General features: G+C 43.2%; 5 protein-coding genes across 9 annotated transcripts in view; 3 read left to right on the forward strand and 2 right to left on the reverse strand.

Moving 5' to 3' along the window:
* The first annotated feature begins 2,316 nt into the window (after window positions 1–2,316).
* On the forward strand, window positions 2,317–60,514 carry LOC109893745 (reticulon-1-A-like). Of its 3 annotated transcripts, XM_031828927.1 has the most exons (9): window positions 2,317–2,806; window positions 40,089–40,805; window positions 43,399–44,073; window positions 57,857–58,064; window positions 58,192–58,330; window positions 58,589–58,658; window positions 59,344–59,390; window positions 59,481–59,539; window positions 59,709–60,514. In XM_031828927.1, the coding sequence occupies exons 1-9, from the start codon at window positions 2,584–2,586 to the stop codon at window positions 59,749–59,751; spliced, it is 2,181 nt and encodes a 726-aa protein (XP_031684787.1). In that variant the 5' UTR covers window positions 2,317–2,583; the 3' UTR covers window positions 59,752–60,514. The 3 variants fall into 3 exon arrangements, with proteins under 3 accessions (XP_031684787.1, XP_020342550.2, XP_031684788.1); XM_020486961.2 differs by lacking the exons at window positions 2,317–2,806; window positions 40,089–40,805; window positions 43,399–44,073 and adding an exon at window positions 46,717–47,111; XM_031828928.1 differs by lacking the exons at window positions 2,317–2,806; window positions 40,089–40,805; window positions 43,399–44,073 and adding an exon at window positions 53,615–53,738.
* Window positions 60,193–89,990, reverse strand: LOC109893746 (ATP-dependent RNA helicase TDRD9). The gene is made up of 33 exons (XM_031828926.1): window positions 89,741–89,990; window positions 85,052–85,146; window positions 84,871–84,938; window positions 84,137–84,358; window positions 81,469–81,591; window positions 79,085–79,165; window positions 78,823–78,987; window positions 78,633–78,736; window positions 78,385–78,507; window positions 78,187–78,271; window positions 78,045–78,102; window positions 77,835–77,939; window positions 77,522–77,619; window positions 76,711–76,842; window positions 76,119–76,284; window positions 75,975–76,038; window positions 75,717–75,825; window positions 73,901–73,954; window positions 73,704–73,820; window positions 71,169–71,276; window positions 70,947–71,047; window positions 70,611–70,784; window positions 69,919–70,030; window positions 69,519–69,734; window positions 69,342–69,431; window positions 68,894–69,151; window positions 68,530–68,697; window positions 68,067–68,137; window positions 67,866–67,975; window positions 62,157–62,253; window positions 61,814–61,952; window positions 61,518–61,709; window positions 60,193–61,363 (listed from the first exon to the last, which is right to left on the reverse strand). The coding sequence occupies exons 1-33, from the start codon at window positions 89,863–89,865 to the stop codon at window positions 61,265–61,267; spliced, it is 4,029 nt and encodes a 1,342-aa protein (XP_031684786.1). The 5' UTR covers window positions 89,866–89,990; the 3' UTR covers window positions 60,193–61,264.
* LOC109893926 (retinal degeneration 3 like) lies at window positions 85,656–89,139 on the forward strand. The gene is made up of 3 exons (XM_020487126.2): window positions 85,656–86,193; window positions 86,832–87,160; window positions 88,142–89,139. The coding sequence occupies exons 2-3, from the start codon at window positions 86,853–86,855 to the stop codon at window positions 88,503–88,505; spliced, it is 672 nt and encodes a 223-aa protein (XP_020342715.1). The 5' UTR covers window positions 85,656–86,193; window positions 86,832–86,852; the 3' UTR covers window positions 88,506–89,139.
* A 16,852-nt stretch (window positions 89,991–106,842) lies between the features above and the next one.
* tacc3 (transforming, acidic coiled-coil containing protein 3) lies at window positions 106,843–119,691 on the forward strand. Of its 3 annotated transcripts, none has more exons than XM_020487952.2 (17): window positions 106,843–106,970; window positions 111,727–111,904; window positions 112,221–112,351; window positions 112,467–112,513; window positions 112,613–113,780; window positions 113,928–113,994; window positions 114,109–114,307; window positions 114,399–114,457; window positions 115,827–115,957; window positions 116,192–116,285; window positions 116,376–116,534; window positions 116,608–116,675; window positions 116,771–116,814; window positions 116,903–117,063; window positions 117,695–117,801; window positions 117,913–118,033; window positions 118,161–119,691. In XM_020487952.2, the coding sequence occupies exons 2-17, from the start codon at window positions 111,728–111,730 to the stop codon at window positions 118,224–118,226; spliced, it is 2,799 nt and encodes a 932-aa protein (XP_020343541.1). In that variant the 5' UTR covers window positions 106,843–106,970; window position 111,727; the 3' UTR covers window positions 118,227–119,691. The 3 variants fall into 3 exon arrangements, with proteins under 3 accessions (XP_020343541.1, XP_020343542.1, XP_020343543.1); XM_020487953.2 differs by having other exon boundaries at window positions 113,937–113,994; window positions 118,161–118,456; XM_020487954.2 differs by having other exon boundaries at window positions 112,625–113,780; window positions 118,161–118,446.
* Window positions 118,457–144,179, reverse strand: part of LOC109893748 (fibroblast growth factor receptor-like 1) — a 47,272-nt gene continuing 21,549 nt past the window's right edge. Inside the window, exons 4-7 of the mRNA XM_031828930.1 lie at window positions 126,524–126,610; window positions 126,114–126,398; window positions 121,495–121,848; window positions 118,457–120,872 (exon numbers count right to left, since the gene is read on the reverse strand). Coding sequence (XP_031684790.1) covers window positions 120,451–120,872; window positions 121,495–121,848; window positions 126,114–126,398; window positions 126,524–126,610 — 1,148 coding nt within the window. The 3' untranslated portion in view covers window positions 118,457–120,450. The remainder of the gene's footprint in view (window positions 120,873–121,494; window positions 121,849–126,113; window positions 126,399–126,523; window positions 126,611–144,179) is intronic.

A 144,179-nucleotide genomic window follows, 5' to 3' on the forward strand; every position in this document is an offset into this window, starting at 1 on the left:
AGCTAGATTAGTTTTTTTGCAGACATTTTGGAGTATATTCTGAATCAAGAAATCAAAGATGGACAATATAATTATGTTCTATATAGATACTCTTTAGATTAATCTCTACACACACTTCTCCAAGATGTCATCATGAAGGAATGAAGAGAAACCTGGATGTTATTGTCAGCTGCCATTCCACCAACCAGAGCTCCCTGGATGTGGCTGATATACTGGCCTACCATTGTCAGCTGGCACAGCTGAGCACATAACCTGAGAAGAACATCTCCAGGGATGTGATGCTGTTACCATCCTGGGTTATCTTCTCATAAAATGCCCTGTTTGCAATGAGTTACAAAAAAAGGGTGTCTTCGATAGCCAAACTCTGAAAATTATACACAAGACATTGTGACAAAATTACACTCAACAGTTCTTAGATTTTTTGTTTATTTTTTAACCCCTTTTTTGTGATATCAAAAAATCTAAGAACTGTAATTTTCTCACAATGTCTTGTGTTACAGTCGTATCCCATCGCTGCAACTCCTCTACGGATTCCGGAGAGGCGAAGGTCAAGAGCCAGTTCAAATCCAAAATGCGACCTTGCCAAGCACCAATGTGTCGGAGGAAACACTACACTACACTGGTGACCAAAGTCAACATGCATGTGTCCGGCCCACCACAGGACATCCTGGTCGGCCAAACCCTCCCCTAACCCAGACGACACTGGGCCAATTGTTCACCACCTCATCGTTCTCCCAGTCGCAGCCGGCTGCGTGGGATCGAACCCAGGTCTGTACTGATACCTCTAGCACTGCCTTAGACTGTGGCGCCACTCGGGAGGACCCGGGGTATTGTCTGAGGGTTTCAATTAGGTTAAAGTACAAGCTACACTGACTGTATCAGTAAACAAACATCTGGAAAAAGTAATTACAGGGCTGTTCCATTTGATTTCAATCACTTTTTGACCACACCCCTTTTGATTTGAACTAAAATGCCAATACATATTTGCCCATGGTACAAGTGGTCAGAAAGTGACTTTTTGAACCTGAATGTCAAAACATTCAAGAGATAAAGGTGCCCATAGCTGACACATACCCCACCATACCATGAGACACCCATGTATTCATCATCACTGCAAAATAGTTTGAAGCTATTTGATAATTTTTTAAGGCACAGTGCTGTCAAAAAAGTGAATTTCATGTGTTTTATATATATTTCCACACAGTGAGGTTGAAATAATACTGTGAAAATAATAATAATGCCCTTTTATTAAGAGCTGTTTGAACATTTCTGAGCTGTTTGAAAAGTTTTGGCCTTCCTGGTGACATCACCAGGAGGTAAATTAGTTAATAGACCAATAAGATTTAAAAAGAATAATATTTAACCAGGCAAGTCAGTTAAAAACAAATTATTATTTACAATGACGGTCTACCCCGGCCAAACCCAGATGACGCTGGGCAAATTGTGCACCGCCCTATGGGACTCCCAATCACGGCCGGATGTGATACAGCCTGGATTTGAAAAGTACAGAGATGCAGTGCCTTAGACCGCTTCGCCACTCAGGAGGCAAAGTATAATGAGCAACAATATGTGATTTGTCTGACTCACAAATTAGCTATGTTACTAGCTAGTTATTTTTCTAATTTACTTCACAGATAGAAAAAAAATCATTTGCTTGCTTAGTAAGTTAACGTTAGCTATATGTTAGCTGGCTAACTGTAACATTTAGCTAACGCAAATGTAAGTTACTTACATTGAAGTTGAACAAGAGTTCACTGTCTGCTCAGACAACTAAAGTCATACTTGTTTCAGACATCTGTTATTGCTGCTATTGTATTTATGAAAATAAATTATAATTTGTGTGTTTATATTATGAACAGTATGCACATGTAGCATGCTCAAGCATGGTTTTGTCATCAACCCGTATCCAGGCAAGTGCCTCCCCTTTGCTCAGGAGCCATCTTAACTTTTTCGTTGTACTTTTGATAAACCCCACACGAGGGCGCTACAGTGCTAGTAATTTGAGAACAAACTTGCATGAAGAACAAATTAAATGGTCCCCCTGGGTATTCGCATGAGCGAAATGACTTGCATCCATAGGCTAACTTGTAAGCGTTTAACAAAAATAAAAATACAACAGTGTTGTATGTTCAAAAATGGTACAATTTGCGTTAATTTAGGTCTCTAAGCAAACTTGATAAATATGCTTAAATAAGCTTTCAAGGTCTAAAGTGTATTTTTTGTATGCTGCACTCTTGTAAATATACTGTGTTGACTTCCATGGTATATTCACACACTTTAATAATAGTCACGCTGACTGCCCCAAATAAGTGCCAACCATAAGCTACACCGACATGACGTCAGCATAGAAGCGCTGAACTAAAACAAACCAACCTCACTCACTTGTGCTCTCGGACTGGACCGCGCAGCTATTAGAATTTTACAATATCAATTTAAGCATACATTTGTAAATCCAGTCAGATTTCAAATCATAATTTCCTGTTTATTGCTTAGATCAAACCAATATCCATTGTGTAGCCCGCGTTAAAGCTTGTGCCTCAGTGCCTGTTATCTCTCGCGCAACCTGAACCTCTCCCTAAAAGCATGTCTTCGAAGCCCGGTGACGAACTAGGTTCGGAAGGGAAATGGTTTGGGGACGATTGTGAAAGAAATGGCATATTCGGAAGTACACCACCTCTGTTTGATGAGCTACGTGAAGATTTAAAATCGAAAAGCAGGGAAGAGACGAGCGACCTGAATGAAAAATTCCACAAATTTGAGGACGATGGGGAAAGGCCTCCCGTTGCTATGGAAACTGCATCTACAGGTAAGACGGTTTATCAATAACATTTATCAGTAACAGTCATCTTATCATTCATAGCCTATACTTGCATTTATATAGATATACGTAGTGTGTCATTTGCATTTGGCTGTTTACACATCTCATAGCGGAACATGCTCACCCAGGCAGCCTTTTGGGGTGTAGTATGAGGCAGTCTGAGATGGAACCTTCGTCATCGCAGAGTGTGCCAGGCGTTCTGTACCTTCTCACGAAGTTTAGGAGATCGAGTCATGGGTTTGGCTGGGAAATGTGCTTGAAAGTGCAACTCTGGTAATGGAGTCGACTTCGTATTAGTGGGTACAGAATAGAAGAGATTTGTTTAAAATAAAATTCATAACTGTGTTTATTTTCGACTATGAAATCTAGGTCTACATAAAATTGAAATGAGTCTCTCAGAGAAACAGAACAGACCAAGAAAACAACAGGCACTCCTAGACATAGGCCTATTTATTAGGCTACAAACATTGGCAGGGTACAGTACTTTTAGTTTAAGTTTTACATTCTTAAAGCTTGGAACAACATACTGGGAAAAATAGTTGCATAGCTATATCACAAATGTTAAACTGAAAGTTTCTGAATATTCTAACAGTAATACCTTTTGGGTGTCTCCATAACAGTCTTAACTGAAAATGTTAGCTCCCCTGAAGATAAACGGGTCCTGGTATAGGCCTACATTTCAAAAATAGCCCTAATTGTTTGTTTACAAAGGCAGCCTGGCTGGGATACAATGTGTCACTCACAGCCTAAGCTTATCACTGCCTAAGCTTGTTTAGTTTATTAGGATCCCCCATTAGCTACTACACCTGCAGCAGCTACTCTTCCTGGGGTCCACACATTTATTTTTTATTTTTTTACAAATACAGAACAGTTATAGACAAGAACATAAGATTCAATTTACACTCTATTCATATGAATATTGTTATATACAGTACAGTTACATTAGATGATCTTTAGAAAGAGGAGAGGTGCTGTGATAAAATCTATTTTTAAAATCTATTTTTTAAAGCTAAACTTGCTTTTTGCCAGAGCAACCTCTGGTGACAGAGCATTCCACAATGACATAACTATATACATAACTGAGCAACGTATTACATCTGGTTTTGGTTTGGGTACCGTGAAGATAGCCATAGTGGCGTGTCTGATGGGTTATGTATGCATTTCTGTTTGACGTTTATGCCAATAGATTATCGAGTGGTTAGGCATTTTTAACATACACATTTTCTTAAAAAGACGAGAAGAGAAGTAGTCAATTTCTCCTCAACTCGTAAATAAGTAAATAAATAAGGATTTGTTCTTAACTGACTTGCCTAGTTAAATGTAAAAAATAAGACATACTTTTGGTCATGTAGTGTATGTGGACACCTGCTCATCGAACAGCTCATTCCAGAATCATGGGCATTAATATGGAGTTGGTCCCCCCTTTGCTGCTATAACAGCCTCCACTCTTCTGGGAAGGCTTTCCACTAGATGTTGGAACATTGCTGCTGGGACTTGCTTCCATTTAGCTACAAGAGCATTAGTGAGGACGGACACTGATGTCGGCATTCCAATCCATACCAAAGGTGTTTGATGGGGTTGAGGTCAGGGCTCTGTGCAGGCTAGTCAAGTTCTTCCACACCAATCTCGACAAACCATTTCTTTTTGGACATCGCTTTGTGCACAGGGGCATTGTCATTCTGAAACAGGAAAGGGCCTTCCCCAAACTGTTGCCACAAAGTTGGAAGCACAGAATCATCTAGAATGTCATTGCATGCTGTAGCGTTAAGATTTTCCTTCATTGGAACTAAGGGGCCTGAACCATGAAAAACAGCCCTAGACCATTACTCCTCTGCCAAACTTTACAGTTGGCACTATACATTGGGGCAGGTAGCGTTCTCCTGGCATCCGCCAAACCCAGATTCGTCTGTCAGATGATGAAGCGTGATTCATCACTCCAGAGAACGCATTTCCACTGCTCCAGTCCATTGGGTGCGAGCTTTTTTTTTTTTTTTTTACCTTTATTTAACCAGGTAGGCAAGTTGAGAACAAGTTCTCATTTACAATTGCGACCTGGCCAAGATAAAGCAAAGCAGTTCGACAGATACAACGACAGTGTTACACATGGAGTAAAACAAACATACAGTCAATAATACAGTATAAACAAGTCTATATACAATGTGAGCAAATGAGGTGAGAAGGGAGGTAAAGGCAAAAAAGGCCATGGTGGCAAAGTAAATACAATATAGCAAGTAAAACACTGGAATGGTAGTTTTGCAATGGAAGAATGTGCAAAGTAGAAATACAAATAATGGGGTGCAAAGGAGCAAAATAAATAAATAAATTAAATACAGTTGGGAAAGAGGTAGTTGTTTGGCTAAATTATAGGTGGGCTATGTACAGGTGCAGTAATCTGTGAGCTGCTCTGACAGTTGGTGCTTAAAGCTAGTGAGGGAGATAAGTGTTACCAGTTTCAGAGATTTTTGTAGTTCGTTCCAGTCATTGGCAGCAGAGAAATGGAAGGAGAGGCGGCCAAAGAAAGAATTGGTTTTGGGGGTGACTAGAGAGATATACCTGCTGGAGCGTGTGCTACAGGTGGGAGATGCTATGGTGACCAGCGAGCTGAGATAAGGGGGGATTTTACCTAGCAGGGTCTTGTAGATGACATGGAGCCAGTGGGTTTGGCGACGAGTATGAAGGCGAGGGCCAGCCAACGAGAGCGTACAGGTCGCAATGGTGGGTAGTATATGGGGCTTTGGTGACAAAACGAATTGCACTGTGATAGACTGGATCCAATTTGTTGAGTAGGGTATTGGAGGCTATTTTGTAAATGACATCGCCAAAGTCGAGGATTGGTAGGATGGTCAGTTTTACAAGGGTATGTTTGGCAGCATGAGTGAAGGATGCTTTGTTGCGAAATAGGAAGCCAATTCTAGATTTAACTTTCGATTGGAGATGTTTGATATGGGTCTGGAAGGAGAGTTTACAGTCTAACCAGACACCTAAGTATTTGTAGTTGTCCACGTATTCTAAGTCAGAGCCGTCCAGAGTAGTGATGTTGGACAGGCGGGTAGGTGCAGGTAGCTTTACACCACTCCAGCCAATGCTTGGCATTGCGCATGACGATGTTAGGCTTGTGTGCCTACCCTGGCCAAACCCTAACTCGGGCGACGCTGGGCCAATTGTGCACCGCCCTATGGGACTCTCAATCATGGCCGGTTGTGATACAGCCTGGAATCGAACCAGGGACTGTAGTGACGCCTCTAGCACTGAGATGCAGTGCCTTAGACCATTGTTGCTCCTAGACGTTTCCACTTCACAATAACAAACACGTTTTATAAGGAGGATGGGAGCCACCCAAATCATTTGGGTTCTTGGATCCTTTCACAGCATTTAGTAAACTTTTGGGAAAAAATGTGTGTTTGACCAGATACAATGATATTTTACAGTGAACAGACTTTCAGCACGCTTATAGGAAGGACAAGCACAGCACTTACACAGACTGATTGGCTGAGCGAAATTGATGATAAAAAGATTGTGGGGGCTGTTTTGTTAGACTTCAGTGCAGCTTTTGACATTATCGATTACAGTCTGATGCTGGGAAAACGTATGTGTAATGGCTTTACACATCCTGCTATATTGTAGATAAAAAAGTTACCTGTCTAACAGAACACAGAGGGTGTTCTTTAATGGAAGCCTCTCCAACATAATCCAGGTAGAATCAGGAATTCCCCAGGGAAGCTGTCTATGAGTAAAGCCAGTGTATCTATGTATACGGATGACGCAACACTATACACGTCAGCGACTGAAATGACTGCAATACTCAACAAAGAGCTGCAGTTAGTTTCAGCAAGGAATAAGTTAGTCCTAAATATTTCTAAAACTAAAAGCATTGTATTTGGGACAAATCATTCACTAAATCCTAAACCTCAACTAAATCTTGTAATAAATAATGTGGTAATTCAGCAAGTGGAGGTGACTAAACTGCTTGGAGAAACCCTGGATTGTTAACTGTCATGTTCAAAACATATTGATACAACAGTAGCTAAGATGGGAAGAAGTCTGTCCATAATAAAGCGCTGCTCTACCTTCTTAACAGCACTATCAAAAAGGAAGGTCCTAAGGGCCTCCCAGGTGGCGCAGTGGTCTAAGGCCACTGTGCCACCAGAGACCCTGGGTTCGTGCCCAGGCTCTGTCGCAGCCGGCTGTGACTGGGAGGTCCATGGGGCGATGCACAATTGGCCTAGCGTTGTCTGGGTTAGGGAGGGTGTGGCCGGTAGGGATATCCTTGTTTCATCGCGCACTAGTGACTCCTGTGCTACTAACAATTGGATACCACGAAATTGGGGAGAAAACATTTTTGCAATTGGCTCAGAACAGGGCAGCACGGCTGGCCCTTGGATGTACACAGAGCGCTAACATTAATAATATGCATGTCAATCTCTCTTGGCTCAAAGTGGAGGAGCGATCGACTTCATCACTACTTGTATTAATGAGAGGTATTGACATGTTGAATGCACCGAGCTGTCTGTTTGAACCCCATGCATACCCCACAAGACATGCCACAAGAAGTCTCTTCACAATCCCCAAGTCCAGAACAGATTTTGGAAGGCGCACAGTACAACATAGAGCCATGACTACATGGAACTCTATTCCACATCAAGTAACTAATGCAAGCAGTAAAATTTGATTTACAATACAGGTCCTGCCTTGGCAGCAGCTAATGGGGATCCATAATTAATACAAATGCAAACAGCACATACAATTGACCGGGGCAGCTCAACAGTGCAGAAATTTGACGAAATGACTTGTTGGAAAGGTGGCTGTGACTGTGCCACGTTGAAAGTCGCTGAGATCTTCAGTAAGGTCATTCTCCTACCAGTGTTTGTCTATGGAGATTGCATGCTCAGTTTTATACACCTGTCAGCAACGGGTGTGACTGAAATAGCCGATTCCACTAATTTGAAGGGGTGTTCACATACTTTTGTGTATATACAGTTGAAGTCGGAAGTTTACATACACCTTAGCCAAATACATTTAAACTCAGTTTCACAATTCCTGACATTTAATCCTAGTAAATATTCCCTGTCTTAGGTCAGTTTTCACCACTTTATTTTAAGAATGAGAGAATGATTTATTTCAGCTTTTATTTCTTTCATTACATTCCCTGTGGGTCAGAAGTATACATTCACTCAATTAGTATATGGTAGCATTGCCTTTAAATAGTTTAAGTTGGGTCAAACATTTAGGGTAGCCTTCCACAAGCTTCCTACAATAAGTTGGGTGAATTTTGGCCCATTCCTCCTGACAGAGCTGGTGTAACTGAGTCAGGTTTGTAGGCCTCCTTGCTCACACACGCTTTTTCAGTTCTGCCCACAAATGTTCTATAGGTTTGAGGTCAGGACATTGTGATGGCCACTCCAATACCTTGACTTTGTTGTCCTTAAGCCATTTTGCCACAACTTTGGAAGTATGCTTGGGGTCATTGTCCATTTGGAAGACCCATTTGCGACCAAGCTTTAACTGATGTCTTGAGATGTTGCTTTAATATATCCCCATAATTTTCCTCCCTCATGACGCCATCGCACCAGAGTACGTATGACGGCTGCGTGGTCCCATGGTGTTTATACTTGCATACTATTGTTTGAACAGATGAACGTGGTACCTTCAGGTGTTTGTAAATTTCTCCTGAGGATGAACCAGACTTGTGGAGGTCTACAAATTTTTTTTTAGGTCTTGGCTGATTTCTTTAGATTTCCCATGATGTCAAGCAAAAAGGCACTGAGTTTGAAGGTAGGCTATGAAATACATCCACAGGTACAACTCCAATTGACTCAAATGATGTCAATTAGCCTAACAGAAGCTTCTAAAGCCATGACATAATTTTCTTAGTGTATGTAAACTTCTGACCCACTGGAATTGTGATGCAGTGAATTATAAGTGAAATAATCTGTCTATAAACTATTGTTGGAAAAATGACTTATCATGCACAAAGTTATGTCCTAAATGTCTTGCCAAAACAATTTTTTGTTAACAAGAAATTTGAGGTGTGTTTGAAAAATGGGTTTTCATGACTCCAACCTAAGTGTATGTAAACTAGGGACTTCAACTGTAGTGTACCTCTCCCCATCTTCACAACAACTTGACTATGATAACTGACCATCCAATGTTACTCCTAGGGGTCCAGCTTCTTCAACTTGTTCAATGTTCACACACTTTATGCACAACTCCAGTTGATGTTTAGGTCTAAGATAATGCTTTGTACTAAATGCAATGCTTTTGTTTTTTAGATGTAATTAAGACCAGTTTGTTAATCATCACTTAATGTTTACATATCTGTCATTACTCATCTCATACAGTGGGGCAAAAAAGTATTTAGTCAGCCACCAATTGTGCAAGTTCTCCCACTTAAAAAGATGAGAGGCCTGTAATTTTCATCATAGGTACACTTCAACTATGACAGACAAAATTATATATTTTTTCTCCTGAAAATCACATTGTAGGATTTTTAATGAATTTATTTGCAAATTATGGTGGAAAATAAGTATTTGGTCACCTACAAACAAGCAAGATTTCTGGCTCTCACAGACCTGTAACTTCTTCTTTAAGAGGCTCCTCTGTCCTCCACTCATTACCTGTATTAATGGCACCTGTTTGAACTTATCAGTATAAAAGACACCTGTCCACAACCTCAAACAGTCACACTCCAAACTCCACTATGGCCAAGACCAAAGAGCTGTCAAAGGACACCAGAAACAAAATTGTAGACCTGCACCAGGCTGGGAAGACTGAATTTGCAATAGGTAAGCAGCTTGGTTTGAAGAAATCAACTGTGGGAGCAATTATTAGGAAATGGAAGACATACAAGACCACTGATAATCTCCCTCGATCTGGGGCTCCACGCAAGATCTCACCCAGTGGGGTCAAAATGATCACAAGAACAGTGAGCAAAAATCCCAGAAACACACGGGGGGACCTAGTGAATGACCTGCAGAGAGCTGGGACCAAAGTAACAAAGCCTACCATCAGTAACACACTACGCCGCCAGGGACTCAAATCCTGCAGTGCCAGACGTGTCCCCCTGCTTAAGCCAGTACATGTCCAGGCCCGTCTGAAGTTTGCTAGAGAGCATTTGGATGATCCAGAAGAAGATTGGGAGAATGTCATATGGTCAGATGAAACCAAAATATAACTTTTTGGTAAAAACTCAACTCGTCGTGTTTGGAGGACAAAGGATGCAACTCAGCAACAAAGAACACCATACCTACTGTGAAGCATGGGGGTGGAAACATCATCCACCATAATTTGGAAATAAATTCATTAAAAATCCTACAATGTGATTTTCTGGATTTTTTTTCTCATTTTGTCTGTCATAGTTGAAGTGTACCTATGAGAGAGGCCTGTAATTTTCATCATCTTTTTAAGTGGGAGAACTTGCACAATTGGTGGCTGACTAAAAACTTTTTTGCCCCACTGTATGTATATATTATTTTCTATACTATTCTACGGTATCTCATTCACTTAATAATGTTTACATATCTTGCATTACTCGTCTCATATGTATATACTATATTCTATACCTTAGTCCATTCCGGTCTGACATCGCTCGTCCATATGTATATTGTCTTAATTCATTCATACTTAGATTTGTGTGTATTGGGTATATGTTGTGTAATTTGTTAGATATTACTACACTGTTGGAGCTAGAAGCACATGAATTTTGCTACACACGCAATAACATCTGCTAATCACGTGTATGTGACCAATAAAATTTGTTTTGACTGTAACTCCTGGCTAAGAGTCTCAGTGAGCTCACTGGCTTTAGGTGCTGATGTGTAGAGTGTGCATAGTCATTTTAGCTTATTGTAAGACAAGTGGCAAATCATTTGTAAAAATAGAGAAGAGTAACTGCCCTAGGCAACTGCCCAGAGGGATACCGCACTATACATATCTGTTAGAGAATCTTCCATTGAAGAATACTCTAAATTCTATTGGATAAGTAACTCTCCAACCATGTTATGTTAGATGGTGTAAAGCCATAGCAAGTGAGTTTTTTCAATGACAAATTATGATCAATAACATCAAAGGCTGCACTGAAATCTAACAATACAGCTTCAACTATCATCTTATTATCCATTTATTTTAGTCAATCATCAGTCATCTGAGTCAGTGCAGTACAAGTTGAGTGCCCTTCCCTATACGCATGCTGAACATCAGTTGTGAACTTGTCCTTCGAAAAATAGTATTGTATTTGTTCAACCACAATTTTCTTTGTCATTTTACTAAGAGGGAGCAAACTGATTGGGCAGCTGTTATAGTCAAGCACCCTTTCCTGGCTCTTTGTATGCAGAGGAATTACTTTAGCTTCCTAGCTTCCTTCCATGCCTATCGACACCCATTCCTTTAGGCTTTGATTAAAGACATAGCAAATAGGGGTGGCAATACAGTCTGCTACCTTTCTTAATAGTTTCCCATCTAGGTCACTGGCGTAACGCAGTTTCTCTGGACCCCCGCAAGGTCGGAGTGATACTGGGCATGATAGATTGCCAGAGCTGATTTCTATGAGAAAAGAGATTTCCTCTTTCTCATCTGAGTTGTGGATCAATCTAACATTTGCATAACATAGGCCTAGTCTAGAGGTCTACCGATTAATCGGAATGGCCGATTTAATTAGGGCCGATTTCAAGTTTTCATAACAATTGGAAATCTATATTTTTGGACACCGATTTTGCCAATTTTTTTATTTTATTTTGTACACCTTTAAGAACACCTTCTTATTTACAATGACGGCCTAGGAACGGTGGGTTAACTGCCTCGTTCAGGGGCAGAACGACAGATTTTCACCTTGTCAGCTGTGTGCACTCCACAAGGAGAATGCCTGTTACGCGAATGCAGTAAGCCAGAGTAAATTGCTAGCTAGCATTAAATTTATGTTATAAAAAACTATCAATCAATCATAATCACTAGTTAACTACACATGGTTGATGATATTCCTAGATATTATCTAGCGTGTCATGCGTTGCATATAATCTGACTGAGCATACAAGTATCTAAGTATCTGACTGAGCGGTGGTAGGCAGAAGCAGGCGCATAAACATTCATTCAAAAAGCACTTTCGTGCATTTTGCCAGCAGCTCTTCGTTGTGCTTCAAGCATTGCGCTGTTTATGACTTCAAGCCTATCAACTCCCGAGATGAGGCTGGTGTAACCGAAGTGAAATGGCTGGCTAGTTAGCACGCGCTAATAGCGTTTCAAACGTCACTCTGAGACTTGGAGTGATTGTTTCCCTTGCTCTGCATGGGTAACGCTGCTTCGAGGGTGGCTGTTGTCCTTGTGTTCCTGGTTCGAGCCCAGCGAGGAGAGGGATGGAAGCTATACTGTTACACTGGCAATACTAAAGTGCCTATAAGAACATCCAATAGTCAAAGGTTAATGAAATACAAATGGAGAGAAATAGCCCTATAATTCCTATAATAACTACAACCTAAAACTTCTTACCTGGGAATATTGAAGACTCATGTTAAAAGGAAGCACCAGCTTTCATATGTTCTCATGTTCTGAGCAAGGAACTTAAACGATAGCTTTCTTACATGGCAAATATTGCACTTTTACTTACTTCTCCAACACTTTGTTTTTGCATTATTTAAACCAAATTGAACATGTTTCATTATTTATTTGAGGCTAAATTGATTTTATTGTTGTATTATATTAAGTTAAAATAAGTGTTCATTCAGTATTGTTGTAATTGTCATTATTACAAATCAAATTAATTAATCGGCATCGCCTTTTTTGGCCCTCCAATAATCGGTATCGGCGTTGAAAAATCATAATCGGTCGACCTCTAGCCTAGTCCCTAAACATAAACTTAGTTGTGAGTTTATTTAAAGTTGAGGCTATTTGTAGCCATGGAATCTCACATGTAAGCCAATGAATTTAGTAAGGTTTGCTAGCACTGATTAAGCAGAGTGCTGTAGAACCTCAAAGCAGTGTTTTTGTGGGAGCATCATTCACGCTTCATCTCCAAGTCCGTCACCCTCTTCAGCAGAGCTCAGCTCATACTGCTATTTTTAATCCTGGAAAAACAGGGCTCACCATCCGCTTGTAGAGGAGGGAACTGGAGTCCTGCACTTGCATTTTCATTCACCGTCCCTCTGAAATATTCATAAGATGGTGTTTAAAATCCATGACTAGCTTGCTCTCTTCTTAACCCAGGCCTTTTCTTTAGCTCTTTCAGCCCTGTCAGTCTTTTAAGATGAATGTTTTTTGCTACATTAACAGAGGCATCTAGGCTATTTTAAGCCTGTAATCTGATTTTAATGCAGTCTGTTGGTAAGTGTGGTATTGAATATCAGTGTTTACAAAAACATTGTGGTGTTTTTGTTGTTCAGAAACTGAAGTTGTCTTCTAAACATGGCTACAGTTCAGACAGCCTGCCAGATGATTTTCCCTTACGGCAAGATAAAAGGTGCGTGTTAATAGTTTACTGACTGTGGCTTCACAGCTCGAGACCGAGGATTGACCTGTTCCCAAACACACACACACACACACACACGGACACATGCAAACACACAGCAGCCATTTCAGAAAATCAGCAAAAGGCAAACATAACTGCCTTTTAGCCATGTTTGCTGGGCCCTGTCTACAGTATAGAAGTAATCTGTTGTGACACTTGTGGTCTTGGTGGGCACAATGTGGATCTTTACAGAGCTAGACTGCTTTCAACTAACCAGACACTGACCAGCCAGATCTAGGATAGTTTTTGGAGCAGAAAAGCCCTAGCCGGTTCTGTCCTGTCTAGGACCTTGGGCCTGACCCTCTCCATGCAACAATGTACTCACACAATCTCACTCTCGCCTGTGGATATCATGCTCCAGGAAATTAAACTGCATACTTAATGGACAACATCATTTCCTGTAACTCACAGAACCTCAGAATAAGGCTACATTAGTCCTCTCCCATTCAGGCCATATATAGTGCTGGTCTCAGCTGCACATATTCAATTACAGCAGAAGGACAAGTGGAGAAATATCTTTAGCCATACAGCATGCCTGTTCTTTCTAAGGCTAAGTGATGCCCAATCATCCCCATCCTCCGCACATAAAGATGTTGCACACAACGATGTCTTAGAAAGATGACAAAACAATGTGTTAATGATGAGCAGGACATCCAGAGTTCTGACCAGATCTGACCACGCTGTGAAATGCACATGAGGACATCGCTTCACTTGTTCATTATATTCACAGCAGATGGTGCATCTAATGGGTTCCCCATGCCGAAAGTTAGAGAATTTGGGCATTTCTTCTCTATGTTTTGAAGTCAGTGTTTGATATTCCGAGAGCCAATGGATTTAAGGCAATAGGACTGTTTCACGGTATGCATATTTCACATCAATAGTCCCTGTTGTAGAGCTTCTGTAGTGTTCCCACCTTCCTATGTAATGCTCCTGATTTGTCTGTGAAATACACATTTTACTCTCTGAAGATAAAATATTAGGCTACTAGTACATTCCTTCTATACATCTCCCATCCAGACACCTCAAGTACAACAATCTTTACACACTAGCCTAATTTTGACACAGTGACTAATGGGTTACTTGTGCTTCTTCTGCATCTCAGCATAAAGCATGAGAGAGGGTGTCTACTGTCTGGGACCTTTCCATAACTAGGAGAGAGGAGGCACTTAGGCCAAGGGCTCATAAGGTGACCATATTACCGCCAGTCATGAGTCATGACCTCAGTAAAATTCCATGTGACCACGTGATGACCTCCGGCTATGCTCTCTGGACATGTTTCGGTAGTACCCAATTTACTAAAACCATGGTCCTAATGGCTTGGTACTCAGTGCTCTATTGTCACTCTAACCACACCAAGCACCCCCCCCCCCAAAAAAAAATAAAAACATAATTAAAAGTATGATTGTGCCATTATAAAATACATAGCCTACTGCAGATATTACATATGGTAGAAAAACATAAAACAAAACTGATTTAAGATGGTACATAACTGGTCTATCCTATACTCCAAAATTAAACAAATTCGAGTAATTTCCTTTGAGTGTGGACTGTATTATTATGCATACTGGATACCTTATGGTATGCTCCAAAATGTATATCCACTAGTCTGGGAAATAACATACTGTATAGTAAACTTGCCAGCAGCAAACCACTGCTGGCTTGCTTCAGAAGCTAAGCAGGGTTAGTCCCTGGATGCGAGACCAGATGCTGCTGGAAGTGATGTTGGAGGGCCTCCAGTAGGAGGCACTCTTTTCTCTGGTCTAAAAAATATCCCAGTGCCCCAGGGCAGTGATTGGGGACACTGCCCTGTGTAGGGTGCCGTCTTTCGGATGGGATGTTAAACGGGTGTCCTGACTTTCTGAGGTCATTAAAGATCCAATGGCACTTATCGTAAGAGTAGGGGTGTTAACCCCGGTGTCCTGGCTAAATTTCCAATCTGGCCCTCAAACCATCACGGTCACCTAATAATCCCCAGTTTTCAATTGGCTCATTCATCCCCCTCCTCTCCCCTGTAACTATTCCCCAGGTCGTTGCTGTAAATGAGAACGTGTTCTCAGTCAACTTACCTGGTAAAATAACAGATAGGTTAAAAAATAGCCCTAGCCGATGCAATTGGTTGTGCAGGGCGATTTTGAATAGCCTAGTAATAATTGGGTGACACATTACCTTTAGCTATACAGAATATCTCACCACCATGCATTTCCATCTCCTCACTTTCCTTACTTGAGCGCGCAGAGGGGCTGTCAACAGTTACATTACATATGTTTTGTTGTGAAAACATGTTACAATCGATGTTGGTTTCCCAAATTAAGCACTGGGTAGCTGCAGGAACAAGGTTGGAGAGCCCATGGCATACAAAGTTTGGACAAAGTTTCACCTGTCATGGAGCAAGAGCATGCTCCTCAAACAGTGGTTAAAACCTCTTGAGACTAGGGGGCAGTATTTTGATGTTGGGACGAAAAACGTGCCCAAATGAAACTGCCTATTTCTCAGGCCCAGAAACTAGAATATGCATATAATTGGCAGATTAGGATAGAAAACACCAAAACGGTCAAAATATTGTCTGTGAGTGTTACGCACGCCTCTATGAAGAGGGAACGCAACACCCTGCTACAACTCAACTCTCCGTGAAGTGAAAAAGGTATGGACCGTAGGCGTGAGTAAGGATGACAACAGGCAGAATGTGGTACTGTTTACAAGGACTTTATTCCTTTACACGGTAATATGGGGAAAATTGGCTGGAAGGAACCAAAGCAAAGAAAGTAAATCTCAAAGCCCCCTCTCCTATCTTATCTGTCTAACCAATACTTACCTAATTTAGCACCACCTGGTGCCCTAACCAAAAAACAGGGGGTGGTCCGCCCAGGTCTTACCTATTGTGCCTAGACAATGAATATACTACGGGTATATGTATGCCCGCGGGCCTCTTGCCTAAGCACTCCCTAGGTGCCTTCCCCTTCCCCCCTGAGAACAAATGAAACAGGAGAACAAATCATTTCTCAAACAAACTAAGAATAAAGGACATCAAATAAGCTCTATCTGAGCAACAAACTCACAGAACATACCAACTGCTACCAACAACTAACATAGTAAATTATCCACAGCCATCAGCCTCCTCTCTCAGCAATGACCTCCCTCACATTCAATCTCTCTGCAATGACCTCCCAGCAATGAACCTCTATCACATTCAATCGCTCTGCAATGATCTCCGAGCAATGAACCTCTCTCCTGAACAGAACACTGGCTTTTATATAGCTTCAGAAGGAATGGGTAATCGGAGACAGCTGTGTCTTGACGAGTTGGCGGGGTCAGCCCCCCCCCCCCCCCCCGCAATTAGCCATGGAGTCGACCAATCAGCTGCTTGAGGGGTTTCAGGAAGCCATTTCCTGAAATAAACACATGCAAATACACAAACTACAACACATACACTGGGGAACGTAACAGTGAGTATAACAACTGATATTGCAGGCGAAAACCTGAGGAAAATCCAACCAGGAAGTGCTGTTATTTTGAAACCTCTCTGTTCCTTTGCATGCCTACCCTCCATTTAAAGGGATATCAATCCGATTCCTTTCCCTATGGCTTCCACATGGTGTGAACAGTCTTTATACATAGTTTCAGGCTTTATTCTGAAAAATTAGCGAGAATGATCAAATCGCGTCAGTGGATAGCTGTGTCCCCCCAGAGTTTTGCATGCGCAAGCAGCTTGGACCAGACCTTTTCTCTCTCTCTCTTATTGTTAAAGCTACCGTCCGGTTGAAATATTATCGATTATTTATTGTAAAATCAACCTGAGGATTGATTATAAAAAACGTTTGACATGTTTCTACGAACTTTACGGATACTATTTGGAATTTTCGTCTGCCCGTCATGACCTGCACGAGCCTGTGGATTATTCAACAAAACGCGCCAACCAAATGGAGGTTTTTGGATATAAAAATAATCTTTATCGAACAAAACTAACATTTATTGTGGAACTGGGAGTCTCGTGAGTGCAAACATCCGAAGATCATCGAAGGTAAGCAATTCATTTGATTGATTTTCTGACTTTCATGACCAATCTACTTTGCTGCTAGCTGTTTGTACTGTTTTGTCTGCTGAGAGAGCCGTGCTCACATAAACACTTGGTTTGCTTTCGCTGCTTTCGCTGTTTTTTAAAAAATCTGACACGCAAGCTAAGCTGTGTTTTGGTATATTGCACTTGTGATTTCATGAAAATTAAATATTTTTAGTAATTTAATTTGAATTTGGCGCTCTGCAATTCAGCTGATGTTGACGAAAATGATCCCGCTAAAGGGATCGGTGCGCCAAGAGGTTTTAATGGGTGTAGTGAAACAAGTGTTATATTTATTTCTCAGCTGCTCATGTTACGAGCATGCTCCGATATACAACCGAAGTGGCTTCCCTGTCATCATTGAAAAACTGACCGGCAGGAAATCGTGCGGCCTCCATTTGCTATTCAAGTGTATACAGATTACGTATTTTTTATTACCCTGCCCATTTCATAATGACAATAATAAATTGAGAATTGTCTGAAGGGTGAAAATATGATTACTTGATGAGAGAACAGCTGTGCAGCCTGAGGCAAGGCACAGAGCGCAATCTTTTTTGATACATTGTCAAATCATCAATGGCCTATACTCGTGTCATGCAGCCCGTATATGTTTGGATTTCTAAGACATTCTAAGGGCTGTATCATTAACAACTAACATTGCCAAATTACTCTAAATCTAGCATATAAAACCTGTTTCTAATGATCACTTTTATGCTCAACATAGCCACTTCATATGCACACTCGCTCCGGAATGGGAAAGATATCTTTTATATTTTATTCAGCTAAGTTAAATTATATTCTTCTTACTATAAAATCATATAATATAAAATAATGCCGTTGGACGATAAGCAGATCTTGTCAGCTCAACAAACAAGCCTACAGCCTCTGCCATGAAGCATTGCCAGATAACATACAGACCGGCGGTCTTTTGCAGGACAAAGTTTCATGACCGCCACTGCCTTACTTAGGTCTACAGTTCCAGTACATGTTCATCAACCTGGGAGATCTCTGCTCTGCTGCCCCAGCAGTCCTGGGCTGTTGCTGGGAGGAAGGATGATGAAGATGGAGACTGTGCTGCTAGTGTCTCTGTCTGTGCTACCTCACAGAATTACTTGGGCCCCTCTGCTTGCCTTGTTTCTTGCCAGCCTGCCTTCAAATCTCATTCGTCTTCTTCAACTTCCAGAGCCAATTAGCTAATGCTGTGGGAAGGACACAGATAAAGCAATGAAGGACAGGGTCAGGAAAGCTCCACCCCAGGGGACAACACAGTATGTCAGCTGTCGTGAACTGTGGGCCTAAATAGATTATTCTCCAAATCTTTTTCAATCCCCCGACAGACAACTCTGCACCATCTTTGAATCTAGCCTAAAGCTTCTCCAACCTTCCACCTGTCAGTCTGTTTGAATGGCTTCATAAATAAAAAGCTATGCAGATAGGCTAGAATTTTACTTGCTGAATTGCTAAATAATGCTAGGTAGGCTTCTCTAAAGACTCAACTCTGTCCACATCTCTTGGTAGTTTGATGCAGAGGGCTGTTGGCAGTCAGTTGCCACTGTCCTCAGCATTTGGTCCAAATACTGTAGACAAAAGAAAGGCATTCTATCCTACGTGTCCTTTGTGTGTGTGCTCGTGTGTGTCCTTGAGTGCGTGTGTGTGTCTTGGCTAAAGCTAACAATGGAAGTGAAGTAAGACAACAGAGACAGTTCATTGACAGCTGGGCTCCAAAGCTGACAGCTTGTAGACACTCAGTCTGGATCTTCAGATAATCTATCCTCACCATTCCACTCAGGCAAAGACTTTGCTGGGATCGATAAATGACAGGTGGCAACCAAAGCTTCCACTGACTTCACAACTTCAATGCAATAAGACTGCTTGTCTGTAGGCTGACTGTTTTTATAGCATTTTCTCATCCCAGTTGACAATAACAATGTCCAGCCATCATGGGAGTTTAAGATGATGGTGGATAACAATAGCTCATGAGCAACTGTATCCTCTGACCTCTCAGCTGCCTGCCTATCGACCTCCTTCTGTATTCATATCCCCGTTGTCATTTTTGAGCCACTTATATTTATGTGTTTGTGATAGCCGCTTGCTTACTTCCCTCAATTCAACACCTTTTTGTTTTCTTTCTTCCCCCATCTCATTGTCACCCCTAGTTTGCTGCCTAAAGCCTACCCCCTTCTCTTAAGTTTCAATTTGAAGAGGTAACAACACAGTAGCCTATATGTTTTTTATTTTTTATTTTTTTATTTTACCTTTATTTAACCAGGTAGGCAAGTTGAGAACAAGTTCTCATTTACAATTGCGACCTGGCCAAGATCAAGCAAAGCAGTTCGACACATACAACAACAGAGTTACACATGGAGTAAAACAAACATACAGTCAATAATACAGTATAAACAAGTCTACATACGATGTGAGCAAATGAGGTGATATAAGGGAGGTAAAGGCAAAAAAAGGCCATGGTGGCAAAGTAAATACAATATAGCAAGTAAAACACTGGAATGGTAGATTTGCAGTGGAAGAATGTGTAAAGTAGAAATAAAAATAATGGGGTGCAAAGGAGCAGAATAAATCAAATAAATACAGTAGGGAAAGAGGTAGTTGTTTGGGCTAAATTATAGGTGGGCTATGTACAGGTGCAGTAATCTGTGAGCTGCTCTGACAGTTGGTGCTTAAAGCTAGCGAGGGAGAGATTTTTGTAGTTCGTTCCAGTCATTGGCAGCAGAGAACTGGAAGGAGAGGCGGCCAAAGAAAGAATTGGTTTTGGGAGTGACTAGAGAGATATACCTGCTGGAGCGTGTGCTACAGGTGGGAGATGCTATGGTGACCAGCGAGCTGAGATAAGGGGGGATTTTACCTAGCAGGGTCTTGTAGATGACATGGAGCCAGTGGGTTTGGCGACGAGTATGAAGCGAGGGCCAGCCAACGAGAGCACACACCTGTTGTCCCAGGTCTATGTTCTTGTAAGGGCCCTCTCACACTCTGTTTGGCTGATTTGCTGTAGCATGCAGCAGAAATGGGAGAGGACTCTTGAAAGGAGACATCACACAGGTCGAACATAGATTAACACTATATACACTACAGTGTAGGCAAATCATTCTCACAAAACTGTAAAAAAAAATCTCACGAGTCATTTTTCACACAGTTTCATCTTTAATTCCTCATATTAGGATCTGTACTTATCTATTTCATAATTATTCTTTTTTTTCCTATCAGATATGCATTTGACCAACATTTTCACAATGTTCATTACAGTAATAGTTTTTGAAGTCCAAAAAAGTAATAATCAAATCAATATTTGTAATATTTTATGCATGCTCCCCTAACGAAAAAGCCTGAGTAAAAACATAACACTGAAAATATACAACTGTTATAAAATTAAATCAGACTTTTCCCCAATTTGAGCTCTTTAGCCATTTCGGGAAATGAGATGGCCAAGTGGGGTAAAGGGGGTGTTTGAGAATAAGAACCTCATTCTGAAGGCATATAATGTAATAATATATGCCATTTAGCAGATGCTTTTATCCAAAGCAACTTACGGTCATGTGTGCATAAATTTGCCATACGGATAGTACCGGGAATCGAATCCACTACCTTGGCTCTACCAACCTGAGCTATAAATTAACTTAACTTGTGCCCATCTAAGGACTACTCCTCAAGATCAGTGGTCACCAACCTTATCTGAGTCAAGATCACTTTCGCAGTCAAAAAGCAAGCCGAGATCTACCGCTCATAATTATTTTTTAAATTATTATTATATATTTTTTTACATTAACCTAGTTAAAACGATTCTGTAGGAATGAGGTTTGGGCCATAGGCCTAATAAATTATCATAGCATATTCGCTATATGCCTGACCTGCCAATATTGTTATTCTCAGACCATATTATATTTAAAAACTTGAGTTATGATAACAAAATTAATCAGTTGGTGTAGAACAAATTGAAATAATTAACTTTTTAAAATTTTACTGGACTGATGGTACCTGCATCTGATGGTCATGGTGCTTTCAAGACAACTGGATACTCGGGAGGATAGCTAGGTCAAATCATGACGTCGGGAAGTCGGAGTTCTTGGAATTCCGAGTTGGATGACCGTTCAAAACTATTTTCCCCAGTCGGTCTCTCGGTTTTTTCCCCCAGCGTTCTCAGTTGTCTTGAATGCACTGAAGTCGGAAGTCAGACATTTCCAAGTTCCCAGTTGTTTTGAACACAGAATTAGTCTCAGTGGAGGGAGGGGAAGAGCACCACAGTATCTGCCTTTCACAGTCCCTGCTTTCTCCATCCTTTCCTGGTGAGACTGACCAGAGAAAGGGGACACAGTCTTCTACCTGATGGGGAAGCTGGAGTCACACCCCATCTGCCTCATGCACAAATTCATGTTGTTCCTATAACCAGAGATAGTGAAATATTCCTCGATATTGAAATAGACACCACGAGCTGCTAATAATAATACAAACTCAGGGCTATCGGTACACTTGGCTACTATTTTTTTTACCGTTATTTAACTAGGCAAGTCAGTTAAGAACAAATTCTTATTTACAATGACAGCCTACCCCGGCCAAACCCTAACCCGGCCGACGCTGGGCCAATTGTGCGCCGCCCCCATGGGACTCCCAATCACGGCCAGTTGTGATACAGCCTGGAATCGGACCAGGGTCTGTAGTGATGCCTCTAGCACTGAAATGCAGACCGCTGCACCACTCGGGAGCCCATTGCAGCTGCAGTGCGAGTGGAAGTACTAGGAAGCATATTTTATGTTTTGTAATAGTGTTTAATAAAAACAGTGTTGACAGTGATGAATAAGAACTTAAAAATGAACTCACTCATAAAAACAGCTCTATACTGTGTTCTATGACAGTCTCTCTGTGGTTATGGTTTTAAAAGTTATTAAATCTTACGTAGGCTAGTATCTAACTTTGCTGTGGCTGGGGTTGTGGAATCTCTGTAGGCACGGTGATTTGAGCTATCCGATTAGCGAGCTTAGTAGGTGCACTTGATATAGCCACATCTCTCCAGGTCCACTTTGCTTACCAGGGCTTCTGAATCAAGTGCACCTACCGCCAACAGCGCAACACAAATAAAAAACAAAGGAGCGCAAGCCTTTATTTTTCTACAGAAGTGTTTGGTGATTGACTAGGAATGCCTGGAAGATTGACCAGTCAATCATGATCGACCGGTTGGCGACCAATGCTCTAGACCCCTCAAACTCAACTCTCAAATCAAATCAAATCATCAAATCAAATTTTATTTGTCACATACACATGGTTAGCAGATGTTAATGCGAGTGTAGCGAAATGCTTGTGCTTCTAGTTCCGACAATGCAGTAATAACGAACAAGTAATCTAACTAACAATTCCAAAAAACTACTGTCTTATACACAGTGTAAGGGCATAAAGAATATGTACATAAGGATATATGAATGAGTGATGGTACAGAGGAGCATAGGCAAGATACAGTAGATGGTATCGAGTACAGTATATACATATGAGATGAGTATGTAAACAAAGTGGCATAGTTAAAGTGGCTAGTGATACATGTATTACATAAGGATGCAGTCGATGATATAGAGTACAGTATCTACGTATGCATATGAGATGAATAATGTAGGGTAAGTAACATTATATAAGGTAGCATTGTTTAAAGTGGCTAGTGATATATTTACATCATTTCCCATCAATTCCGATTATTAAAGTGGCTGGAGTAGAGTCAGTGTCGTTGACAGTGTGTTGGCAGTAGCCACTCAATGTTAGTGGTGGCTGTTTAACAGTCTGATGGCCTTGAGATAGAAGCTGTTTTTCAGTCTCTCGGTCCCAGCTTTGATGCACCTGTACTGACCTCGCCTTCTGGATGACAGCGGGGTGAACAGGCAGTGGCTCGGGTGGTTGATGTCCTTGATGATCTTTATGGCCTTCCTGTAGCATCGGGTGGTGTAGGTGTCCTGGAGGGCAGGTAGTTTGCCCCCGGTGATGCGTTGTGCAGAACTCACTACCCTCTGGAGAGCCTTACGGTTGAGGGCGGTGCAGTTGCCATACCAGGCGGTGATACAGCCCGCCAGGATGCTCTCGATCTGAAGAAGTTTGTGAGTGCTTTTGGTGACAAGCCGAATTTCTTCAGCCTCCTGAGGTTGAAGAGGCGCTGCTGCGCCTTCCTCACGATGCTGTCTGTGTGAGTGGACCAATTCAGTTTGTCTGTGATGTGTATGCCGAGGAACTTAAAACTTGCTACCCTCTCCACTACTGTTCCATCGATGTGGATGGGGGGGTGTTCCCTCTGCTGTTTCCTGAAGTCCACAATCATCTCCTTAGTTTTGTTGACGTTGAGTGCGAGGTTATTTTCCTGACACCACACTCCGAGGGCCCTCACCTCCTCCCTGTAGGCCGTCTCGTCGTTGTTGGTAATCAAGCCTACCACTGTTGTGTCGTCCGCAAACTCTGAACCTTGAGGCGAGTTCCACTGCATTTTTTCATACTCGGGGACTGATTTAGACCTGGGACAACAGGTGTGTGCAATTAATTATCAGGTAGAACAGAAAACCAGCAGGCTCTGGACCTCATAGGGTAAGCGTTGAGTACCCTTGCTCGAGATGATGCATCAAGGGTGAATAAAACATTTATTTTTAAAACTGCTTGGATTTTTTTACAGAAACTTGAAAAAGTGTTTCAGACAATGTTTGTAATAAATATTATAGTTTAAAGTAAACTTCAACTAGTATATCATTTTAATTATTTGTGGACAAACTACAGCAACAGATTTTGTTTTATACAAATAAGTTTTAGGTTTTTCTAAAGAAAAAAATTGTATAAAATGACTCCCGAGTGGCGCAGTGGTCTAAGGCACTGCATCCCTGGGTTCGAGCCCAGGCTCTGTCGCTGGGGAAATGCACAATTTGCCTAGCGTCGTCCGGGTTAGGGAGGGTTTGGCTGGGAAGGAATATCCTTTTCTCATCGCGCACTAGCGACTCCTGTGGTGGGCCGGTCGCAGTGCACGCTGACCAGGTCGCCAGGTGCACGGTGTTTCCTCTGACACATTGGTGCGGCTGGCTTCCAGCTTGGATGCGCTGTGTTAAGAAGCATTGCGGCTTGGTTGGGTTGTGTTTCGGAGGACGCATGGCTCTCGACCATCGTCTCTCTCGAGCCCGTACGGGAGTTGTAGCGACGAGACAAGATAGTATCTACTAACAATTGGATACCACGAAAAAGGGGGTAAAATATATTTTTATACAATTTTTTAAAGACACTTTCCCAAAAACTGGACATCTTAGTCCTCAGAATGATTGTTGATTTTTGCAGATGCATCACTACAGACATTTTAAAACTGGTTTCATTAGAATCACCCAGGCATACATTCACTTTTCAGTTGCTTTTATTCATAGAGACATGTCAATCTAGTAATTATAGCATTGTACAGTTGTTTTGAACGTCAATACAATAAAATGTATTTGTCAGGTCCTTCGTAAACAACAGGTGTAGACGAACAGTGAAATGCCTGTCACGTTCTGACCTTAGTTCTTTTGTTATGTCTTTGTTTTAGTATGGTCAGGGCGTGAGTTGGGTGGGTTGTCTATGTTAGTTTTTCTATGATTTGCTATTTCTATGTTTGGCCTGGTATGGTTCTCAATCAGAGGCAGCTGTCTATCGTTGTCCCTGATTGAGAACCATATTTAGGTAGCCGGTTTCTATTGTGTTTCTTAGGTGATTGTTTTCTGTTGTGTGTCACCAGCCAGAACTGTTTTCGGTTGTTTCTCTGTTATTTTTGTTATTTCCGTGTTAATTGTAATAAATATGGACACATACCACGCTGCACCTTGGTCCTCCTCTTCTCCTTCATATGACGACCGTTACAGAATCACCCACCACCAAAGGACCAAGCAGCGTGGTAACGGGCAGCGGACGAAAGCGCAAGGAGGAGGCAGCACGGCAGCGCGGCTGGAGGCCCGAGAGGCAGCCCCAATATTTTATTGGGGGGGGCACATGGGGAGTGTGGCGAAGTCAGGTAGGAGACCTATACCAACTCCCCGTGCTTACCGTGGAGAGAGAAGGACCGGGCAGGCACCGTGTTATGCCATGAGGTCCCTGGTGCGCAGGCATAGCCCCGGTGTGATACATAGCAGCGCCTCGTATCGGCCAGGCTAGAGTGGGCATCGAGCCAGGTGCAATGAAGCCGTCTCAGCGCATCTGGTCTCCAGTGAGTCTCCTCAGGCCGGGGTACATGGCACCAGCCTTACGCATGGTGTCCCCGATTCGCCAGCACAGCCCAGTGCGGGCTATTCCACCTTGCCGCACTGGCCTGGCTACGGGGAGCATTCAACCAGGTAACGTTGGGCAGGCTCGGTGCTCGAGAGCTCCAGTGCGTCTTCACGGTCCGGTCTATCCAGTGCCACCTCCACGCACCAGCCCTCCGGTGGCAGCCCCCCGCAGCAGGCTGTCTCTCCGTCTTCTTCTTACAGGTGCTCCCGCCTGCTCAGCGCTGTCAGAGTCTTCCTCCTGCCCAGCGCTGTCAGAGTCTCCCGTCTGTCCGGAGCTTCCGGAGTCTCCCGTCTGTCTGGAGCTTCCGGAGTCTCCCGTCTGTCCGGAGCTTCTGGAGTCTCCCGTCTGTCCGGAGCTGCCGGAGTCTCCCGTCTGTCTGGAGCTGCCGGAGCCTCCCGTCTGTCTGGAGCTGCCGGAGCCTCCCGTCTGTCCGGAGCTGCCGGAGCCTCCCGTCTGTCCGGAGCTGCCGGAGCCTCCCGTCTGTCCGGAGCTGCCGGAGCCTCCCGTCTGTCCGGAGCTGCCGGAGCCTCCCGTCTGTCCGGAGCTGCCGGAGCCTCCCGTCTGTCCGGAGCTGCCGGAGCCTCCCGTCTGTCCGGACCTGCCGGAGTCTTCCGCCAGTCAGCCAGGGGCTGCCGGAGCCGCCAGTCAGCCAGGAGCTGCCGGAGTCTCCCGTCCAGTCGGGACCCGTGGCTTGGGTCCCCAGTCCAAGGTCGGCGGGGAGGGTCGCCTCTCTTAAGAGGCCACGGAGGCGAGTAAAGAGGCGGAGAAAGACTATGGTGGAGTGGGGTCCACGTCCCGTGCCAGAGGACTGGAGGACTGTGGACTGACACCTAACCAGACCCTCCCATATAGGTTCAGGTTTTGTGGCCGGAGTCTGCACCTTTGGGGGGGGGGATACTGTCATGTTCTGACCTTAGTTCTTTTGTTATGTCTTTGTTTTAGTATGGTCAGGGTGTGAGTTGGGTGGGTTGTCTATGTTAGTTTTTCTATGATTTGCTATTTCTATGTTTGGCCTGGTATGGTTCTCAATCAGAGGCAGCTGTCTATCGTTGTCCCTGATTGAGAACCATATTTAGGTTGCCGGTTTTCTATTGTGTTTTGTGGGTGATTGTTTTCTGTTGTCTGTCTGCACCAGCCAGAACTGTTTTCGGTTGTTTCTCTTTGTTATTTTTGTTATTTCCGTGTTCATTTGAATAAATATGGACACATACCACGCTGCACCTTGGTCCTCCTCTTCTCCTTCATGCGACGACCGTTACACCGCCCTTCAACAATGCAGGGAGCATTTTTTTATTATAACGAGGAATAAATACACAATGAGTAAAGATTACTTGGCTATATACAGTGGTAAGAAAAAGGATGTGAAATACCTCAACCAACCAAATACCTCAACCAAGAGCACCCCCTCCCAGCTGCCCACTGCACTGAGGCTAGGTAACACGGTCACCACTGATAAACCCATGATAATCGATAACTTCAACAAGCATTTCTCAACGGCTGGTCATGCCTTTCTCCTGGCTACTCCTACCTCGGCCAACAGCTCCGCCCCCCCCCCGCAGCTACTCGCCCAAGCCTCCCCAGCTTCTCCTTTACCCAAATCCAGATAGCAGATGTTCTGAAAGAGCTGCAAAACCTGGACCCGTACAAATCAGCCCTCTATTTCTGAAACTATCCGCCGCCATTGTCGCAACCCCTATTACCAGCCTGTTCAACCTCTCTTTCATATCGTCTGAGATCCCCAAGGATTGGAAAGCTGCCGCAGTCAACCCCCTCTTCAAAGGGGGAGACACCCTGGACCCAAACTGCTACAGACCTATATCCATCCTGCCCTGCCTATCTAAGGTCTTCGAAAGCCTAGTCAACAAACAGATCACTGACCATCTCGAATCCAACCGTACCTTCTCCGCTGTGCAATCTGGTTTCCGAGCCGGTCACGGGTGCACCTCAGCCACGCTCAAGGTACTAAACGATAAACCTCCAAATGATCTTCAATGCCATACAACACTCCTTCCGTGGCCTCCAACTGCTCTTAAACGCTAGTAAAACCAAATGCATGCTTTTCAACCGTTCGCTGCCTGCACCCGCACGCCCGACTAGCATCACCACCCTGGATGGTTCCGACCTAAAAATAAGTGGACATCTATAAGTACCTAGGTGTCTGGCTAGACTGTAAACTCTCCTTCCAGACTCATATCAAACATCTCCAATCTAAAATCAAATCTAGAGTCTGCTTTCTATTCCGCAACAAAGCCTCCTTCACTCACGCCGCCAAACTTACCCTAGTAAAACGGACTATCCTACCGATCCTCGACTTCGGCGATGTCATCTACAAAATAGCTTCCAATACTCTACTCAGCAAACTGGATGCAGTTTATCACAGTGCCATCCGTTTTGTTACTAAAGCACCTTATATCACCCACCACTGCGACCTGTATGCTCTAGTCGGCTGGTCCTCGCTACATATTCGTCGCCAGACCCACTGGCTCCAGGTCATCTACAAGTCCATGCTAGGTAAACCTCTGCCTTATCTCAGTTCACTGGTCACGATGGCAACACCCACCCGTAGCACGCGCTCCAACAGGTGTATCTCCCTGACCATCCCTAAAGCCAACACCTCATTTGGCCGCCTTTCCTTCCAGTTCTCTGCTGCCTGTGACTGGAACGAATTGCAAAAAATCGCTTAAGTTGGAGACTTTTATCTCCCTCACCAACTTTAAACATCTGCTATCTGAGCAGCTAACCGATCGCTGCTGCTGTACATAGTCCATCGGTAAATAGCCCACCCAATTTACCTACCTCATCCCCATACTGTTTTTATTTATTTACTTTTCTGCTCTTTTGCACACCAGTATCTCTACCTGCACATGACCATTTGATCATGTATCACTCCAGTGTTAATCTGCTAAATTGTAATTATTCTCCTACCTCCTCATGCCTTTTGCACACAATGTATATTGTGTGCAAAAGGTCGCAATTGTAAATGAGAACTTGTTCTCAACTTGCCTACCTGGTTAAATAAAGGTAAAATAAATAAAAAAATATACACTCTTTTTCTTTTTTCTACTGTGTTATTGAGTTTTTTATTGTTTACTCCATGTGTAACTTTGTGTTGTTGTCTGTTCACACTGCTATGCTTTATCTTGGCCAGGTCGCAGTTGTAAATGAGAACATGTTCTCAACTAGCCTACCTGGTTAAATAAAGGTGAAATAAATAAAATAAATGTAAAAAAAATTTTTCTGTAGTTGCGGATCATACCTGCACAACGGTCAGGAGGAATTTTGGACCATTCCTCTTCACAAAACTGCCTCAGTTCAGGAATATTCTTGGGATGTCTGGTGTGAACTGCTCTCTTGAGGTCATGCCACAGCATCTCAATTGGGTTGTGGTCAGGACTGGGCCACTCCTGAAGGCGTATTGTCTGCTGTTGAAGCCATTCGGTTGTTGATTTACTTCTGTGTTTTGGGTCGTTGTCCTGTTGCATCACCCAACTTCTGTTGAGCTTCAATTGGCGGACAGATAGCCTAACATTCTCCTGCAAAATGTCTTGATAAACTTGGGAATTCATTTTTCCGTCGATGATAGCAAGCTGTCCAGGCCCTGAGGCAGCAATGCAGCCCCAAACCATGAGGCTATGATGTTGGTGTGCTGTGCCTTTTTTTCTACACACAAAGTGTGTGTTTCTTCCAAACAACTCAACTGTAGTTTCATCGGTCCACAGAATATTTTGTCAGTAGCGCTGTGGAACATCCAGGTGCACTTTTGCAAACTTCAGACGTGCAGCAATGTTTTTTTTGACAGCAGTGGCTTCTGTGGTGTCCTCCCATGAACACCATTCTTGTTTTACGTATCGTGGACTAGTCAACAGAGATGTTGGCATGTTCCAGAGATTTCTGTCTCTTTAGCTGACACTCTAGGATTCTTCTTAACCTCATTGAGCATTTTGCGCTGTGCTCTTGCAGTCATCTTTGCAAGACGGCCACTCCTATGGAGAGAAGCAACAGTGCTGTACTTTCCCCATTTATAGACAATTTGTCTTACTCTGGACTGATGAGCTTCAAGGCTTTCAGAGATACTTTTGTAACCCTTACCAGCGTTATGCAAGTCAACACATTCTTAATCTTAGGTCTTCTGAGATCTCTTTTGTTCGAGGCATGGTTCACATCAGGCAATTCTTCTTGTGAATAGAAAACTCACATTTTGTGAGTGTTTTTTTATAGGGTAAAGCAGCTCTAACCAACATCTCCAATCTCGTCTCATTGATTGGACTCCAGGTTAGCTGACTCCTGACTCCAATTAGCTTTTGGAGAAGTCATTAGCCTAGGGGTTCGCATACTTTTTCCAACCGACACTGTGAATGTTTATATTATCTATTCAATATAGACAAGAACAATACAATAATTTGTGTGTTATTATTTTAAGTGTGTCTATTGTTGTGACTTAGATGAAGATCAGATCAAATTTGATGACCAATTTATGCAGAAATCCAGGTAATTCCAAAGGGTTTTAATACTTTTTCTTGCCACTGTACACAGGGTACCAGTACTGAGTCGATGTGCAGAGGTACGAGGTAATGGAGGTAGATGCATTATGTACATATAGGTAGGGATAAAGTGACTAGGCAACAGGATAGATAATCAACAGTAGCAGCAGTGTATATGATGAGTTAAAAGAGTTAGTGCAAAAAGGGTCAATGCAGATTAGGGCTGACCCCAATTAGTCAATTGTTTGGTTGTTAGGCTGTTGGTCGACCAAGACTGTTTTAGTCGAGCTGTAACAAATATCTCTGTACCGCATCGTCAGGCGTCTCCCAAATTTTGTAACAATGCGGAAGGCTATGTTTAGCTCCGAATTGACATGATTAGTTGACAGTAGGTGGGGTGGTACATCCTGTATAAACACAAACTCACTTCCTTGACAACAGTGCTGCACTGCTCCATAAAGCGCAAGAAGTATGAATGCCCTGACTTCTGCTGAGGCCATATCACCATAAATGCTGCATGGCCAATGCAGACATCGGATTGACCATGCGCCCAGATGCACAATGCACTTCTTTCTCGCTCTTTCCCGACAATTAGTGCATATTCATTGTTTCATAACTTCATTGTGTGAATTGTTTACATTTGATTGTTAGTGTATATCAATTCCCCATTACATATATCACCAGTAGTATATTTAAAGTTAATTCCTATAATTTCTAATCTACAATGTTTGTTACTTTGGTTACGGTTATTTATTTTAATGCATTCAATATTATTATTCCAGTCTTCCTGTTATCCTTGTCTGAGTGGACACATTGTTTGCAGAGTGCACAACCTATGCTACACTTGTGAGAAACATGTTTTGGTTTCTTTAATTCCATTTATGAGTTCTGTCAATTTAGTCATTGTTTTTTGTTTGGAGCGCTCCTGTCAATGTTGAGTAAGGATGTGCACACATAGAAGTAGGACTATAGGCTACCTGGCCTGCGAGCAAATGTAGGCATATAAATGTCCCCATTTTGGGATCTGATAGTATTTCTGATTGGCTTAACACACAACCTGTGGAGCTTGTCAAAGTGATGTTTTCTTCACCTCAAACAGAAAGCAAACGGAAGTCTGTATTTACATCCATTGAGAATTACAATAGTTTCTCAATGTATTTGAAAAATATTTTCCAGCTCTCTTCCTTTCGATAACCACTCAGCGTGAAAGGGAAAAATGTCTTGCTCTGATCCAGTGAAATGTCATAAAGGCTTCTTGTCAGTGCTTGACTTGGACTGAAATAGGTTCCGGTGTTGTGCCGAAAATCTCCCCCCCTGCCAGAATTCTCCCCCCTTCTAATTTCCTTAATTTTGTGGCTAGAGTCAAATTCTTTATGTGGCATACATCAGAGGCAAATACTTTCTATAGATCAAAATTAATGTCAGGATAGTCAACGGAAATGAATGTATGTGTGTTAAATTAAACATAGAGGAGGGAGTCAAATGTTGGAAATAAACATTACAGAACAACTATGGCTGAATGATTATCCTTATACTTTACAAAATACTAGTTGAATAAGACATAGGAGAGATGACGAATTTTGGAAAAGAGATTTATTTATAGACTAATACAAATCAGTAGCGGATTTAGGTACGGGTAACATGGGCAGCCTATTTCCATATTTTCTACCTGCAGGTTGCAATGTTTTCATTTGTTGGCTTTATGTAGGCTATTTTTACATAGTTGGCAATAGAAGTTACTTTTTAGGTTTGTGTCATTTTTCATTTAGATTTGGATAGAATGTTGATTAACCACATGACAATGATTTTGAAATATGAAGACTAAAATGAATAAATAAATAAATAAAATGAAACTGTTTCACGAAAATGTGCATATGAAAACCATAACAGGCACGCAGATCGATAGAAAAGGTAAGATAATTTGGCATTCCACATGAGAAAGTTTGCTGGCTCCTCGTGTAGTTATTACTGGCAACTTCAGGAGAGGGATGTTAGAATCTGCAAAAGCCAGCAGGAGCGGGAGGAGAATAGTTGGGTCAGGTTACATTTATTTTTCTCCTTCTGGTTATCTAAATCTCTGGCCCATCTTCATGCATCAAACCGTAAGCTTAAAGCATCAGACAAGCTCAATGGATATAGTTGATTTTATTAAAACATATGGCATCGCACATGGTTTATGAACTGGAACAAAAAACAACACTTGATTTAGCGCTTCGAGTTTTTCAATTCAATTTAATTTATTATATAAAGTTCTTGCCACCAACAAAATGCTATATATATGGGGAATACAATCTCAGCAGCGAAGAGACAGAATCACTAGGTCCCTTATTCTGGTAGCTTGTTTCTGGTCACAGGTACAGGAATGTATAAAAATCACAACATTCACTTAAAGTTAAATAAACAAATAGCAGTGTTGGGCGATTTGGAAAACCATAGTCAGTCAATAAATAATATAATAATACCTAGGAAAGGTTTTCAACTTTAGCTCACATAGTATACGATGAGAAAGGTTCAACATTTATGTAAAACATCACAGCGCAATTAAATTATATGGCACATGGAAACCAAACAAGGGTGGTATATGGTGATTTTATCCATTATTTTACCAGGTAAGTTGACTGAGAACACATTCTCATTTGCAGCAACAACCTGGGGAATAGTTACAGGATGAATGAGCCAATCGTAAACTGGCGATTATTAGGTGACCGTGATGGTTTGAGGGCCAGATTGGGAATTTAGCCAGGACACCAGGGTTAACACCCCTACTCTTACAATAAGTGCCATGGGATCTTTAATGACCTCAGTGAGTCAGGACACACGTTTTAACATCCCATCCAAAAGACAGCACCCTACACAGGTCAGTGTCCCCAATCACTGCCCTGGGGCATTGGGATATATTTTAGACCAGAGGAAAGAGTGCCTCCTACTGGCCCTCCAACCCCACTTCCAGCAGCATCTGGTCTCCCATCCAGGAACTGACCAGGACCAACCCTGCTTAGCTTCAGAAGCAGGCCAGCAGTGGTATGCAGGGTGGTATGCTGCTGATAGTTGTGATTGGCTGAGGGGTTGGATTAAAGAGCTTATGTTTGGTAATGTATTATTGTTATGTCATTGCTTTATATAAAAGTATGTGTTAAATAAGAAATAAAAACCATGTCTATATATGGAAGAAAACACGTTTAACATTTTCTAACAATCAATTGGTCGGAAGAACAGACGACTTTTGGTCAACCAAGATTTTTTTGTTGTTTTTGTCTGGGACAGCCCTAATGCAGATAGTCCAGGCAGCTATTTTATGAACTATTTAGCAGTCTTATGGCTTATGGCAGTCTTATGGCTTATGGCAGTCTTATAGCTGTTCAGGGCCCTGTTGATTCCCAACTTGGTGCATCGGTAGTGCTTGCTGTGCGGTAGCAGAGAGAACAGTCCATGAGTTGGGTGGCTGGACTCTCTGACAATCTTTAGGGCCTTCCCCTGACACCGCCAGGTATAGAGGTCCTGGATGGCAGGGAGCTTGGCCCCAGTGCTGTACTGGGCCGTACGCACTACCCTCTGTAGCACCTTGCGGTCTGATGCCAAGCGGTCTGATACCAAGCGGTGATGCAGCCAGTCAGGATGCTCTCAGTTGTGCAGCTGTAGAACTTTTTGAGAATCTAAGGGCCCATTCTGAATCTTTTCAGTCTCCTGAGGGAGAATAATTGTTATCGTGGTGTGGTGGTGTGTGTGTGGACCATGTTCATTTCTTAGTGATGTGGACACAGAGAAACTTGATTCTCTCAACCCGCTCCACTACAGCCCCATCGATGACGGTGTGCTCGGCCCTCAGCTTCCTGTAGTCCACGATCAGCTCCTTTGTCTTGCTGACGTTGAGGGAGAGGTTGTTGTCCTGGTAACACACTGCCAGGTCACAGACCTCCCTATAGGCTGTCTCTCTTCTCATCGGAAGAGGCTAGATGGAAGTAGTGGAGGTTTATTAAAGGCCTTCGTGCTCCAGAGCTCTGCTGATACAGCACGGCATCTCCTATGTCCCCCTCGGGGCCAGAAGGCTGCATGGAGGTGGGAGTGTAGAGGTTTAGGGAGTGTAGAGGTTTAGGGAGTGGAGAGGTTGAGGGAGTGGAGAGGTTGAGGGAGTGGAGAGGTTGAGGGAGTGGAGAGGTTGAAGGAGTGGAGAGGTTGAGAGAGTGGGTCTCTCGAAAGCTAGAGGAGTACTGACAGTTTTGTATGCATCTGCAAGGCATTAGGAAAACAAACCAAGACTACATGACCCTCTTGGATTTAAAATCAACTTGATTGTTGTTCAGGTTTGCCTTTAATTTGATATAAATATCAAATTAGGGAGCAGCCAAACACAATAGAGAAAAAGATTGTTGACATTCAAGATTACTGTCATTATCATGAATTCAATGGCATAGTCTTGTGGAGTGAATGCATCAGGCCACAGCCGCCTACATGCAGTTCATTGAACCTCTGCTTCCAGGCCTATACATAACAGCCAATACTTTTGATGTCATCTGTTTTCACGTTTTTGTCTCCAGCCATATATTTAGAGATGCCTGGGCTTAGCGTAGCAACAATTGTCAGGGTGCATTAGGTTAATGGCTGTGTTGCTTGTGTGTAGGATTAACAATGTGACTGCCCCTTCACAACACATCCACCAGAAATGATTTATTTAACTGTGTTATCCACTCAGAAGCATGATTATGTTGTGGCAAATTCTGAAACAGTAGTTTCTGTGCTGTCACGTCTGATCCAGTCTGAATGAGCTGAAGCGCTTGCTTGGCCTTGTGGTTTTTTTTCCAGTGTCTGACTGTCTAGGTACAGCTGCTGCGCCACAATGGCCGCTGCTGTATGTTGATGTGGATCAGTAGACAGCTCTCCTGTCTGTCTGAGCAGCCCCTTACAGCCGCTGCTGCCCTGATGTCTGTCTGCTGAACACTTATCCTGTCTATTCCCATCATTCTGCTGCTTCGATGCCTCCAGGAGTAGTTAGCAAGCAACCGCTCAGCGCTACGTCACTGTCATTCTCTAAAGCAGCCAGCGGTGTGGAGAGAGAATATGGGGGGTGCGTGTGACCCACTGCCAGGAATCAACTGCAACCAGCTCCAGAGGTCACCTCTCTTCACAGTATGTTGTATTTATGAGTCCAGAGTCCTGCCCTCTTCTGTGTAGTTAATGTGACTCAGTCAATGGTAGATTATGCTTCTGGTATTGTCAGGGGGATGGCAGAATGGGGAGAAAGGAGAGCCATAAGAGGATTATACAGTAGTAGGCTGGCTGTCAGTAGATCTATGGCTTCATGAACCCCACTGAACTCCAGACACCACAGCCACAGCTGTTCCCATCTGCTTTAGGAACAGCCTGATAATGCTCAGACATTTCATATGCTGCCCTGACTACATTCTACCTAACAGAGAATAGCCTGCTGCCATGTTGCTCTGCTTAGGATCTCACCATGTTATCGTGGGTGTAGCCTAGTGTTTAGGACATTGTGTTTTGTATGATTTATTGACAGGGACATTGTAGACGTTGTACAATACCATGAGGAAAGGGAGCAGGACCTGCAGGGAGAACAGAACGGGGGGGGGGGGGGGGGGGGGGATGGGAAGGGACGTTCTGAACGGTAGGGTACTCAGTCTACATTCTCTGTGAGAGCCTGAAAGTTCCTATTTAAATCCCTTATCCTTATCCCACCCCCTCATCCTCACCCACCCCAGCAGCTGGACTCTGCCTATTTATAGAGGCACAGCTGCCCAGTGAGAGTTGAAGACTGTAGAGCAGCTCTGGGGAGAGAGGGGAGGCGCTACCAGCACAGTTAGTGGGGGAGTAAACTACACTTTGCTAGCCATGGGCCTCACTGTCTGTGCAACTTGTGTCCAATCACTTTGCAGAAAAATGTTGGCTTGCTGCACTGTAAGTCTGATCTATCAAGTTCGCGGAAACCAAATATTTATTTTCAAGTTAAGCTTAGTATTTTTGGCAGTAGACGACACATGGATGTTAACAAAAGATTACAGTAATTTCCATCGAAAAAGACCCATGAGCACCAACATATGAAGTCATAGGAGCATATCTAATTGGGTGTCAAATGAAATCTGAAATTAAGGTATAGATAAAACATTTCTGATTTCTTGATAAACAGATAGAAAAGTGGTCTTAGAAAACATCTACCAGAAAGTTTTAAAAGGTATCAGAAATACATTTAAACCCCTACCAACTAATATCAACACGTATATTTAGTTTTGGAGAAATTGTTTACCTTCTGTAAGTTTAGGAAATATTGCCTTGTGCTTTGTAATTCCATTACCAAAAACCCAGATATCTTTAAGATATTTTCTCATTTCTCTCCCTCATGAGGAGGGAGAATACTGAAAGTTCACAGATGTATAAAGTAATGGTAAATCTACCAATTTAGTTATAGTGATTTAACTCATATTAATGTTGTTTATCAATTATGAAGTGATTGGTAACGGAATTACCCAAAAATCAGTAACGTTATTACTGCAAATGAATTGGCTATAATGGGAAATCATAATAGTACCAAACTAGTTGGGCCACCTGCTACTGTCCTCCCTTCCGCCTGCTACTGTCCTCCCTTCCACCTGCTACTGTCCTCCCTTCCACCTGCATACTGTTATGTTCTGCTCATAACTGTTTTCTTTGTCTTTCTGTTGTCTAGGGGTCAAACCAAGAGTGTTAAAATAGTCTGTCTGGACAAACTCACTCACTCACCAGTTAATGTCACCTCTCCCAGTTCTTACTGACACCTCTCCCATGAGCCCCCTGTCTTTCCATTTACTGTATCCAGCATCCTCGCCCACTGAGAATGGCGGATGTCCATGGACGTTGAAAAGTTTACATTTGGTCAGTCCACCCATGCCTGTTAACATCCACAGATTGACCAGACTGGACCAAATCTGAACCTATCATATACAGTGCATTCAGAATAAAAAATTAATTAATGTTTGCAAATTTAACACAGAAATACCTTATTTACATAAGTATTCAGCCCCTTTGCTGTGACTCGAAATTGAGATGATTCAGATGCATCCTGTTCAGATGCATTCAAATGCGTTCAAATTCAGATGCATCCTGTTTCCATTGATCAGCCTTGAGATGTTTCTACAACTTGATTGGAGTCCACCTGTGGTAAATTCAATTGGTTGGACATGATTTGAAAAGGCACACACCTGTCTGGTCCCACAGTTGACAGTGCATGTCAGAGGAAAAACTTAGCCATAAGGGTGAAGGAATTCTCAGAGACAGGATTGTGTTGAGGCACAAATCTGGGGAAGGGTACCAAAAAATGCCTGCAGCATTGAAGGTCCCCAAGAACACAGTGGCCTCCATCATTCTTAAATGGAAGAAGTTTGGAACCACCAAAACTCTTCCTAGAGCTGGCCGCCCGGCCAAACAGCAATCAGGGGAGAAGGGCCCTTGGTCAGGGAGGTGACCAAGAACCCAATGGTCACTCTGACAAAGCTCCAGAGTTCCTCTGTGGAGATGGGAGAACCTTCCAGAAGGACAACCATCTCTGTAGCACTCCACCAATCAGGTACAAAAGTATCTATATCTACAGTACAGTAAAACGAGTCCTATGTCAACGTAACCTGAAAGGTCGCTCAGCAAGAAAGAAGCCACTGCTCCAAAACCGCCATAAAAAAGCCAGACTACGGTTTGCAACTGCACATGGAGACAAACATCGTACTTTTTTGAGAAATGTCCTCTGGTCTGATGAAACAAAAATAGAACTGTTTGGCCATATTTGGGCGGCAGGTAGCCTAGTGGTTAGAGCGTTGGACTAGTAACCGAAAGGTTGCAAGTTTGAATCCCCGAGCTGACAAGGTTCAAATCTGTCGTTCTGCCCCTGAACAAGGCAGTTAACCCACTGTTCCTAGGCCGTCATTGAAAATAAGAATTTGTTCTTAACTGACTTGCCTAGTTAAATAAAGATAAAATAAAAAATTACCATCGTTATGTTTGGACGAAAAAGGGGGAGGCTTGCAAGCCAAAGAACACCATACCAACTGTGAAGCACGGGGGTGGCAGCATCATGTTGTGGTGGGTGCTTTACTGCAGGAGGGACTGGTGCACTTCACAAAATAGATGGCATCATGAGGAGGAAAATTATGTGAATATATTGAAGTAACATCTCAAGACATCAGTCAGGAAGTTAAAGCTTGGTCACAAATGGGTCTTCCAAATGGACAATAACCCCAAGCATATTTCCAAAGTTGTTGCAAAATGGCTTAAGGACAGCAAAGTCAAGGTATTGGAGTGGCCATCATGAAGACCTGACCTCAACCCCATAGAACATTTGTGAGCAGAACTGAAAAAGCGTGTGCGAGCAAGGAGGCCTACAAACCTGACTCAGTTACACCAGCTCTGTCAGGAGGAATGGGCCAAAATTCACCCAACTTATTGTGGGAAGCTTGTGGAAGGCTACCCTAAACGTTTGACCCAAGTTACTCAATTTAAAGCCAATGCTGCCAAATACTAATTGAGTGTATGTAAACTTCTGACCCACTGGGAATGTGATGAAAGAAATACAATCTGAAATAAATCGTTCTACTATTATTCTGACATTTCACATTCTTAAAATAAAGGGGTGATCCTAACTCTGACCTAAGACAGGGAACTTTTACTTTAACTTTTTACTTTTACTTTACATTTTCAGGAATTGTGAAATGTATTTGGCTACGGTGTATGTAAACGTCTGACTTCAACTGTATATTGTACTGTTCTGAACTCTACTCTGCTCAGCTGTGCTGCGCTGTAGTGTATTGCACTGCACTGTGCTCTGCTACACTGTGATGTCCAAACTTGTGAAACATGATGAGAATGACATTCATATCCATAATTATTCATTTCTGTGTAGTTCAGATCAGGGACCCATGATGTAATTCCGTTACCATAATTCCGTTACCAGGTGTAAATCCACTTCACTTACTGTAGTTCAATAACCAATATATTTTTTTTACAAACTCAAGGTGCCATGTCATAGCTTACACCCCAGTCTTTCTGCGCACATCTTTGAATCTTAAAACGGAGCAGATATTTAAGAGTTTTTGGGAAACGTGGTTGCATAAAAACCTGAGGGAGATTTTACCGTAATTCCGTTACCAAAATTTGCATCTGTACAGTTCTTCCACTAAATTAGTTTTTGTACATTTTTCTGTGGAAATTGTTAAGTCATCATTGTGCATAATTGTATGGTTTGTTAAACTTGAAATCAATGTTTTTTGTTTGGCATACATTTTAAAGTGAAAAAACTGAGTCAAAGTGTAAATTCAATTAATGTGAAATTGCACCGTATTGTTGGGATACCTTTGCAATGCTCTCATGCTGTGGTAGCCTACATTACATGCCGTACTGGACATGCTTTACTCTAGGTGGCAAGTCACACAGAAAAGGACAGGGTACAGTAGTGTGTGTGTGTGCCTCAGTGACACAATCGGCCATCTTGTCAGAGGAGATTTACGAATACAAACGAGAGATGTGAATGAATACATAGCCCTTCCCCCGCACCTCACTGTCTGAGGATTAAGAGCTGGCAGGATGAGTTTTGGGGTTTGAACAATCCGCCTTTGTCCCGCTCAGGGCACAAGTGCCCTCTGTTAGTGCTGCATCACTGATCTGCACCGCCGTCTCCCAACTGATTCCCATACTCTCCCCACAATCCCACACGTCTCCACTATCAGGCCTGGCGTACACAAATGTAACAATCTTGTTATTGCCAATTTAACAGTTTATTGGAACTGTTCAACAGTTGATTGTAGAACTAGTTTTTAATAATTTCACCTCTGACGCAGCAGTTTCATATTTGCACCAGTTCACTGTTGACAGAATTATCAATGACATGTTATGTTGCCTGTGACGCTATCTTCTGCCTATTTCATCTATCCACTTTTCTATACTTTTAAGTTTGCCTAATCCAATTGTCTCTAAGGTCTGTGATTTAAATCCAATGTCCATCTTCTCTTTTTCTACTTCTAGGTGATGCCATGTCTGACCTTTTCAGGAATCCCATGAGTGATGATGGTGAACTGTACACCTCACTCCTGTCCAATCAGAGCTACCCCTCAGGCCAGGATGCCTCTTACCTGTCTGATGACCTGAAGCGTTCCTCTGACCACTCCTCCCAGGACACCTTCGACTCCTACGGTATCTTTGATTCCCCCCACACCAAGATGACCACTGACCTGGTTGATGTGATGCCCAAGTCCCTGCTGGGTAGCTCTGAGTTGAAGACGGAGGCCTACAACTACATGGATATCAGCCATGGTGATGACGTCCACAACCTGAGCTGTCCACAACCAGCACCCCTGCATAGTCTGGTGGACACCGGGCTGTCTGGCCTGGACTCCCTGGGAGACTACATGGATAAGAGCCCTGCAGGACACGAGGAGGAAGAGGAGGAGAACCTGGGACCAGCGCTGGACTCCCACTCCTTCCCTTACGTTGAGGAGCCTTCTGAGGATGAGGAGCTGTCTGACTACCGCTCCTACCGCAACCTGGGCACCCCTCAGACCGCTAGCCCTGTGAAGATCATCCTGACCGAGTCCCACCCACCTGCTGCCCCCAAACCCATCCTCCCACAGGCAAACGTGTCTGACAACATCCTCAGCCTGGGCTTGCAGGGCGTCCCCACGGTTACGCTCTCTGAGCCAGAGGACGACAGCCCTGACTCATCCCCCAATGCATCCCCAACAGGTACCTATCGCCCACGCACTCCCACTGTGTCCTTGTAAGTAAGAGTTCACCATAACCATGGTCTGTGGTCTTGGACTATGGTTTAATGACAATTTATGTACAGTATTTCAAGTTGGTAAAAAAAACAAATTTAGATGTGAGTATTTTTGTATCTTTTTGTATCTTATTCAGATCCCCATTAGCTCTTTCTGAAGCAGCAGCTACTCTTCCTGGTGTCCACATAAAACATGACATAATACAGAACATCAATAGACAAGAACAGCTTAAGGACTGAACTACATACGTTTAAAATAAGAACCCAAAAAAGTTAGATTGACAGCTGCACACATTGCTGACAGCTACCAACACATCAGTACATATACCAAACATGCTGACAACACCGTTTGCGTTGCATAGTAAATGTATACGTACAGTGCCTTGCGAAAGTATTCGGCCCCCTTGAACTTTGCGACCTTTTGCCACATTTCAGGCTTCAAACATAAAGATATAAAACTGTATTTTTTGGTGAAGAATCAACAACAAGTGGGACACAATCATGAAGTGGAACGACATTTATTGGATATTTCAAACTTTTTTAACAAATCAAAAACTGAAAAATTGGGCGTGTAAAATTATTCGGCCCCTTTACTTTCAGTGCAGTAAACTCTCTCCAGAAGTTCAGTGAGGATCTCTGAATGATCAAAAATAAACAAAAATAGAAATGTTTGGCCATAATGACTATAAAAAATTACCATCGTTATGTTTGAAGGAAAAGGGGGAGGCTTGTATGCCGAAAAACACCATCCCAACCGTGAAGCACAGGGGTGGCAGCATCATGTTGTGGGGGTGCTTTGCTGCAGGAGGGACTGGTGCACTTCACAAAATAGATGGCGTCATGAGGGAGGAAAATGGACAATGACCCCAAGCATACTTCCAAAGTTGTGGCAAAATGGCTTAAGGACAAGAAAGTCAAGGTATTGGAGTGGCCATCACAAAACCCTGACCCCAATCCTATAGAAAATTTGTGGGTAGAACTGAAAAAGTGTGTGCGAGCAAGGAGGCCTACAAACCTGACTCAGTTACACCAGCTCTGTCAGGAGGAATGGGCCAAAATTCATCCAACTTATTGTGGGAGGCTTGTGGAAGGCTACCCTAAACGTTTGACCCAAGTTAAACAATTTAAAGGCAATGCTTCCAAATACTAATTGAGTGTATGTACATTTCTGACCCACTGGGAATGTGATGAAAGAAATACAAGCGGAAATAAATCATTCCCTCTACTATTATTCTGACATTTCACATTCTTAAAATAAAGTGGTGATCCTATCTGACCTAAGACAGGGAATATTTACTAGGAGAAAATGTCAGGAATTGTGAAAAACTGAGTTTAAATGTATTTGGCTAAGGTGTATGTAAACTTCTGACTTCAACTGTACCCATGTGTGTTACGAACCAATGTTTATTTTCTTGGACAAATTAGCTAGCAACAGTAAGCTAGCTAAATGTCCATGAATGTTTCATGTGTGTTTCGACCTGTCCACAAATTAATATAGTTGGTTCACAGTTGGTTTTGATATTTTAACCTGCGCATCATGAGTGTGTCTGGTGGGGACAGACAAAAGCATCACTTAGACGATGGCACACGGAGACGCACAGTCAGTATCTCCTCTACTTTGAGCCAAGACTCTTGAGATTAAACCTCTGTGTATATTGAAGGGAAAAATGTGCTACTGTGTTCTGGGCCAGTTGCAGCTTTTCTAGGTCCTTCTTTGCAGCCCTTGACCATATCACCTTGCAATAGTCAAGATTAGATCAAACTAAAGCCTGCAGGACTTGTTTGGTCAACGGTGGTGTTAAAAATGCTGAGAATCTCTTTATCACAGACAGCCCTCTCATCTTTACAACAATTTAATCAATATGCCTTGACAATTTACAGTCTAAGGTGACACCAAGAAGTTTAGTCTCCTCAACTTGCTCAAGAGCCACATCATTCATTACCAGATTCAGCTGAGGTCTTGAATTTAGGGAATGGTTTGTACCAAATACAATGCTTTTAGTTTTTGACTATCCACACATTCCAAAACGGAATGCAAGCTTTGTTTAGGGTTGCAGGGATTTCACTAGCTGTGGTTTCTAACATGTATAAGGTTGAATCATCAGCGTACATAAACACACAGGCTTTGTTTAGGGTTGCAGGGATTTCACTAGCTGTGGTTTCTAACATGTATAAGGTTGAATCATCAGCGTACATAAACACACAGGCTTTGTTTAGGGTTGCAGGGATTTCACTAGCTGTGGTTTCTAACATGTATAAGGTTGAATCATCAGCGTACATAAACACACAGGCTTTGTTTAGGGTTGCAGGGATTTCACTAGCTGTGGTTTCTAACATGTATAAGGTTGAATCATCAGCGTACATAAACACACAGGCTTTGTTTAGGGTTGCAGGGATTTCACTAGCTGTGGTTTCCAACATGTATAAGGTTGAATCATCAGCGTACATAAACACACAGGCTTTGTTTCATCATAAAAGGACATAAAAACATGTTAATGATGCATTCAATGTCTCATATTAGTACTATAATTCGGCTCTCTTTCGTTTTTATCTCTGCAGAAAAAGAATCCCCTTCCCAAGACCTGTTCACGTCTGTCCCCAGCAGCAAGCCGACCCCGGGATCCACCAAGGCCAGTGAGCAGGACGTCAGCAGTGCAGAGTCTGGGGACTCTGAGATAGAGCTGGTCTCTGAGGAACCCCCCCTGCGGAGCCCCCCCAGCACCAAGTCCAGTAACAACCCTTTTGAGCAGTCTCCCAGCAGCAAGGGAGGTTTCAGCCAGGCTGGCAACACCTTCGACAACCCCCCCAGTGCCAAGGGACCCACATCCTACAGCATCCTGAGGGAGGAGAGGGAGGCTGAGCTGGACAGTGAGCTCTTCATTGAGTCTGCCAATGAGGAGAGCCCCAAGAGAGAGGGGTCCGGCCCCAAACAGGGGGTCAACACCCCTTCACCACTGATCCTCACCGCCTCGTCCCCCGCCCGCTCTGCCCCAGAACTGGTCCCAGCAGAGCCTGTGACGAGCTCCACCATTAAATCATCCAATGAAAAGAGCAAGAGCCCCATGAAGATGGAGGAGGATCGCCCAACTAAGCCCAAGCCCCCCATGGCCACCGTGCCCCCGGAGGTGAGGTCCGAAAAGCCCCTCCTGGACGACAAGCACGTCACTGAGGGGAAAGGAGACCTGGCTACACCTGCTGCGCCTGTCTTTATGGAGGGCTTTGACAAACAGAAAAGTAAGCCCTGTAATTCATTAACTCGTCTGTTGATTCATAATTTGTATGTTATTTCTGGAATCGTGCTGCCCATGATGAACCCTGCATTTCAACATACAATCTGTAGTGATAAACCTACCTACTGTAGTCACACTATTATCCCTCCTTGAAGCCATGTTGTCTTCATAACTTATCTTTCCTTGTTGCAGTTGTGTTGCATCTGCATTATATCATCACAACACTACAGAAATTGCTCAAGCAGCTTATGGAACAGGTAGTATGGTATCTGTTGGTGCATTTGTTTGTCAGTGGAGGATCCAGTGGCTGTTCGGTTGCCGTGTTTTAACACTACTAACTGCACGTTTTTTAACCAGGCTGTTGGTATGACTATGGAATCCCTCTCATACAGCAAGCAGGTTGTTCACGTAATGTTTTTACTGCCCTGAGTGTGTGACGCACCAGAAGAGATAACATGGAGGGTCATGGTGTGTTGTTATGGTGCCTTTGTTGACAAGGTCAGGAAATGAAAGTGTTGCTGTGAGACGGCTGATTCCGTGGTGGGTGTGAGCATCGTGGAGTATGAGCTGCTGCATGATTTCAAGATCTGCTTCCCTCTGGTGGTTGGCTGCAGTTACAAAACATGTCTGAGAACAGCATTTTTACGATGATAATCAACAAAGGATGAGCCTCTCTCTATTCTACGTCATTGAAGGTATCATAACTAATCCCTCACTCTCATATAGGATTTTTAGACACAGCCTTGACTCTCTCTTCCAAATCCCGAACAGGCCATCTGTCTCCTAACACCCAGTACCATCATCATGTCAGGAAGCAACTCAGACAGACATCACAGATCACGCCAGAGATCACGCCAGACAATTTGCACCACATCGAGCCAGAGTCCTTTGTGTGTGTTAAGCCGGACATTTTGTGTTGGCACTTATTATTTGTCTTTCTTCTGTTTGCTTCTTTTTCATCCTTCTTGTAAACGGTGGGTTTATGTAACCCTGTGGTGTCAAATCTGGAACACGAGCATCGACTTAAGCTTAGGAGGATTCACTTCATGTATGGCTAGATGCAGTGATAGGAATATCACATTTCAGTTATTCTATGGTTCTTTAGCTGTCACGGCACAACATCCACCTGTGGTATGTAACTGCCGCTCTTTTCTTCCGTTGGGGATAGTAAAGAGGAGTGGAAACATTAAGGATGTGCTTGAGTAAAAGCCCGAAGCTCCCCTCCTCTCCTGGTGTTTACAAACAGACACACACAGAAGGTTCTCGAATTCCTAAAAGCAGGTCAACCCATTTGATGCAGTTTATATTCCTCCACCACTAGGTGGTGCAGGGCACCATAGACTATAACAGAGGTCCGTATGTATGCTGGAGAGAAGACAAGCAGAGCAGACATCATGTACCACAGCCTGTGCAGCTCCACAGCAGTTGCCATGGCAACACCTTCCTAAGGGGGAGCACACAGCACAGGCTCATATATTTTTTAAGGTTGCAGTGAGCAGAAGGTGTAACAGGGATGTCAACAGGGCTGTCTGGACACAGACTGACTGTACCAATGTCACTGAAATAGAGGGGGTCAATGTTTATAACATTATAAATCATGAGGATATGTTTATTCTCTATCCTACTACCATACCCCGTTCAAAGGCACTTAAATATTTTGTCTTGCCTATTCACCCTCTGAATTGCACACATACACAATCCATGTTTCAAGGCTTAAAAATCCTTCTCTAGCCCACAGACACTGTTTAGACATGATACTGTCCGTTGCACACAGCTCGTTACATGCCTCCATGCATCACTGTGAGTCCATAGCTGTTTGTCAGGCCATTTGCCCTGATAATGCATCCTGGTGGAAAAACCTAAAGCACAAGCTGAACCACAGCCTGAATGCAGTAAACCTAAAAGAACATTGAGGGCTGTACTGTAGGCTACAGTGTGATGGTTATGAATTATTGAAAATACCAGCACTTAGGCTGTTCAATATTTAGTGAGACGTATTGAAAATAACTCCAGTATTTGCGTGATATTGACTGCAAACGTAAACATTCTTTGTACCAATCATACAAAGGGCAGAGGAGTTGATTATTTGCCAGATTATTCATTGGCAACGCTAGGTCCATACCTCAGCAGTAGCCTATAGAATCCTCAGTTCCTAACACGAAACTCTGTTTATAATGATGAATGTACATACATGCTGTGAGCCGTCTGTTGTGAGTCTGGGTTCTGTGTGTGATTCATAGGTGTGTTACATGTGGAACGGTAGGTTGACCAGGGTGTGTCATTGTTATCACTCTCCCAGTCTGTGGGCTCTGTGGGAGAGCTGTTTTCATGGCGGAGAGTCTTTAGTCTCAATGCTGTAAAAGATGACGTCAGATGTTTTTACATTGTAATTTCAACCTGGCACTTTATCTGTAAATGATCTTATATACAATATGGATCATGATAAAACTAGCCTGGGGGTGGGATAGGATATATGCCTATTTCCGACTGAGCTTCATCAAAGGGCATGTTGGTTAACTCTTTCACTGCCAATTCCCCATGCCCAACGCCCTAGTCTGCTTTGAGAATCAGGATCAGCACGGGAACTTTTATTGTGAAATAGTGCTTGCCTCCCCTTTCAAGAAAAAGACTACCCCCCCCCCCCCCCTCCCCTCCCCAGGCACTAAATCATTGCATGGATGATTTGCTGCAGTAGCAACTGTGGTGTTGTATTTACAATTCGATCACTCCCTCTCCTCCTTCTGTTCTCGCCAACACTGCTCCACAGCATCAGTCTGTGTGCTCTGCGAGCCAACCAGTACCTTGAAAACCTTGCCTCCCTCCCTCTCGTCTCCGCATCTCTCCCTCATCTCATCTCATCCTTCCAACCATTCATGCCATTGTGGGATGACTGAGTGAGTCAGTGGCACAAGAAGAGGAAGAGCTAGAAGAAAACAGAGAACTGAAAGAAAGGGAAATCAGGGAGATAACTGATCATCAGCATGCAGTCCACTGCAGACGGTACCAAGAAGGAGTGCTCCTGGAGCAGCTGGAAAGGCCAGGGTACTGATGCGTTTGCTGTGTTTATTGTGTGTATCTTTGTCTGTGTGTTAGGAGTGTGTATCTAGGCTGTGAGTGGTGAAATGATGTATGTATGAGGAGCATGTGTATTTATGCTTCTAGTGCAGCTGTAGTTTGTGTGTGTGTATGAAAGGGGGATGTTGCATGTATGGTTGTGGGGGGTATCCATGGTGTGTGTTAGTCGAGGCCTGGGTGACCAGGCTGAGCTGTTTACCTTCACCAGGGGGGTGACAGCAGACACGCCCTGATCACCCTCTCTCTCTCTGCCGTGTGAGACAAAGGGCAAAGGTAGGTGTGAGACGTAATGATGAATGTACACACACATGCTGTGAGCCATCTGTGTTGTGTGTCTCTGTTCTGTGTGTGTTTTTATATGTGTGTTAATGTGAAGGGTGTGTCATTATTATCACTCTCCCGGTCTGAGGGCTCTGCTGGGAAGCTGTTTTCAGTATTCTTTGAGTATTTTGTGTGCGAGGCTGTCGGAGCATCCGGACAGCACTGACAGACTGTCTCCATGGCAACCAAGGCGCACCCATCCTGATTACATCAGTCTCATCCATCGGCTGCCAGGGCACTTTGCAGCTACTGGGAGAGAAAGGCACAGCCTCCGTCTGTCTCTTTCTCCATCATGGTTTGCATTAGTCTCACCTCTGGGTTAGGAAGAGAGATGGGAGGAGAGAATGGTTTCCCTTCCTCCTCCCTGCCTTTCCAACTGGCTGTAATTTTCTATGGCAGCCATGTTTATTATACTGTATTGTGTGTAAGATGGAGATGGAGTTGGTTGGTCTGCCTTTTCCTTACCTGACAGTGGGTGATTTTAAGCGTGTATTTAGAATGGAAAATAGAATAGAATCTACCAAATGAAAATGTAAGACTATAGCCTACATTATCTTCAATAAAATACACAGAAGGAGCCACACATAGACCTGGGGATACAATAAGTAGGTATTTTTATTCCATTACTGAGAGTTGTGAGCAGAATAGCTTGTGTTCACTGAGCTTTCACTATGGCCTGAAATCAGTTTTTAGGCTGTGTTTATGAACAGGCCTATGTCATCATCTGTCTGACTGGGTTTGTGTAAAACATTCACTTTCTTTCCCTCTTACCAATAAAAGTTGATACAGTCAACACAACCAAAGGGTGAAATTGACCATTTGGGTGTTATTTAGTTTGAATAAACTGTTAAAGCAAAGTACTGTACATACAGGCATGTCTACATGTTTACACATGCTAGCTTGGGGCATGGATTAAGGCACTGTTGATAACTTTAGTTGTCTAATCGGGTCAGGCTCAAACTGGTTCACTCTTGTTCTACCCCAAAATGTAGCCCAGAACATCATTGACAAACCCGTAGAGTAAGAAATATTGCATCAGTTTGTTGATTTTGACTACCAGAACCAGAAATCATACAGGCCTGTATCAGTGATCAGTGTGTGGCTGCGTGCCACGGTACTTCCTGTATGTTCTGGTTCCACTTCAGGTGTTCATGCTGGCTGGGAGGGACAGTAATAATCCACAGGGTCTCTACAGACCAAAGAGCTTGGCAGCAAGACTCACCCATGACTGTACACTCAGTCAGTACCTAAGTGAGATATAACCTAGGCCTACTACCATTACTAATGATTTACTGTGCAGAGTACCATCCACATATTATCCTTCACTATATCAAAATGCGCCACTGAACACATTATGTTTGGTGTTAATGCATGAAATTTGGTGTCAACATAGTGTCTAGACAGGCCACATTGACGTTTTAAGATTGATAGATAATGACATAATACGTGTCAAGATTTTAAAATGATGTTAGCATTCTTGTATTTTTGAAATACATTTCAGAATGAAATTGTTTAAAAGCGTATAATATTGTTATTGGACCTGTTCTAAGCCCAAATATGCCAAATATATGATTTGTGAACTACAGCTGTTTCTGTACCATACTATATATTTTAGTCTTTGGACACATAGGGTTACTGTTCTTTTTTACACATTTCACGAACCAAGTTATGTAAATACTTGTTGAGATATATATACACACCTACTCATTCAAGGGTTTTTCTTTATTTTTACTAATAGTGAAGACATCACAACTATGAAATAACACATATGGAATCATGTAGTAACCAAAAAAGTGTTAAACAAATCCAAATATATTTGAGATTATTCAAAGTAGCCACCCTTTTTTCCCCTTGATGACAGCTTTGCACCCTCTTGGCATTCTCTCAACCACCTTCATTAGGATTGCTTTTCCAACACTCTTGAAGGAGTTCCCACATATGCTGAGCAGTTGTTGGCTGATTTTCCTTCACTCTGTGGTCCAACTCATCCCAAACCATCTCAATTTGGTTGTGGTCGGGTGATTGTGGAGGCCAGGTCATCTGATGCAGCACTCCATCACTCTCCTTGGTCAAATAGCCCTTACACAGCTTTGAGGTGTGTTTTGGGTCATTGTTCTGTTGAAAAACAATTTATAGTCCCACTAAACGCAAAGCAGATGGAATGGCGCATCGCTGCAGAATGCTGTGGTAGTCATTCTGGTTAAGTGTGCCGGGGCGGCAGGGTAACATGTCAGTTCATGCTGCAAGAGCTCTGATAGGATGGAGGACGTCCTCTGAAGTTGTCATAATTACTGTGTAAGTCTATGGAAGAGCCTCCTAGGTATGCCTAGTGGTTAGAGAGTTGGACTATTAACCAAAAGGTTGCAAGTTCAAATCCCCGAGCTGACAAGGTACAAATCTGTCGTTCTGCCCCTGAACAGGCAGTTAACCCACTGTTCCTAGGCCGTCATTGAAAATAAGAATTTGTTCTTAACTGACTTGCCTAGTAAAATAAAGGTACAATTAAAAAATTTAAATAAATCACTGACAGTATCACCAGAAAAGTACCCCCACACCATCACACCTCCTCCATGCTTCACGTTGGGAACCACACATGCAGAGATCATCCGTTCACCTACTCTACATCTCACAAAGACACGGAGGTTGGAACCAAAAATCTCAAATTTGGACTCATCAGACCGAAGCACAGATGTCCATTGCTCGTGTTTCTTGGCCCAAGTAAGTCTCTTAGTGGTTTCTTTGCAGCAATTCGACCATGAAGACCTGATTCACGCAGTTTCCTCTGAACAGTTGATGTTGAGATGTGTCTGTTACTTGATCTGAGGTGCAGTTAACTCTAATGAACCTATCCTCTGCAGCAGATGTAACTTTGGGTCTTCCTTTCCTGTGGCGGTCCTCATGAGAGCCAATTTCATCATAGCGCTTGATAGGTTTTGCAACTGCAATTGAAGAAACTTTCAAAGTTCTTGACATTTTCGGATTGACTAACCTTCATGTCTTAAAGTAATGATGGACTGTTGTTTCTCTTTGCTTATTTGAGCTGTTCTTGCCATAATATGGACTTGGTCTTTTACCAAATAGGACTATTTTCTGCATACCACCCCTACCTTGTCACAACACAACTGATTGGCTCAAACGCATTAAGAAGAACTTTTAACAAAAGTTGGGGCTCCTGAGTGGCGCAGCGGTCTAAGGCACTGCATCTCAGTACAAGAGCCATCACTACAGACCCTGGTTCGATCCTGGGCTGTATCACAACCGGCCGTGATTGGGAGTCCCATAGCGCGGCGCACAATTGGCCCAGCGTCGTCCGGGTTAGGGGAGGGTTTGGCCGGGATAAGCCGTCATTGTCAAATAAGAATTTGTTCTTAACTGACTTGCCCTGTTAAATAAAGGTTCAATTTAAAAAACAAGGCACACCTGTTAATTGAAATGCATTCCGGGTGACCTCATGAAGCTGAGTGAATGCCAAGAGTGTACAAAGTTGTCATCAACCTTTGGCTACTAACTTTTTTGGTTACTACATGATTCTATATGTTATTTCATAGTTTTGATGTCTTCATTATTATTCTACATTATAGTACAAATAAAGAAAAACCCACAAATGAGTAGGTGTGTCCAAACCTTTGACTGGTACGGTATATGAAAACAATATTGAAAGAAATCCACACTCTCTCTCACACATACACCCCTAAAGTCCATGCAGTATTTGCAAATCCATTGCAAGTCAATAGAGACTGGAGGGTTAAGCATTTTACGTTTTCTCTCCTCAGAACATAAACATGTTCAGATTTTAATAATGTTTGGTATATAGATTGTCTGGACCAATATATAAAAATCCACACACTCCGCTCCTCTCTCTCACACACACTCCTAGAGTATATCGGCACGTTTATGGAGTCATGTTATCAGTTTGTTTCTCTGTCAGATCTTAAACATCTGGACCGCTGAGTGTACAAAACATTAGGAACACCTTCCTAATATTAAGTTGCACCCTTTTTTGCCCTCAGAACAGCCTCACTTCATCAGGGCATGGACTCTACAAGGTGTCGAAAACATTCCACAGGGATGCTGGCCCATGTTGACTCCAATGCTTCCCATAGTTGTGTCAAATTGGCTGGATGTGCTTTGGGTGGTGGACCATTCTTGATACTGTTAAGTGTGAAAAACCCAGCAGCGTTGCAGTTCTTGACACATCCGGTGCGCCTGTCACCTACTACCATACCCCGTTCAAAGGCACTTAAATATTTTGTCTTGCCCATTCACCCTCTGAATTGCACACATACACAATCCATGTTTCAAGGCTTAAAAATAATCCTTCTTTAACCTGTCTCCTCCCATTCATCTACCCTGATTTGAAGTGGATTTAACAGGTGACATCAATAAGGGATCATAGCTTTCACCTGTATTCACCTGGTCAGTCTGTCATGGAAAGAGCACGTATTCATAATGTTTTGTACACTCAGTGTATATAAAAACAATATCTAAAGCAATTCACACGCACTCACACGCGGGTGTGCATTGATGTCTGTGGTATGTGTGTACATGGGTGTGCTTGTGAGAGAGGGAGAGAAAGAGGGAGAATGCTGTAGCAGGCCTCACTTGCCATTGACTTGCATTCAATTTGCTTATGCTGTATAATATACTCTAGGAGTGAGTGTGTGTGTGTGGATGTATTTATATATTGGTCCTGACTATCTATATACCAAACATTAAGATCTGAACATGTTTAAATATCTGAGAAATAGGGAACATACTGTAAAATGACTCCCTCTTCAGTCTCCATTGACTTGCGTTGGATTTGCTTACACTGCATGTACTCTAGTGGTGTGTGTGGATTATATATATATATTATTCGGATCTGATCACTTTAACATGTATTCACTGGACTTGGTCCATGAAATGCGTAAAAACCCCATGTGTCCAAAGACTAAATGTAGTACAATATCAAAAACTGACATTGTAGACAAACATTTTGGCCGATTTATTATTATGTTTTTCAGATTTGTCCATTAGTAAGCTCAGAGATTGTATTTACTAAAGGAAATGCTCCGCTATGGACTTGAATGGGTTAATAAAAGGGCATTTAACAAATTATTTGAAGCGGTCTCGTTCACCAGTAGCTTAGGTTTTGTTTAAAAATAAATGTTGATAAGCAGATCATTTCTCGGATGGAGGTATTTTTTCAGTGAATAAAAAACCCACATTGTCGCTTGTTCCAGACTTTTTGCATGACTCCTAAATTGAGTCGTGATCTGACATTTGTAAACCTAATTCAGCCATCAGACTCCATTTACCCTTTTTATAGTGGGATTTAAACCTTGTCATATTCTATCAGCTACGTTTAGAAACCCATTCACACCATGACCATGACGTACAGTCTGTTGTTTTGACTAATGCCTGCCTCCATGTTTAAACGGCCCTTTGTCCTTTTGTGTTGAACTATAAAGGGAGTGGCTGGGTGTGTGTTGGTGAAGACAAAGTTTGTGTCCCTCATTCCCCAGATTCAGACAAATCAAGTGAATCTGATTCTGTTTTCCAGGAAGTGCTTTCACTCCCGCCCGCCCTCTCTCCATCTCTTTCTTTCCTTGCTTCCCCCCTCCTCTCTCTCTCTGTGAGTGAAGGGGGAGAAAATGGAGCACCGTAGCTATGGTAACTGCATCAGGCAGGCGCTCACCAGATCCTCACAGAGCTGAAGCATTTTAATAGAGCAGTATATTTCAGGTAGCATCTTTCATCCTCAGTATACAGTCCTATAACACCTTCACAGACCTTGCAGATCTGCTGCGATGCCCACTCACAAGATGCTATACTGCCAATGAAGTCACATGCTGCGGGCTATTGATAAGATAATAAGTAATTGATCGGAAAGAACTCCATCTTCTTGCCTGGTGGAAGGAGATACCCATCCACCATTTTAAATCGGATACAGACTCCTTATTTTGGTCCTTGCTTGGCAGTCTTTGTCATTTGTCAGTGGGGCTGTGCTTTAAAACCAGTGTATGAAAGAGCTCACAGAGAGAGAGAGAGAGAGAGAGAGTGTGTGAGAGAGCGTGTGTGTGTGTGCTGGATCGCAGCTCGGCTCTCTGGCAACCGCTCCCCTTAACGCCCACCCTCCAGTCCTCCTGCCTAGACCAAGGATGATTAGCCTGCGTGCTTGTGGCCCCTCCCCTCCCCGGCTGAGAGGAGGGGGGGTAGTCCCCCTTCAGTGCTCTCCTTTTGTCTGTGGATAAAGCAGCTGCCTCTTTCCCTGTTCAGCCATGGGAGCCGCAGGTCAGTACACACACTTCTACTGCACTAGCTAAAGCTTTTCTCTCTTTGTGCAATCTGTAGATCAGATCACAAGGCACATGAGGCACATTTGCTGCTGTTTGTCAAGTCTCTCCGGCGTTGCTGTCCTTGCCTGTCTGTCTTACAGCTGCTTTGCTTGGTGCGTGTGTGAATGCTTGTGTGTTTTTGTTGTTGAGCATCTCCATTACAAGCAATACTGTAGATAAATGGAAAATCATAGAGAGTGGGTTAGTGACTAGTGATATTGGTACTTGGTTTAAAGGGAGTGGCACTCAGTCAGATATATAGAGGTAATACAGCCTGATTGATTAGAGTTATTGATTACAAGGACAGAGGTCAGTCAGTATTGGTTATTGAGGGCAGCTCAACTGACTTGCTGACTTGGGCAGATGATTATGGGGAAATGGCAGAACGTGCCTAGCATTGCACCTGTCACCCAGAGAGGAGGTAAAACGAGTGTCTTTCAGCACCCTGTTTTAGAACGCCTTTTTTTCATCCATAGATGCCTATGGTAGAAAATAAAGATGGCTGTCATTTCTGTGCTGTTCACAGCTCCACGGCTAAAATTAGTGCATGCGGGCAAGTAGGCAGGAGGGCTTAGAGAGGAAGACACCCAGGAGACCCAGCAGTGTTTTACTCCTCTCTAGAACAGGAGTACAAACTCTCTGGAACTGACTTTTTCTCCTCGTAAAACAGAGGGCTTGCAGGTGTCACATCAACAACTGGCTGCTGGATTTACACTGAGCCATAGTCACTGGATGTGGAGGAGATAGCTCACTAATGTGGGTGAACCAGCCACTGTTCTCATGGAAACAAGCCTGTGTTAACAGCCAACATAGGAGAGGGCTGTATGGGTCACCTGAGTTGAGCTGGAATGGTGCACTGACTAGGCCTGATCCAGGGGTGATAAACCTGTGTCATCTTTGTTGGGGGCTGAAAACGGATGCTCTAAAACAGAGATAGCAGGACATGGCACCAGTCTTTTAAGACATAATTCAATTGGATGTATGAAATAGTATATATTTAAAGAAAGCTTATTTAGGTTACCAACTAGGCTGTGTCCCCTTATTTAACTAGGCTGTATCCCCTTATTTAACTAGGCTGTATCCCCTTATTTAATATCCCCTCATTTAACTAGGCTGTATCCCCTTATTTAATATCCCCTCATTTAACTAGGCTGTATCCCCTTATTTAACTAGGCTGTATCCCCTTATTTAACTAGGCTGTATCCCCTTATTTAATATCCCCTCATTTAACTAGGCTGTATCCCCTTATTTAACTAGGCTGTATCCCCTTATTTAACTAGGCTGTATCCCCTTATTTAATATCCCCTCATTTAACTAGGCTGTATCCCCTTATTTAATATCCCCTCATTTAACTAGGCTGTATCCCCTTATTTAATATCCCCTCATTTAACTAGGCTGTATCCCCTTATTTAATATCCCCTCATTTAACTAGGCTGTATCCCCTTATTTAAGTAGGCTGTATCCCCTTATTTAATATCCCCTCATTTAACTAGGCTGTATCCCCTTATTTAAGTAGGCTGTATCCCCTTATTTAACTAGGCTGTATCCCCTTATTTAAGTAGGCTGTATCCCCTTATTTAAGTAGGCTGTATCCCCTTATTTAACTAGGCTGTATCCCCTTATTTAAGTAGGCTGTATCCCCTTATTTAATATCCCCTCATTTAACTAGGCTGTGTCCCCTTATTTAACTAGGCTGTATCTCCTCATTTAACTAGGATGTGTCCCCTCATTTAACTAGGCTGTGTCCCCTTATTTAACTAGGCTGTGTCCCCTTATTTAACTAGGCTGTATCCCCTTATTTAAGTAGGCTGTATCCCCTTATTTAACTAGGCTGTATCCCCTTATTTAAGTAGGCTGTATCCCCTTATTTAATATCCCCTCATTTAACTAGGCTGTGTCCCCTTATTTAACTAGGCTGTGTCCCCTTATTTAACTAGGCTGTATCTCCTTATTTAACTAGGCTGTGTCCCCTTATTTAACTAGGCTGTGTCCCCTTATTTAACTAGGCTGTATCCCCTTATTTAACTAGGCTGTATCCCCTTATTTAATATCCCATCATTTAACTAGGCTGTATCCCCTTATTTAACTAGGCTGTATCCCCTTATTTAACTAGGCTGTATCCCCTTATTTAATATCCCCTCATTTAACTAGGCTGTATCCCCTTATTTAAGTAGGCTGTATCCCCTTATTTAACTAGGCTGTATCCCCTTATTTAAGTAGGCTGTATCCCCTTATTTAAGTAGGCTGTATCCCCTTATTTAACTAGGCTGTATCCCCTTATTTAAGTAGGCTGTATCCCCTTATTTAATATCCCCTCATTTAACTAGGCTGTGTCCCCTTATTTAACTAGGCTGTATCTCCTCATTTAACTAGGATGTGTCCCCTCATTTAACTAGGCTGTATCTCCTCATTTAACTAGGCTGTGTCCCCTTATTTAACTAGGCTGTATCCCCTTATTTAACTAGGCTGTATCCCCTTATTTAACTAGGCTGTGTCCCCTTATTTAACTAGGCTGTGTCCCCTTATTTAATATCCCCTCATTTAACTAGGCTGTGTCCCCTTATTTAACTAGGCTGTATCTCCTCATTTAACTAGGCTGTGTCCCCTTATTTAACTAGGCTGTATCCCCTTATTTAACTAGGCTGTATCCCCTTATTTAACTAGGCTGTGTCCCCTTATTTAACTAGGCTGTGTCCCCTTATTTAACTAGGCTGTATCCCATCATTTAACTAGGCTGTGTCCCCTTATTTAACTAGGCTGTATCCCCTTATTTAACTAGGCTGTGTCCCCTTATTTAACTAGGCTGTGTCCCCTTATTTAACTAGGCTGTATCCCATCATTTAACTAGGCTGTATCCCCTTATTTAACTAGGCTGTATCCCCTTATTTAACTAGGCTGTGTCCCCTTATTTAACTAGGCTGTGTCCCCTTATTTAACTAGGCTGTATCCCATCATTTAACTAGGCTGTATCCCCTTATTTAAGTAGGCTGTATCTCCTCATTTAACTAGGCTGTATCCCCTCATTTAACTAGGCTGTATCTCCTCATTTAACTAGGCTGTATCCCCTCATTTAACTAGGCTGTATCTCCTCATTTAACTAGGCTGTATCTCCTCATTTAACTAGGCTGTATCTCCTTTGGGTGTTTACTAGTGTGGCTTATGATGTAGCCTAGTTTGTTCATTCTTATGGTCCCAAATGGGCCTCTCATCTGCTACTGTGCTCTAATTCCTCTGGCCGTAGAGCTGTAGAATGACCAGGTCACTTTAAGCTGTTATCTCTGGACACTATCTGGATCTATTTATGCCACTGGCTCCACAGGCCAATGATTAACCCAGCTCTGTGAATGGCTAGTACAGTTGTACTACTGGGGAACCAGGTTGTGTTAGGGTACTGCAGGGTCACTTGTGTGTGTGACCAGGCCGAGTGCTGACCACTACTACTGATAATCACACGTCACTGGCAGATAGAGTGCCACCACCGGTGTGTGGCAACATAAATTGAGTGACACTTGTTCATCAAGTAGTAGTCAGCTCGCTATTATCGTTGGCAAAGGTCACTCTATAAATAGGGGAAAAGAAGCCGGATTGAAAAGTTTTCACTTAAGACACATTCACACCTACGTTTATGAATCCACAGCTGAATCAAACGCAATAAAAATATAGGTTAGAGCAAAATCACACACGTCAGGGGTCTCTGAGGACTTCTGACTGCTATGGGATTCCAGTTATTTGACCTAAATGCCTGGGACACACGGGATTACGGCACTGTAAGTGATATCACAGCGTAGACAGGAACACTGTAAATTGAGCACTGTGTCATTTTATCACTGTAATGCTGAGGTGACCGATAGTTGGGTCATACTGTGTCATGCCGAGGTGACCTTACGGTTAGGTCATCATACTGTCACTGTGTAATACTGGGCCTGACTCTGGATCCTAACCCTGCTCTCCTGTCTCGGTCATACTGTGTCATGCCGAGGTGACCTTACGGTTAGGTCATCATACTGTCACTGTGTAATACTGGGCCTGACTCTGGATCCTAACCCTGCTCTCCTGTCTCTGTCCTCCCCCCAGCCATTGACCTGCTCTACTGGAGGAACGTGAAGCAGTCTGGAGCTGTGTTTGGCAGCGTGCTCCTGCTGCTCTTCTCTCTGACCCAGTTCAGTGTGGTCAGTGTGGGAGCCTACTTAACCCTGGCCGCCCTCTCTGCCAGCATCAGCTTCAGGATCTACAAGTCTGTGCTTCAGGCTGTGCAGAAGACCGATGAAGGACACCCGTTCAAGTGAGTGAAAGATGATAAGAGGTTTTCTCAGCACATTAAAAAATCTGCCATTTACATTCACAAATCAGTTTTACAAAGTCACTTTAGCCTAGACACCAACAGTCTCTTGTACTTTTCCCCCAAACAGATCCTATCTGGAAGTGGAGATCTCCCTGTCCCAGGATCAGATTGGTAATTATGCTGACAAGGCTTTGCTCTACGTCAACACCTGTATGAAGGAGCTCCGTAGGCTTTTCCTGGTCCAGGACCTCATCGACTCACTGAAGGTCAGCCTCTCTCTCATCTCTCTGCTTTTACAAAAATGACATGGACACTAACACCTTACCAACACTCCACTTTTTAATGTCTGTAATCTCACTACTATTTCTACTGTCAAATGTCATCAATGGACATGTTAAAACCTAAAATATCTAATTATTTTTGTATTTTATACCTTCTGTCAATCATCAAATAAACCTACCATATATTGTGGGGGTGGGCTTGTTTGGTGAAGCAGTGCCAAGTGTTTTCACATTGTGTTGCAGTTTGCTGTGCTGATGTGGCTGCTGACCTATGTGGGCGCTCTCTTCAATGGCCTGACTCTGCTTATTCTAGGTGAGGATCCTCCAATGACTAGCTACTGTTCTACTCAGCTCTGCACCCCTTTACTGCCTTCCCACCATGTTGAGCCTGACATACAGCTCATATTTGATCTCTTCTAAGATCATTTTTATAACAAAACCGAATATAATGCATCATATTGGAACCTCTCAATCTACAAGATCACAAAGCCAGTCTGTATGAGTTTTTACTATAATCAGTGGGCTGTAATAAGCACACATCACAGTACCCCATTGTCAGTAAATAATTAACCCAACACAGAGAGAACAACACGCTGTGGAGCACATGACCTCCTGACAAGATCACAACATATGAGTTTTACTGCAATCTGTATCAATTAAGTTCTGTATGAAAGTGGATTATTCCCTTCTGCCCTTTTTAGCAAAAACAATTGATTTTAATCTTAGATTAAAGTTCAGTCGCTTCACTTCCCAAAAAGATCCATCGGACGAAATTCCAAAAGGTTATTTATGAAGGTCTTTGTTCAAAGGTTTCATTCACAACTGAAGACATAAAGTATCTCATATTTGTGTTATTCTTCTATTAACCTAGTGTAGATAAGTCTCTGAGCTGGAGTGGGGCTCTGTGGACACAATGTGTGCATATTTGAGTATATTCCCAGGGGGTGACGAGGTCAAACTGCTTTAACATGCGTCTCTCCCTCGCTCGTCCCCTACAGCCGTGGTGTCCATGTTTAGCATGCCCATTGTCTATGAGAAACACCAGGTAAGAATTTACCCTCACTCTCTAGAATACATTTTTGTTATTAACTCACAAAATAATTTTTTATTGAATCTAAATTGTCTTCTGTCTCAGGCACAGATTGACCAATATGTTGGACTAATACGGACCCAAGTGAACTCCGTAGTGGGGAAGTAAGTGGTTATGACCTTTTCTACTCAAGAAAGAACATGGTAGTTTCTGGAACATCCACCTAAGAAATAGATTGTAATGATCATCTTGATACAAACTAGAAAAGGTTCATGACTACACTGACATAAATCAGTACTGTATCCGAGTTGACCTCATGTTTTGTTGCAACAGGATCCAGGCGAAGATCCCTGGGGCCAAGCGAAAGGAAGAGTAGACGCGAGTCTAGCTAACAGCGAGGTCCAGCTCAGACAGCTTGATCATTGTTGGAGAGCCTTGTCATTATCTGTGGGGTAGTAGTACTATTTCATCTAGGTGTTCTCTAAAACCAACCACTGAAGAAGCCCTGACCCCAAAACTGTCTAGAACGGTTAACACAAACTAAATCACTCATGTTCAAGATCTTATGTCTAGATAGACAAGTACACAATTCTGAACAACAAAAAGAACCAGCCTTTTTTTTATTTGTGTTGCTTGGTATTAAGTGCATGACGTCAAGCCTTGAGTAAATATTTGATATATTTTGTGCAGTTTTTCATGCTACATTTTTTTGCTGTGCTTACAACAAACTAAGATTTGGCACAAAAAAGAGATATGCCTACAGAAATGCTCTGCTGCCAATGTTAAATACCGCTTCATGTTCGAGTTTGCTGGTGGGGCTTCTCTCAGTATATGACAATATATATAAAATTATTTCCTTTTGGTGTTTTCAAGCACAAAATAATTTGACAATGTGTTTTAGATGTGGTAATTGTAGGGTTTTTGCTTTTGTAGAACTATAAGGAACTATACACAAGCTGGTGTTTTAGGTAACGTTGTTTGACTACCATGAAGACAAGGAATATCTGATGATATTTAATTTGTTTGAATTAACTGTCCAACTATACTCAATGTAGTTCTTAGACCCTGGACTAACTATTTGCACTTACAGTATGTATTTCATTACAGAATAAGAAAAATAAATGTTCCTTGATGTATTATGTTATAGTTTTTCAGACGCTTTACTGAAAACGGGGTCCAAGACAAAACTGTTTCATATGACTAGGGCAGTCTAGTCTTGTGTTATAAATAAGAGGACATATGAGGTGTTCATGTTTCGTAGGGTACACGGTGCATACAACACTTGGAAAATCTCCAAAAGGGATTTGAAATTACATTCTATAAATACACGTTGATTCCTTCTGGCACAGAAGACCCTTTCATGCCTGCATGCGCATATCAGTATGCTGAGGTGACAAATTTAACTTGGCTGTTAGGTTACTCTGACGGACTATTCCTGAGTTTGAATGGAGACCGACAGTGACAGACAAGTCTCATCTGTTGTAAGCACTCAAATGTGTATTTTTGTAAGTACAGTACCGAACTGAAACCAGCACCATACCTTCAGACTAAGTCAGATTCATTTATACAAAGAAAAAAGGTAATGCCATTTATTGTTTTAAATATCACAAATTATCAAAATAGAAAGGATAGGTGTTTAGAAAGTATAATTACACCAGCACAGCAACAGAAAAGCTGAACAAAATACCACAGGACAGAGAAGCATGGCAGGACCTTAAGTAAAATAAGTCATAACAATTGCACAAAAAAAATTATAATAATAATAAATAAATATCAAGAGATTGTCCCTCCTGAGGGTTACCATAAGCAAGAATCTTGTAAAACATAAACGTAGTGGAAGTGAAAACAGGACAGCATGCTGTGCTTCTGGTTGCTGCTTTAGAATGGGATCATATGTTGAGCAGTGTGACGGGGTGTAGCTGGAACAGGACCCCTTTGCTCTTTCCATCTTCCTTTTGGACAATCTCCATCTTCTGACTGGGATCCACCTGTACACAACATGGCCACACCAGACAAGCTCAACATGAATTGTTTTAACACTAGAAATTATGATTAAGTATGGACCTTACGCTCTATAAAAGCTCAGGACAGAATTGATTGAAGTGGGGAAAACTAACATTACACCATGAATTCAAGGCATACCTGGTTCCATTGCTTTGGTTCCTCATGGTACACAGGAGCAAGGTCTTCTCGAGGGGGTGACTTTGTAAACAGACTGACGAGTCGTTCGCGGCAGTCCTCCTGCAGGGTGTTGATCCTGTCAGGCCCCAGGTGCAGAGGACCATTGGGCCCCTCACACACCAGACGGTTAATGGCACCACGCAACGCATTGATCTGATCCAACACAAAACACACTGATTATATGTGGAAAGTTGAAGTTTTAAAACACGATACATATGGATATGAAGGGTCTATGAGGAACTATGGATGTTAGCTACCTCAGTGATGTCCTCTACATCGAATTTGACATCAAAGGCGAGCTCCATGTCATGTTCAGGCAGGGCAGCTGCCTGAGACTGGACGTTCCACCCCAGACCACAGAGGGCACCAGTGTAGCTGGTCCTCTCCTCATTGGTGCTGCAGAGAACAGGCAAAGTTACATTAACAGACCTTTATGACTAAATGCATGATTTGACGTGAATATGACAAATTATTTATGTTAACATTTAATAAAACCTGCCCATAATTGTACATTCCCTATAAGATCTCACATTCCCTATAAAAGGTATGGTAGGTCATTTGATTACATGTGATGAGTATACCATCTCCAAGCAGACTGACCGTAGCTCTGTGGCAGGGGTGAAGAGCATGGTGATGAGTGCAGGCAGGCCGTGGATGTGAGGCATCAGTGTGGTCTCCTTCAGTAGAATCTGTGCGCCTATATCAGCACACACATATACGCATCTTACTGTTACGACGAAGACAAATGTACATTTCTGGTAGGGTCTAAACTAACAGCAAGCCCGTTGGTGGTTTGAGTCATTTAAAAAAAAGTTTAAAAAAGACTTGATGGGAAAACAATCGCAATCGACATGGAAATGACTCAAATCAAAATCGAAAGTGTAGAAATTATGGACAAAACATTAACACCTGCTCTTTCCATGACAGTGACCAGGTGAATCCAGGTGACAGCTATGATCCCTTTAGGCCTGACCCCAATTAGTCGACTGGTCGATTGTTTGGTCGTTAGGCTGTTGGTTGACCGAGATTGTGTTATTGCTCGACTAACACACACACAAACTAGTCAAAAATTTGGACACCAACTCATTCAAGGGTTTTTCTTTATTCTTACTAATTTTCTACATTGTAGAATAATAGTGAAGACATCAAAAATGAAATAACATATGGAATCATGTAGTAACCAAAAAAGTGTCTAAATATATTTTATATTTGAGATTCTTCAAAGTAGCAACCCTTTGCCTTGATGACAGCTTTGCATGAGTCAACTTTTCACCACATTTTATGCGCTGCAGTGCTAGCTAGGTGTAGCGTATGCTTTCAGTACTAGATTCATTCTATGATCCTTCGATTGGGTGAACAACATGTCAGTTCATGCTGCAAGAGCTCTGATAGGATGGAGGACGTCCTCTGAAGTTGTCATAATTACTGTGTAAGTCTATGGAAGAGCCTCCTAGGTATTGCATTGAAGTCAATGTAACAAGAGGAGGACGGAAGCCAGCTGTCCTTCAGCTACGCTATGGTGCTACCCTACGGAGTGCTGTTGAGGATACTATAGACCATTGCAAAACAGTGTGTTTTAATCAATTTGGTGACATGAATATATTTAGTTTTATCTAAAAAGGACAACTTTTTTATTATTATATTTTTAATGAAATTCACTGAGGTTGGTCCTCCCCTTCCTCCTCTGAGGAGCCGCCACTGATATATACATATACAGTGCCTTCAGAGTATTCAGACACCTTGACTTTATCCTCATTTTGTAACATTACAGCCTTACTCTATAATGGACTATATAAAACAAAATTCTCAGCAATCTACACATAATACCCCATAATGACAGGTGAAGACATTTTTGCAAATGTATTAAACTAAAAAAACGGAAATACCTTATTTACATAAGTATTCAGACCCTTTACTATGAGACTCGAAATTGAGCTCAGGTGCATCCTGTTTCCATTGATTATCCTTGAGATGTTTCTACAACTTGATTAGTGTCTACCTGTGCTAAATTCAATTGATTGGACATGATTTGGAAAGGCACACACCTGACTATATAAAAAGGTCCCACAGTTGACAGTGCATGCCAGAGCAAAAATCAAGCCATGAGGTCAAAGGAATTGTTCGTAGAGCTACGAGACAGGATTGTGTGGAGGCACAGATCTAGGGAAGGGTACCAAAACATTTCTGCAGCATTGAATGTCCAAGAACACAGTGGCCTCCCTCATTCTTAAATGGAAGAAGTTTGGAACCAACAAGACTCTTCCTAGAGCTGGCCGCCTGGCCAAACTGAGCAATCGGGGGAGAAGGGCCCTTGGTCAGGGTCACTCTGACAAAGCTCCTCTTTGGAGATGGGAGAACCTTCCAGAAGGACAACCAACTCTGCAGCCCTCCACCAATCAAGCCTTTATGGTAGTGGCCAGATGGAAGCCACTCAGTAAAAGGCACATGACAGCCCGCTTGGAGTTTGCCAAAAGGCACCTAAAGACTCCCAGACCAGATGAGAAACAAGATTATCTGGTCTGATGAAACCAAGATTGAACTCTTTGGACTGAATGCCAAGCGTCACATCTGGAGGAAACCTGGCACCATCCCTTCGATGAAGCATCGTGGTGGCAGCATCATGCTGTGGGGATGTTTTTCAGCGACGGGGACTGGGTGACTAGTCAGGATCGAGGCAAAGATGAACGGAGCAAAGTACAGAGATCCTCTATGAAAACCTTTTCCAGAGCGCTCAAGACCTCAAGACAACACAGGAATGGCTTCGGGACCTTGAGTGGCCGAGCCAGAGCCCGGACTTGAATCAGATCGAACATCTCTGGAGAGACCTGAAAATAGCTGTGCAGCAACGCTACCCATCCAACCTGACAGAGCTTGATTGGATCTGCAGGAAAGAATGGGAGAAGCTCCCCAAATACAGGTGTGCCAAGCTTGAAAGCTATGAGGCTATAATCGCTGTCTAAGGTGCTTCAACAAAGTACCGAGCAAAGGTTTTTTTGTAATTGTATTTTAATTTGTACCCAATTTTTCTCCCCAATTTTGTGATTACGATCTTGTCTCATCGCTGCATCTCTCCAATGGGCTTGAGAGAGGCGAAGGTTGAGTCATGTGTCCTCTGAAACATGACCCGCCAAACAGAGCTTCTTAACACCTGCTTGCTTAACCCGGAAGCCAGCTGCACCAATGTTTCTGAGGAAACTGACGACCGATGTCAGCCTGCAGGTGCCCGGCCCGCCATAATGAGTTGCTAGAGTGCGATGAGCCAAGTAAAGCCGCCATGGCCAAACCCTTCCCTAACACGGACTACGCTGGGCCAATTGTGTGCCGCCCTACGGGACTCCCAGTCACGGCCGGTAATTTGGATATATATTTTTATATTTTTTTTTTAAATCAGGATATTACATGCAGGCTGCAATGTTTTTATTTGTTGGCAATAAAGTTACTTTTTAGGTTAGTATTATTTTCATTTTGGATAGACATTTGATTTACCAAATTACAATGATTTTGAGATAGACGTTATTATGAAATGAAACTGTCTCAAGAAAATGTGCATATGAAAACCATAACTGGCACGCAGATCAGTAGAAAAGGTTAGATAAATTGACATTGCACATGAGAAAGGTTTCCCACTCCTCGTGTAGCCTATTACCGGAAACTTCAGGAGCATGATGGTAGAATCTGCGAAAGCCAGCAGGAGCGGGAGGAGAATAGCTAGGTCAGGTTACATTTTTTCCCCCTTCTGGTTATCTCGATCTCTGGCGACATCTTGAGGCATCAAACCATAAGCTTAAAGCATCAGACAAGCTCATTGCATATAGTTGGTTTTATTAAAACAGTGTGTCTATTTATGATAAAATACACATTTTAAAATGTGAGCAATTGATAGGTCAAAAGAACAGACAACTTTGTCGACTAAGATTGTTCATCCGTTGGGGACTGCCCTAGATCCCTTATTGATGTCACTTTTTAAATCCACTTCAAATTAGTGTAGATCAGTGTTTCCCAAACTTTTTATAGTCTCGTGCCCCTTCAAAACATTCAACCTCCAGCTGCGTATACCCTTTAGTACCAGGGTCAGCGCACTCTCAAATGTATTTTTTTTGCAATACTGTAAGCCTGCCACACACACACACTGTATGATACATTTATTAAACATGAGTGGGAAGTGACAAAGAATGAGTGGGAAGTGACAGAGCTCTTATTGAACCAGGGCACAAATAATAATTTTGCTCTCTATTTAACCATCTTACATATAAAACCTTATTTGTTCATTAGATTGTGAATAACTCACCACAGGTTAATGAGAAGGGTGTGCTTGAAAGGATGCACATAACTCTGCAGTGTTGGGTTGTATTGGAGAGTCTCAGTCTTAAATCATTTTTCACACAGTCTGTGCCTGTATTTAGTTTTCATGTTAGCGAGGGCCGCGAATCCACTCTCACATAGGTACGTGGTTGCAAAGGGCATCATTATTTGCCAAGGCAGGATACTCTGAGCGCAGCCCAATCCAGAAATCTGGCAGTGGCTTCTGATTAAATTAAATTTTCACAGAACTGTTTGTGGCAATTTTGATGAGACTCTCTTGTTCAGATATCAGTAAGTGGACTGGAGGCAGGACATAAGAGATAATGACTCCAGTTGTTTGTGTCGTCCGTTTCGGGAAAGTACCTGCGTAATTGCGCACCAAACTCACACAGGTGCTTCGCTATATCACATTTGACATTGTCCGTAAGCTTGAGTTCATTTGCACAAAAAAAAAAAAAATCATACAATGATGGAAAGACCTGTGTGTTGTCCTTGTTAATGCAGACAGAGAAGAGCTCCAACTTCTTAATCATACCCTCAATTTTGTCCAGCACATTGAATATAGTTGCGGAGAGTCCCTGTAATCCTAGATTCATATCATTCAGGCCAGAAAAAACATCACCCAAATACGCTAGTCGTGTGAGAAACTCGTCATCATGCTAGCCGTCAAAGAAGTGAAAATGGTCAGTAAAGAAAACGTTAAGCTCATCTCTCAATAAAAAAAAGTGTCAATACTTTGCCCCTTGATAACCAGCGCACTTCTGTATGTTGTAAAAGCGTTACATGGTCGCTGCACATATCATTGCATAGTGCAGAAAATACACGAGAGTTCAGGAGCCTTGCTTTAACAAAGTTAACCATTTTCACTGTAGTGTCCAAAATGTCTTTCAAGCTGACAGGCATTCCCTTGGCAGAAAGAGCCTCTCGGTGGAAGCTGCAGTGTACCAAGTGTCGTTGGGAGTAATTGCTTGCATGCACGTTACCACTCCACTATGTCTATGCCACTATGGCTTCTGCGCCATCAGTACAGATACCAACATGAGCAGCAGCTACGTTTGGCTAGTTAGTGGAATTCCCTCAAGAGATTAACGGTTAATATGATTGGATGTTAATTATTTGTCTAGGCTATCTGTATTTGACATTGTGTTATTTCGCTGAACACTAGATGGTTAAAACATTTTTTTCTCAAACAGGCTACTCAGGTGAGAAAAAAAGCCTAAAATGTATAGCCCTGTTGGAAAATATAAATGGACTGTTTGAAAATGTGAAAAAAAGTTAAATAAAAAATATATTTTAAATGTGAATCACATATTTGGTGTACCCCTGGGGGTATTGCTGGTGCTGTTTGGGAATACCTGGTATAGATGAAGGGGAGGAGGGAGACAGGTTAAATATTTATTTTTAAGCCTAGAGTCAATTGAGACATGGATTGTGTATGTGTACCATTCAGAGGGTGCCTTTGAATGGGGTACGGTAGTAGGTGCCAGGTGCACCGGTTTGTCAAGAACTGCAACGCTGCTGGGTTTTTCACACTCAACAGTCTCCCTGTGTGGCAAGACTTATCCACCACCAAAAGGACATCCAGCCAACTTGACAACTGTGGGAAGCGTTGAAGTCAACATGGGCCAGCATCCCTGTGGAACGCTTTCAACACCTTGTAGAGTCCATGCCCTGACGAATTGATCCTGTTCGTAGGGCAAAGGGGGGGGGGGATCTGCAACTCAATATTAGGAAGGTGTTCCTAATGTTTTCTATACTCAAGTGTATTTCACTCTGTCCAACTTGCCAACAGTTATCGAAACCTAGACAGTCCGGGAGCATTGAAAATTCCAAAAGTGCTGGAAAGAGGACTATTTTTTGAAAATGTTGAAGGTGAGTGCGGCCCTCCAGACCTCGGTGAAGACCGAATGCAGTCCGCAGGGCAAAATGAGTTGGACACCCATGGTCTAACCCTTATTCTAATGTGCTTATTATGTCCCAGATCATATCCCATTCCCAGTACTGTACCTGTCGCACTGACAGACACGGAGCCAGCCACCAGCATCCGCTGATGGCTGTCCTGAGGACTGTCATTCAACGCAACGGAGTTGATGCTGTCCTTCTCTATGAGCACCGACCTGTAAGGAGTTAACGCATTCATTAGCACTGGTATATAGTGTCACCAGCACTGGGCCAAACTCTAACCTGATCTAGGTGACACTGACTAACCTGTAGTTGGTGACGTTGCTAAAGCTGTGGAAGTTGACTTTATGAGGACTGGATGGGCCATGCACACGAACCTGTGGGAAACAGCATCAGCAACACTTCACTTACAGTGAGCATTAAGACACAATGGGCATCCTGTAGCCACTAACATTCAGACACAATTATTCAATACATGTTAACAGTAAAAACATCCCCCAGAAACAAATTGTGTTCCATGAATTCCTTAGAGGAATGTGTGCCCCTGGCCCACAGCCACTAATACACCGCAGAACAAAATGTACACCAGCTCGCGTACTACCAAAATGTCTCCACCCTCTGGACAGGAGGCAGGCAAAAGGCAGAAAGACAATGACACCCTCTTGTGGTGAACAACTAACAACACTTCCTGGTTGAACCAGACAGGCAGTCTATTGAACACAGTAGCAGTCTATGAAATGTGAGTCAGCCATTTGGCCAGTGTTCTTGCCTTGCTCTTCAGAGAGGACTGGCTGGTCTTGGCAAAGGACTGGAGCAGGCTGTCAATTAGCTGCTTCTCTTCCTCCTTGCTAGTCTTCCAGGAGCTGCTGGTAGCGTTGGGAGTGAAGGTGCCGTCCTGCAGGTCTTTGTACAGAGACACCAGCACGTCGTGGATCTGCTGCAAGACACACAACCACACAGCACTGTCAGGGTCACAGCCTTTGTTTCTACTGCTGGACAGCAAGGAAACACTAAATGATTTATGTTTATAGCCAAGCCTAACAGGAAAACTATAACTGAACAATTCCCCATGAGCACAACATCCTAGAAGCTGCAGTGAAGACAGACAGAAAGCTGGCCTGTGTTTGAGGTACCTTGGACTCAAAGCTCTCCTCGGCCTTGATGGCGTGTCCCTCCTGCATCATGATGTCAGCCACGCTGGAGGTGACCGTGTCAGTGTTGATGAGCAGCTCCACACGCATGATGCCGTGCAGGATGGAGAACAGGGAGACTATGAGTGGGTGGCCATTCACCAACGTGATAAAGCGGTTGCGGGCACGGCTGCTCCACTGGTCCCCCAGGATCATGGACTGGGCCGATGGACGCATCCCAGAGATCTGGAACTCCTGGGCCTGAGGAGACAGGGCAGAACACAATCCTAATCTGGAACTCCTGGGCCTGAGGAGACAGGGCAGAACACAATCCTAACAGAATACAGGACAAAGTCATACCAAAATATAGGGATACTAGATCAACTCTCCTGATTAGGATGTGGCCCAAAGATGTTTACCATTTTGCCTAAATAAAATGCTGTAGCTGTACCTGGAATGGGTGGGCCATGATATCAGCAGGTAGCTTCCTCAGGCAGCTACACGACACCAGACTGGTGTTTCCAAAGTCCAGAAAGAAAACCTTGAACATTCAGAACACATGGTTCATCCACTAAAACGGCAATCAACCTGGGAGTGATTGTGTGTACTAGTGAGCATGTGCTTGTACCTCCACAGAGCTGCCGCAGACATGTAGGATCTTGGCACGGTAGTAGAGGCCCTGCTCGTCGCCCTCAGAGAAAGGTGCCAGGCACAGCAGGTTTGGGTAGAGGGAGACAGGAACTGGACACAGCTCATGAGAATTAATCTCCGCTGTCAGATGGCGCTGCTTCTCCATGCTGGCATCATCCGCCTGGAAGCCCCAGAAGTGGCCCACCTCCACCACCTAGGGAGCCAAGATGAAGGAGGCATGCTTGGTTACCACATCCACTACACACTGTGCATAGCCAAAATGGAGGGTGTGATCACCTAAATTCAGTTCCTCTAGATAGAATCGTCACCAGATTACTTATTTACACAAAAACAAGTCCCAGAAATTTGACTGAAAGAGGAGTCTCAGCCTGACTAACGTCTGTGATGTTGACCACGAAGATGGGGTTAGAGGGCAGCTTGTCTGGGTCGATGGTGCTGCTCAGCAACCCCACTGGGTAGACCGAGTTGTTCTGGAAGTCCACATTCACACTGAAAACCACAGGACAGAATGAATTATGCTTAAAAAGCCTGGAGGATCCCTCAAAGGGGGAACACGGTGCTAGTGTAACAGTCAAAGTCACTGAGCTGCATCATTGTATTAGGGAGTCTATGGGACTGACCTAACTGACTGTAACTCACTCATGACAGCACTGCCTGTAAATGTGTGTGAGGAGGAGGGAGAGAGTCTGACTCGGCCTAAATCTACCCTCTCAGAGGCTGTGTGATGGCTGTAGAGGGTCAGCCAGAGTGCAAGCATGTCAGGTTACATCAAGGCCCAGTGTGGAGGGGTGCAGGCCTGCAGGGTTACGGGCAAAGCCCACTCCCCCCAAACCCCCCCACTAACAGGACACCTCCACCTTCCTGAAGAGGCATTTGGCCCTGAGCCAGAGCTGGCATTACCTATACATCAACTGTCTGACTGACTTTCACTCCGCTAAATGCATTCCTCTTGAGAAGTTGGGGTTAGACGATGTTACACCCATGCAGCAAACTGTATTTTGTAGGTAACAAGGATTAAAAACCCAGCTGAGTGGATTAGTAGTGTTAGAAGGATGTATAGACTCCCTACCGAGCGTATCTCATGTGGCAGATGGTCCTGCTCCCCGCAAAAGTCTCCACCTCGTCACTGGGATGCACAAAAATGTCCAGAGGATGCCTCTGGTGGGCCAAGAGGAGGGCCAGTGACACCTCAGGGAGCACCCCCGACCCTCGAGTAGTCGTCCGGTAGAACTCTACATGCCCTCTGAAGGAACACACAACAAATGTTTATCTGTCTTACCAATGGACTATGGGCATTCTATAAGCTATGTAAGACCATTTAGGTCAAAACATCTATGAAGTATCTATGAAACAGGTAACATAATGAGTTATTCTAAGTCCAGTGGAGGTTTGATCCGTTTGTTACCTGGCTCCGTCGAAGGCTATGGACTTGACCTGGCCACACTGGCGGAACAGGGACTGCAGTTGCTTGTAGTACAGAAAACTGTAGGGGGGCAGGTTCCTCACCTGAGACGAGACAATCAAAGAGCATGGCAGTGGTCTAGCATTCACAACATACAAACACCGTTCATGAATGTATAGGAATCTGAAATCAGGGAATCAGGGATAGGGGGTAATGGCATCATACCAGCACTGTTGTTTTGGGATCATGGCCTGACAGGTCTTTGGAGGCCAGCTCTTCATCCATTTCCCCTTGAGAGAAGTAGTTAGGGTAGTAGGCACCAGCGATAACCACCTGAAAGATGGAGTGCCTTCAGAAAGTATTCATACCGCTCGACTTATTCTACATTATGTTGTGTTACAGCCTGAATTCAAAATTTATTCAAATATATGTTTTCCCCAATCTACAAACAATAGCCCATAATGACAAAATGAAAACACGTTTTTTTTATTTTTATTTTTTATTTACATTTTTGCAAATATTTTTTTAATTAAATAACATCTTCAAATAAATATTCACACCCGAGTCAATACTTTTTAGAAGCACCTTTGGTGGTGATTACAGCTTTGAGTGGTCTTGGGTATGTCTGTATCAGCTTTGAGTGGTCTTGGGTATGTCTGTATCAGCTTTGAGTGGTCTTGGGTATGTCTGTATCAGCTTTGAGTGGTCTTGGGTATGTCTGTATCAGCTTTGAGTGGTCTTGGGTATGTCTGTATCTGCTTTGAGTGGTCTTGGGTATGTCTGTATCAGCTTTGAGTGGTCTTGGGTATGTCTGTATCAGCTTTGAGTGGTCTTGGGTATGTCTGTATCAGCTTTGAGTGGTCTTGGGTATGTCTGTATCAGCTTTGAGTGGTCTTGGGTATGTCTGTATCAGCTTTGAGTGGTCTTGGGTATGTCTGTATCAGCTTTGAGTGGTCTTGGGTATGTCTGTATCAGCTTTGAGTGGTCTTGGGTATGTCTGTATCAGCTTTGAGTGGTCTTGGGTATGTCTGTATCAGCTTTGAGTGGTCTTGGGTATGTCTGTATCAGCTTTGAGTGGTCTTGGGTATGTCTGTATCAGCTTTGAGTGGTCTTGGGTATGTGTATCAGCTTTGAGTGGTCTTGGGTATGTGTATATCAGCTTTGAGTGGTCTTGGGTATGTGTATCAGCTTTGAGTGGTCTTGGGTATGTCTGTATCAGCTTTGAGTGGTCTTGGGTATGTGTATATCAGCTTTGAGTGGTCTTGGGTATGTCTATATCAGCTTTGCACATCTGGATTTTGTGATTTTCCCCTGCAGATTTTCTCAAGCTCTGTTAGGTTAGATGGGGAGCAGTGGGATGAACCGCAATCTTCAAGTCTGTCCACAGCTTTTCAATGGGATTCAAGTCTGGGCTTCGGCTGGGCCACTTAAGGACTTTCACATTCTTGTTCTGAAGCAATTCCAGAGTTGTTTTGGCTGTGTGCTTAAGGTCATTGTCCTGTTGGAACATAAATCTTCGCACCAGTTTAAGGTCGTTTGCACTCTGAAGCAGGTTTTCATCAACAATTTGCCTGTATTTGGCTCCATTCATTGTTCCCTCTATCCTTACCAATCTCCCAGTCCCTGCCCCTGAAAAGTATCCCCATAGCATGATGCTGCCACCACCATGCTTCACGGTAGAGATGGTGTTATGCGGGTGATAAGCTGTGCCTGGTTTTCTCCAGACATAGCGCTTTGCATTCAGGACAAAGAGTTACATTTTTGTTTCATCAGACCAGAATCTTTCGCCTTGTGCTTTCAGAGTCTTTCACATGCCGTTTTGCAAACTCCAGGCGTGCTGTCATGTGTCTTTTCTCAGGAGTGGATTCCGTCTGGCCACTCTCCCATGAAGCTCAGATTGGTGAAGTGCTGTAGAGACCTTCTGTCAGGTTCTCCCATCTCAGCCAAGGAGCTCTGTAGTTCTGTCAGAGTGGTCTTTTGATTCTTGGTCACTTCCCTGACCAAGGTTTTTCTTGCTCGATTGCTCAGTTTGGTCTGATGGCCAGCTCTTGGCAGATAATGGAGAACACTGTGCTCTTGGAAACTTTCAACACTCTAGAAATGTTATTCCCTTCCCCAGGGTATTCCTTACCACAATTCTATCTCAGCGATCTACAGACAGTTCCTTAAGACTTCATGGTATAGTTTCTGCTCTGATATGCACTGTCAACTTTGGGACCTTATATAGACAGATGTGTTTCTTTCTAAATCATGTCCAAACAATTGAATTGGCCACCGGTGGACTCAAATCAAGTAGTGACATCTCAAGGATGATCAAATGAAATTGGATGCACCGGAGCTCAATTTGGAGTGTCATAGCAAAGGGGTGTGAATACTTACCTAAATGAGACATTTCCGTATTTTATTTTCAATAAATTAGCTAACATTTCTAAAACCATGTTAGCATTTTATCATTATGGGTATTGAAGTGTAGATGGCTGAAAAAATATATACATTTAATCCATTTCCAATTCAGGCTGTAACACAACAAAATGTGGAATAAGTCAAGGAGTATAAATACTTTCTGAAGGCACTGTATAAAGAGAAGAGGAGATTCTATCACATAGACAGGGGCTACAGTGTTAGCACTGCCAAATGATATTCTGAATAGCAGGGGTAGGTACAACAGATAATATTATATTGTCATAATAATAACCATATAGCTTTACGTTGGAAGTAAAGTGTAGAGCTCCAGAATACTGGCATGTGCCACAGTCTCACCTGCAGGATGAACCTCTGCTTGTGAAGGCTGGCGTAGTCCATTGGTACTGGGTTCTCAATCACGTGCATGTTGAACTGGGACGTTCTCTCCTTCAGGTCCTCATAGAGCTCGGCCACCTGGGGGTCACAGAGAGGCAGGGTCAGGTCAGGGATTGGGGTCACCTGGTGTGTGTTTCGTGAGATGCTGGTCTCTATACCTCTCTGATCCTCTTGATCTGGATGCAGTTCTCCTTGCCCCACTCCAGCTCGGACTGGGAGGAAGAACGCACACACACATACAACCTTACTGCAACCATCTCAACAAGATACTGGACCTTTGTCTAATGTCTTTAGGAACCTCCTTTATTACATACACGTCTATGTATTATCCATGTTTAAAGTTAATTGATGTAACATAATGATCTACAGTTGAAGTCGGAAGTTTACATACACCTTAGCCAAATACATTTAAACTCAGTTTATCACAATTCTTGACATTTAATCCTAGTAAAACTTCCCTGTCTTCGGTCAGTTAGGATCACCACTTTATTTTAAGAATGTGAAATGTCAGAATAATAGTAGAGAATGATTTATTTGAGCTATTATTTCTTTCATCACATTCCCAGTGGGTCAGAAATGTACATACACTCAATTAGTATTTGGTAGCATTGCCTCTAAATTGTTTAACTTGGGTCAAACGTTTAGGGTAGCCTTCCACAAGCTTCCCACAATAAGTTGGGTGAATTTTGGCCCATTCCTCCTGACAGAGCTGGTGTAACTGAGTCAGGTTTGTAGGCCTCCTTGCTTGCACACACTTTTTCAGTTCTGCTCACACGTTTTCTATGGAATTGAGGTCAGGTCTTTGTGATGGCCACTCCAATACCTTGACTTTGTTGTCCTTAAGCCATTTTGCAACAACTTTGGAAGTATGCTTAGGGTCATTGTCCATTTGGAAGACCCATTTGCGACCAAGCTTTAACTGATGTCTTGAGATGTTGCTTCAATATATCCACATAATTTTCCTCCCTCATGACGCCATCTATTTTGTGAAGTGCACCAGTCTCTCCTGCAGCAAAGCACCCCCACAACATGATGCTGCCACCCCCGTGTTTCATGGTTGGGATGGTGTTCTTCGGCTTGCAATCCTCCCCCTTTTTCCTCCAAACATAATGATGGTCATTATGGCCAAACAGTTCTATTTTTGTTTCATCAGACCAGAGGACATTTCTCCAAAAGTACAATCTTTGTCCCCATGTGCAGTTGCAAACCGTAGTGTGGTTTTTCTATGGCGGGTTTGGAGCAGTGGCTTCTTCCTTGCTGAGCGGCCTTTCAGGTTATGTCAATATAGGACTTGTTTTACTGTGGCTATAGATAATGTACCCGTTTCCTCTAGCATCTTCACAAGGTCCTTTGCTATTGATTTGCACTTTTCGCACCAAAGTACATTCATCTCTAAGAGGTAGAGCGCGTCTCCTTCCTGAGCGGTATGACAGCTGTGTGGTCCCATGGTGTTTTTGCTTGCGTACTATTGTTTGAACAGAACATGGTACCTTCAGGCATTTGAACATTTCTCCCAATGATGAACCAGACTTGTGGAGGTCTACACATTTTTGGGGCTGATTTCTTTTGATTTTCCCATGATGTCAAGCAAAGAGGCACTGAGTTCAAGGTAAGCCTTGAAAAACATCCAGAGGTAAACCTCCAATTGACTCAAATTATGTCAATTAGCCTATCAGAAGCTTCTAAAGCCATGACATAATTTTCTGGAATTTTCCAAGCTGTTTAAAGGCACAGTCAACTTAATGTATGTAAACTTCTAACCCACTGGAATTGTGATACAGTGAATTATAAGTGAAATAATCTCTGTAAACAATTGTTGTAAAAATTACTTGTGTCATGCAAAGTAGATGTCCTAACCAACTTGCCAAAACTATAGTTTGTTAACAAGAAATTTGGGGAATGGTTGAAAAACGAGTTTAATGACTCCAACCTAAGTGTATGTAAACTTCCGACTTCAACTGTAAATGCTATGACCTTTGGATGCCTCAACTCTCCTTTGCTTCTGGACGTGTGCCAAGCCTTGAATGCGTTGACAAAAGCAATCGAATCACTCTGCACACCGTGTGCGAACGACAGCTTGCTCCTGAATATTCAAACATTTAAGAGAGGACAGGGATGACAGTCTTACAGCAGACAATAACTCAAATGGCAGTGATGAGGTAGATATTGTAGAAGTGTAATTATATATTTTTTGCTGTATGAGAGAAAATACATTTTCAAGTGCTGACTCACCTGTACCCTGCCAGCTGCTGCAGGGAGGGCATGGCAAAGAAGCTCTTCAGAGACAGAGAGGCGGCTAAGGTAGAGAGACAGGTTGAGGAGTCGTGGCCTGAACACACACCTACAGACAAAGCCGAAACCACAGACCCCACTGACCTATGATGAGGCACTCCTCCAGACAGCCAAAGACGTGGCCGAGCACGATCATCTTCCCAAGGTGCAAGTCCACAGGCAGGTGAGCCAGGATCCGACCCAGAAACGTCAGCTCTCCATCAAAACGCTTCTGGCCTTGACCATCGTTCCCCACAGACAGTGCACCCATCTACACCTCCCACACACATCATGACAATTATCATTACCTCAATAATAAAAACTGACTGCAATAATACTTAAGCATCACACAGTCAAAAATAGTAATAATACAAAAATGGCTCTGTCCATCAATCCTTCCAGCTAAAGAGCCCATCCACAGCACATACACAGACTTAATCAAAACACTTTACGCTCCGCTATGTCACAGCTGACAAACACACACACAAACACCACTGAGAGAGCTAATGCTAGCTGACGCAGAGGTCCTGACACAGCAGAACCAATGTTAGGAAACCACTGTAACATCACAAACACACAGTGACAGATTTGGGTGTTTAGCAATGTTGTATCTAAGGTTCTTATTGGAAACCTCTCCACAAATACAGGAATCCAATGACTTCAATGGTTGTTTGTGATAAGGTCCACAGTGAGGTACCTCTTTGAGCTGGAGTATGGTCCTCTCAATGTCATTGAGTTGGGGGGGTGAGAGAGCAGTGGAGAGGAGGGAGCGGGGGTCCCCCATGTCCAGAAGCTTCACCTTCAGCATGATGTTAGCCAGGGGGGCACGCTGGGAATAGTCAGAATAAAATATAAGTTTTTATACACTGAGCGTACAAAACTTTAGGAACACCTTAATATTGAGTTGCACCCCATTTTGCCCTCAGAATAGCCTCAATTTGTCAGGGCATGGGCTCTACAAGGTGTCGAAAGCATTACACAGGGATGCTGACCCATGTTGACTCCAATGCTTCCAACAGTTGTGTCAAGTTGGCTGGATGTGCTTTGGGTGTTGGACAATTCTTGATACACACATTGGAAACTGTTGAGCGTGAAAAACCCAGCAGCATTGTAGTTCTTGACACAAACTACTACCATACCCCATTCAAAGGCACTTATATTTTGTTTTGCCCATTCACCCTCTGAATGGCACATATACACAATCCATGTCTCAAGTGTCTCCTCCCCTTCATCTACACTGATTGAAGTGGATTTAACAAGTGACATTAATAAGGAATCATAACTTTCACCTGGTCGGTCATGGAAAAAGCAGGTGTTCCTAATGTTTTGTACACTCAATGTAGGTCTAGTAGAGTAGCATGCCTTGTCTTTCAGTAATCACATACAGTGCATCAATCCATCAACAAATAAATCCATCAACTTTGCAGTTGTTAAACATCATACTGTCGATCATAGTTATGAGCTTGGTTCTTTGCCATCAGGGCTGACCTAATGTTCGACTCTCTTACCACCATCTCAGGAACCACATAGTCTGGGATCTCATTCCTCCAGAACTCCTTGGTCACCAGCCGGTAACAGTAGCCCATAGACACTCGCCCAGCCCTGCCTGAGAGGGACAGAGGAGACGTGAGTCACAAATCCTCAGTGGCCATTCTAATTCTCCCCATGGGTGCACATTTTGGTTTTGCTCTAGCAACTACACAGCTGATTCAAATAACCAATTCATCATCAAGCTTTGATTATTTGAATCAGCTGTGTAGTGCTAGGGCAAAAAACTAAATGTGCACCCAGGGGGGCCCCAGAAACCCTGCTGTACTGTACCTCTACGCTGGTTGCAGTTGGTCTTGGAGGCCCAGGTGAGGCGGAGGGACTGGTAATGGGTCTCTTTGTCACAGACCATGTGTCGTGCCAGACAGAAATCAATCACTGTCAACAGGAATATGTCACAAACTCAAGACATGTGGAGTGAATACAGTACGGCAGTACATATAGCAAGGAAGGTCTACAAACATTGTGAAAATTAAAACACACCATATTTGACATCTGGGACCGTAACAGAGCTCTCTGCAATGTTGGTGGAGAGGATGATCTGTTGAGACAGAGACAAAACATCAAAAACCCTTTGCATTATAGAAGTCCTATTCAGTAGACTGGGTTGTGGTGTGATAGTTACCTTCCTGTATCCTGGGACAGGCACCAGAAACACCCCATTCTGCTCCTCCAGAGTGACAGAGGAGTGGAGTGGGTACACCTGCAGTCTGAAACATACACCATAACAGCCCCATCAAGTTTCTACTATGCACCGGACACAACCAGTCACGCTCCAGAGACGCCACCACTGAAAGTGCACATGTACACACACAGCACCCACCTCTTGCGCACCAGCTTGGACAAAGCCTCCTGCATGTAGTGGATCTCACCCAGACCAGGGAGGAACACCAGCACACTGCCCCGGTCTGGCAGAGACAGGCCTCCCTCCCTCGCAGTCCTACTGCTGAGATACACAAACACACCAGGACAACTATAAGACATCTAAGTCAATCATCTAAGTAATTAACAAATAGTATGGTTTATTTATCAAGCGAGCTAAGATGAAGAGTAAAGCTGTTGACCCCTCACCTCTGATCTTTGGCCTCTAGCTCGTCAAAGCTCTGGATAAGGCTGACAGCCACGTTGTACATCTCCACAGTGATGTAAGGGTCATCTGGACGGCGGGTATCCACCTGATAGTTAATAGACACAGTGTTAGGTTAGTCTAAACCATGAGTACCAGCTACATCCAGACTAGGCTTGGCGCTCCCCCTCTCACCCTGTAGGGGATCAGGCTGCAGAGGTCCTCCAGGTAGAACTCCTCGATGGCGTAGGGAGCCCCCTCCACCTCAAACACATAGGCTGGGTTCATCTGGCTGCGGATGGGGGTGCCAAAGTACTCCGCAAACTCCCTGCAGTTGATGGTGGCTGACATGAGGATGACCTGCATAAAGGGGGAAGGGAGGCGGTGTGTGTCTGTTCAGTCAGTACGGTTTAGGATCACATGGTGGTGAATGCTGAGATGAGAAGCGTGGGCTCACCTTGATGTAACGAGAGTTGGAATGGAGGAGCTTCCTCACAACCAATAAAAGGAAGTCCAGCTCCTCTGTCCGCTCATGGACCTGAAACATACAGAACCACCCTGCTTACTGACTGGCTCACCCTTGCCATGGTAAAAAGATGTTACTGGCTACTAAGAGACACAATGTACGCTAGATAGGACATCATCATTACCAGTCAAGTCATACCAGTCAAGTCATATCTGTAGACTACTTTGAAATAGTGTCTAGAATTGTTGTTACTGTCGGTACTTCTGTCAAATGTGTCTCACAAACTCTGTCTATCAGCGCAGCCGATCCCCCTTTAGCAGAGGCGTGCACCATACCTGCTCCACTTACTCATTACTAGTAGCCTGCACTGGGAGTCGGGGTTTGCCTCATGTTAGCTCCCCACTCATGCTGCACAGAACACTTTACAATGCAGTAAGATACCAGTAGCTCCTCTTCTCTTTATACAGTGCCCTCAGATAGTATTCACACCCCTTGACTTTTCCCACATTTTGTTGTGTTACAGCCTGAATTTGAAAAGGATTACATTTAGATTGTTTGCCACTGGCCTCCACACAATATCCCATAATGTGTAAGTGGAATTGTTTTTTTAAACAATTTTACATATTAATAAAAGCTGAAAAGCTGAAATGTGTTGAGTCAATACGTATTCAACCCCTTTGTTATGGCAAGCCTAAATAAATGAAGGAGTAAAAATATGCTTAACAAGTCACATGAGTTGCATGGACTCTGTTGTGTGCAATAATAGTGTTTAACATGATTTTTAAAATTACTAACCCACACATAACAGATAATTGTAAGGTCCCTCAGTCGAGGAGTGAATTTCAAGCACGGATTCAACCACAAAGACCAGGGAGCTTTTCCAATGCCTCGCAAAGAAGGGCACCTTATTGGTAGATGGGTAAAAACAAAACAGCAGATATTGAATATCCCTTTAAGCATGATGAAGTTATTAATTACACTTTGGATGGCGTATCAATACACCCAGTATCTACAAAGATACAGGTGCTATTCCTAACTCCGTTACCCAGCGAAGAAGGAAACCGATCAGGGTTTCACCATCAGGCCAATGGTGACTTTAAAATAGAGTTGAAAGGCTGTGATAGGAGAAAACTGAGGATGGATCAACAACATTGTACTTACTTCACAATACCAACCTAAATGACAGAGTGAAAAGAAGGAAGCCAGTACAGAATAAAAATATTCCAAAACCTGTATCCGGTTTACAATAAGGCACTGAAGTAATACTGCAAAACATTTCGAAAAGACAACTTTTTGTCCTGAATACAAAGCGTTATGTTTGGGGCAAATCCAACACAACACATTACTCTTCCTTTTTTTCAAGCATCAGGGTGGCTACATCATGTTATGGGTATGCTTGTCATCGTCAAGGGAGTTTTGTGGGGGGATAAAAGGAAATGGAATAGAGCTAAGCACAGGCAAATCCCAGAGGAAAACTTGGTTCTGCCTGCTTTCCAACAGACACTGGGAAACAAATTCATATTTCAGCAGGACAATTGCCTAAAACAAGGCCAAATATATATTGCTTACCAAGTTGCTTACCAAGACATCATTGAATGTTCTTAAGTGGCCTAGTTACAGTTTTTACTTAAATTGTCTTAAAAATCTATGGTAAGACTTTCATTGCTAGCTTACAGCTGAAGCTAACATCAATTCATTACCCTTGTACTTTGTTTATAATATGCAAACCATAAAGCTAAATATGCTGATTTCAAAGCTGATTGCCACCAAAAACGTTATTAATTCACTTAAATTGGTCTCTCCGTCACATCTCTCCATCAGCCAAAGATGATCTACTGCCTAAGCATGTGTGAATAGGGCTCTGACGGTTCTTGTTGTTGATCAGTACAATAAAATGAGTCCCAAATGGAAGTGAAACAAATTGTCATCTGCACCCCCATGAAATCAGCCAAAACTAGCTCAAAAACTCAATGCATGCACACAGTCCTATTGAATATGCATTCACCTGTATTGTGAAAAGGCCTAGGATACATCTTGATTTACCATTGAAATAACTGATTACCATTAAGTTGTTAAGTAGTTAGATTGGTAAAAACAAAGTCAAATTGATTGTATGATTGTTTAATTAATGCATATACATGGTCATCTCTGAAAAATGTCAATTTTGTTAGATGAAATTGAACTCAAAAGATGCCCAATGATTGAACAGAGCAGTAGATTAGTTTATCTGTCTGGATCGAGTGCCATTTTGGGACTTTGGCTAATATACCTTTTTTTTGTTTTTTTGTTATCATTTTAGTATTCGAGATACTAAAACCTGGTATCAAAGTCAAAATGACTACTTTGAAATGATGACCAGTCTGAGTGTCAGTTACCTCATCTATGAAGATGTGGGAGTACTCAGTCAGGCTCTTTGCTCCGACCAGTTTCTGCAGCAGCACCCCAGTGGTCATGTAGATGAGTCTTGTGTGTTCAGTGACCATCTTCTCCAGGCCCACCTGAAACAAACAGAGAAACATATTTTCACACACAAGCACATAAACACAAACATACACAGACCATTAAAGCCTAAAGGCAGACGTGAGGATTCAAAATCTACTGTAGCTGTAGATATTTATCTATCCAGCTATGTGGTGTCAAACATTCTGTTGAACAACTCACCTTCACAACAAATTCAGCACACAACATGACTCTCAGAGATCAGACAAATTGCCCATCCTAACATTTCTTCTCCCGGAGGAGTTGCTCTCATGTCCTGCTACTCAAATCCAAGTACAAACTCAGGCAAGACTTTCACAAAACTCTCAGTAAGAAATGAAAGACTGAGATAGAAAGCACTGTAAACATCCATCACACTACCCTTAGGACAGTCAGACAAAGCCGATGCTCAGAGGAATGTACAAAAACAGCCCTCCCTCATGGCAGGAGTGTCATGGGAAGGTCACTGTGAAAGTGGATAATGCTCTGTTACTCTCCATACATCCTCAAGGCCCGGATTCAAGCACTTAGGTGTTCATCAGGTCAGCCCATCACTGTCTCACTCACTGTCTGCCTAACAGTGACATCACCGCTTGTGCAAACCGCAGCAGAGCAGACAGAGGAGGAGCAGGGAGTTATAACAAGACTATGTCTCCTGTTTCAGAGCTGGAAACAGAGCAACTTGGCAGCCTGGAAACAGTCCGGCATGGAAGTGTCCACCCCACTCCTCCCTCTGCAAGAGAAACTTCATATGGGCTTTTTGTACAGAGCTTCATCAAGGGGTAATAATATCGCTGGAGATGCAAGACTCAGTACACTGCCCCTTGTTATGAAACATGAACACGCAATTCTGGTTTCTTGCACCTTTTTCTCCATCTTCTTTCCACGAAGGGATGTGTACGCAAATCAGACTTTGTAACATACTACGCATGGTCATGTGTTTTTTGGGATTGATATATATAATATATACACTGCTCAAAAAAATAAAGGGAACACTAAAATAACACATCCTAGATCTGAATGAATGAAATATTCTTATTAAATACTTTTTTCTTTACATAGTTGAATGTGCTGACAACAAAATCAATGGAAATCAAATTATCAACCCATGGAGGTCTGGATTTGGAGTCACACTCAAAATTAAAGTGGAAAACCACACTACAGGCTGATCCAACTTTGATGTAATGTCCTTAAAACAAGTCAAAATGAGGCTCAGTAGTGTGTGTGGCCTCCACGTGCCTGTATGACCTCCCTACAACGCCTGGGCATGCTCCTGATGAGGTGGCGGATGGTCTCCTGAGGGATCTCCTCCCAGACCTGGACTAAAGCATCCGCCAACTGGACAGTCTGTGGTGCAACACACAGTTGGTGGATGCAGCGAGACATGATGTCCCAGATGTGCTCAATTGGATTCAGGTCTGGGGAACGGGCGGGCCAGTCCATAGCATCAATGCCTTCCTCTTGCAGGAACTGCTGACACACTCCAGCCACATGAGGTCTAGCATTGTCTGGCATTAGGAGGAACCCAGGGCCAACCGCACCAGCATATGGTCTCACAAGGGGTCTGAGGATCTCATCTCGGTACCTAATGGCAGTCAGGCTACCTCTGGCGAGCACATGGAGGGCTGTGCGGCCCCCCAAAGAAATGCCACCCCACACCATGACTGACCCACCGTCAAACCGGTCATGCTGGAGGATGTTGCAGGCAGCAGAACATTCTCCACGGCATCTCCAGACTCTGTCACGTCTGTCACATGTGCTCAGTGTGAACCTGCTTTCATCTGTGAAGAGAACAGGGCGCCAGTGGCGAATTTGCCAATCTTGGTGTTCTCCGGCAAATGCCAAACGTCCTGCACGGTGTTGGGCTGTAAGCACAACCCCCACCTGTGGACGTCGGGCCCTCATGGAGTCTGTTTCTGACCGTTTGAGCAGACACATGCACATTTGTGGCCTGCTGGAGGTAATTTTGCAGGGCTCTGGCAGTGCTCCTCATGCTCTTCCTTGCACAAACGGCGGAGGTAGCGGTCCTGCTGCTGGGTTGTTGCCCTCCTCCACATCTCCTGATGTACTGGCCTGTCTTCTGGTAGCACCTCCATGCTCTGGACACTACACTGACAGACACAGCAAACCTTCTTGCCACAGCTCGCATTGATGTTCCATCCTGGATGAGCTGCACTACCTGAGCCACTTGTGTGGGTTGTAGACTCCGTCTCATGCTACCACTAGAGTAAAAGCACCGCCAGCATTCAAAAGTGACCAAAACATCAGCCAGGAAGCATAGGAACTGAGAAGTGGTCTGTGGTCCCCACCTGCAGAACCACTCCTTTATTGGGGGTGTCTTGCTAATTGTCTATAATTTCCACCTGTTGTCTATTCCATTTGCACAACAGCATGTGAAATTTATTGTCAATCAGTGTTGCTTCCTAAGTGGACAGTTTGATTTCACAGAAGTGTGATTGACTTGGAGTTACATTGTGTTGTTTAAGTGTTCCCTTTTTTTTTGAGCAGTGTATATAGATATATATAAAAATGGTATCATCAACAAGGTGTCTGTGAGTCACTAACCTGGTATCCCACCAGACTACCCAGGGTGCACTTGCGCTCTCTGGCAACCCATCGGGCGATGCTGCTGGCGCCTATTTTGCGAGGCTGGGTGACCACGAGGTTACAAGGGGCATTCTTCTCGCTGTAGTAGTCCAGGATGAACTGGGGCAGCAGGGTAGTCTTCCCACTGCCTGTGGCTCCACGGATGATCACCACTGAGTTGTTTTCAATCAGAGAGATGATCTGGAAATACATTAACACAGAACTGCACATCAAACTCAGTAGAAGGAATGAAAGAACATATTGCAGCCATTTAAAGATGAACACAATATATGATTCAACAATCTGAATTATAGTATATAATAAATTATTCTAATCTGTTTTTTATATTCACAAAGTCACAATAACATTAAAACATTCCGATTGTGCTCTTGTAGGACAATACATGTGAATCTGAGTATGACATGAAAGTCTGAAAAACACATCTCTTCACCAATGGCCAACTAATGGCCCTACTTGTGTGCATGTGAAGACATTCAGTGGGCAATTCCCCCTCTTGTTGCACTCATGGCTCCATCAGATAGAATCAGAGCTCATCTGAAGCACTGTAAAACCTTGAGTGGTGTTATGACCTGAGGAACTGTTGCTGATGACCAAGTCTATGACCTGAAAAAGTCCTGCCATGGCAGGCAGGAGGAACAAAAGCATGCGTGTGTCAGTTTGAATGCGTGCGTGAGGCTACTAAACTATTTTACCTCCTGTCTATTCTTTGTGATGGGCAAGCTGGGGTACTCATAAGTGGTCAATGGAGGTGGAGGTGAACCTAGAGTTGGAGAGATGAGGTAACACAGAAAGGTTTGCTCAATGCCTTTCTTCATCGTTGAGGAACCCAATTGGAAGCCAAATTAATTGTATAAATATAAATGTGTAACTCACTCGCCAAAAAGTCAGGCTTTCCTGTCTTGTTCCTCAGTCCTCCATCTGAGTCATCCCTCTTTGGACTGCCCTGCTGTTGGGAAGCTTTTGCAGGGCTATAAAGAAACATGTGTGTCAAATCAAAAGTCTGACATTTCAGTGTAAACACACACACAAGCAATTAAGCATCAAAGGGAAAAGAGGTAGGTCAAACAAAGCACCCCCCATAGGTCTACTATTAAACAGCAACAGGCTCTTCATGTTCAAATACACAAACCAAAGCCATCTCCAGGGCAACAGACGTGTGAAGAATCCAGTCTGAAAATGGCTTGGGAAAAACGTGCGTGTTTTGTCTCAGCAAGCACACTAAGTAGTCAGTGGTGATAATGTGGCTTTGTCACTGTGAATAAGTAACGTTATGTGAGTAATGCTAATGAGCCTTCATCAAGTCAAATAGTTCTCCCCCTTGCTCTTTTTGAACTACTTTCTCCCCTCACATCACCCTCCCTCTCCATCCTCTGCACTGAAAACCCCCTTTCACTACTTTCTCGGTTTCTAACATTCCTCTGTCTCTTACTCGCCCTCCCCTTCATCTCTCCCACTCCTCTCATTCCGTGGCTGGGCCAGTCAGGCCTGGGGCAATGTGGCAGGGAGAGCAGTCCCAGTCATCTCAGCTTCTCTCTGGGCAAGATGAAGACTTTATCTACACAGCAGGCAGACACACTGTCAGAGCTGGGAGCAGCTCACACACACACATTTATATGCACACGCGTTGACTGACTTACACACGCACTTCAGCATCTAACCACAAAGCAGCTGACCTTACAACAAAGCAGCACAAAGGAGAGTGAGGTGAAAGGAGAGGAGACAGCACTGAGTCAGAGGAGAACAGTGAGTAACTCTGCTGGAAACAGTCCAGAGGACAGGAGAACAGGAACAAGTAAAGCGGACAATTACACAGTATAGTGAGGAGAGAAAGAGGACCATTTGATTGCTTACAGACGGATAGCAGAGTCCAGTCAGAACCTCACGGACAGACCCATGGAGATCTCACGGACAGACCCATGGAGACAGAGTCCTGGAGATGGTACTCTGTGAGACGCCTGCCTTGATCGCTCTAGATCACTCTGTCTACATCTGGCTCATCATTGCAGCATTCAACAGTAAGTACCAACCATTCAATGGCTTTTTTTCTCTTTTCTTTTCTCACTACATTGGCTATTTGCAATGCTCAGAAAGTTAAAAAAAAAATTAAAAGCACTCATCTAGACAATAGGCACAAATCAGGAATCTCAATTGCATTATTTGAAGAAATTAGCTAGGACAGGCAGGTTTAATAACAAAACAAACTATTTTTCTTGTGCTTTAAGACATTGCTGCCAAGTATACAGCAGTGCATGCCCTGTTCACGTTGCATGACCTGTGACTCCAGGCTGTCAAATCTGTGTGTAGCTCAGCTGTGAGGTACAGAGAGAACAATCAGTCTGAGGAGATTACTACACACCCACACCTGGGCATCCTCACCTGAGTGAGAATGCCACTGAAGGCAAATCAAGCACTGATGATGACAGAGTGTCAGGGACCAGGGATCAGCTTGTGTGGAGGTGATCCATTTCTAACTTTCCAAAAAGTTGAGTCTTCAGTCAATAGTACAATTGCAATCCTTTGAATTGTCTGTTAAAACAGATTTTGGGAGAACAGGGGGGTATTCCTTGACACTCGTGGCAGCAGTGTAGAATACTCGTGGCAGCAGTGTCAATACTTTTGCTTCAGATGTAAAAACACGTTTTTCTCATTTCAGTAACCACAGCACTCCTCCGCCATGCCCCTGTTCAGCTGGATGAAATGGTTGCGTGCTGAACGAGAAAAGGCGCAGGATGAAGGGGCGTCCACAGGGTTATCACCCAGCTGCACACTGATCAGGGAGCTGCTGTGGCACGTGGAGGAGAGGGAGTGCATGGCGCGGGAGGTGGAGCAGGAACACAAGCTGGCCCACAACACCGCGGGATACCCCCACTGGCTACAGAGCTACCCCAGTTTACGCACGCTAATCCCCGCATCGGAGCGCCGCCAGCTGGAGCACTTGTGTGCCCAGATCCACCCTATGCACACCGCTACAGTGCTCACCAGGTACATTGTACACCACTCTTCATTCAGTACCCTTTTCATATTAGCAAAATGTGTCCAAAATAGCCACTGCCCCCACACCAGGATGACAAAAGGCAAAAGAGACAAGAGTCTCAAAGAGAGGGGGGTAGAGCAAAGCTGCCAGGGAAGCCACTTTGTGTTATTGTCACAGAAGTAGGTTACATGGGGTGTGATCATGCAAAGGTGAAGGGGACCCTATGTGGCTGAGCACAGCAAAAACAACCCACAGGGAAAGAGCTTTCCATTTGCAGTATCATATCCCTTTTAAAATAAAAACACAAACCCCAACATTTTACAGTGATGGTGACATTTGTATGAACAGACTGAATTTGGTATTTCTGAGGGGCTAACTGAGGAATCCTAATTTAAATAACCTTTAAACCCACCGTGGGTCCAGTAAAAATGAATGTAAATTATATTGAACAAAAATGTTAAATGCAACATGCAACAATTTCAAAGATTTTACTGAGGTACAGTTCATATAAGGAAATCAGTCAATTGAAATATATTAATTAGGCCCTACTCTATGGATTTCACAGATAACTTTGATTTTAAAGGTAGGGGCGTGGATCAGAAAACCAGTCAGTATCTGTTGTGACCACCATTTGCCTCATGCAGCGCGACACGTCTCCTTCACATAGAGTTGATCAGGCTGATGATTGTGGCCTGTGGAATGTAACAAGATCGCCCGATTATTCCGGGAATATTATTTGGTGTGACTCTTTCACTGCATTTATTTTGTCTTCTTTGCAAAATGTCCTCCTGAAAATTAGAGATTGGAGCGGGCGCATAAACACGACCTCAGCCTTATCACCTCACACAATACATGATACTTTGATGAAATAGTTTCAGCATCATTTGGTCAGCTAGACCTAATGGATAATTGAAAGCCCAAACAGTTTCATTATTATGGATAATGCAGTTTGGGTTAAATAGTTTATTAACCCACTATCTCATTCTCAGGTTCCGTGACATGCTGGCCAGCAACAAGATCCTGCCCTGGGAGCTTGTGTACGTCTTCAAGCAGGTGCTGAGAGACTTCCTCAACAAAGAGGAAGGGGAAGAAGAGGAGGATCACATGCCGGAGCCAGAACTGCTTGGGCCAATGGAGGCCTGGACCAACAGATACCAAATGAAGCAGGGATTTGTCACACCTACTGTGCCCAACTGTGGTGAGCCCCAGAGAGAAGAGATCCCAACCATCTCTGGCTATGTGGACCGTAGCATGAGAGGCTCTTATCCTTTCACTGCCCATAGGGTCTGGGACCTTCCCTACTACTACCCAGTGCCACACAACTCCACAGAAGCCTACAGCACCCCACTGTGAGAGCGGGTGGGGTGGTAAAGTAGTACCCAACTCATGATCTTACTAGCTTCTATCCTTGTTAGGTCATGACTGAAAGAGTTGTCATCTTAAAAAAATATGTTACAGATTCATTTTAATTAATGGGACTGCAACAAAATCTTGCCCTGGACCAGCACTTGCATGGGGGCAGATTCATACATACAACAATAGATACTGCAAGCTAACTGGACTAGGGGTGCATCTCAATAGACTACTCGGTTACTCTAGCTACTACTGTAACATAGAAAGCTACTTAATTGCACTGGTTTAATAAATCAACCAGTGCCTAGGAATTTTGGCACCTGGCTAGTTAGCTACTTTACTGTGTTAGTATTACTGTAGTAGCTAAATAATGCTCATATTTACTGAAAAGTATGTAGCTAGCTATGTACCTAACTAAAGCAACGTTCCTTTCATATGTTAGCTAGCCAGCCAAAAAAATGTGAGCATGTGTGAAAGTTTAGGTTCCATCCAATTGGCAAAAGATTCCCACCAGATTTTTCTACCAAATTGTATTGTTGCCGCCAAAAGCCTGTGCGTAATGACGTAGTGCACATACAAATACATTGTGTGGTTCAATTCCGAAGTACCGAATAAAAAATACAAGTGAAATGTGTTTGCATCGCATTGAACTCTACTGATGGTTCTCAAAAAAATCTGGGTTATGTAGCTTGTGTGCCCACTCTGGTATTAACACGTGTGCTCTATACAACAGCAGTAGATAACGCTCCAAGAGCGCATTTATGAGATTTATGGACAAGCGCGGCAGCCAATCATCGATGATCATTAAAATGTGCATTAAACTCATCACACTGTAAAATGAAATGTATTTAATATGTAGTCTGAAACTGCATGCTTTTCCCGATACATCTAGTGAGAGGACCACGCGTCATCACGTGACTCCACATTTACTTCGATATGGTTATTCTATCAATATTTGCTTTAAAAAATGTTTCCATCTACATTTCTATCATAATTCAAGTTACAGACAAAAATATCCAACATTGTCCCACAGTTTCCGGAAAATGTTTGTTTCCATCTGGCCTGTCAATGCATTTATTAAATCTGACCTACTTTAATAGCATAAAAATGGTTGGAGGGAAACCTGGTGACTACAGGCAGACTTTGCAGTCTATGGTGCAAGGGAGCTAACGTTAGCTAGCAATTCCATCTACATTTTGCTAGCTAACGTTAGCTAGCTAGCCAACTGAACTCACCTCTGTATTGATGACTCCTCTAACTGTACTTCTTTTGGAACTTCATCCGTGATTAGAATGTTAGCAAAATGGGTCCCTAATGTAAACCATTCTGTTATCTGTTCTGCAGTTATTGCTTTCTTCATGTTTCATATGTTGTTCACTCCAGAGACCGCTGATACGTTTTCAAGGGTGGATGTTGCTGTAGAATTCTAAATGAGTTAGTCATCGGTTCAAAGACACGTGACAGTAGTACACCTGCTGACTCTATGTCGGAATCAAACATCCCATCTGGTAGCTAGGGGTACCGTCCTTTCATACTCCTAATGTAAAATATATTCATTTATTCGATTATATAATTAACATAAACCATATTACCAAGACATTAGAGTAATGAAGGGTAGACAGAACCCATACAAAAGCAGTAGACCCAATAATGGAATTATCTCCACCCATACTATTCTCCAAATTTAGAGAACAAAGGTGAGACTAAATATTAACATTAAAACTAAAATCACATTTTATTGGTCACACAACTATACAAATAGACAAGATACAGATGTTAGCAAAAACAAAATAGACATGTTGCTAGGGCAGAATCAACAAGGAAAACATCCAGAATTTGCCTTTATGAATGATGATCTGATTAAATGTATACACAGTCAATTTACAGTTATAAAATATATTTCATCCAGCATAACAGTTGTTCAATCATGTCACAATCTACCCTACATATGGTATCTGTGATTGATAGCCCCTGTGGTAAATACTAGGGCTGGGCGATATATGGACCACCAAGATTCATATAATACAATATGAAGGATGATGATGATATAACCATAATTATTAACTGGGTGGTTCGAGCCCTGAATGCTGATTGGCTGAGGTATATCAGACCATAAACCACAGGTATGACAAAACATGTATTTTTACTCAATTATGTTGGCAACCAATTTATAATAGCAATAAGGCACCTCAGGGGTTTAGCCATGGTATATTGGCCATATACCACACCACCTCGGGCCTTATTGCTGAAATGAACATCTGATATGAAGACGCAGCTGAGCCTGTGGCACAGCCTCCCTTTGAATGTGACCCAGGGAGGCTACAGTTGCTGCAGAGAGGTAGTGAAATACTCAAATCCAATGATATGCATATCGCAGTTAGGCATATCACAATATACACAATGGATTCCCAGCCCAAGTAGAAATATATTCATACAGAAATCTGAAAAAACATGAAGACATTTTTCTTAGAGAATCACAGTATTTGAAACAGGTAATGTACTGTACTGACCAGTTTATCCTATTATGTGATGCAATAACACGGTTATTGGTCAACTTAAAAAAGGGTGAAAAGGTTTTCTGTTTGGGGGACATGTTCACAGTCAACAAGAAATGTTGTGCAGCCAAATAGAATCTCTCCAAGCATTTTCTCAGATACTCATTTCAGATCTGAGGATTTTATTTACCTTGAAAAATTGTGTTTGTTACTAAAAGTCTATAAATGCAGTGAAATGCCCCCTCAGTATTTCACTACTGAGGCCAAGTCTCTTGATGGTAACTATAACACTTACAAAAAGTAAACATGCAGCCAGGTGATGAAATGTTAAATATGATTATTACCACTTGAAGTTTGGTGTTCTTTGAGCTTGACCAGGTACTCAATCCTCTGCTTATGGTTCTTATGGCCCACAAGCTTGCAGTTCTCCTCAGACAGGTAAGGGACAGGTTTGCCGACATTCAGACATCTCACTAAAATCACCATACATTATCTAGATTCACTACAAAGTGACCCTCTTAAAACAAATCATGGACTAAGACAGCGTCTGATATCATTGCCACGTATGGAGCAGCATGGAGATTGATGCCTCCCATAAAATTATTCAGCCTGTCAACTAGAGCAAGATGCAATTTTCTGCATTCCATTTGATAATTTAATTTATTCAAAACTACATACAATTACAATAACCCCAGCAGATCCTGATGCCCTTCTCACCTGAAGCAGTCACTCCTGGTCTCGCTCCTTCCGGCTCACCTCTAGGCAGCGGTTCCTCAGCTCCTGGACACTGGTCTGAGACTGGGCCAACAGCAATTCCTGACTCTTCAGTCTAATCATCACCAACAAACAAAAAAATACTGGGGAAAAAATGAATTTGCATACACACTACACAAGTATATTCCACATAGAATCTGTGTGATAAGAGAACAAAGTGTTATTTGCATACCTTTCCTGAGCCTCAGTGAGCCTCTTTATGACTATTCTCTACAAATTAAAGGAAATTAAGAAATATGAAAAAGCACCTATTACAAATAATGGTATTTTCAAATGACTAAAACTACATTTTCAGGTGAACAGGGGAGTTGAGTGATTGATACACAGACCATTGCACTCCTCTCCTCCTGCAGCTCTCTCAAGATGTTCTGATGAATGGCCTCATTTAAAACATCCCTGTCAATTAAAATATATACATCAGACACTTCACAAATCAACAGCCTGATAACACTAGGGTTGCAAAAATCCATCGGTAAAAATTAGATTTGAATGGACTAACCCATTTGTGTTCCCATTCTGAGCCAGTTGGTTCTGCTTGGCGTAGAGCTCGTCAAAAACAGCTTGAATCTCCATTCGCACCATTTCCTTCTCATTCAGCTGACCCTGTGGGAAATCATCACAGACTAGTTAAACACCATATGTGTGATATCAATGTGTTAATTAAGTGTCTCAAGATTGGATGTTTAGCATTCATCATGACATGCAGTAAACAAACCACACCTTGAGCTTCTGGATCTCCTCGTTCTTGGCAGCCCTTTCATAGTTAAGCTCAGTGAGGGGCAGCTCGGCTCTCATAACCTGTGGAAGCACTTTAGGGATGACGGATGACTGTGGAACATGATTGGCACTCTCACCTCTGACAGTCCTCTCAACCGCCTCTTGCTGTTGTTTTAACTGGTGAAAAGCAGGTAGGGAAATCACATAAACAGAGATAATTGTACAATCTATTTTGTTTGGTCTAAAATCGGACATTTTCCATGCTACTGTAGCCCTTGATTTGTTTTCAGTGGCTCTTGTATGTGCATAGGAAAAAAATGGCCTGGTACCTTCCCCTGGAGAGTGGTAGCCTCCTTCTGGGCAGTCTGATACTGTGAAGCTTGGAGAAGACCTGCCTGCTCATCTAAAACCTTGGTGAGTCGCTCCACCTCCTTAGTGGCATAGACCAACTCCTCCTGTAACACCTCCACCTGAGGACAAAACATCCATCCAGACGTTGTCATAATGGTGGAATTCAGTCATACAAAAAGTCTGGGTGGCCATTTGATTAATTGTTCAGCAGTCTTATGGCTTGGGGGTAGAAGGTGTTTAGGAGCCTCTTGGACCTATACTTGGCATCCCGGTACCGCTTGCCATGCGGTAGCAGAGAGACCAGTCTATGACTTGGGGTTGAGGTTGAAAATGTCAGTGAAGATACTTGACAGGTGGTCCGCGCATGCTCTGAGTCCACGTCTTGGTCTGGCCCCGCGGCCTTGTGAATGTTCACCTGTTTAAAAGTCTTGCTCACATCGGCTAAGGAGAGCATGGTCACACCATCGTCTGGAACAGCTGGTGCTCTCATGCATGCTTCAGTGTTGCTTGGCTCGAAGCGATCATAAAAATACATTTAGCCCGTCAGATAGGCTCACGTCACTGGGCAACTCGCATCAAAGCTCAAGATGCCACTAGTTGTTATGCTTAAAATGAACTCCAACTCTTACCTCTCTGATTAGAAGCTACCTTCCTTTCTGCTGCTTCTCTCAGGTCCTGGAGCTCTGCTTGCACCCTGGAGTTGTGTTCCTTGAGCTCCTCTCTCTCGGCATTGTACATATCCTATAAGAACAAACCAGGTAAAAAATAAATACATTGGTAAACTACAGCAAAAAAATGTAAGTATACAAGTTAAAAATGATAATGAATTAAGAGGTACACAAATGACTTGAGTCAGTACCGTAAGGTCCTTGACACCTGCAGACAGCATGGCAAGGCCCTGATCCTTCTGGCCCAGCTTACTGCAGAGGTCCCTGGCCTGGTTGATCAGCTCCAGGACAAACAGCACAAAACAAGAGACTTCTGAGATTAGATGTATAAAATACATGCAAACTGAATTATATCCCCAAATACAGTGCCTTGCGAAAGTATTCGGCCCCCTTGAACTTTGCGACCTTTTGCCACATTTCAGGCTTCAAACATAAAGATATAAAACTGTATGTTTTTGTGAAGAATCAACAACAAGTGGGACACAATCATGAAGTGGAACGACATTTATTGGATATTTCAAACTTTTTTAACAAATCAAAAACTGAAAAATTGGGTGTGCAAAATTATTCAGCCCCTTTACTTTCAGTGCAGCAAACTCTCTCCAGAAGTTCAGTGAGGATCTCTGAATGATCCAATGTTGACCTAAATGACTAATGATGATAAATACAATCCACCTGTGTGTAATCAAGTCTCCGTATAAATGCACCCGCACTGTGATAGTCTCAGAGGTCCGTTAAAAGCGCAGAGAGCATCATGAAGAACAAGGAACACACCAGGCAGGTCCGAGATACTGTTGTGAAGAAGTTTAAAGCTGGATTTGGATACAAAAACATTTCCCAAGCTTTAAACATCCCAAGGAGCACTGTGCAAGCAATACTATTGAAATGGAAGGAGTATCAGACCACTGCAAATCTACCAAGACCTGGCCGTCCCTCTAAACTTTCAGCTCATACAAGGAGAAGACTGATCAGAGATGCAGCCAAGAGGCCCATGATCACTCTGGATGAACTGCAGAGATCTACAGCTGAGGTGGGAGACTCTGTCCATAGGACAACAATCAGTCGTATATTGCACAAATCTGGCCTTTATGGAAGAGTGGCAAGAAGAAAGCCATTTCTTAAAGATATCCATAAAAAGTGTTGTTTAAAGTTTGCCACAAGCCACCTGGGAGACACACCAAACATGTGGAAGAAGGTGCTCTGGTCAGATGAAACCAAAATTGAACTTTTTGGCAACAATGCAAAATGTTATGTTTGGCGTAAAAGCAACACAGCTCATCACCCTGAACACACCATCCCCACTGTCAAACATGGTGGTGGCAGCATCATGGTTTGGGCCTGCTTTTCTTCAGCAGGGACAGGGAAGATGGTTAAAATTGATGGGAAGATGGATGGAGCCAAATACAGGACCATTCTGGAAGAAAACCTGATGGAGTCTGCAAAAGACCTGAGACTGGGACGGAGATTTGTCTTCCAACAAGACAATGATCCAAAACATAAAGCAAAATGTACAATGGAATGGTTCAAAAATAAACATATCCAGGTGTTAGAATGGCCAAGTCAAAGTCCAGACCTGAATCCAATCGAGAATCTGTGGAAAGAACTGAAAACTGCTGTTCACAAATGCTCTCCATCCAACCTCACTGAGCTCGAGCTGTTTTGCAAGGAGGAATGGGAAAAAATGTCAGTCTCTCGATGTGCAAAACTGATAGAGACATAACCCAAGCGACTTACAGCTGTAATCGCAGCAAAAGGTGGCGCTACAAAGTATTAACCTAAGGGGGCTGAATAATTTTGCACGCCTAATTTTGCAGTTTTTGATTTGTTAAAAGAGTTTGAAATATCCAATAAATGTCGTTCCACTTCATGATTGTGTCCCACTTGTTGTTGATTCTTCACAAAAAAAGACAGTTTTATATCTTTATGTTTGAAGCCTGAAATGTGGCAAAAGGTCACAAAGTTCAAGGGGGCCGAATACTTTCGCAAGGCACTGTAATAGTAATTAATGGCAGGTAATTTAAGTGAGCAGACTTACTTTTTCTCAAGGCTGGATATGGTCCCATTGGCAGTTGTCAGATTTGGTTCAAGGCTTGCCATATTAGAAGTCTTTCAAAGTAAAAATACAAACAAAGACCGGGCCAATTACAGTTGATTGGCGATTAAGATCCAATTATGTAAAATAGTTTACCTGTATTTGACAAAACTAAAAACACATACTAGTGATAACAATTTCTAAGAAATATAAATAAAACACTACATTAACCACCATTTACACAATAACAATGAATGAATGACAGGTTTGTTTTTGTTTTTGTGTAGTCCAGTCAGACACTTGCTTCTTTAGCACTACATTCTGCTCCATATTCTGAACAAGCTCTCTGGGGAGAAACAAATCAAACATGTCAACAAAACATTTAAAATACACTTCAAAAAGGTCTCATCATGCACAAATAGAAAATATGCCTTTATACAACTCACTCTAAAGTGCTCTCTCTAGCCTCTCTCAAATGGGGGGTCATATTGGTTTGTGTGTTCTTTCAGACTGAAGAGCTTTTGTCAATTCCTACAATTCAACCAACATATTCATCAATAAAAACTAATCCACACTCAATCCTCCATAGGGGTTAAACTGTAATGTCATACAAATGAGACAGGTAGGCTCTGAATGTCCTTAACAGAGAAGTGGGCTTGGTTGGTTTAAAAAGGAGCTGACTGACAGTGATTTGGGCCTGCTGAGCTATGATGTCCTGCTGGTTGTCCTCTAGCTGCTGCCTGGACTGGTCTGCCTCAAACTTGGCCTCGGCATGGATCTGGTCAAAGGCATCCTGCAGGGACCGCTGCAGCTCCAGGGGCTGCTCCCACTCCCACCTAAAGGAGAGCAAGAGAGAAAATGTGAGGGGGTGAGATGAGTCTGCAAACTATTATGGTGAAAGTAAAATTGTGTCTGGGTAGATAGAGCCAGAGCTAGCTGCTCCTTCAGCTTTTTCACCTCAGCCTGTAGCTGCCTCACGTTCCCATGCATGTCTTTGTTGATCAGGGCCTGATAAAGCACAAGGAATCACATGAGGAGATGCTCACTAAACAACCACAGATACAGTATCTATTACAATCAGTATCACAGTATCATGGTGGCAGATAGCCTCGTGGTTAAGAACATTGGGACAGTAACTGAAAGGCCACTGGTTTGAATCCCAGAGACGGCAAGGTGGAGAAATCTGTCTTTCTAACCCTTGAGCAATGCAATTAACCCCCAACAATGACTGCTCATGGGTGCCAATTATGTAGATTAAGGCAGCCCCCTGCATCTCTAAGATTCAGAGGGGTTGGGTTAAATATGCAGAAGACACATTTCGGTTGAATTCATTCAGTTGTGCAACTGACTAGGTTTCCCCTTTCCCCTCCTGTATGGAGAAATGTTTTAGTAGCATATTTAATAACTATTGCGATAAACCCAACTTTGCATACTAACCTTGTTTTGATTTTAGTTTCCCCAAAGCACTTGGGTGCACATTGGCTATAATCTAGGTCTTAGCATTACATCCAAGAGAGTCCTGCAGGAAAATAGTTGTTATGTTAGCACACAACAGGAACGCCAAGAAAGCAAGAGCTTTTTAGAACCAATTTACCCAAAGCAAGAAGGGGAGTTTGAAGTCCCTGTAGCAGATATGCCTGCTCTTCCCATTGGACTCATCCACCAGTGCCATGATCACGAGGGAGTGGTTGATGCTGCTTGCCTCCTGAAAGAGGAGAAAAGAGGGGGTTGATCTCAGAGGAGTGATAAAAATATAACAAATGAGTGTACACAATAACAGATTCACGGTGGAATTTAGCCTTCTAAAGGGTTTGTTGTATGCTGTGAATGTTCAGTCAGCGGACAGTACTCCTGCACCACCTTGAGTCTGGAATCCTCTGTGTGTGTGTGTGTGTGTGTGTGTGTGTGTGTGTGTGTGTGTGTGTGTGTGTGTGTGTGTGTGTGTGTGTGTGTGTGTGTGTGTGTGTGTGTGTGTGTGTGTGTATGTGTGTGCGTGCGTGCGTTTGTGTGTGCGTGTGTGTGTGTGTGTGTGTGCGCGTGCATGCGTGTGTGTGTGTGTCTCTCTCTCTCTGCCTCTCCAACCCAGCCAGGTCCACCAAGTTCAGCTGGGATGTGCGGATGTTCACCACCTCCAGCAGCCTCCTTGGACTGCAGAGTCATGGTGAAGCCTGCATAGGACCGCGATGACTCCCTGTTCATGGAGATAGAAGCCACACGCCTATTACACCAGCCTATTGATAGCACCTGAGAGGGAAGCAGGAGAAACAAATTCAACGCCAACAGTTCAACGTCAGTCAAATCAATCCTACACAATAAATTAAGCGAGTATAATTTATGCTATGACAAAAGCAAGTCATTGGATCAATCACATGAAATGATTTAGTACCTGGTAAGCTTCAGCAGCTGAAGTAACAAAATGTTCTACAGCCCCTTCCACAAACACCCGCTTCTTGATGTTCCCTCTGAGGAACCGGTTAGCTGAAGCGCTGTTCAGCAGATCATAAACCTGCTCGTTGTAGATCTCAATGGGGGGGGGGGGGGGGTCAAAATCAAAAGTAACAGTCAGTATCTGGTGTGGCCACCAGCTGCATTAAGTACTGCAGTGCATCTCCTCCTCATGTACTGCACCAAATTTGCCAGTTCTTGCTGTGAGATTTTACCCCAATCTTCCACCAAGGCACAAGCAAGTTCCCGGAGATTTCTGGGGGGAATGGCCCTAGGTCTCACCCTCTGATCCAACAGGTCCCAGACGTGCTCAATGGAATTGAGATCCGGGCTCTTCGCTGGCCATGGCAGAACACTGACATTCCTTTCTTGCAGGAAATCACGCACAGAACGAGCAGTATGGCTTGTGACATTGTCATGCTGGAGGGTTATGTCAGGATGAGCCTGCAGGAAGGGTACCACATGAGGGAGGAGGATGTCTTCCCTGTAACGCACACCGTTGAGATTGCCTGCAATGACAACAAGCTCAGTCCGATGATGCTGTGACACACCGCCCCAGACCATGACGGACCCTCAGCCTCCGCTCCAGAGTACAGGCCTCGGTGTAACGCTCATTCCTTCGACGATCAACGCAAATCCGACCATCACCCCAAGTGAGACAAAACTACGACTCGTCAGTGAAGAGCACTTTTTGCCAGTCCTGTCTGGTCCAGTAACGGGGGGTTTGTGCACTTAGGTGACAATGTCTGGTGAGGAGTTGCCTTACAACAGGCCTACAAGCCCTCAGTCCAGCCTCTCTCAGCCTATTGCGGACAGTCTGAGCACTGGTGGAGGGATTGTGCGTTCCTGGTGTAATTCGGGCAGTTGTTGCCATCCTGTACCTGTACCACAGGTGTGATGTTCGGATGTACCGATCCTGTGCAGGTGTTGTTACACATGGTCTGCCACTGCAAGGATGATCAGCTCTCCGTCCCGTCTCCCTGTAGCGCTGTCTTAGGCGTCTCAAAGTACGGACATTGCAATTTATTGCCCTGGCCACATCTGCAGTCCTCATGCCTCCTTGCAGCATGCCAAAGGCACGTTTACGCAGATGAGCAGGGACCCTGGCCATCTTTCTTTTGGTGTTTTTCAGAGTCAGTAGAAAGGCCTCTTTAGTGTCCTAAGTTTTCAGAAACTGTGACTTTAATTGCCTACAATCTGTAAGCTGTTAGTGTCTTAACGACCATTCCACAGGTGGATGTTCATTAATTGTTTATGGTTCATTGAACAAGTATAGGAAACTGTGTTTAAACCCTTTACAATGAAGATCTGTGAAGTTATTTGGATTTTTACGAATTATCTTTGAAAGACAGGGTCCTGAAAAAGGGCCATTTCTTTTTTTGCTAGGTTTAGTATGAGGGAGAAGGAGATACAGGAAATTAGTTTAAAGAGTATATTGAATAGAACGTCATTCGATATAGTCTCAAATGTGTTATCTTTTTTTAAGAGCAACTTGGCTGGCAGACAGAATGTAGTTTCTCCCTGTCTCTGGCCCACCCTCCAGTACAGTACACCAGAACGTTGGATGCCAACCGCCGATAAACCCCACCCAAGAAGAAGAAGCCGGCTGGTCGTTCAGTCTTTTATGCATATATACATATGTACAAAACCAAGGTTGCCAGGTGCACTGTGTTTCCTCCGACACATTGGTGCGGCTGGCTTCCGGGTTGGATGCACGCTGTATTAAGAAGCAGTGCGGCTTGGTTGGGTTGTGTATCGGAGGACGCATGACTTTCAACCTTCGTCTCTCCCAAGCCCGTATGGGAGTTGTAGCGATGAGACAAGATAGTAGCTACTAACAATTGGATATCACGGAATTGGGGAGGAAAAGGGGTAAATAAAAAATAATAAATAAAAAAAGGTAAGAAGTGCAGCTCTTTTGCAGTCTTTCCAGCTTCCGTTTGAAGTGATTGTGTTATCTGTGTTGTTGGCCAGCTCCAATGAACAAGTGTCCTAACCAGGGTACATTTTCAATCCCAGGCGAAATCGCGCCTTATTACCTCATTGTTATGGATGTATAGAAAATAAATATCACTGAAAACATTCAGAACGACTGGGTTGTGTCCATAGATACAGAACACAAAGACTGAACAGACTTGACTGGGTCGCGTTTCTGGCAACCGAACTGATAGAACGAATGACCAGCCGACTTGGGTAGCAACCTTAGATTTGTGTCGGGACTATATCTTGTGGAAGGATGAAATAGAATCAATAAATTCAACTAAAATAATGTTAATGGAAAATATGTCCATCATTATTTGAATATGTTGGTAACCCATTGTATAAAAGTGATAATACCCTCGAAGCCGGTGTTGCCTACAAATATCCTAATATTCAGCCAAACCAATAGCTAGCTAACTGTTAGTATAAACAAAGGTTCACATGAAAATTTGAACGTTTAGGTGACCTAACCTTTCCCTTCGTATTCATTTTGCTTTGTTGCAACCTAATGTCAAAACTCTGTGATAGTGTAGCTATCATCTACATAAATCCATCTTTGACTTTGGCGGGTTCGACCATCATCTTCTGTGGGTTTTATGGAGGACAAAAACTCCAAAAGGTGTAACGTTATTGCCGCCACCAACTGGAAAGATTGAAACCCCAAAAATAAACAAATAAAAATACATGACTATAATGGCTAACGCCCTTGTCCCGAAGCTAGCATCAGTTAGCCGCGAGCCAGTTGCATCTCCCAGCTAGCAAACAAAATTACTCCAGCTACAATACCTCTTTTGCCAACTGGCCGGAACCCTTTGTCAACATGGAGCCCCGCCGTTCCATCATGACTTGTCTGCCGACGTAATTCCGTCCGTTGTGCCCTCAACCGGCCTTTGCCGGATGTCGGAGCAGTAGCTTCTAATAGCTCCGGCTTGCTAATTAAAAAAATAATAATTCAACGCCGTCTCCCGCTTAATAGCAGAGTAACGACTACCTAGCGGCTTCCATGTTTCATCTATTGCTGTTCAATGGACCCTATGATCAGTTGGCTACATAGCTGATGCCTGCTGAACTGTTCATTAATCATGTTACTCCATTTTGTACATTTTGTTTATCTGTCAGTCCCAGACTCGAACTCAGGCCCTGTGTGTAGTTAACTGACCCACTCTGCCCATTCATCGCCATTTTACTTGTTGTTGTTGTCTTAGCTGATTAGCTGTTGTTGTCTTACCCGTTGTTGTCTTAGCTAGCTCTTCCTATCAACACCTGTGATTGCTTTATGCCTCGCTTTATGTCACTCTCTAATGTCAATATGCCTTGTATACTGTTGTTTAGGATAGTTACCATTGTTTTAGTTCACTGCGGAGCCCCTAGTCCCACTCAACATGCCTCAGATACCTCTTTTGTCCGAACTCCCACACATGCGGTTACCTCACCCAGCATAATTAGTGCCTCCAGAGATGCAACCTCTCTCATCATCACTCAATGCCTGGGTTTACCTCCACTGTACCCGCACCCTACCATTCCTGTCAGTAGAGGATGCCTGGTCATTCCTTAAAAGTAATTTCCTGGCCTCCCGGGTGGCGCAGTTCGAGCCCAGGCTCTGTCGCAGCCGACCGCGACCGGGAGGCCCATGGTCTAGCGTCGTCCGGGTTAGAGAGGGTTTGGCCGGCACTAGTGACTCCTGTGGCGGGCTGGGTGCAGTGCGCGCTGACCAGGTCGCTAGGTGTATGGTGTTTCCTCCGACACATTGGTGCGGCTGGCTTCCGGTTTGGATGCACGCCGTGTTAAGAAGCAGTGTGGCTTGGTTGGGTTGTGTTTCGGAGGACCTCGACCTACACCTCTCCTGAGTCTGTACAGGAGTAACAACGATGAGACAAGACAGTAACTACTAACAATTGGATACCATGAAATTGGGGAGAAAAAGTTATTTCCTCTGTACCCGCACCCTACCATTCCTGTCAGTAGAGGATGCCTGGTCATTCCTTAAAAGTAATTTCCTGGCCTCCCGGGTGGCGCAGTTCGAGCCCAGGCTCTGTCGCAGCCGACCGCGACCGGGAGGCCCATGGTCTAGCGTCGTCCGGGTTAGAGAGGGTTTGGCCGGCACTAGTGACTCCTGTGGCGGGCTGGGTGCAGTGCGCGCTGACCAGGTCGCTAGGTGTATGGTGTTTCCTCCGACACATTGGTGCGGCTGGCTTCCGGTTTGGATGCACGCCGTGTTAAGAAGCAGTGTGGCTTGGTTGGGTTGTGTTTCGGAGGACCTCGACCTACACCTCTCCTGAGTCTGTACAGGAGTAGCAACGATGAGACAAGACAGTAACTACTAACAATTGGATACCATGAAATTGGGGAGAAAAAGTTATTTCCTCAACATCTTAAATAAGCATGCCCCTTTCAAAAAATGTAGAACTAAGAACAGATATAGCCCTTGGTTCACTCCAGACCTGACTGCCCTCGACTAGCACAAAAACATCCTGTGGCGGACTGCACTAACATCGAATAGTCCCTGCGACCTCCACTGTACCCACACCCTACCATTCCAGTCAGTAGAAGATGCCTGGTCATTCTTTAAAAGTAATTTCCTGGACTCCCGGGTGGCGCAGTGGTCTACGGCACTGCATCGCATTGCTAGCTGTGCCACCAGAGACACGCACAGTCAGTTAGGAAAGCAAAGGCTCGCTTTTTCAAACAGAAATTTGTATCCTGTAGATCTAACTCCAAAACTAAAGTCCATGGAGAATAAGAGAACCTCCTCCCAGCTGCCCACTGCACCGAGGCTAGGAAACACTGTCACCACCGATAAATCCACGATAATTGAGAATTTCAATAAGCATTTCTCTACGACTGGCCATGCTTTCCACCTGGCTACCCAAACCCCGGCCAGCAGCTCCGCACCCCCCGCAACTACTTGCCCAAGCCTCCCCAGCTTCTCCTTCACCCAAATCCAGATAGCAGATGTTCTGAAACAGCTGCAAAACCTGGACCCTTACAAATCAGCTGGGCTAGACAATCTGGACCCTCTCTTTATAAAATTATCCGCCGCCATTGTTGCAACCCCTATTACCAGGTTGTCCGGACCTCTGGCAGTCTCAATGGGGGTACCACATGGTTAAATTCTTGGGCCGACTCTTTTCTCTGTATAAATCAACGATGTCGCTCTTGTTGCTGGTGATTCCCTGATCAAATCAAATCAAATCAAATTTGTTTATATAGCCCTTCGTACATCAGCTGATATCTCAAAGTGCTGTACAGAAACCCAGCCTAAAACCCCAAACAGCAAGCAATGCAGGTGTAGAAGCACGGTGGCTAGGAAAAACTCCCTAGAAAGGCCAATACCTAGGAAGAAACCTAGAGAGGAACCAGGCTATGTGGGGTGGCCAGTCCTCTTCTGGCTGTGCCGGGTGGAGATTATAACAGAACATGGCCAAGATGTTCAAATGTTCATAAATGACCAGCATGGTCGAATAATAATAAGGCAGAACAGTTGAAACTAGAGCAGCAGCACAGTCAGGTGGAAGTTGAAACTGGAGCAGCAGCATGGCCAGGTGGACTGGGGACAGCAAGGAGTCATCATGTCAGGTAGTCCTGGGGCATGGTCCTAGGGCTCAGGTCCTCCGAGAGAGAGAAAGAAAGAGAGAAGGAGAGAATTAGAGAACGCACACTTAGATTCACACAGGACACCGAATAGGACAGGAGAAGTACTCCAGATATAACAAACTGACCCCAGCCCCCCGACACATAAACTACTGCAGCATAAATACTGGAGGCTGAGACAGGAGGGGTCAGGAGACACTGTGGCCCCATCCGAGGACACCCCCGGACAGGGCCAAACAGGAAGGATATAACCACCTCTATAACCACCCTGATCCACCTCTATGCAGACAACACCATTCTGTATACATTTGACCTTTCTTTGGACACTGTGTTAACAAACCTCCAAATGATCATCAATGCCATACAACACTCCTTCCATGGCCTCCAACTGCTCTTAAATGCTAGTAAAACTAAATGCATGCTTTTCAACCGATAGCTGCACGCACCCGCCCCCCAGACTAGCCTCACTACTCTGGACGGTTCTGACCTAGAATATGTGGACAACTACAAGTATCTAGGTGTCTGGCTAGACTGTAAACTCTCCTTCCTGACTCATATTAAACATCTCCAATCTAAAATGAAATCTAGAATCGGCTTCCTATTTTGCAACAAAGCCTCCTTCACTCACACTGCCAAACATACCCTCGTAAAACTGAGTATCCTACCGATCCTCGACTTCAGCGATGTCATTTACAAAATAGCCTCCAACAATCTACTCAGCAAACTGGATGCAGCCTATTACAGTGCCATCCATTTTGTCACCAAAGCCCCATATACCACCCACCACTGCGACCTGTATGCTCTCGTCGGCTGGTCCTTGCTACATATTCGTCGCCAGACCCACTGGCTCCAGGTCATCTATAAGTTTTTGCTAGGTAAAGCTCCGTCTTATCTCAGCTCACTGGTCACCATAACAACACCCACCCGTAGCACGCGCTCCAGCAGGTATATCTCGCTGGTCATCCCCAAAGCCAAACACCACCTTTGGCTGCCTTTCCTTCCAGTTCTCTGCTGCCAATGACTGGAACGATTTGCAAAAAAATTGTAAAAAATAAAACATCTATTTTTTTATTTTTTTATTAAAAAAAATATATAAACAAAATTGCTGAAGTTGGAGACATATGTCCCTCACTAACTTTAAGCATCAGCTATCTGAGCAGCTTACCGATCGCTGCAGCTGTACACAGCTCATCTGTAAATAGCCCACCCACTCTACCTACCTCATCCCCATATTGTTTTTATCTACTTTTTTGATCTTTTGCACACCAGTATTTCTACTTGCACATCATCATCTGCACAACTATCACTCCAGTGTTAATTTGCTAAATTGTAATTACTTCGCTACTATGGCCTATTTATTGCCTTACCTCCTCACGCCATTTGCACACACTGTATATTTTTCTATTGTGTTATTGACTGTACGTTTATTTATTCCATGTGTAACTCTGTTGTTGTTTGTGTCGCTTTGCTTTATGTTGGCCAGGTTGCAGTTGTAAATGAGAACTTGTTCTCAACTGGCCTACCTGGTTAAATAAAGGTTCAATGTATTTGTATTTTTTAAATGGCCTATCCCGGCCAAATCCTAACCTGGACGATTGTGCGTTTGTGATACAAGCTGGAATCGAACCAGGGTCTGTAGTGACACCTCTAGCACTAAAATGCAGTGCCTTAGACCGCTGCGCCATGTCAGGAGCCCATGTAACTCCTTCGCTGAGAAATCTTTCAGCCCCAGGATCTGCTTCGCCACATCCACTATGATTTCTATCTTCCTGGACCATCTCCCCACCTTGGCAGTGCCATTAATTACCATAGCTTTAAAGGCCACAAAGTCCACCTTCTTAACTTTTAAAGTGTCAGGATCCTGCTGGTGAAAGGCAACCTCTGCAGCCTGCAGTGTAGGCCTATCCACCACAATGGACTTTTCTGGTGCACCATTCAAACTCTCAGCCCTTTTCACAGCTGCTGCATATGAAATGCTCTGTACAACCCTGACTTTGGCCACCTCATTCTCTTTCACCCATGTGGGGCATTCGAAAGACGTGGCCTCATGGTTCCCACCGCAATTTCTCTGAAGCAGGTTTTCATGAAGGATCTCTCTGTATTTTGCTCCGTTCATTTTTCCGCTGATGCTGCAGCATGATGCTGCCACCACCATGCTTCACCACAGGGATGGTGCCAGATTTCCTCCAGACATGATACTTGACATTCAGGACAGAGTTCAATCTTGATTTCATCATACCAGAGAATTTTGTTTCTCATGGTCTGAGAGTCCTTTAGGTGCCTTTTGCCAAACACCAAGTGGGCTGTCATGTGCCTTTTACTGAGGAGTTGCATCTGTCTGACAACTCGACCATAAAGGCCTGATTGGTGGAGGGCTGCAGAGATGGTTGTCCTTCTGGAAGTTTCTTCCATCTACACAGAGGAACTCTGTCAGAGTGACCATCGGGTTCTTAGTCACCTTCCTGACCAAGGTCCTTCTCTCCCGATTGCTCAGTTTGGCCGGGTCTCTTCTTCCATTTAAGAATGTTTTGGTACCCTTCCCCAGATCTGTGCCTCGACACAATCCTGCCTCGGAGCTCTACGGACATTTCCTTTGACCTCATGGGTTGGTTTTTGCTCTGACATGCACTTTCAACTGTGGGACCTTATATAGACAGATGTGTGCCTTTCCAAATCATGTCCATTTAATTGAATTTACCACAGGTGGACTCTAATCAAGTTGTAGAAACATCTCATCGTGATCAATGGAAACAGGATGCACCCAAGCTTCATTTCGAGTCTCATAGCAAAGGGTCTGAATACTGTATACTGTAAATCAGGTATTTATGTTTTATTTATTTTTTGTTGAAATTTGCTAAAATTTCTAAGACCCTGTTTTTGCTTTGTCATTATGGGGGATTGATGAGGATTTTTTTTGTTTTAATCCATTTTAGAATAAGGCTGTAATGTAACAAAATGTGGAAAAGGGAAGGGGTCTGAATACTTTCTGAATGCACTCTTTCGTTTAATTTTCTCCCTCTCCTAGAGCAGAGGCTGCAAAGAATATCCATTTTCATTACGGAACAGACAGTATAAAGACTCTTGCCTCCGTCGTGTTGTAAAATGTACACTCTCTAATCATAAAAAAATGGCATCAAACGCGAGCTGGAAATAGTGTTTTAAATCGTCTTTGTCTCGACTTTGGCGCAAGTTCACTGGTCGGTTCAAAGTCACGCAACGCTATTGGCTTATTCGTATGAAGCTCCGCCCCATGTTTTGTGTTCTGCGTCTGTTTAATTGGTCCAAATCGAGGCGTTTAAATTCGAAATCTACCGACCACTTGCATTGCAAGACGATTTCGAAAAGTAAACTGTGGGTTGAGTTATTTGCGTCAAGAGAAGTTATTTTATGCTTATCCGACTCCTTGATTGAGGTATGTAGCTATTTGGCTGCTTTTTAATTGTTCATCTGACTTGGTCTATCGCGCAAAATGTCTTCCTTAATTTGATGCATCTTTTGTAGCCCGACGCTAGCGATTTACCTACCGTTGGCTAGCTAACTAAATTACTTATGGTTAGTAACTGACGTTAACCAGCTAACTGACTTTAGTTAACTCCTAGCGCATTCTTAGACGCTAACGTTAGCTTTGCCTTGGGTTTTCGAGAATAAGTTCCCTCCAATGTCTTATCTATACAGTACAATATAACCTGGTCATTTATGTTAGGATAAACTGCTTATTTATGTAATTGTGTTAACTAAGCAATATGACGTTATCTATGGTTGATGTCAACCTAACTAGCAGTTGACAAGGTCCGCAAGTTTTCTACTGTTAATTGTTATTGGCTAACGTGCTGAATTAATAACAAACTAGCGTTACTAGGTAGCGTACCTAATGTGAACATGATTTTATTTGGACTTGTTCCTTGTTCGCATACTAGCTAACTAACGTTAGCTGGTATGCGATTGCCATTATTAGTTCAAGTAAGAGCAAAACTCGTGGCATTGCTTCAAACCTTTTATGTACTAGTTAAATGTTAAACCGGACCATCCACAAAATGCTGCAGTCACGGTGGCTTAGTTTAATTGGCTATGCACTAAGGGAAATTAATTTAGCCAAACTCTGAATGATTCCAAATGGGCTTTGCAGATTTGGTGTGCTCTTTGGCAGGCCTGGCAGATGCATCCAGTGTAGGGAAAACTGACAAGCCCTGGAACTGCAGGCCACATTATGGTGTGAGGACGTAGTGGGTAAATTGCTTCTAGTCATTGTCACCAACTCAACAATCTTGGCATGCTAACAAGTGTTGTGTACCATTCAGAATCTGGTAATATAAATGTAGCGGTAATATAAATGTAGCCTTGGCTATCAATTGGAATGTCTGTAAACAAACTTGTTTGAATGACAAGTCTTTGTGGCCTGATGAATAGTTCTTTCTCCCCACTGGTAGCACATGACCCTTTCACCTTTTATTATTTCCAAATAAATTGCACATTTAGACTTCTACAGGTTGGTGACGTTTACATGTATCCATTGTCAACAAGGATCCAACGACACAAACTGAGTGTAAAAAAACTTTACGAACACATGGTCTTTTCATGAGACTGACCAGGTGAAAGCTATTATCCCTTATTGATGTCACCTGTAAGATCAACTTCAATCAGTGTAGATGGAGAAGAGACAGGTTAAATTATTTTTTATCCTTGAGACATGGCCTGCGGTCTAAACACTTAAGACACCCTATCCCTTCAACCCTCAAATTAATGTCTGACGAGTATACACTTGCAGGGCGAGGGAGGAAGGAATGATTTTTAAATGGACTACCCTTGGCTTGAAATTCGTCACTCATTCATCCCGCATTGATTGTCTTTTCGGATGCTTTATATGCGCTACGTTCAATTATAAGTGCATGTCGACTTCAATTAAATATATTTATTAATTAGAGGTCGGCCGATTTTAATCTGAATGACCGCTTTAATTAGTGCCGATTTCAAGTTTTCATAACAATTGGTATTTTTGGACACCGATTTGGCCGATTTTATAAATAAATACATTTTTACACCTTTTTAACTAGGCAAGTCAGTTAAGAACACATTCTTATTTTCAATGACGGCGGGTTAACTGACTTGTTCAGGGGCAGAACGACAGATTTTTACCTTGTCAGCTCGGGGATTCAATCTTGCAACCTTACAGTTAACTAGACCAATGCTCTACCCACCTGCCTCTCATTGCACTCCACTAGGAGCCTGCCTGTTGCGCGAATGCATTAAGAAGCCATCGTAAGTTGCTAACATTAAACTTATTTTATAAAAAAAACAATCAATCATAATCACTAGTTAACTACACATGGTTGCTATTACTTGCATATAATCGATGCAGTGCACATTCGTGAAAAAGGGCTGTCTTTGCTCCAACGTGTACCTAACCATAAAAATCAATACACAAGTATATATTTTAAACCTGCATATTTAGTTAATATTGCCTGCTAACATTAATTTCTTTTAACTAGGTATATTGTGTCACCTTTTTTGCAACAGTCAGGGTATATGCAGCAGTTTGGGCCGCCTGACTCGTTACGAACTGTGTGAAGACTATTTCTTCCTAACAAAGACAGCCAACTTTGTCAAACGGAGGATGATTTAACAAAAGCGCATTTGTGAAAAAATCACAATCGTTGCACGACTGTACCTAACCATAAACATTAATGCCTTTCTTAAAATCAATGCACAGAAGTATATATTTTTAAACCTCTAAATTTAGCTAAAAGAAATCTAGGTTAGCAGGCAATATCAACCAGGTGAAATTGTGTCACTTCTCTTGCACGCAGAGTCAGGGTATATGCAACAGTTTGGGCAGCCTGGCTTGTTGTGAACTAATTTGCCAGAATTTAACGTAATTATGACAATGTTGACGGTTGTACAATCTAACAGCAATATTTAGACTTTTATTTAATTTTTTTATTTTATTTAACCAGGTAGGCAAGTTGAGAACAAGTTCTCATTTACAATTGCGACCTGGCCAAGATAAAGCAAAGCAGTTCGACAGATACAACGACACATGGAGTTATACATGGAGTAAAACAAACATACAGTCAATAATACAGTATATACAAGTCTTTATACGATGTGAGTAAATGAGGTGAGAAGGGAGGTAAAGGCAAAAAAGGCCATGGTGGCAAAGTAAATACAATATAGCAAGTAAAACACCGGAATGGTAGTTTTGCAATGGAAGAATGTGCAAAGTAGAAATAAAAATAATGGGGTGCAAAGGATGGATGGATGCCCCCCGTTAGTTAAAATACGGAACGGTTCCGTATTTCACTGAAAGAATAAACGTTTTGTTTTCGAGGTGATTGTTTCTGGATTCGACCATATTAATGACCTAGAGCTCGTATTTCTGTGTTATGTTATAATTAAGTCTGATTTGATAGACTGCTCTGACTGAGCGGTGGTAGGCAGCAGCAGGCCTGTAAGCATTCATTCAAACAGCACTTGTGCGTTTTGCCAGCAGGTCTTCGCAATGCTTCAAGCATTGAGCTGGTTATGACTTCAAGCCTATCAACTCCTGAGATTAGGCTGGTGTAACCGTTGTGAAATGGATAGCTAGTTAGCAAGGTGCGCGCTAATAGCATTTCAAACGTCACTCGCTCTGAGACTTGGAGTAGTTGTTCCCCTTGCAGAGTGGATTTTGTTGAGCGATGAGTAACGATGCTTCGAGGGTGGCTGATGTCGATGTGTTCCTGGTTCGAGCCCAGGGGCGAGGAGAGGGACGGAAGCTATACTGTTACACTGGCAATACTAAAGTGCCTATAAGAACATCCAATAGTCAAAGGTATATGAAATACAAATGGTTTAGAGCGAAATAGTCCTATAAATACTATATTAACTACAACCTAAAACCTCTTACCTTGGAATATTGAAGGCTCATGTTAAAAGGAACCACCAGCTTTCATATGTTCTGAGAAAGGAACCTAAACATTAGCTTTTTTACATGACAAATATTTCACTTTTACTTTTCCAACACTTTGTTTTTGCATTATTTGAACCAAATTGAACATGTTTCATTATTAATTTAAGGCTAAATTGATTTTTATTGATGTATTATATTAAGTTAAAATAAGTGTTCATTCAGTATAGTTGTAATTGTCATTATTACATTTTTTTTTTACGGCCGATTTTTAAGCGGTATTGGCTTATTTTGGTCCTCCGATTGGTATCGGCGTTGAAAAATCATAATCTGTTTACCTCTATTTATATCCACCTACTGTATGATAGCTAGCAAATTAATTAGCTAACTAACATTAGCCTGCCTAGCTGGAACTTCTGAAGAAGGAAAAGATTTTTCTACAATTTCCAAAAGATAACCAAACAAAAATATTTACTTTTTACGAGACGTGTTTGTGCTGTCATGTGCATTAGTAGCACCATTTCGAACTTATTTGTGTTAGTTTTTACTTAAACATCAATGGAGAAGTCAACATACAAGTGTAAGTTTTCGCAGACTTCTTAGCGTAGGTACAATCGTCGCAAATTGAATTGTATGGAGTTTCAGGCTCCGGAGTGAACATAATTGTACACTCGCGAAGCTGACTTAAAAACGAGGGCTGAGGGGCTTACGTTGCAAACTTCCCTTGCTTGGTGAATCATTTGGACCGCCCGTCAAGATGGTGAAGGGGATTTCCCTAAGGGCATTAAGCAAGGGTAAGTGGACGAGGGTGTCTTAAGTGTTTGGACCGCAGCCCATGGATTGTGTGTGCCATTCGGAGGGTGAATGGGCAAGACAAAATATTAATGTGCCTTTGAACAGGCTATGGTAGTAGGTGCCAGGCACACGGTTTGAGTCAAACTGCAACGCTGCTGGCTTTTTCACGCTTAACAATTCTCGTGTATCAAGAATGTTTCACCACCCAAAGGACATCAGCCAACTTGAGACAACTGTGGGAAGTATTGGAGTGTGCACAAAAGAGGTGTAACTCAATATTAGGAAGGTGTTCCTAATGTTTTGTACAATCGGTGTATAGCTGATACACACCCCCTCAATGTTGTATCTAGAGATTAGGTTGAATGGGCTTCGTCAATTAGATTGACGTCCGTGACATGCTTTACTCAGTCTAATCAGTGTGTCCAGCTGTCTACTGGGTGGGGCCTACTTTTGCTTCAGCTCCCTCACTTCTGTGTGCCCCTCTTCATAGGATGAGTTCTACTGCTGTGAATGATGAGAATCGTGGGATCTGCCCTGGAAGAAAGCACAGCAATTCAGAGACAAGTTGTGACATCTTTTCCTTGGATCAGCCGACTGGGAGGCCATCCATCCTTCGCCAGTCTCAGGCAGAGAACCTGTCCAACAAAACTATAGGAAAGGGAGGGAAGGTACAGTGCATATAATGTTGTCAAGAAGCCTAGTCTTCTAGTAGTTTAAAATGTTCCAGAATAATTCTCTCTGTAAAATAATCTTGTTATTTGAGGATCTATGCTTGACTGTTTGAATAATCTAGCAAAAAGCACTAGCTGACGCACACCCAACATTTTTTGAGGTGTTTACTCATAGTAAACTACATAAAAATAAAGTTCACTCAATGTGCGCGCAACAATTTAACCAGGTTAGGTTTACCCATTATATATTTCTTTATTTGTCTGTTTGAATGAACATTTTGTTTTCAGATAACCTTTTGGTGTCTGCGTTCAGGTTTGTTTTCAGACTCCAAGAAGGGACCCTCACACTAAGAGAATAGAATCACCAACAAAGTCCCTCAAGATGGCAAGCGTAGATTACTGTACAAAAGCCCTAGAGTCTCTGCAGCTTACAACACCTGAAGAGTAAGCATGTGCTTTTTTTAAAGCCGTAGCTGTACGTCACATTGGCAGAATGATTATTCATAATCGTATCAAGTTGAAAGATTCGAAACTAATCTATCCTCGTGTATTTTTATAGGGTGTTGCTGCAGGAAATCAATGTGCCTGTTGATGTGCCAAAATCAGGTATATGCATTTTAATAAATGTCCAAGATCCATTACGACATCGCTTTGTCACCATTATTTCAACCATAAAATGTTGACTTGATTTGACTTATTTTACAGTGGACTTTTCAGATGTGTCATCCTATCCTGATGATGACATGCCAATTCAGAGTAAAGGAGGTTATCAGCTGGATTTTGATAACCTTGATGTCATCAATCCCTTCCAAGGTTCTGGTAAAATGGTCCTCTCTCCAGCAAGGCACAGTGAACTGGTTGAAACCTCCAAGGCTGTTAATCTGAGTGAACCTAATGTAGTTGAGGCAGTTTCTCATGAGAAGATGTTAGATGATTTTGACAAGATTGAAACGGCACTGGATGAGACCCTCCCGTTCATGCCATCACTGGAAAATTCTCTTGATGACATCTCAGCTGATGTGTGTTCAACAGATAGCAGTGTGGTCACCATGACAAAGGATCCAGCCATTGAGTTATCCAAAGCTGATGAGGACGAGACTGTACAGTCATCCGTTAACCTTAACCCAGATCAAGCTGTCGCCATCTCTAGAGATAAGGAGACTCCTCTGCCGCCCAAAGGTTCTTACAAATTCGATTTTGACGACCTTGATTCAGTCAATCCTTTCCAAACAGGAGCCTCACAAATTCCGAATTCCCCCGTACTTGGAAGAAAGCTGCCATGCAATGAACCCCCAGAGGTGGAAGTTGAAGAGACTGCCCCTGCTGGTAAGGAAATGGGACCTGCAGCCATGGTTCGGGTGTCTCAGCCAGTTGTATTGGCGCCTGTCCAGCCAGAGATGAGAGCTATTGCACCATTGTCACCTGCTCCCAAGGAGACGAGCCAGCCCGCTGAAGACTCCATGCCTCAGCCGGGTGAAGCCGCTCCCAATGCCGGGCCAGTGAAACTTGAGTTCAATTTCGAGGACGGCGGGGAGATCAAACGTAAGCCTCTTCCCAAGCGGTTTGTCAAAAGGCCTCCGGGTCTTAAGCCTTCAGAGAAAAAGGCTGTACCTGAAGAAAAGAAAGAACCTCTATCTAAGGAATCTCCAGTGATGCCAGCGGTCAGTGATTCTGATATTCCTGGTCCAAAAGGCGTGTACAACTTTGACAAGTTTGATGACCCAGACTTCAATCCATTTGGTACAAATGCAAGAATGAGTGACTCTATGGTGAAATCCAGTTTAGAGGCCAAGGGATCAAACTCAGTCAGGGTGGCTGCCTCCCCTGATAAAGTGACGGAGCCTGTTCAGAAAGACACCGCACCATGGCCACTGTAAGTTCATGTTCATTACAACTTTAATATTATTAAATTAATGTTTTAAAGGTAGTATTGATCTATATTTGTAGCATAATCAATGCTGTATAAAGAAGCTTAATGTAGCTGCACCGCTCCATTAGCTGGTAGTGATTATATTTTCAGTCTTCCTAGTGCTGGAGACAAAATTTCAAGGACTGAACCTGATCTTTCTGCCACAAGAGAAGGAATTGTAAGCTTTTTAAAAACTTGATCAGATTATGTATTGGAAAAATATTTTGGCTAGCCAAAGCTGTATATTGATTGTTGTGTGCTTATTTGGGTGACATTCTTTCTACAATTGTAGGACAACATTCCATCTGAAGCTGCTGATCTTGTGGAATCATGTGAAGTTCAGGATCCTTTGTCTGGCCAAGAGCAGGAACCTCCAACTGAACCTGACCAACCTTCACTGAGCACCCTAGAACCCTTTGAACTCTGCCCATTTGAGCAGAGCCCACAAAATGGCATGTCAGAATTTAATGACTTTGTTCCTGGAACCACATGTAAGTCAAATAACTTGAGGAATTCATGTTCGTTGCTGTAATGTCGACTTGACTAGCTTTTTGACTAACACTTGTCACTTGTTCTCTCAAGTCATGGCGAATGACTTTGATGGACAGATGGACTACCTGGAGCAGTTTGGCTCCAGCAATGTAAGTGATTATTCAAAAACAATATATATACACACTCACTCAGCAAAAAAAAACTGCCCCCTTTTCAGGACCCCGTCTTTCAAAGATTATTCGTAAAAATCCAAATAACTTCAGATCTTCATTGTAAAGGGTTTAAACACTGTTTCCCATGCTTGTTCAATGAACCATAAACCATTAATGAACATGCACCTGTGAAATGGTCGTTAAGACACTAACCGCTTACAGATGGCAGGCAATTAAGGTCACAGTTCTGAAAACTTAGGACACTAAAGAGGCCTTTCTACTGACTCTGGAAAAACACCAAAAGATAGATGCCTGGGGTCCCTGCTCAATCTACGTGAACATGCCTTGGGCATGCTGCAAGGAGGCATGATGACTGCAGATGTGACCAGGGCAATAAATTGCAATGTTCGTACTTTGAGACGCCTAAGACAGCGCTACAGTGAGACAGGATGGACAGCTGATCGTCCTCGCAGTGGCAGACCACATGTAACAACACCTGCACAGGATACATCACACCTGCAGGACAGGTACAGGATGGCAACAACAACTGCCCCAGTTACACCAGGAACGCACAATCCGTCCATTAGTGCTCAGACTGTCCAATAGGCTGAGAGAGGCTAGACTGAGGGCTTGTAGGCCTGTTGTAAGGCAGGTCCTCACCAGACATCACCAGGGGTTTTGTCTCACTAGGGGTGATGGTTGGAATTGCGTTTATCGTTACACTGAGGCCTGTACTCTGGAGCGGGATCAAGGTGGAGGGTCCGTCATGGTCTGGGGCGGTGTGTCACAGTATCATCGGACTGAGCTTGTCATTGCAGGCAATCCCAACTCTGCATTACAGGGAAGACATCCTCCTCCTTCATGTGGTACCCTTCCTGCAGGCTCATCCTGACATGACCCTCCAGCATGACAATGCCATCAGCCATACTGCTCGTTCTGTGCTTTCCTGCAAGACAGGAATGTCAGTGTTCTGCCATGGCCAGCGAAGAGCCTGGATCTCAATTCCAATGAGCACGTCTGGGACCTATTGGATCGGAGGGTGAGGCCCCCCCCCCCAGAAATGTCCGGGAACTTGCAGGTGCCTTGGTGGAAGAGTGGGGTAACACTGCAAGAACTGACGAATCTGGTGCAGTCCATGTGGAGGAGATGCACTGTAGTACTTAATGCAGCTGGTGGCCACACCAGATACTGTTACTTTTGATTTTGACACCCCCCTTTGTTCAGGGACACACTATCCCGTTTCTGTTAGTCACGTCTGTGGAACTTGTTCAGTTTATGTCTGTGGTTGAATCTTGTTTATGTTCATACAAATGTTAGGTTTATATACGTTTTGGGCTTCCTCTAATTATGTAGCCTTTAAATTCAGTTCAAGGAGTCAGCACTGAGGAAACAATCTCTGTACCTCAAATTTGACCCCCTCATGAGAGAAAGCCCCAAGAAGTCTGGAGGCCCCACAGGACTCGACAACCTCCCTCAACCGGATGCCTTTGCTTCACGGTGCGTTACTGTTTTGGTCATAATCACATGGTTTTGTTTTACCCATCTAACTGGGTGGGGAAATTACTTACGTGTTCATCTTAAAATGTTCTAGTTGCATTTAAGTACTTAATTGGCCCAGAATTGAGAGCATACTTAATCTAGTTGTGTATCTAAAATGAGTTTGCAATTCAAAGGTGAATATCAAGGTGTTTTCTCCAAATCTGAGCGAGGTTTCTGTCAATGTGGTTTTAGTGTGGATACCCAGAAGACTGGTGCTAAGGAGGAAGTGAATGAGGTGAATGGACTGAAATCTCTCAACCCCAAACTTATTGCTGTCCCACCACCTGTAAGTTTCCTCAGTCCTCAAATATACTATAATATAGTACAGCTAAGTAATGTGGGAAAACTGTTAAATGGATGTCTTCTGTCCCTTTAGGTTCAGGTTGTTGGTCCTATGACTCCTCTTGTGCAAAATTCCCCTATGAATCTAGCCTCCACTTTCCCCCAACCAGCCAACACTGAGGATAACATCATAGAGGTGCTTAAATACAGTCAGCAAGATATGGATGCTGCCATTGCCAAGATCCAGAAAGAAGTACGTATTTGTTTTCCTCATCCCTTTCAATCCAGTCATGATCATTTTCATTTATAATGGTTTGTTTTTATAGGTAAAGGAACAGGAAGCTCAATGGAAGGCAAAGCATGACAAGCTGTCTTGGGATAATCATGCAATGGGGTAAGCAATAAGCATTGACTAGTATTTGGTCACTTATTCTCATTTCACACCTCTAACAATTAACTGTTGGTTTTTCTGCTTTTTTGTTTTTGCAGGAAAATTATGTCTGAATTTGAAGCCACAATTGCTCAGATATTGGGTATGTTGTAGTAAAGGCAATTTTGCAATGTTAATATCCTTTTCATGTAAAATGTACAACTTGTTGTGATTGTCATTGTTTCCTGCAGCTGATAAACAAAGGGAGAAGGAGATGGCCCAGGCTGAGATCACTAAAGTCTTGCAGGAGAAGGAGCAGGTATCACAGGACCTGAACACCATGGAGAGGTCCTTCTCTGAGCTCTTCAAGAGACTGGACAAGTACAAAGAGGCCATCGAGGGTTACAAAAAGGTTGGCATTAAAAAGAATGTCATGACTTATGCATAGTGGTATGTCTAAATTTGAACCTATTTAAAATAATAATAAAAAAAAATATATATATATATATTTATTTATTTAAGCTTTTTCATCAAACTGTCCTTATGGTCCAGCACCTTTCTCAGGCAATTGTTCATTTTTATGTAATTATCATTTCTAGAGAAGGCTTAAAATACATGATCAACTGTTCTGCCTGCGGCTATGGAATCCTCAACTGTTCACCGGACGTGCTACCTGTCCCAGACCTATTTGACCATGCTGGTCATTTTTGAACATCTTGGCCATGTTCTGTTATAATCTCTAGGTTTCTTCCTAGGTTTTGGCCTTTCTAGGGAGTTTTTCCTAGCCAATGTGCTTCAACACCTGCATTGCTTGCTGTTTGGGGTTTTAGGCTGGGTTTCTGTACATCATTTTGAGATATCAGCTGATGTACGAAGGGCTATATAAATACATTTGATGATGATTTGATAGAATCTTGCTGACACATTATTGCACGAAACACCATGCTTTGGTGCGGGTAAGTAACATTGCTGTGAAGGATGATACTGAATTGATGTAGTTCCATGACTTTGCTTTGCCAACCTCATAAATGTGTGCCACTAAGAATGAAGAGATGCTGAAGAAATGTGCTCAAGATTACCTGGCTAGGATCAAGAAGGAGGAGCAGCGCTACCAGACCCTGAAAGTCCATGCAGAACAGAAAATTGGCCTGTAAGACATTCAAACTATACTTTTTTGTGCAAAATACAGCCGGATACATAATTTCATATTGTTGCCGGCCTCTATAGTCTTACTTGGCTGACTATTACTTTTTTCCCCCAGGGCGAATGGAGAGATTGCAGAGGTTCGCTCCAAACTAAAGTCAGAGGTCTCTGCACTTCAGGCCCAGCTGCGCAGAGAGCAGCTAAAGGTCCAGTCACTGGAGAATAGCCTTGACCAGAAAGTAAGTCCACCTCAGTCTGTCCATGGGGCTGCCTTTATCAATGTTTTTGGCATAATTTGTTCATGGAAGTTTTGCTCTTGCTCTTATCAGATTATTTTCCTTGCTTTTTTCCCCCCTGTCCCCTCAGGTAAAAGAGACTGAAGAACTCACCAATCTTTGCGATGAGCTAATCGCTAAAGTCCAGAAGGGCTGAGTTCAACTGTATGTTTATGTCCTTGCCTTTTATTGCTGTAGTTTAGATTTTTTACAAATCTAAATATGTCCTCTTCCTGATGAGCATGTGTGAATATCGCTTTGTAAGTGTTTTGCTGCTCTTGAAATGTAATAGTACTTCACTGGCTCATCTACTGATTCATATTTTGTCAATGTTGGTCTTGTTCATGTCTTTATTACTGTAATAATAAAACATTTTACTAATCAAGATCCGTTGTAGCTCCTTGCAAGTTTATTTGAATTGCATTGTAGCCTTCAATTCCATTTTGATCCTCCAGGAGATGCTGTTTACCATAAGTAATATTTTGTAGTGTAGTCTTTGCAAAGGTAATTTTGAGTTTGTGGTTGCGTGCATTCATTGCATGTTCTGATGAGCATAGCAGTGACATTTGTACAAGTTATTCTGAACAGTAGCTAAAAGTACCTCCGTAGATTCTTCTAGTGATGTGCTGTTAAAACATTTCAATAGCCTCTTGTCTCCAGAACCAAAGCTCATCCCGTTCCACAATGCTTACAACAAAACAAGCTACCCTGATACAATGCTCCCCTTCTTCCCTGAGCAATCACAGGGTCCTGTCACATCACTCCCAGACCAGGACAATGCACTTCCTAAATGGTGAAAGGAAATCCTACCTAGATTGGAGATGAATGAGGTGGTAGTGTGGGGCAGAGGGGAGGAGAAGGGCTAGATTCACTCTTAAATGGGAGCGATGCTAGTCGGTGTACTCTTGCAGGGGCCATCATTCTCCTGTGAGAGCACTTTCTATCTATTCCAGCACCACTGGCCCTTTGGTGGCTGCCCTCTGAATCACCCTGTGTAGACTAGGCTCTTCCAGCCATGTCGGGAAGAAAGCTGACCTGCCTTTTGTAGGGGCCTCCTGATGGTCCTTACCTAGCAGGGCAGCTAACGATCACTGAACCCATCCCTTCATTCCCAGTGGAAGCCGGGGGGCTGACCGGATACTTTTACAAACATCCTTGCAATTCTCATTTTCAGAGGTCATTCATAGTATAGATTTTTATAATTGAGGCATCAACCAAGTTCCTGTAAAGAATTGAGGCCATGAACTAAATAATCTGTGCCTGTCCTTCTTTCAAATCAACTTTTTTTTTAATGGGGGTATATCATACAAGATTGTCTAAGTACTTGCATAAACTATGATTATCCTTATTGGCATTGTCTTTCATATTACATTGCAACTACAGAACCTTTTTAAATGTACCTTTTAAAAAAAAAAATCTAAAATGTGGTTGAATTAGACTGCGGACTATGTATTCAATGCAACACGATATTTGCAAGGATTCTACAAAACACAAGGCTAGTGGTGGTAACGTTTGGATTCTGGCAATGATATTTAGCGAGTCCAGTCAACATTGGGACAATATTCTATATGCAGTCTTTGATATGGACATGATTCACATACCAAATAAATGCTAACAATGTATTTTCATATTGCCTTTTTTGTGATTGGAAAACAGGATTATTGGTGGCACATCAATAGTGGTCTGGGTTAAATGAATGTGCATTTGAACAATAAAGAAACATTTACCAAAATCAAAAGGGGCTACCTGAGTATGAGCGTAATACCAGCCCTTTTGTATTGTATTCCATACCGCCTTAAGCTCTGCTAGGTGATGTTGAAGTACTGTATCTTGTACCCAACATAAGAGATAAAAGGTCAAAACTGACCCTAATCCTTGTTGGTTAGTTTATGGGTAAACAAGTTAATGATGGATTATGTATTTACTAATGGATATGCACTCTCAGTAAGTCTGAATAGCTGCCTTTAATGCATTGCAGAATCTTTTGGTGATTTAAGTGCACATCAGGGTTCAGTGGTTTTGATATGAAAAAAAGTAGCACCAAGGACCAGGCAGGTTTGCAGGTACAGTAAAAACCATACATTGTCATTGGAAGCTGTTATTTTAGTTGAGAAATCACTAGGGCAGCCATTTATGCACTAACCTCAAACTGCTCCTGTACCATCACCTTAATTTCACTGTTGTACTGAATGATCATTATAAAGCCCCAGTTATGTCCAGTTAGATCAAGATCCAGCACAGGCAAGGTGACAGTTCAAAGAGCAGCCCCAGATGTGTTTAACCAGAGAGCTGTTCTCTGAGGTTCAGTCCAAAGCTCAGACCTTCGCTTTACGAAGCAATCCTTCAGAGGCGCAGAGAGGGGGACAACATTTGGCACATGGCTAACACTGAAAGTGAATGTGCTGGTGCACCTTCCCGTCCACGTGGGAGTGTGTGTGAGTGTGGATGTCATTGTAGATTTTGGGGTAGATTTTGGGGGGGAGAGCAGAGCCCCCTTGAGTGAGGAGAAGCTGCTGCTGAGCCAGATACTCTTCATAGTTTATGGAGCCCAGGCAGTCCTTCTCTGGGCTGGAGGAAGGGGCCACAAAGCTCCTGTCCCTCTCCCGGTAGGGCAGCCGGTGGGAGGCCTGCAGGACCTGGGCAGATGCAGTGCTGGTTGGGGAACAGTGCTTTTTACTCTGGCAGAACCACAGCAGCACTGTACCAAAGATGAACACCATGCCAGCAGGGATGCCAATGATGACAGGCCAAGGGAGGGGGCTGGAGGCTGGGGTGAACATCGGGGTGATGGGTGGCTTGGTGTCTGCAGGAGAGGGCCCCAAAAAAAGAAGGATCAGTCAACATGGAGTCAATCATTCTAAACAATAAAGTTGAACAAAGAAGTAGCTACACATACAGAGAGAGTCTTGGTAGAGAAATGAATAGTGCTGAGCGATTAACCAATATTTTGGTCGGTTCAATTATTTGAATTTAATTTAGTTTTTTTTGTGAGCTCAATGCTCAGTTTCTGTAGAGATAACTCAGATAAGCAGTAAATGGGCAGTCACTACCATCATGGGACTTTTATTCATTGGTTTTATTCTGTTGTTACAGCATTCAACCCACATAATGCATACTGCAATTAACGTAAAAAAACATTTGCTAAACCGAAATCAAAAAACATGATTATCTTTTTAATAATTGAACCGAAACTGAACCGACCTCAAAAAGCACTTATCGCTCAGCACTCTAAATCACTGCAGTGGGTCAATACTACATTGTTCACCAATACAAAGCTCACAAGAACCTGTGGAAGAAGAACTGGAAACAGAGGAGTTTGTGTGCACAATGGGAAATATTTTGAAAGTTGGATTGTTGGGAGGCCAGGTAAGAGTTTATGATGTTTATGATGTACTAGAGGGCAGGCAGCCTGGCACTGGTATTACCTGGCAGAACGGTGAGGAAGGCGCTGCGGAAGCTGTAGCCCATGGTGTTGGCGCCCAGACAGATGTACATGCCAGAGTCCTCCTCCTTGGCACGGGTGATGAGCAGCTTGTTGAGGTAGGAGCCATCAGGGCGTGACCACACCTCTCCCGTGGGCAGAACCACGAAGTGATGGTCGCCCACCTCAATGGTGGAGTTGTACCGACTCTCCTCGTTGGACTCCACACGCTTGAGCCACTGGATGACGGGTTTGACATCGCTCCTCACTTTGCACTGGAATGAGGTAGTCCCACCGTAGTCCACTGTGGTGTTGACTGGGTGAGTGCCTGTCAGGATGGGCTTGGAGTTGGTCTGCTCTGCAGAGAGACATAATGGACAAACTGTCACAGACATCCCACATTTCCCACATGGCTGACTCTTTGCCTGAACCATGTCCAACAGTTATTAGAGAGAGAGAGAGAAATAGCACGTGATTAGTTTCCTCTCCCTTTGCTCCTGGTTGTACATCAAACACGTCTCGTGTGTGTGTGGGTGGGTGGGGGGGCAGGCAGCTGGACTTTAATCAGCTCAGATTGGAGGGGCTTGGGATTTAGCAGCCACCTCCTCCTCACCCCACACACCAGAACACAACACTCATTCTCAGACCTGCGGTCAATATGCTTCTCATCTTCATGATTAGATGAGCACATTCATCCATGGAGCAGGGATACGAGTAACATTCATCCATAGAGCAGGGATACAAGTAACATTCATCCGTGGAGCAGGGATACGAGTAACATTCATCCGTGGAGCAGGGATACGAGTAACATTCATCCGTGGAGCAGGGATACGAGTAACATTCATCCGTGGAGCAGGGATACAAGTAACATTCATCCGTGGAGCAGGGATACAAGTAACATTCATCCGTGGAGCAGGGATACGAGTAATATTCATCCTTGGAGCAGGGATTCGAGTAACATTCATCCATGGAGCAGGGATACGAGTAACATTCATCCATGGAGCAGGGATACGAGTAACATTCATCCATGGAGCAGGGATACGAGTAACATTCATCCATAGAGCAGGGATACGAGTAACATTCATCCATGGAGCAGGGATACGAGTAACATTCATCCATAGAGCAGGGATACGAGTAACATTCATCCATAGAGCAGGGATACGAGTAACATTCCTCCATAGAGCAGGGATACGAGTAACATTCATCCATGGAGCAGGGATACGAGTAACATTCATCCATGGAGCAGGGATATGAGTAACATTCATCCATGGAGCAGGGATACGAGTAACATTCATCCATGGAACAGGGATACGAGTAACATTCATCCATGGAACAGGGATACGAGTAACATTCATCCATGGAGCGGGGATACGAGTAACATTCATCCGTGGAGCAGGGATACGAGTAACATTCATCCGTGGAGCAGGGATACGAGTAACATTCATCCGTGGAGCAGGGATACAAGTAACATTCATCCGTGGAGCAGGGATACGAGTAACATTCATCCATGGAGCAGGGATACGAGTAACATTCATCCATGGAGCAGGGATACAAGTAACATTCATCCATGGAGCAGGGATACGAGTAACATTCATCCATAGAGCAGGGATACGATTAACATTCATCCATAGAGCAGGGATACGAGTAACATTCCTCCATGGAGCAGGGATTCAAGTAACATTCCTCCATAGAGCAGGGATACGAGTAACATTCATCCATGGAGCAGGGATACGAGTAACATTCATCCATGGAGCAGGGATACGAGTAACATTCATCCGTGGAGCAGGGATACAAGTAACATTCATCCGTGGAGCAGGGATACGAGTAACATTAATCCGTGGAGCAGGGATACGAGTAACATTCATCCATGGAGCAGGGATACGAGTAACATTCATCCATGGAGCAGGGATACGAGTAACATTCATCCATAGAGCAGGGATACGAGTAACATTCATCCATGGAACAGGGATATGAGTAACATTCATCCATGGAACAGGGATACGAGTAACATTCATCCATAGAGAAGGGATTTGAGTAACATTCATCCATGGAGCAGGGATACGAGTAACATTCATCCATAGAGCATGGAGCAGGAATACAAGTAACATTCCTCCATAGAGCAGGGATACGAGTAACATTCATCCATGGAGCAGGGATACGAGTAACATTAATCCATGGAGCAGGGATATGAGTAACATTCATCCATGGAGCAGGGATACGAGTAACATTCATCCATGGAACAGGGATATGAGTAACATTCATCCATGGAGCAGGGATACGAGTAACATTCATCCATGGAACAGGGATATGAGTAACATTCATCCATGGAACAGGGATACGAGTAACATTCATCCATGGAGCAGGGATAAGAGTAACATTCATCCATAGAGCAGGTATACGAGTAAACATTCATCCATAGAGCAGGGATACGAGTAAAATTCATCCATGGAACAGGGATACGGGTAACATTCATCCATGGAGCAGGGATACGAGTAACATTCATCCATGGAGCAGGGATACGAGTAACATTCATCCATAGAGCAGGGATACGAGTAACATTCATCCATGGAGCAGGGATACGAGCAACATTCATCCATAGAGCAGGGATACGAGTAACATTCATCCATGGAACAGGGATATGAGTAACATTCATCCATGGAACAGGGATACGAGTAACATTCATCCATAGAGAAGGGATTTGAGTAACATTCATCCATGGAGCAGGGATACGAGTAACATTCATCCATAGAGCATGGAGCAGGAATACAAGTAACATTCCTCCATAGAGCAGGGATATGAGTAACATTCATCCATGGAGCAGGGATACGAGTAACATTAATCCATGGAGCAGGGATATGAGTAACATTCATCCATGGAGCAGGGATACGAGTAACATTCATCCATGGAACAGGGATATGAGTAACATTCATCCATGGAGCAGGGATACGAGTAACATTCATCCATGGAACAGGGATATGAGTAACATTCATCCATGGAACAGGGATACGAGTAACATTCATCCATGGAGCAGGGATAAGAGTAACATTCATCCATAGAGCAGGTATACGAGTAAACATTCATCCATAGAGCAGGGATACGAGTAAAATTCATCCATGGAACAGGGATACGGGTAACATTCATCCATGGAGCAGGGATACGAGTAACATTCATCCATGGAGCAGGGATACGAGTAACATTCATCCATAGAGCAGGGATACGAGTAACATTCATCCATGGAGCAGGGATACGAGTAACATTCATCCATAGAGCAGGGATACGAGTAACATTCATCCATGGAGCAGGGATACGAGCAACATTCATCCATAGAGCAGGGATATGAGTAACATTCATCCATGGAGCAGGGATATGAGTAACATTCATCCATGGAGCAGGGATATGAGTAACATTCATCCATAGAGCAGGGATCGAGTAACATTCATCCATGGAGCAGGGATACGAGTAACATTCATCCATAGAGCAGGGATACGAGTAACATTCATCCATGGAGCAGGGATACAAGTAACATTCCTCCATGGAGCAGGGATACGAGTAACATTCATCCATGGAGCAGGGATACGAGTAACATTCATCCATGGAGCAGGGATACGAATAACATTCATCCATGGAGCAGGGATGCGAGTAACATTCATCCATGGAGCAGGGATACGAGTAACATTCATCCATGGAACAGGGATATGAGTAACATTCATCCATGGAACAGGGATACGAGTAACATTCATCCATGGAGCAGGGATACGAGTAACATTCATCCATAGAGCAGGGATACGAGTAACATTCATCCATGGAGCAAGGATACAAGTAAACATTCATCCATAGAGCAGGGACATGAGTAAACATTCATCCATAGAGCGGGGATACGAGTAACATTCATGCTTAGAGCAGGGATACGAGTAACATTCATCCATGGAGCGGGGATACGAGTAACATTCATGCTTAGAGCAGGGATACGAGTAGCATTCATCCATGGAGCAGGGATACGAGTAACATTCATCCATAGAGCAGGGATACGAGTAACATTCATCCATGGAGCAGGGATACCAGTAACATTCATCCATGGAGCAAGGATACAAGTAAACATTCATCCATAGAGCAGGGACTGGAGTAAACATTCATCCATAGAGCGGGGATTTGAGTAACATTCATCCATGGAGCAGGGATACGAGTAACATTCCTCCATGGAACAGGGATATGAGTAACATTCATCCATGGAGCAGGGATACGAGTAACATTCATCCATGGAACAGGGATATGAGTAACATTCATCCATGGAACAGGGATGTGAGTTAAGACTTACTGATCAAACTCAAAGTAAGGATCTCCAAAAGGTTGTGGTTCCACCTCAAATCCAGACCCAACATTACTACGATTACGTGGCAATTGTACCAATGTTGACCAGATTGATTTTCATCCATGATAGCCAAAAGTGATCATTATCACAACATCCATAGAACTCGGTCTGAAGGACTGTGATATATACTACATTATTATCTGGTTTCTTCCCCTGAGGATTCTACCACATACATTAGTTATGAGATCTTTCCAGGTAGACTGGCTCGTTAAGTGTATTTATGACTCTGACCTCTGTGACTCTCTGATACCTACGTATGACCTCCACTTTGTAGGTGGCATTGATCTCTCCGGCTCGGTTGGAGACCCTGCAGGTGTACCTGCCGCTGTTCTCCGGGGTCAGGTTCCTCAGGCTCAGGGTCCACTTCTTCTGGCGCCCCTCGCCCACCTCACTCTCCGTCAGTGGCCTGTCATCCTTCAGCCACACGATGTCTGGCCGAGGGTTACCGCTGGCCGTACACTTCAGCCGCACAGAACTCCCGACGGGCCGGGCGATCACACGCTTCCTCATTTTAGCAGGCTGGGTGAAACGGGGACGAACTTTGGGAAAAGGAGGAAGGAGAGTTTTGGGTTTAATACCTTGCAGAGATGGATACGAAAATCATGAAATAAGACTCAATGTAATGCAATTAACTGTAGTAATGTAACTTTTTTTATGATCCTACCTAGTTTTCCTGATAGGCCATCAGGGCCATACTCTGAGTCCACCCCACCAGGGACCCCTGGCCCAGTCTTATCAGCGCCAGAGTAATCTGTAAGGGAAAGGGGACAGAACATATCACTGTGAGAGAAAATAACCTTTTATCATTGCGGGCAAAAGATGCAGACTTTTCAACATAGAATTTAACATGGTATAATCGTTATGCCCAATAGGCACACAAAAAAGGCCTTAGAGGTCTTAACAGAGGGTGATGACAGAGATTATGAGGTAAGCCTATTAGGGTTTCACTAGTGGTGAAGGCTTCTGTGGCTGTTTGGGCTAATATCAACTAGAGTTCCTTTCTAGTTCTGATCTCAGATGGGTGTTTGTCTTGATTATTTCAAAGTTTGTAAACGATTTATATAATCGATTCGCATTCAAAAACAGCATCTGATCACTATCAATGAAGTTGTTATTATGGAGTAGACACTGGTTGTTAGTGAGAGTCTCTGTTTTACTGCTCCTTTAACCCAGGACACAAGTATGAAGCAGAGGGTTCAACAAACAGTGGGGGGAAAAATTCAGTTGAATTCAATGCTATTTGTTTCACACTTTTTACAATGTCATTGACACGGCCCACTTGACAAAGACAAAGCGCCCCCAGCCAAAGAGGCACAGTAAAACACTTGACTCCATCTGAGTAAATTTAGCATTTCTAGATAGGATACACTGAGGGGGTGCATGCTAAGGTCACACGCTGTAACATTTGGGAGTAATATGATCAGTTTTCATAAGTGCAGCTCTGGGAGACAGCTGTGGAGTTGATGTCATTGACTGACTGACTGACTTCATGTGGTGGAGCTGAGACATGGCTTAGTGAAAATATAATCAGTGAAACATAATAGATTGTTTGTAATGCATATCTACTTTGTGAGGTAGACATTGATTCATTTATGGTGCATATTAAGTTCCATGCCAATTACTACCATTTGGAATACCAAACATTATGACTGATTATAGAAGATCAACCAAAGCAGAGCGTCAGATAGATTACACATGATTCTACTGCACTTCATGGTATTAGTCATTCACAAACATTCAAATCTTTTCCAATATTCCAGCACTGAGTTTGTCATTTTTTTCGTAGCCTACTTTCTGAGGCTTCAGACTCAAATGTTTCCGCTATTCAATTGTAATATTGACGTCAAACACATTTCATAAGTATAGTGAATGTGTTATACAGTACTTAGAAAAAATGTTTCATAAGGCATATTTCATAAATATGAAGGTGCACAGTACAAATATGAGCAAAGCCATGCACCTTGTACCGAACTTGAGCTCAGTGTAGCCACCAGTAAAATGTCTCCAAATGCAGTTTGGAACACTTGATTCCCACTCCGCGTTTGAATAGGGCAGGTAGAGACCAGATGTGGCTTCTAACCCCCCACTCTAGCCGCCCTCCGACTCTCCCCAAAGCTCTCTAGAGTTCTTCGGGTACAAACCCTCCATTGTCTCTCCCCTCCAGCACCAGCCATGATGTCATGGCTATTTAAGGGCTTTAACTGGCCAACTATAATAACCCATTCCTTTTAAAAAAACAGCCTCCATTGGAAGAAATATTTCTCTGTTGCTCACTTGGGCTCTCCACATTCCTCCCGGTTCCTGAACCTCCAAATCTAAATAGAACACAGTCCCACACTGCCGGGATTTTCTTTTCACATTTTCTTTGTTCCTGAATCTACCTCCTCTCTATTTTTTGGAGGTCTTAGAAACAATGGCACCCTTTATGACTCTAGGCCTATACTACTATCCCAGGCTGCTATAGTCTTTACACAATGTTGGCTCACCGGACCCAGAGACTGGGGGGAGGCAGGACATCTCAGTGCTACCACATAATTGTTATTGTTGGAATACTGAAAAATAGAATTATCATTAAAAGGACAGGACTTGGATGACTCCCTGTCAGTCCTTTTTGTGTCCCCTCTCGCTTCTTGAGAGGGGCCCCATCCTCCCTGATCAAATAGCAACTAAGAGCAACAATCCACTAGGGTTTTGCAGGGCACAACATTTAAGGAATAAAACATTTGTATCCTCAGAATGGAAAATAAATTCTAAATACAGTACAATTGTACATTTTGAGATGGGAGAGAAAGGCAAATACCCACACACCCAGGCATATTCGGTTACAGAGATACTGTTGGGAAGGCAGGCAAAGTAAATGGCTAACAACAACCGAAGTGAATTGAATCCATTCAAACTGTCTCTGTAGTCTACTGTATCACTGGGTCTGGTGTGCTCCCCTTTTTGTCTCCTCTTCATTCACAAATCCAGCCACAGGAAATAGATCACTCTCACTCCCCTGGCCTTGAGCTTCAACTGAATCAAAGGAAAAGGCCCCATCATTCTGTGTGTCACAATGAGTTCCAGATGTTGTTGGGGACATTCTCATGTCCAGAGAAAGTAAGGAGTAAGTGGCCTTACATCACGACACTCTGGAAACCTCCAAACAACCACCATATGTTATCTGAACAGACAACAAAGTCTGTACTATCACTACTACTATCGCTACCACTGTACTATAGATATTTCAAGTGTCCATGTAGAAATTAAGGCTACCATGATCTCCTCTTTGTTTACATAGTTTGTGCAATCACTGTGTTAGAATATAAGCTTTACACTGTGCAACTTGTAAAATGTATCTATCTGGCTGTCTTTCAGTGTGGCAGTCATGTCCAAGTCTTGCAGCAGGAGGGGTGGAGCTGGGGGTGTATGGGAGGGATGAGGGGGATGAGGGGGGTCAGCTGTCAGGAGACCACCCCAAACAGCCAGCTGGGGGGATTGGGGAGGTGCCATGTTGCACTGGTTGACCAGATTCTTGGGATACACAACTAACAATTCTATGGAGAGAAAACGTTTTTGTAATGTTAACCTAATGTTCCCTTAGTTTGAGTGTCCAATTTTCCATTTGGGAAACATTCTCTATTTTAGCAAAAACTTTGAGAACCCTTTTAGCATGTTTTGGTGTTAAAGTTAGAACACTCTCCATGTCAGGCAGAACGTATCTAGAATGTGGTTACAATGTTCTCTATATTAATGTTCTAAATGCGCTTTATGGGACGTTGCAAGAACATTCATGTGTCCAGTTTTCTGAGGATTAGAAAAATATTCCATCAACGTTCTGCCAAACATACACAGAACATGGTTGTCATGTTCTCAGAATATCAGTGGTGTAAAGTAAAGTAAAACATTTTTTTTGGGGGGGGGGGGGGTATCTGTAATTTACTTTACTAATTTATATTTTTAACAACTTTCACTGCACATCATTCTTAAAGAAATGCTTTACTTTTTACTCCATACATTTTCTCAGACACCGAAAAGTACTCGTAGCAGGACAGGAAAATGGACTAATTCACACAATTATCAAGAGAACGTCCCTGGTCATCCTCACCGCCTCACTAAACATGAGTCGTTTGTAAATTATGGCTGAGTGTTGGAGTGTGCCCCTGGCTATCTGTAAATAAAAAATTAAAAAATAAATGGTGCCGTCTGGTTTGCTTAATATAAGTCACTTTAAACTATTTATACTTTTACATTTGATACTTAAGTATATGTTAGCAGTTACATTTACTTTTGATACTTGAGTAAAAGTTTTAAAGTATTTTGTTTTAAATATACTTAAGCAGGATTTTACTGGGTGACTTTCACATTAACTTGAATCATTTTCTATTAAGGTATCTTTACTTTTACTCAAGTATGACAATTGGGTACTTTTTCCACCACTGCAGAATATACAATATGAATGTTCTAGACACACTACAAATAGTCTGGGTAGCCATTTGACTAGATGTTCAGGAGTCTTATGGCTTGGGGGTAAAAGCTGTTTAGAAGCCTCTTGGACCTACTAGACTTGGCGCTCTGGTACCGCTTGTCGTGCGTTAGCAGAGAGAACATTCTTTGGCAATTTTTAGGGCCTCCTCTGACACCACCTGGTATAGAGGTCCCGGATGGAAGGAAGCTTGGCCCCAGTGATGTACTGGGCCGTTCTCACTACCCTCTGTAGTGCCTTGCGGTCGGAGGCCGAGCAGTTGCCATACCAGGCAGTGATGCAACCCGTCAGCATGTTCTTGATGGTGCAGCTGTAGAACCTTTTGAGGATCTGAGGACCCATGCCAAATCTTTTCAGTCTCCTGAGGGGAATAGGTTTTGTCGTGCCCTCTTCACGGCTGTCTTGGTGTGCTTGGGCCATGTTAGTTTGTTGGTGATGTGGACAGCAAGGAACTTGAAGCTCTCAACCTGCTCCACTGCAGCCCCTGTCAATGAAAATGGGGGGTACTCGGTCCTCTTTTTCCTGTCGTCCACAATAATCTCCTTTGTCTTGTTGGCAAGGGTAGGAACTCACACAGTACTTTTAACATAGTGTTTTCAACTTACATATTTGACATACATTGTGCATGTTCATTTATACAGTCATTATTATTCTACATGTCCTCACCTGGGATTTGAACTCACAAACTCTTGGTTCATGGTATTCAGATCCTCCTGCTATGCCACCATGTCTGTTTCAGTCATCAGTTAGACTATTCTCTCATCATTGATTTGATTTACTAATTGTTTTTACTTACTTATTGTTTTCTAATGTTCGTGGGTCATATTAACCTGTTTTAACGATACTCCTGAATCACTATGATCAATACAGGTTTTTCTTGAGTGTACTTTTAACAGAGCTGATCCTATTGCTTACACCTATCAAGTTGTTTATGGGGTTTTATGGTTTCTTTTGGACATGGCCTAACTGTACTCTCCCAGGACAGTGGTTAGGGTGTTCGTCATTAGGGCTGTTGGCACAGTATGTTAATGTAATTATTTGAAAACAGTTACAACATACTTATCTGATCTAATTAAAATGCGTTTCTCATTGAAAGATGGGAATCGGTAGAATTCTAGATAGATTTTCCTTTGAGATGCTCAGCTATTATCTTTTTGTTCGATTTCGCTTGAGGAACTATGCTAGTCACTCAATTGGTTATCCTTCCGACTGGCGGCAGGATGAGTTAGATATTAATTTCAAAGTAATTCTCTACCACGTGTGTGATGCGAGGAGCATCACTTCCTCTTATCTTCCCTCGGCTACGCGAGTGAGCGAGAAGTGGATGTAGAAGACTCCGTAGGTTAGTTTTGAGTGTAGAGTATATTCCTTTTTGGGTGAAGCTTGCTCCTCCTATGAGTGCTCTGCAGTGTCTTTTTGTCTTAACTGTTTTCTTACAGGTCGACACCGTACTACGAAGCAGGGTGATGTGTTTGGGCAAACCTGTTCCCGGAGCGAGGTTAAACGTTAGTTGTCTCACTGCGAATTGCGTTGCTTGTTAGCTTCAGCTGGACGTTAGCCTCTGGAGATTGAGGTAGGCTGGGTACCGAGCCTACCCAGGCTAGGTGAGATTGGGTGTTCTCTAGCTAAACACCGTTGCTCTTCGCATCCTCGTTAGCATTCTTTCATACTGGCTCGAGGTGCAGCTGTTTCCGGAGTGTGATTCAAAACTCGCGCCTCACTAATCTCGCGAGAGTTTGCCAGTCAGTTCTCAGGACCTATTCTCACACGGTCTATTACTGTAGCAGTTGAGTTTGGCTTCTCACATCCATACCTTTTGGGGATTGTGAGTGGAATTTCCCGAAATATATTCTGATACCCCTAGAATAAATTATTATTTAATTCACATATAGCCCTGAGAACAGAACTACTTTATACTTACACCTGATATACTATTAAAGGGGTGTTATGCAGATTATATGTTCTATAAGACATACAAAAGTATGTGGACACCTGCTAGTCAAAGATCTCATTCCAAAATCATGGGCATTAATATGGAGTTGGTCCCTATTTTGCAGTTATAACAGCCTCTACTCATCTGGGAAGGCTTTCCAATAGATGGTGGAACATTGCTGCAGGAATTTGCTTCCATTCAGCCACGAGCATCAGTGAGGTTGGGCACTGATGTTGGGTGATTAGGCCTGGCTCGCAGTTGGTGTTCCAATTCATCCCAAAGGTGTTTGATGGGGTTGAGGTCAGGGCTCTGTGCAGGAGCTCTAGGATTCTGAACGCTCTAGATATTAAACCAGCCTGGGCAGAGTGTACAGTGTATTCGGGAAGTATTCATACCCCTAACACTTTTTCCACATTTTGTTACGTTACAGCCTTATTCTAATTTATTTTTTATTTTTACAGAAATACCTTATTTACATAGGTATTCAGACCCTTTGCTATAAGACTTGAAATTGAGCTCGGGTGCATCCTGTTTCCAAACTGAGCAATCGGGGAGAAGGGCCTTGGTCAGGGAGATCCAGAGTTCCTCTGTGGAGATGGGAGACCCTTCCAGAAGGACAACCATCTCTGCATCGCTCCACTAATCAGGCCTTTATGGTAGAGTGGCTAGACGGAAGCCACACCTCAATTAAAAGGACATGACAGCCCACTTGGAGTTTGCCAAAAGGCACCTAAAGGACTCTCAGACCATGAGAAATAAGACTCTGGTCTGATGAAACCAAGATTGAACTCTTTGGTCTGAATGCCAAGTGTCACGTCTGGAGGAAACCTGGCACCATCCCTACGGTGAAGCATGGTGGTGGCAGCATCATGCTGTGGGGATGTTTTTCAGTGGCAGGGACTGGGAGACTAGTCAGGATCAAGGGAAAGATTAACAGAGCAAAGTACAGAGAGCTCCTTGATGAAAACCTGCTCCAGAGCACTCAGAACTGGGGTGACAGTTCACCTTCCAACAGGACAACGACTAAGCACACAGCCAAGTCAATGCAGGAGTGGCCTTATGACAAGTCTCTGAATGTCCTTGAGTGGCTCAGCCAGAGCCCGGACTGATCTAACATCTCTGGAGAGACCTGAAAATATCTCACCAAATACAGGTGTGCTGAGCATGTAGCATCATACCCAATAAGACACAAGGCTGTAATCACTGCCAAAGATGCTTCAACAAAGTACTGAGTAAAGGGTCTGAAAACTTATGTAAATTATGAAAAAGCAATTGAATACATTTTAGAACAAGGCTGTAATGTAACAATGTGGAAAAAGTGGAGGGGTCTGAATACTTTCCGAATGCACTGTACATTCCTCAGTGCTCCAAGTTCTCCAATGAACTGCGTCAACTTGGGCTAAGGTGAACTCAAGGTTCCATGTCTCAAGCCAGTGAAAGCACTGGACCTTCATGTCTTCGGCTGAGGAGTTGGGACTGGACCAGTACCCTATCATGGACCCCATTGTTGCGGCCATGATTCTCCCAGACAAGGAGATCATTGGTAGATCTCACCAGTGTCCTCCGGGAACTCATCGGGCTGCTGTGTCATGTACATGTTGACGTACACGACACAGATCGTGTACATCAATATCATGAGCCCCAGGGGGCATGGAGGTGGCTAAGGCTGTTAGCACCATTTCTCTGTTCACGTGACCTGGGAGCAGAACCTTTGGAAGGAAGGCCGGATTAGGCAGCAGAGTAGAGCTCGCTTTACCCGGGACTGGGCTGCCAAGCGGCCCATCCTGCTCTTCATCCTGACATGCTGAAATGGCTGCTGCGCATCATCAAACAAAGACCTCAAGAACTGGAGCACAGTTCTTATGCCGCAAGATTCTGGAGCAACACCCATAAGAGTCTCCAGCTTCAGCGATTTTTGCAGTTCGTTCCAGTCATTGGCAGCAGAGAACTGGAAGGAAAGGCAGCCAAAGCAGGAATTGGCTTTGGGGGTGACTAGTGAAATATACCTGCTGGAGTGTGTGCTGCGGGTGGGTGCTGCTATGGTGACAAGTGAACTGAGATAAGGTGGGGCTTTACCTAGCAAAGACTTATAGATGACCTGGAGCCAGTGGGTTTGGCGACGAGTATGAAGCGAGGGCCAGCCAACGAGAGCATACAGGTCGCAGTGGTGGGTAGTATGTGGGGCTTTGGTGACAAAACGGATGGCACTGTGATAGACTGCATCCAATTTGTTGAGTAGAGTGTTGGAGGCTATTTTGTAAATGACATTGCCGAAGTCAAGGATCGGTAGGATAGTCAGTTTTACGAGGGTATGTTTGGCAGCATGAGTGAAGGATGCTTTGTTTGTTGCGAAATAGGAAGCCGATTTTAGATGTGGTGATTGACAGAGTCGAAAGCCTTGGACAGGTCGATGAATACGGCTGCACAGTATTGTCTCTTATTGATGGCAGTTATGATATCGTTTAGGACCTTGAGCGTGGCTGAGGTGCACCCATGATCAGCTCGGAAGCCAGATTGCATAGCGGAGAAGGTACTGTGGGTTTCGAAATGGTCGGTGATCTGTTAACTTGGCTTTCGAAGACCTTAGATATTGGTCTGTAGCAGTATGGGTCTAGAGTGTCTCCCCCTTTGAAGAGGGGGATGACCACGGAAGCTTTCTGTCTCAGCCTCCTGTCTCAGCCTCCAGTATTTATGCTGCAGTAGTTTATGTGTCGGGGGGCTGGGGTCAGTTTGTTATATCTGGAGTACTTCTCCTGTCCTATTCGGTGTCCTGTGTGAATCTAAGTGTGCTTTCTCTAATTCTCTCCTTCTCTCTCTCGGAGGACCTGAGCCCTAGGACCATGCCCCAGGATTACCTGACATGATGACTCCTTGCTGTCCCCAGTCCACCTGGCCGTGCTGCTGCTCCAGTTTCAACTGTTCTGCCTTCTTATTATTCGAACATGCTGACCATTTATGAACATTTGAACATCTTGGCCATGTTCTGTTATAATCTCCACCCGGCACAGCCAGAAGAGGACTGGCCACCCCACATATGCTCTCTCTAATTCTCTCTTTTTTTCTCTCTCTCGGAGGACCTGAGCCCTAGGACCATGCCCCAGGACTACCTGACATGATGACTCCTTGCTGTCCCCAGTCCATCTGACCGTGCTGCTGCTCCAGTTTCAACTGTTCTGCCTTATTATTATACGACCATGCTGGTCATTTATGAACATTTGAACATCTGGGCCATGTTCTGTTATAATCTCCACCCGGCACAGCCAGAAGAGGACTGGCCACCCCACATAGCCTGGTTCCTCTCTAGGTTTCTTCCTAGGTTTTGGCCTTTCTAGGGAGTTTTTCCTAGCCACCGTGCTTCTACACCTGCATTGCTTGCTGTTTGGGGTTTTAGGCTGGGTTTCTGTACAGCACTTTGAGATATCAGCTGATGTACGAAGGGCTATATAAATAAATTTGATTTGATTTGAAGCTTTCCCATCTTTGGGGATCTCAGACGATACGAAAGAGAGGTTGAACAGGCTAGTAATAGGGGTTGCAACAATTTCAGCAGATCATTTTAGAAAGAGAGGGTCCAGATTGTCTAGCCCGGCTGATTTGTAGGGATCCAGATTTTGCAGCTCTTTCAGAACATCAGCTATCTGGATTTGGGTGAAGGAGAAATGGGAAAGGCTTGGGCGAGTTGCTTTAGGGGTAGGGGTACCCAGGTGGAAAGCATGGCCAGCCGTAGAAAAATGCTTATTGAAATTCTCAATTATCGTGGATTTATCGGTGGTGACAGTGGTTCCTAGCCTCAGTGCAGTGGGCAGCTGGGAGGAGGTGCTCTTATTCTCCATGGACTTTAGTGTCCCAGAACCTTTTTGAGTTTGTGCTACAGGATGCAAATTTCTGTTTGAAAAAGCTAGCCTTAGCTTTCCTAACTGCTTAGAGGGCAAGTTGGTCAGGATGATATCTAAGTGGGTGCCCATCGTTATGGATTTAGTGTTGTACCTGGTAGGTTCCTTAACGTCTTGGTGACAGGGAGCAGTATTGCTATTCTGTCCCCAGATGCTAATTTATGCATAGTATTAATAGTATTGGATAGAAGTTTCCATCCCTCTATCCCTCTGAAGTTTCTAAAACTGTTTGAATGATGTCTGTGAGTATAACAGAACTCATATGGCAGGTGAAAACCTGAGACAAATCTAACCAAGAATTGGGAAATCTGAGGTTTGTAGTTTAATTTAAGTGATTGCCTATCCAATATGCTGTGTCTATGGGGCCAGATTGTAATTCCCAAGGCTTCCAGCAGATGTCAAGTCTTTAGAAAGTTGTTTGAGGCTTCTATTGTGGAAGGGAGTCGAATAAGAGCTGTTTCAACAAGTAGACAGGCTGTGGCCAATCAGTTGTTTACTGCGCGGTCACGCGGGCGCGCCGTTCCTTCTTTTTCCTCTGTAATGAATACGCTATTGTCCGGTTGGAATATTATTGAAGATTTATTATAAAAAGACCCTAAGGATTGACTGTAAACATCGTTTGACATGTCGAACTGCTTTGCTTTATCTTGGCCAGGTCGCAATTGTAAATGAGTACTTGTTCTCAACTTGCCTACCTGGTTAAATAAAGGTGAAATAAATAAATAAATAAAATTCAACAAACTGTAATGGAACTCTTTTGACTTTTCGTCTGGATTTTGAGCTCAAGCATTGTGCTTTTGGAATAGTGAACTAAACGCGTGAACAAAACTGAGGTATTTGGACATAAATATGGACGTAATCGAACAAAACTAACTTTTCTTGTGGAAGTGGGAGTCCTTGGAGTGCATTCCGATGAAGATCAGCAAAGGTAAGTGAAGATTTATAATGCTATTTATGACTTTTGTTGACTTTTGGTGGGTAATTGTATGGCTTGCTTTTGTGGCTGAACGCTGTTCTCAGATTATTGAATATTGTGCTTTTGCCGTAAAGCTTTTTTGAAATCTGACACAGCGGTTGCATTAAGAACAAGTTTATCTTTAATTCTATGTAAAACATGTATCTTTCATCAAAGTTTATGATGTGTATTTATGTTATTTGATGTGGCTCTCTGCAATTTCTCCGGATGTTTTGGAGGCATTTCTGAACATGGCGCCAATGTAAACTGAGATTCTTGGATATAAATATGAACTTGATCAAACAAAACATACATGTATTGTGTAACATTGAGTCCTGGGAGTGTCATCTGATGAAGATCGTCAAAGGTTAGTGATTAATTGTATCTATATTTCTGCTTTTTGTGACACCTCTCTTTGGTTGGAAAATGGCTGAATGCTTTCTGTGACTAGTTGCTGACCTAACATAATGATATGTTCTGCTTTCGCCGAAAAGCCTTTTTGAAATCGGACACTGTGGTTGGATTAACGAGAAGTGTATCTTTAAAATGGTGTAAAATACTTGTATGGTTGAGGAATTTTAATTTTGAGATTTCTGTTGTTTTGAATTTGGCGCCCTGCAATTTCACTGGCTGTTGGCGAGGTGGGACGCTAGCGTCCCGAACGATCCCGGAGAGGTTAATAATTTGTGTGAGATTGAGGGCATCTAGCTTAGATTGTAGGACGGCCGGGGTGTTAAGCATATCCCGGTTTAGGTCCCCTAACAGTGCGAACTCTGCCCCCCATCTATCTTCAATCTATTCACATATGGTGTCCAGGGCACAGCTGGGGTCTATAACAAGCGGCAACAGTGAGAGACTTGTTTCTGGAAACGTGGATAAAAAAAAAAAGTAGATGCTCAAATTGTTTGGGAAGACCTGGAAAGTATGACAGAACTCTGCAGGCTATCTCTGCAGTATATTGCAACTCCGCCCCCTTGGTCATTTCTATCTTGTCGGAAGATGTTATAGTTAGGGATGTAAATTTCAGGATTTTTGGTGGCCTTCCTAAGCCATGAGTCAGACACGGCTAGGACATCAGGGTTGGCAGAGTGTGCTAAAGTAGTGAATAAAACAAACTTAGTGAGGAGGCTTCTAATGTTAACATGCATGAAACCAAGGCTTTTACGGTTACAGAAGTCAACAAATGAGAGCGCCTGGGGAATGGGAGTGGTGCTGGGGGCTGCAGGGCCTGGGTTAACCTCTACATCACCGGAGGAGGAGCAGGATAAGGGTACAGCTAAAGGCTATAAGAACTGGTCGTCTAGTGCATTCAGAACAGAGAGTAAAAGGAGCAGATTTCTGGGCGCGGAAGAATAGATTCAAGGCGTACAGTGGAGATAAACCTAGGCATTGAGTGACGATGAGAGAGGTTTTGTCTCTAGAGGCACCATTTAAGCCAGGTGAGGTCACTGCATGTGTGGGGGGGGTGTAACAAAAGCACTATCTAAGGCATATTGGGCAAGGCTAGGGGCTCTACAGTGAAATAAGATAATAATCATTAACCAAAACAGCAATAGACGAGGCATATTGACATTAGGGAGAGGCATGTGTAGCTGAGTGATCATAGGGTCCAATGAGTAGCACTAAATGAGTCAGGGAGCCAATTCCGTAGTCGCTGCTATGCTAGGTGAGCTGGAGACACAGCGATTCAGACAGCTATGGGGCCGGGGCTAGCAGATGGGCATCCAGCGACATAGCAACGGAAGAGCCTATTGAAACCACCTCGGACGGTTATGTCGGCAGACCAGTCATGATGGATTGGTGGGGCTCTGCGTCGGCAATAAAGGGTGGACCTCTTTGGCTAGCTGGGAGATGGGCCTAGCTCGAGGCTAGCTCCAGGCTAACTGGTGCTTGCTTTTGGACAGAGACGTTAGCCAGGAGTAGCCACTCGGATAGCAGCTAGCTAGCTGTGATAATCCAGTGTAAAGGTTCAGCGCTTGCGGTAGGAATCTGGAGATGTGGTAGAGAAAAAGCAGTCCGATATGCTCTGGGTTGATATCACGCTGTGCAGACTGGCAGGAATTGACCGGGCTGAAGCTGGCCGATGTCCGAGTTAACGGTGAGGATCGCTAGGACTCGCTAACTGACAAAATATATACGAAGAAAACGATATATACACAGGACTGGATGGGACAAGACAAAAACATACATCCAACTGCTATGCCATCAAGCCAGCTAAAGGTGAAGACCGCTAGCCGTGGTTAACAGTGACTACTAGCTAGTAGCTAGTTAGCTGGCTAGCTTCTGATGGTGGTTCCAGTTATAAGGTATAAAAATAGCAGATCCGTACCACATTGGGTGAGGTGGGTTGCAGGAAAGTATATTTAGATTGTAGGTGGAAAGTGAGATTAAAACATATACGAAAAAAAACTTGGCAACCACCTGTCAGGTGGATGGATTATCTTGGCAACCACCTGTCAGGTGGATGGATTATCTTGGCAACCACCTGTCAGGTGGATGGATTATCTTGGCAACCACCTGTCAGGTGGATGGATTATCTTGGCAAAGCAGAAATGCTTACTAACTTGGATGAAAACAAATTTGTGCACAACATTAGAGAGAAGCCGTTTGTGCATATTGAACATTTCTGGGACCTTTTATTTCAGTTCATGAAACATGGGACCAACACTTTACATGTTGTGTTTATCTATTTTTTTCAGCATAAATCAAATCCATGATGAGAATACGCCACCAGACACGGACCTGGTGGCGTAGCAGGAAGATTGGAGTACCATGAACCAAGAGGTTGAGTTGAAATCCCAGGTGAGGGCATGTTGAATAATAATGACCGTATAAATGAACATGTACATTCTAATCATACATTTTAAATGCACTGTTTGTGACTATTCCTAATCTTGCCAACAGACAAAGAGTAATGAATGGATTAGTGGTTCACCAATCATGGCCTTGATTGGCTAGACAACGATAATACGTGATGTATAATATATTTTTCTTTGGCTACAAATGTTCCTGCAATGTTCGCATGAAACATTTCTAGAACATTAATATCTTATGTTCTGAGAACAAGGCAACCATGTTCTGTGTATGTTTGGTGGGACACTGATGGAATATTCTCCTAACCCACAGAAAACTGGGCACATTAATGTTCTTGCAATGTTCCCATGAAACGTATCTAGAACATTCATATCTTACGTTCTGAGAACATAGTAACCATATTCAGGGTAAGTTCTATTTGACATTTTGGCAATGAGACCCTTTATGAACTTGTGGATACCATTTTTATGTCTCTGCGTGCAGTTTGAAGGAAGTTGCTAACCAGCACTAGGACAATTGCTAACTATTGTTAGCACAATGACTAGAAGTCACTACGGGCCTTAAGCTTGAAAGCAGGCCAGGATATTGTCGCCACTGTTTCCCTGAACAGCACTTGAACTGACTGCAGTTGTTTCTTAATCTTTTTCTTTCTGAGCTCAAGTAAAAACAAAGTCAAATGATGGATACTGTTCGCAGAGCTACATTGGAAGCTGGCCAGTATTACACTTCCCATTTACAATAAATCTCCTCTCTGAAGACACTACCAGCCTTCCCCACCAGGCATTGAACTACATACAAAACACAGTAGGAAAAAAGAAGGAAGTGAAGCGCCGCTAAGGTACACAACAGTAGATTTTGGTAGACAGAATGTGCTCTTTGCTATAAGGGGTCAATTGGTCATCAAAAAGAAAAGAGGACCAAGGCACTCTTCATATAAAAACTCAGACTTGTTTCGGCTGCATGCCCTTCATCAGGGAGTTTTTAAACTTTTAACATGCCATACAAATAAAGGCATTTTAATGAATTATATGAAGAGTACATACAAAACACAATTAAGATGTTTAACAATTAGGCACATCAAGAGGTACAATAATTTCACCATTGATTGGAAAGTGCCGCTCACAATAAGTATGGACCATTCTACCGTTTTTAGGCTGTCAGTTCTCTCAATGTTCAGTCCGGTAAATGTTTTAAAATGAGGCTCCCCTAATCTCCCTAGCCCAAAAAGCCTCTGACTGCACTGCACCCCTGATGGAACAATTACCTTTAAAAACAAACAAACTGGTGGTGTGTGCCAGTCCCAGACTGGGATGATGGATGAGAGAAGGGCGGGGGGGTCTCTGTGGTCTTACAAAACAGAGATGTACAATGACTGCTGAGAGGCTAGTGTTGGGTTGTCACGCATTCACCACAAACGGTGGGAAAGGAAAACAGAACGAACTCCATCTGTATGAAGAACGAGGCCAAACAGTTTGTGGTGGAGATCAGAGAGGGTGAAAATAATGTTTTTCAGTAATATAAAATACACATAAGAAAACAGTATGCCTTTAATAATAAACAAAAATCTCTTTCCTGGGAGTAGGTAGAGTAGGTATCTAGTAATACAGGCAGGCAGGTTGCAGCTGTACATAGTCTATTGGTAAATAGCCCACCCTTTTTCACCTACCTCATCCCCATACTGTTTTTATTTATTTACTTTTCTGCTCTTTTGCACACCAATATCTCTACCTGTACATGACCATCTGATCATTCATCACTCCAGTGTTAATCTGCAAAAGTGTAATTATTTGCCTACCTCCTCATGCCTTTTGCACACATTGTATATAGACTCCCCCTTTGGTTTCTACTGTGTTATTGACTTGTTAATGGTTTACTCCATGTGTAACTCTTTGTCTGCTCACACTGCTATGCTTTATCTTGGCCAGGTCGCAGTTGCAAATGAGAACTTGTTCTCAACTAGCCTACCTGGTTAAATAAAGGTGTTCTCAACTAGCCTACCTGGTTAAATAAAGGTGTTCTCAACTAGCCTACCTGGTTAAATAAAGGTGTTCTCAACTAGCCTACCTGGTTAAATAAAGGTGTTCTCAACTAGCCTACCTGGTTAAATAAAGGTGTTCTCAACTAGCCTACCTGGTTAAATAAAGGTGTTCTCAACTAGCCTACCTGGTTAAATAAAGGTGTTCTCAACTAGCCTACCTGGTTAAATAAAGGTGTTCTCAACTAGCCTACCTGGTTAAATAAAGGTGTTCTCAACTAGCCTACCTGGTTAAATAAAGGTGTTCTCAACTAGCCTACCTGGTTAAATAAAGGTGTTCTCAACTAGCCTACCTGGTTAAATAAAGGTGTTCTCAACTAGCCTACCTGGTTAAATAAAGGTGTTCTCAACTAGCCTACCTGGTTAAATAAAGGTGTTCTCAACTAGCCTACCTGGTTAAATAAAGGTGTTCTCAACTAGCCTACCTGGTTAAATAAAGGTGTTCTCAACTAGCCTACCTGGTTAAATAAAGGTGTTCTCAACTAGCCTACCTGGTTAAATAAAGGTGTTCTCAACTAGCCTACCTGGTTAAATAAAGGTGTTCTCAACTAGCCTACCTGGTTAAATAAAGGTGTTCTCAACTAGCCTACCTGGTTAAATAAAGGTGTTCTCAACTAGCCTACCTGGTTAAATAAAGGTGTTCTCAACTAGCCTACCTGGTTAAATAAAGGTGAAATAAAAAAATTTAAAAAATAAAGGTTGAACAGGTTGAAGTTATCTTATACAATCTCACCCTGCTTCAGCGCTACTGAAGGCTAGAATACTTTTCATTACATAGTACAGGGCTCCCGAGTGGCGCAAGACACTGAATCTCAGTGCAAGAGGTGTCACTGCAGTACCTGGTTCGAATCCAGGATGCATCACATTTGGCCGTGATTGGGAGTCCCATAGGGCGGTGCACAATTGGCCCAGCGTCGTCCGGGTTTGGGCAGGGTAGACCGTCATTGTAAATAAGAATTTGTTCTTAACTGACTTGCCTAGTTAAATAAAAAACAGGAAGGCCAAGCTAGATAAATCAGTGAGTTACACACAATACTGTGTAAGGAGAGATATGCTATCTATCATTTGGATAAATTGACTGACTCAATGATTTATACACTGTGCTGCACTGTGCAATCATAGAGATATTTCTGAACTGAGCATGGTCCAATGTAAATCATGTGGGCAACCTGACACTGCAGGTTATTATTATCACAGCGAAGAGTTTACATGACGTAACAGCAATGTACAGTAAAATAATGTATTATAAGTACAGCAGACAGCCATGACATTGATGAAATACACTCGTGTGAACTTTGACATTCCTCCTCTTGGTGGGCCTATAGTGTATATCTAACCAGGAAAAATCAACAGTTTTGCACTCTTGTTGACATCTCAGTCAACTTCATATTGAACAGGAGCAAAAATAACTTTGTTAGAATCACATTTCCCCAGATCCGCATCCGACCCTATGATACTCGCTACACAATGGACATCATTCTCTTTCCCCACTGTTATCCTGATCTGATTTATGTGATTAGAGTTCTACCCCAAAACAAGGCCAGTGTGAGAAACCATCACAAGACCAGGAAGCAGCTCCTCCGGTCGGCCCCTGCTCTCCCCTCTCCTCCCCTGCAGGAGGCTCTGGACCTAATTAGGCATCTTAGAGTAATTAAACTAAACAGAGCTTTCACGCTCCACTCCTCTCATTCATCACGCTCTACTCAAGCACAGAGCCATCCTACTGTACTGTATGTACAGAGGCAGAGAGAGCAGCACTACGGCCTTAGTGGAGGAAGTAGACCAGTGACCAGTAGCTTGACTTAACTTACTGAGAGTTTAAATGCTTGACTCTTGCACACCACATCATGTCCTCTTATATGCTTTACAGGGCTTCATAGGTTAATGTTAAGGTGAACATGTGTCTTGTTGGACTATTCCGAATTAAAGAGCCTCTGCTTTAACAATACAGAGTTTAGCCTGGGGATAGGGAAGAAGTTAATATAGGCTTGAGTCACCGAGGATGATGCAATATGAAACAACATCCCATGCTGCTGTTGACTTTGGGATTGAGCAGTATAGGATATAACAGATATAAGAGAGGGGGGGACTAACTTCAATCCCCTTTCCTAAATCCCCTTATTTCAGAGCCATGAATCCATGGTGCATGGTATTGTCTTTTAACATCTGCATATCGACACGATCTTGACCTGAGCGGAAGAGTTAAGTGACTGACTAAATTGTTT

Source organism: Oncorhynchus kisutch, linkage group LG7 (assembly GCF_002021735.2).
Source record: "Oncorhynchus kisutch isolate 150728-3 linkage group LG7, Okis_V2, whole genome shotgun sequence".
NCBI classification, from domain to species: Eukaryota; Metazoa; Chordata; class Actinopteri; order Salmoniformes; family Salmonidae; genus Oncorhynchus; species Oncorhynchus kisutch.

Excerpts from the sequence above, each read along its gene's own strand:
- LOC109893926 (XM_020487126.2), top strand. The coding sequence starts at position 86,853 with ATGCCCCTGTTCAGCTGGATGAAATGGTTGCGTGCTGAACGAGAAAAG. Across the intron at positions 87,161-88,141 it reads ACCGCTACAGTGCTCACCAG|GTTCCGTGACATGCTGGCCA; the intron begins GTACATTGTACA and ends TCTCATTCTCAG.
- LOC109893745 (XM_031828927.1), top strand. The coding sequence starts at position 2,584 with ATGTCTTCGAAGCCCGGTGACGAACTAGGTTCGGAAGGGAAATGGTTT. Across the intron at positions 2,807-40,088 it reads TATGGAAACTGCATCTACAG|GTGATGCCATGTCTGACCTT; the intron begins GTAAGACGGTTT and ends TTCTACTTCTAG. Across the intron at positions 40,806-43,398 it reads CCCCAATGCATCCCCAACAG|AAAAAGAATCCCCTTCCCAA; the intron begins GTACCTATCGCC and ends TTATCTCTGCAG.
- LOC109893746 (XM_031828926.1), bottom strand. The coding sequence starts at position 89,865 with ATGAAGAAAGCAATAACTGCAGAACAGATAACAGAATGGTTTACATTA. Across the intron at positions 85,147-89,740 it reads GAGGAGTCATCAATACAGAG|CCCTGCAAAAGCTTCCCAAC; the intron begins GTGAGTTCAGTT and ends GTTTCTTTATAG. Across the intron at positions 69,432-69,518 it reads TCTGCGGCAGCTCTGTGGAG|GTTTTCTTTCTGGACTTTGG; the intron begins GTACAAGCACAT and ends TGAATGTTCAAG.
- tacc3 (XM_020487952.2), top strand. The coding sequence starts at position 111,728 with ATGAGTTCTACTGCTGTGAATGATGAGAATCGTGGGATCTGCCCTGGA. Across the intron at positions 115,958-116,191 it reads CCGGATGCCTTTGCTTCACG|TGTGGATACCCAGAAGACTG; the intron begins GTGCGTTACTGT and ends ATGTGGTTTTAG. Across the intron at positions 118,034-118,160 it reads AGAATAGCCTTGACCAGAAA|GTAAAAGAGACTGAAGAACT; the intron begins GTAAGTCCACCT and ends CTGTCCCCTCAG.